Source organism: Capricornis sumatraensis, chromosome 6 (genome assembly GCF_032405125.1).
Source record: "Capricornis sumatraensis isolate serow.1 chromosome 6, serow.2, whole genome shotgun sequence".
Classification (NCBI taxonomy): domain Eukaryota; kingdom Metazoa; phylum Chordata; class Mammalia; order Artiodactyla; family Bovidae; genus Capricornis; species Capricornis sumatraensis.
Genome location: NC_091074.1, coordinates 59,137,357 through 59,281,535, shown reverse-complemented (window position 1 = coordinate 59,281,535; position 144,179 = coordinate 59,137,357). Strand labels below are relative to the sequence as shown.

The 144,179-nt window shown below is 40.2% G+C and overlaps 2 protein-coding genes across 5 annotated transcripts; one reads left to right on the top strand and one right to left on the bottom strand.

Moving 5' to 3' along the window:
* Nucleotides 1–34,348: 34,348 nt before the first annotated feature.
* Nucleotides 34,349–89,678, bottom strand: OSTF1 (osteoclast stimulating factor 1). Its single transcript, XM_068974065.1, has 10 exons — nt 89,455–89,678; nt 63,113–63,159; nt 56,315–56,365; nt 53,286–53,349; nt 51,387–51,440; nt 49,829–49,936; nt 48,882–48,931; nt 46,603–46,681; nt 43,345–43,443; nt 34,349–35,076 (listed from the first exon to the last, which is right to left on the bottom strand). Exons 1-10 carry the CDS (start codon nt 89,486–89,488, stop codon nt 35,018–35,020), a joined length of 645 nt encoding a protein of 214 aa, XP_068830166.1. The 5' UTR covers nt 89,489–89,678; the 3' UTR covers nt 34,349–35,017.
* A 346-nt stretch (nt 89,679–90,024) lies between these two features.
* NMRK1 (nicotinamide riboside kinase 1) lies at nt 90,025–115,963 on the top strand. Of its 4 annotated transcripts, none has more exons than XM_068973921.1 (9): nt 90,025–90,198; nt 95,005–95,058; nt 101,982–102,072; nt 102,360–102,408; nt 107,678–107,825; nt 107,904–107,975; nt 108,594–108,700; nt 111,148–111,231; nt 114,859–115,963. In XM_068973921.1, the coding sequence occupies exons 2-9, from the start codon at nt 95,030–95,032 to the stop codon at nt 114,876–114,878; spliced, it is 600 nt and encodes a 199-aa protein (XP_068830022.1). In that variant the 5' UTR covers nt 90,025–90,198; nt 95,005–95,029; the 3' UTR covers nt 114,879–115,963. The 4 variants fall into 4 exon arrangements, with proteins under 4 accessions (XP_068830022.1, XP_068830020.1, XP_068830023.1 ...); XM_068973919.1 differs by lacking the exon at nt 114,859–115,963 and adding an exon at nt 111,357–111,826; XM_068973922.1 differs by lacking the exon at nt 111,148–111,231.
* Nucleotides 115,964–144,179: the final 28,216 nt, after the last annotated feature.

Here is a 144,179-nt window from a genome sequence, read left to right as displayed (position 1 = left end):
CTCCCTGTTGGTGGGGCTTATCAAGATTTCCTGGTTAGGGGAGTTTATATCTGTGTTCTGGTGGGTAGAGCTGGATCTCTTCTCTCTGGAGTGCAGTGAAATGTCCCGTAGGGAATTTTGGGTTGTCTATGGGTTTGGCATGGCCTTAGGCAGGCTGTATTTTAATGCTCAGGGCTGTGTTCCTGCATTGCTAGAGAATTAGGTTGGTATGTCTTTCTCTGGAACTTCTTGGCTCTTGAGTGGAGCTTGGTTTCAGTGTAGGTATGGAGGCTTTTGGATGAGCTCTTGTCTATTAATGTTCTCTGGAATCAGGAGTTCTCTGGTGTTCTCAAGTTTTGGATTTAAACCTCCTGCCTCTGGTTTTCAGTCTTATTCTCACAGTAGCCTCAAGACTTCTCCATCAATACAGTGAGGATGATAAAACATCAAGGTTAATGGTGAAAAAATTCTCCACAGTGAGGGACACCCAGAGAGGTGTGCAGAGTTACATGGGGAAGAGAAGAAAAGAGGGGGAGGGAGACAGATATGAGCAGGAGGAGAAGAGGGGGCGTCAAAAGAGGAGAGACCATTCTAGCCAGTAATCAGTTATCTTTTAAATCTCTAGTCTTTGAGTTCTCAATCCTACTCTACAAAGTGTGCATTTCTAACACCACAAAGTCCCAAATACCATATTAAGGACATTACTCAGAAATTAATTGCAGAGAAGAACTGTACCAAACCATCTGTCAGTGTAATATGCTAACAAAACTGTAGCACTTCCTTTGGACCCCATTCTCTGAGAATTAACAGTAATATTAAGACCTTATAATTTTAGGAAATCATTTTAAAACAGATTCCCATTGGACAGTATGGAGGTTCCTTAAGAAACTAAAAAGAGCTACCATATGATCCAACAATCCCATTACTGGGCACATATCTGGAGAAAAACAAGATTCAAAAGGATACATGCACCCCAGTGTTCACTGCAGCACTATTTACAATAGCCAAGACATGAAGCAACCTAAATGCCCATCATCAGATGAATGGATAAAGACGTGATACATATATACAATGGAGTATTATTCAGCTGTTAGAAAAAATTAATGCCATTGGCAGTAGCATAGGTGGACTTGGGGATTATCATACTTAGTAAACAGAGAAAGGACTTCCCTGGTGGTCCAGTGGTTAAGAATCTGCCTGCCAGTGCAAGGAACATGAGTTCCTGCTCCAAAAAGCTCCACATGCCACAGATCAGTTAAGCCCGCGAGCCACAACTACTGAGCCTAGGTTGAAGCCAGAGCACCCTACAGCCCATGCCCTACAACAAGAGAAGCCACCACAATGAGAAGCCCATGCATTGCAACTGGAGTGTAGCCCCCCTCACCCCAACTAGAGAAAGGTTGCATACAGCAACAAAGACCCAGCCCAGCCAAAAATAAATTATTTAATTAATGAAAACACTTTTAAAAACCAGAGAAAGATAAATATCATATGATATCACTTATATGAGGAATCTAAAAAAAATTATACAAATGAACTTATTTACAAAATAGAAACAGCCTCAAGACTTAAAAAGCAAGTTTACAGTTACAAGGGAAAAAGGACAGAGGGGAAGAATAGATTGGGAGTTTGGGTCTGACATGTTCACACTGTTATATTTAAAATAGATAACCAGTGAAGACCTATTGTGTAGCACAAGAAACACTGCTCAAAACATGGTAATAACCTAAATGGGAAAAGAATTTGAAAAACAATAGAAATATTCATAAATATAACAGAATCACTTTACTGCACACCTGAAACTAACACAACACTATTAACCAACTATGCCCCAATATAAAATTTAAAAAATTTTAATATATTCTCATTCCTGACTTCTTAAAAATAATCACTGTCGAGGTGGGGGTGGGAGGAAGATAAAAGCAATCACTGTTAATTTTATATTAATGATGCAATCAATTGCTTTTAAAGTCTCATAAATACATCACTTTTCACATTACCAAGCTACTTTGTAGGAATTTTAAAGTAAATGGCAAGTCTAAAGTAGTTCTTTGCCAGCTATAATCAGAATCACCTGCCGAGATTTTTAACTACTGATCGCTAAGTCCCACTAGAGACTGATTAAAAATCAGAATCTCTGAGTGTTCTAAGAGCATCCCTGGAAAATTTGTAATGTAAAGCCAGTACGGAAAAGCTGGTAAGTCTAGATCTGTGATTCTCAAAATGTTCCCAGATTAGCAGCACCATCTCCTGGAGACTTGTCAGAAATGTGACTTCTCACTGCTGACTCACACCTACTGAATCAGATACTACGGGACTGAGGATCTGCAGTCTATGTTTCAAGGATCCCTCCAGGTGAGCCTGGTGCACACCCGTGTTCATTTCCTAGGGCTGCCATGGCAAATTACCAGAAACCGGTAGCTTAAAGCAACAGAAATGTATTTTCCCACAGTTCTGGAGGTGTCAGCAGGGCTGCCCTCCCTCTGAAGGCTCCTTCTCTTCCTGGCCTCTTCCGGTATCTGATGGCTGTTGACACTCCTTGTGGCTGCCTCACTCCAAACCTGCTGCTGTCTCCACACGGCCTTCTCTTCTCTATCTCTTATGAGGACACTCGTCATTGGATTTAGGGTTCACCTGGAGATCTTTAACTTAACGACACCTGCAAAGACATACCTGCAAAGACATCCATTCCCATCACATTCACCAGTTCTGGAGAAAAATCTTTTAAGGGGATCACCATTCAGCCCACTTCAACACTCAAGTTTGAGAAGCCCTGCTGCTGCTGCTGCTGCTGCTGCTGCTGCTGCTGCTGCTGCTGCTGCTGCTGCTGCTGCTGCTGCTGCTATTTGCTTCAATCGTGTCCAACTCCGTGCGACCCCATAGACGGCAGCCCACCAGGCTCTCCCAACCCTGGGAATCTCTAGGCAAAAATACTGGAGGGAATTGCCATGTCCTTGTCCAATGCATGAAAGTGAAAAGTCAAAGTGAAGTCGTTCAGTCGTGTCCGACTCTTAGCGACCCCTTGAATTGCAGCCTACCAGGCTCTTCCATCCATGGGATTTTCCAGGCAAGAGTACTGGAGTGGGATGCCATTGCCTTCTCCATGAGAAGCACTGGTAAAGGGAAAATTAATGAAGAAATACCACATCAAAAGATACTCCCTTTAATTTCACATGAACCCTCCACTCTCCCTTTCTCCTCTGTATAGTCTTGTTCAATCCCGTCTCTTCATTTATCTATTTGTTAAGTTTTTCTATTTATTTTCCATTATTTAACTTATTTCTATTTCCTCGCATTCCCTGAGAAAAAAAGAACTTTCCATTATTCCTGAATTCTTTTCGTTGTAATCTTATTCATACTGCAAACTTCACAGAATTTAGCAGAAAATGCAGGGTAGCCCTCAAATAAAGCTGCCTTTTTTCAGAGGAAACACCAGAAATCACATTGCACATAAAATGTGATCAAAGTTTATTTGAGAAGTAATACTCAGTTCAGTTCAGTCACTCAGTCGTGTCTGACTCTTTGCGACCCCATGAATCGCAGCACGCCAGGCCTCCCTGTTCATCACCATCTCCCGGAGTTCACTCAGACTCACGTCCATCGAGTCCGTGATGCTGTCCAGCCATCACATCCTCGGTCGTCCCCTTCCCCTCCTGCCCCCAATCCCTCCCAGCATCAGAGTTTTTAACAATGAGTCAACTCTTCGCATGAGGTGGCCAAAGTACTGGAGTTTCAGCTAAAGCTGAAAGCATGATGCTAAAGCATCATTCCTTCCAAAGAAATCCCAGGGTTGATCTCCTTCAGAATGGACTGGTTGGATCTCCTTGCAGTCCCAGGGACTCTCAAGAGTCTTCTCCAACACCACACTTCAAAAGCATCAATTCTTCAGCGCTCAGCCTTCTTCACAGTCCAACTCTCACATCCATACATGACCACAGGAAAAACCATAGCCTTGACTAGATGGACCTTAGTCGGCAAAGTAATGTCTCTGCTTTTGAATATACTATCTAGATTGCTCATAACTTTTCTTCCAAGGAGTAAGCGTCTTTTAATTTCATGGCTGCAGTCACCATCTGCAGTGATTTTGGAGCCCAAAAAATAAAGTCTGACACTGTTTACCCATCTATTTGCCATGAAGTGATGGGACCAGATGCCATGATCTTCGTTTTCTGAATGTTGAGCTTTATGCCAACATTTTCACTCTCCTGTTTCACTTTCATCAAGAGGCTTTTTAGCTCCTCTTCACTTTCTGCCATAAGGGTGGTGTCATCTGCATATCTGAGGTTATTGATATTTCTCCTGGCAATCTTGATTCCAGCTTGTGCTTCTTCCAGTCCAGCATTTCTCATGATGTACTTACTCTGCATACAAGTTAAATAAGCAGGGTGAAAATATACAGCCTTGACGTCCTCCTTTTCCTAGTTGGAACCAGTCTGTTGTTCCATGTCCAGTTCTCACTGTTGCTTCCTGACCTGCATACAGGTTTCTCAAAAGGCAGGTCAGATGGTCTGGTATTCCCATCTCTCTCAGAATTTTCCACAGTTTATTGTGATCCACATAGTCAAAGGCTTTGGCATAGTCAATAAAGCAGAAATAGATGTTTTTCTGGAACTCTCTTGCTTTTTCCATGATCCAGTGGATGTTGGCAATTTGATCTCTGGTTCCTCTGCCTTTTCTAAAACCAGCTTGAACATCAGGGAGTTCACAGTTCACATATTGCTAAAGCCTGGCTTGGAGAATTTGGAGCATTACTTTACTAGCATGTGAGATGAGTGCAATAGTGTGGTAGTTTGAACGTTCTTTAGCATTGCCTTTCTTTGGAATTGGAATGAAAACTGACCTTTTCCAGTCCTGTGGCCACTGAGGAGTTTTCCAAATTTGCTGGCATATTGAGTGCAGCACTTTCATAGCATCATCTTTCAGGGTTTGAAACAGCTCAATTGGAATTCCATCACCTCCACTAGCTTTGTTTGTAGTGATGCTTTCTAAGCCCCACTTGTCTTCACATTCCAAGATGTCTGGTTCTAGATTAGTGATCACATCATCATGACTATCTGGGTCGTGAAGATTTTTTTGGACAGTTCTTCTGTGTATTCTTGCCACCTCTTCTTATTATCTTCTGCTTCTGTTAGGTCCATACCATTTCTGTCCTTTATCGAGCCCATCTTTGCATGAAATATTCCCTTGGTATCTCTAATTTTCTTGAAGAGATCTCTAGTCTTTCCCATTCTGTTGTTTTCCTCTATTTCTTTGCACTGATCACTGAAGAAGGCTTTCTTATCTCTTCTTGCTATTCTTTGGAACTCTGCATTTAGATGCCTATATCTTTCCTTTTCTCCTTTGCTTTTCGCCTCTCTTCTTTTCACAGCTATTTGTAAGGCCTCCCCAGACAGCCATTTTGCTTTTTTGCATTTCTTTTCCATGGGGATGGTCTTGATCCCTGTCTCCTGTACAATGTCACAAACTTCATTCCATAGTTCATCAGGCACTCTATCTATCAGATCTAGGCCCTTAAATCTATTTCTCACTTCCACTGTATAATCATAAGGGATTTTATTTAGGTCATATCTGAATGGTCTAGCAGTTTTCCCTACTTTCTTCAATTTAAGTCTGAATCTGGAATAAGGAGTTCATGATCTGAACCACAGTCAGCTCCTGGTCTTGTTTTTGTTGACTGTATAGAGCTTCTCCATCTTTGGCTGCATAGAATATAATCAATCTGATTTCAGTGTTGACCATCTGGTGATGTCCATGTGTAGAGTCTTCTCATGTGTTATTGGAAGAGGGTGTTTGCTATGACCAGTGCATTTCTTGACAAAACTCTATTAGTCTTTGCCCTGCTTCATTCCGTATCCAAGGCCAAATTTGCCTGTTACTCCAGGTGTTTCTTGACTTCCTACTTTTGCATTCCAGTCCCCTATAATGAAAAGGACATCTTTTTTGGGTGTTAGTTCTAAAAGGTCTTGTAGGTCTTCATAAAACCATTCAACTTCAGCTTCTTCAGCATTACTGGTTGGGGCATAGACTTGGATAACTGATATTGAATGGTTTGCCTTGGAGACGAACAGAGATCATTCTGTCATTTTTGAGATTGCATCCAAGTACTGCATTTTGGACTCTTGTTGACCATGATGGCTACTCCATTTCTTCTGAGGGATTCCTGCCCGCAGTAGTAGATATAATGGTCATCTGAGTTAAATTCATCCATTCCAGTCCACTTGAGTTTGCTGATTCCTAGAATGTCGATGTTCACTCTTGCCATCTCTTGTTTGACCACTTCCAATTTGCCTTGATTCATGGACCTGACATTCCAGGTTCCTATGCAATATTGCTCTTTACAGCATTGGATCTTGCTTCTATCACCAGTCACATCCACAACTGGGTATTGTTTTTGCTTTGGCTCCATCCCTTCGTTCTTTCTGTATTTATTTCTCCTCTGATCTCCAGTAGCATATTGAGCACCTAATGACCTGGGGAGTTCCTCTTTTGGTGTCCTATCATATTGCCTTTTCATACTGTTCATGGGGTTCTCAAGGCAAGAATACTGAAGTGGCTTGCCATTCCCTTCTCCAGTGGACCACATTCTGTCAGGCCTCTCTACCATGACCTGCCCATCTTGGGTTGCCCCGCAGCATTGCTTGGTTTCATTGAGTTAGACAAGGCTGTGGTCCTAGTGTGATTAGATTGACTAGTTTTCTGTGAGTATGGTTTCAGTGTGTCTGCCCTCTGATGCCCTCTTGCAACACCTACCATCTTACTTGGGTTTCTCTTACCTTGGATGTGGGGGTATCTCTTCACGGCTGCTCCAGCAAAGCACAGCCACTGCTCCTTACCTTGGATGAGGGGTGTCTTCTTACCACCACCATTCCTGACCTTCAGCGTGGGATAGCTCCTGTAGGCCCTCCAGCGCCTGCGCAGCCACCGATCCTCAGGTTGCTCCTCCAGGCTGCAGGCCCTGGCCTCGGGTGCGTGGGTGGCTCCTTCCAGCTGCCGTCCCTAGCCTCGGGCTCGGCGTGGCTCCTCAGGGTCCCAAATTCTGAATGTAACTTTTTAGGAATACTAATTTTTAATCATTGCAACTCGTGCCCTCTAGTGGCCAATATCAGAACTGATAAAAACTAAAGCCTTTTACTTGCTCACTGACTAAACATATTGAACATCAAATGTATATCAGATACTGTAGAAATCTATGTGAGATACCTAGACAAACAAACTACATATCCTGACCTCCAGTTGTTCAGATTTTTCCCCAAAGTTTTCTTGGTATTTGGGGTTAGCTGACTGGACATACTGCACTTCTGATCAAGCAAAGTATTTACAGGGACACAAAAAATCCATATTTCAGTTTCCTGATTTGGCACCCCAGGCCATTGCAGCTCCATCTTGGGTGTAGAAATTTATTTTGGTAAGTAATTGCAACACAAACCAGAAATCATGTGTGTGGTTTAATGAATCGTGAATGTTGCTATGGAAATTTTTAACTCTTTTACATTCTTTTACCTATGATATAATCACTTACCTTTTTTCCCTTTAAAAACTAGCAGTAATGGCTAGTTTTCAAGATACCTAGCCAAGCATACACATTTTCCTCTCTCTCCTTCCCAATCACATCAAATATAAATAATTTAAAAAATATAAACATGAGAATAACTCTGTAGAGATTTGAAAGATGAGAAAGGTGAGAGTAGACCAAAAGGAAATGGAATTTTGACAGAATGTATACATGGTAAGTATATAGAAGATCCATGTAAGGCATGTGATCTTGCGGTTACTATAGGGCTTTCCAAGGGCTATGCTGTTATTCACAAGAAGAAGAAATTAATAGGGAAGATGAGATCATAGCAGGGAAAAAACTAGGAGGATTCAGAAGAAACAAGAAATTAGAGCAGGTGTGACCTAAAGAAACATAAATTTCTAGAGAACTCCAGAGATACTGGGGAAAACACAGATTTCCAACAGCATGTGGGACTAATGTTGAAATAATTCTATTAGGACCACATAATCTCCAAGGATATGAAGACAACCAGACAACAAATTGATGAGTATCAAAGAGCTAAAGTTTGAAAATTATTCGTGTGTTTTTCTAAAAAAAATAAAGTAGAATGGTCTTGTTCTCTTAAGGGTCTAGTATCAGCCTTATTTACTTGCACTTAACATACATAACTGATTGAAAAAGGCAAAGTAAGCGTTAGCTTGAGGGCAGTAAGAATGTGACCATGGTTATATTGTACTGGAGAATATTATCCATCATGTTTCAATGCAGGAGAAAAAACTGAGATGATTCATTTCATGGAAGTCACTGAGGGAGCCTGTCCTGACGATTCACCTGATATGTTGTTTGTAACTCCACAATTGAGGAAGGCTCAACCAAGTGTTGGCTCATACTTCCCTGCATGATGAGAGCAGAGAACCAAGGAAAAAAGATTGCTCCTTCAGCACCCTCACACCCAAACCAGTATGCTTACCCAAAACATCCCCAAACATCTATGTTCCTTGTTACAGGCTGTGCTGTATACCCCTCAAATTCACATTGGGTGTTCAAGGCCTAACACCCAATACTTCTGAATGTGATTGTATCTGAAGACATCTTTATGCCAGAACAAGACATCTTTTTGGGGGGACGGTCCTAAGATGGCAGAGGAATAGGATGGGGAGACCACTTTCTCCCCCACAAATTCATCAAAAGAACATTTCAACGCTGAGTAAATTCTACAAAACAGCTTCTGAATGCTGGCCGAGGACATCAGGCACCTGGAAAAGCAGATCATTGTCTTCAAAAACAGGTAGGAAAAATATAAAAGATGAAAAAAGAAACAAAGGAGGTGGGGAGGGAGCTCCATCCCGGGAAGGGAGTCCCGTCCCAAGAAGGGAGTCTTAAAAAGAGAGAAGTTTCCAAACACCAGGAAACACTCTCACTGCCGAGTCTGTGGCGAGACTTGGAAGCACAGAGGGCAACATAACAGGGAAGAAAAATAAATAAATAATTAAAAGCAACAGATTACGAGTCCAACGGTAACTCCCCCAGTGGAGAAGCAGTGCAGACGCCTGCATCCACCACTAGCAAGTCGGGGCTGGGCAGGGAGGCACGGGCTGCAGTGCTTTTTAAGAATCGGGCCAGAATGCCCCAAATGTAACCAGAGCAAACTCACTTGGGCTAGCATACCAGACTGTGAGATAGCTACCACGTGAAAAGGTCTAATATAAGACACCTCCAGGACCGCACACAGAACAAAGGACGGAAGAGAAAGAGCCGACTGCAGACCATCCCCCTCTGGTGACAGGAAGCCAGAGCCGTAAGGGCTGGAAGGGGGCAATCACAGCCCCGGAGAGACTTTACCTACCAAACTGAAAGCAGACTTCTTTGCTAACTAAGACTTCTTGGGGTTCTGGACAGTCACAATCTGCCTGGCAAGGGGCGCCAGTGGTACACCCAGAAAACTGAGCAGCAGGGAAAGGCGATAAGTCACAGCGACCGTGCTCGCCAGACACCTGAGCTACTCGGTCCTGGGAAGGGCACAAAATACAGGCCCAACTGAATCTGTGCCTCTGGGGTGAGGGCTACCTGAGAGCCGAGCCTGAGCGGCTTCGACTGGGGAGGTGCATGCAGCCTAGGGCCGGCCTCAGACGGTTCCGGGTGGAGCAACGTAGAGCCTGAGTGGTGTGCGCCGTGTGCAGGGGCATGCCCAGCATGGCTGAGACACTGCAAGCACACGCCAGTGTTGTTTGTTTGCAGCATCCCTCCCTCCCCACAGCACAACTGAACAAGTGAGGCTAAAAACAAACAAAAAAAAAGAGTCAACCACCGCACCCCTTGTGTCAGGGCGGAAATCAGACACTAAAGAGATGAGCAAACAGAAGAAGCTAGACAGAGGAAACTGCCTTGGAAGTGACCCACACTGCCCACAACACCAGAGAAAGGACCAGATATATCTTTACTATTTTTACGACCATTCTCTTTTTTGTTGTTGTTGTTGATGCTGTTATTTGATTGTTTTTTCCTCTTTTCTTTTTCTTCTCCTTTTCTTAACTTTTTTAAATTTTTAAGTCCTCCATCTCGCCCTTAATTTTTTTTCTCTTTTTTCTTTTTTTCTCCTTTTTTTTCTTTTTTTCTCCTTTAATTTTAATTTTTATAACCTACTATCAATTTTCAAAAAAAAAAAGACCCTATTTTTAAAGCAAACACTGTATATATTTTTTGTGTGTTTGGTTGTTGTCTTTTAATAATTCTCGTGACTTTGTTTTTTTTTCTTCTGGTTCTTCTTCTTTTCTTTAATATTGTATTTTTGAAAATCCAACCTCTACTCTAGATTTTTGGTATTTGTTGTCAAGTTTGTACATGTAAAAACCCAATCTTCAGTACCCAATTATACCTGAGAGTGAGATTCCTGGCTTGACCACTCTCTCCTCCTTTGGACTCTCCTTTTTCTCCACCAGGTTGTCTCTGTCTCCTCCCATCCCCTTCTCTTCTCTACCCAACTCTGTGAATTTCTGTGTATTCCTGACAGTGGAGAACACTTAGGGAACTGGTTACTGGCTGGATCTGTCTCTCTCCTTTTCATTTCCCTCTTTTATCCTCCTGGCCACCTCTGTCTACTTCCTCCCTCTCCTCTTCCCTGTATAATTCCGTGAACATCTCTGAGTGGTCCAGACTGTGGAGCGCACATAAGGAAGTGATTACTGACTAGCTTGCTCTCTCCTCTTTTGATCCCACCTCATCTCATTCCAGTCACCTCTAACTACCCCTTCCCTCTTCTCTTCTCCATGTAACTCAGTGAACCTCTCTGGGTGTCCCTCAATGTGGAGAAACTTTTCATCTTTAAACTAGATGTTTTATCATCTGTGCTGTATAGATGGAGAAGTCTTGAGGCTATTGTAAAAATAAAACTGAAAACCAGAAGCAGGAGGCTTCAGTCCAAATCCTGAGAACATCAGAGAACTCCTGATTCCAGGCAACATTAATCGATAGGAGCTCATCAAATGCCTCGATACCTACACTGAAACCAAGCACCACCCAAGGGCCAACAGGTTCCAGAGCAAGACATACCACACAAATTCTCCAGCAACACAGGAACACACCCCTGAGCTTCAATATACAGGCAGCTCAAGTTACTCCAAAATCATAGACGTCTCATAACTCATTACTGGACACTTCATTGCACTCGAGAGAGAAGAAATACAGTTCTACCCACCAGAACTCCGACACAAGCTTCCCTAACCAAGAAAACTTGACAAGCCACTGATACAACCCCACCCACAGCGAGGAAACTCCATAATAAAGAGAACTCCACAAATTCCCAGAATACAGAAAGGCCACCCCAAACGCAGCAATATAACCAACATGAAGAGACAGAGGAATACCCAGCAGGTAAAGGAACAGGAGAAATGCCCACCAAACCAAACAAAAGAGGAAGAGATAGGGAATCTACTTGAGAAAGAATTCCGAATAATGATGGTGAAAATGATCCAAAATCTTGAAATCAAAATGGAATCACACATAAATAGCCTGGAAACAAGGATTGAGAAGATGCAAGAAAGGTTTAACAAGGACCTAGAAGAAATAAAAAAGAGTCAATATATAATGAATAACGCAATAAATGAGATCAGAAACACTCTGGAGGCAACAAATAGTAGAATATCGGAGGCAGAAGATAGGATTACTGAAATAGAAGATAGAATGGTAGAAATAAATGAATCAGAGAGGAAAAAAGAAAAACGAGTTAAAAGAAATGAGGACAATCTCAGAGACCTCCAGGACAATATTAAACGCTCCAACACTTGAATTATAGGAGTCCCAGAAGAAGAAGACAAAAAGAAAGACCATGAGAAAATTCTTGAGGAGATAATAGTTGAAAACTTCCCTAAAATGGGGAAGGAAATAATCACCCAAGTCCAAGAAACCCAGAGAGTCCCAAACAGGATAAACCCAAGGTGAAACACCCCAAGATACATATTAATCAAATTAACAAAGATCAAACACAAAGAACAAATATTAAAAGCAGCAAGGGAAAAGCAACAAATAATACACAAGGGGATTCCCACAAGGATAACTGCAGATCTTTCAATAGAAACTCTTCAGGTCAGGAGGGAATGGCAAGACATACTTAAAGTGATGAAAGAAAATAACCTACAGCCCAGATTACTGTACCCAGCAAGGATCTCATTCAAATATGAAGGAGAAATCAAAAGCTTTACAGACAAGCAAAAGCTGAGAGAATTCAGCACCACCAAACCAGCTCTCCAACAAATGCTAAAGGATCTTACTAGACAGGAAACACAAAAAGGGCGTATAAACCCGAGCCCAAAACAGTAAAGTAAATGGCAATGGGATCATAGTTATCAATAATTACCTTAAATGTAAATGGGTTGAATGCCCCAACCAAAAGACAAAGACTGGCTGAATGGATACAAAAACAAGACCCCTATATATGCTGCCTACAAGAGACCCAACACAAAACAAGGGACACGTACAGACTGAAAGTGAAGGGCTGGAAAAAGATATTCCACACAAATAGAGACCAAAAGAAAGCAGGAGTAGCAATACTCATATCCAATAAAAAGACTTTAAAACAAAGGCTGTGAAAAGAGACAAAGAAGGCCGCCACATAATGATTAAAGGATCAATCCAAGAAGAAGATATAACAATTATATATATAGATGCACCCAACATAGGAGCACTGCAATATGTAAGACAAATGCTAACAAGTATGAAAGGGGAAATCAACAATAACACAATAATAGTGGGAGACTTTAATACCCCAATCACATCTATGAACAGATCAACTAAACAGAAAATTAACAAAGAAATGCAAACTTTAAATGATACAATAAACCAGTTAGACCTAATTGATATCTATAGCACATTTCACCCCAAAACAATGAATTTCACCATTTTCTCAAGTGCTTCTCCAGGATAGATCACATCCTGGGCCATAAATCTAGCCTTGGTAAATTCAAAAAAATTGAAATCATTCCAAGCATCTTTTCTGACCATAATGCACTAAAATTAGATCTCAATTACAGGAGAAAAACTATTAAAAATTCCAACATATGGAGGCTGAACAACACGCTTCTGAATAACCAACAAATCACAGAAGAAATCAAAAAAGAAATCAAAATATGCATAGAAAAGAATGAAAATGAAAACACAACAACCCAAAACCTGTGGGACACTGTAAAAGCAGTGCTAAGACGAAACTTCATAGCAATACAGGCATACCTCAAGAAACAAGAAAAAAGTCAAATAAATAACCTAACTCTACACCTAAAGCAACTAGAAAAGGAAGAAATGGAGAACTCCAGAGTTAGTAGAAGGAAAGAAATCTTAGAAATTAGGGCAGAAATAAATGCAAAAGAAACAAAAGAGACCATAGCAAAAATCAACAAAGCCAAAAGCTGGTTCTTTGAGAGGATAAATAAAATTGACAAACCATTAGCCAGACTCATCAAGAAACAAAGGGAGAAAAATCAAATCAATAAAATTAGAAATGAAAATGGAGAGATCACAACAGACAACACAAAAATACAAAGGATCATAAGAGACTACTATCAGCAATTATATGCCAATAAAAAGGACAACGTGGAAGAAATGGACAAATTCTTAGAAAAATACAACTTTCCAAAACTGAACCAGGAAGAAATAGAAAATCTTAACAGACCCATCACAAGCACGGAAATTGAAACTGTAATCAGAAATCTTCCAGCAAATAAAAGCCCAGGTCCAGATGGCTTCACAGCTGAATTCCACCAAAAATTTAGAGAAGAGCTAACACCTATCCTACTCAAACTCTTCCAGAAAATTGCAGAGGAAGGTAAACTTCCAAACTCATTCTATGAGGCCACCATCACCCTAATTCCAAAACCTGAAAAAGATGCGACACAAAAAGAAAACTAAAGCCAATATCACTGATGAAGATAGATGCAAAAATCCTCAACAAAATTCTAGCAATCAGAATCCAACAACACATTAAAAAGATCATACACCATGACCAAGTGAGCTCTATCCCAGGGATGCAAGGATTCTTCAATATCTGCAAATCAATAAATGTAATCCACCACATTAACAAACTGAAAAATAAAAGCGATATGATTATCTCAATAGTTGCAGAGAAGGCCTTTGACAAAATTCAACATCCATTTATGATAAAAACTCTCCATAAAGCAGGAATAGAAGGAACATACCTCAACATAATAAGAGCTATATATGACAAACCCACAGCAAACATTGTCCTCAATGGTGAAAAATTGAAAGCATTTCCCCTAAAGTCAAGAACAAAACAAGGGTGCCCACTTTCACCGCTACTATTCAACAGTCCTGGAAGTTTTGGCCACAGTAATCAGAGCAGAAAAAGAAATAAAAGGAATCCAAATTGGAAAAGAAGAAGTAAAACTCTCACTGTTTGCAAATTACATGATCCTCTACATAGAAAACCCTAAAGACTCCACCAGAAAGTTACTAGAGCTAATCAATGAATATAGTAAATTTCAGTTCAGTTCAGTCGCTCAATCGTGTCCAACTCTTTGTGACCCCATGAATCACAGCACACTAGGCCTCCCTGTCCATCACCATCTCCCAGAGTTCTCTCAGACTCATGTCCATCAAGTCAGTGATGCCATCCAGCCATCTCATCCTTGGTCGTCCCCTTCTCCCCCTGCCCCCAATCCCTCCCAGCATCAGAGTCTTTTCCATTGAGTCAACTCTTCGCATGAAGTGGCCAAAGTAAAGTTGCAGGATATAAAATGAACACACAGAAATCCCTTGCATTCCTATACACTAATAATGAGAAAGTAGAAAAAGAAATTAAGGAAACAATTCCATTCACCATTGCAACGAAAAGAATAAAATGCTTAGGAATATACCTACCTAAAGAAACTAAAGACCTAGATATAGAAAATAAAACACCGATCAAAGAAATCAAAGAGGACACTAATAGATGGAGAAATATACCATGTTCATGGATCGGAAGAATCAATATAGTGAAAAAGAGTACACTACCCAAAGCAATTTACAGATTCAATGCAACCTCTATCAAGATACCAGTGGTATTTTTCACAGAACTAGAACAAATAATTTCACAATTTGTATGGAAACACAAAAAAAAAACTCGAATAGCCAAAGCAATCTTGAGGAAGAAGAATGGAACTGGAGGAGTCAACCTGCCTGACTTCAGGCTCTGCTACAAAGCCACAGTCATCAAGACAATATGGTACTGGCACAAAGACAGAAATATAGATCAATGGAACAAAATAGAAATCCCGGAGGTAAGTCCACACACCTATGGACACCTTATCTTTGACAAAGGAGGCAAGAATATACAATGGAGTAAAGACAATCTCTTTAACAAGTGGTGCTGGGAAAACTGGTCAACCACTTGTAAAAGAATGAAACTAGATCACTTTCTAACACCAGTCACAAAAATAAACTCAAAAGTGGATTAAAGATCTAAATGTAAGACCAGAAACTATAAAACTCCTAGAGGAGAACATAGGCAAAACAGTCTCTAACATAAATCACAGCAGAATCCTCTATGATCCACCTCCCAGAATACTGGAAATAAAAGCAAAAATAAACAAATGGGATCTAATTAAACTTAAAAGCTTCTGCACAACAAAGGAAACTATAAGCAAGGTGAAAAGACAGCCTTCGGAATGGGAGAAAATAATAGCAAATGAAGCAATGGACAAACAACTAATCTCAAAAATATACAAGCAACTTATGCAGCTCAAGTCCAGAAAAATAAACGACCCAATCAAAAAATGGGCCAAAGAACTAAATAGACATTTCTCCAAAGAAGACATATGGATGGCTAACAAACACATGAAAAGATGCTCAACATCACTCATTATTAGAGAAATGCAAATCAATACCACAATGAGGTACCATTTCACACCAGTCAGAATGGCAGTGATCCAAAAGTCTACAAGTAATAAATGCTGGAGAGGGTGTGGAGAAAAGGGAACCCTCTTACACTGTTGGTGGGAAGGCAAACTAGTACAGCCACCATGGAGAACAGTGTGGAGATTCCTTAAAAAACTGGAAATAGAGCTGCCTTATGACCCAACAATCCCACTGCTGGGCATACACACCGAGGAAACCAGAATTGAAAGAGACACGTGTACCCAATGTTCATCGCAGCACTGTTTATAATAGCCAGGAAATGGAAACAACCTAGATGTCCATCAGCAAATGAATGGATAAGAAAGCAGTGGTACATATACACAATGGAGTATTACTCGGCCATTAAAAAGAATACATCTGAATCAGTTCTAATGAGGTGGATGAAACAGGAGCCTGTTATACAGAGTGAAGTAAGCCAGAAAGAAAACCACCAATACAGAATACTAACACATATATATGGAATTTAGAAAGATAGTAATGATAACACTGTATGCGAGACAACAAAAGAGACATAGATGTATAGAACAGACTTTTAGACTCTGTGGAAGAGGGAGAGGGTGGGATGATTTGGGAGAATGGCATTGAAACATGTATACTATCAGGTAAACAACGAATCGCCAGTCTATGTTTGATACAGGATACGGGATGCTTGAGGCTGATGCACGGGGATGATCCAGAGAGATGATATGGGGTGGGAGGTGAGAGGGGGGTTCAGGATTCGGAACTCATGTACACCCGTGGCTGATTCATGTTAATGTATGGCAAAACCAATACAGTATTGTAAAGCAAAATAAAGTAAAAATAAAAATAAAAGAGTGATATTCTTACTGGCAAGGGTGGAAAGTGGAGAGTGAGAGAATTCTGTACAAAGAGATCTTGCTGAAAAAGTAAATATAAGATCAGCAACAACAGTGTTTTTAAAGCTGCACTGAACTTGGGAAACTCCATGTTTTAATCACTTAACTAGGTATCTCTTCATGGCTCTGCTTGTAAAGAATTGATTCAATATCATGTTAATGTAAAGGTTTCTTACTAGGTACATGAAAGACATGTACCTAGACAGCATATTAAAGAGCAGAGATGTTATTTTGCCAATAAAGTTCCATCTAGTCAAAGCTATAATTTTTCCAGTAGTCATGTAAGGATGTGAGAGTTGGACCATAAAGAAAGCTGAGCACTGAAGAATTTATGCTTTTGAACTGTGGTGTTAGAAAATACTCTTGAGTGTCCCTTGGTCTTCAAAGAGATCAAACCAGTCAATCCTAAAGGAAATCAGTCCTGAACATTCATTGGAAAAACTGATGCTGAAGCTCCAATACTTTGGCTACGTAATGCAAAGAAATGACTCATTGGAAAAGACCCTGATGCTGGCAAAGGTTGAAGGCAGGAGGAGAAGGGGACAACAGAGGATGAGATGGTTGGATGGCATCACCGACTCGGTGGACATGAGTTTGAGCAAGCTCTGGGACTTGGTGATGGACGGGGAAGCCTGGCGTGCTGCAGTCTATAGGGTCAGAAAAAGTCAGACATGACTGAGCGACTGATGTGAAAAACACAAGATACAAAGTGTCTGCTCTGAGTATGGTACTGGCACAAAAACAGAAATATAGACCAATGGAACAAGACAGAGAGCCCAGAGAGAAACTCACACATCTATGGGTACCTTATTTTTGACAAAGGAGGCAAGAATATACAATGAGGCAAAGACAGTCTCTTCAATAAATGGTTCTGGTAAAACTGGACAGCTATGTGTAAAAGAAGGAAATTAGAACACTTCCTAACACCATATGCAAAGATAAACTCAAAGTGGATTAAAGACCTAAATATAAGACCAGAAACTATAAAACTCTTAGAGGAAAACAGGCAGAATACTTGATGACATAAATCAAAGCAAGGTCCTCTATGACCCACCTTCTAGAGTAATGGAAATAAAAACAAAAATAAACAAATGGGACCTAATTAAACTTAAAAGCTTTTGCACAGCAAAGGAAACTATAAACAAGATGAAAAGACAGCCTTCAGAATGGGAGAAAATAATAGCAAATGAAGCAATGAACAAAGGATTAATTTCCAAAGCATAGAAGCAGCTCATTTAAGTCAATACCAGATAAACAACCCAATCAAAAAATGGGAAAAAGATCTAAACAGATATTTCTCCAAAGAAGACATACAGATGGCTAGTTCAGTTCAGTTGCTCAGTCATGTCCAACTCTTTGCGATCCTATGGACTGCAGCACACCAGGCCTCCCAGTCCATCACCAACTCCCAGAGTCCACCCAAGTCCACCCATGTCCACTGAGTCGGTGATGCCATCCAACCATCTCATCCTCTGTCATCCCCTTCTCCTCCTGTCCTCAACCTTTCCCAGCATCAGGGTCTTTTCCAATGAGTCAGCTCTTCGCATGAGGTGGCCAAAGTATTGGAGTTTCAGCTTTAGCATCAGTCCTTCCAATGAATACCCAGGACTAATCTCCTTTGGGATGGACTGGTTGGATCTCCTTGCAGTCCAAGGGACTCTCAAGACTCTTCTCCAACACCACAGCTCAAAAGCATCAATTCTTCACCACTCAGCTTTCTTTGTAGTCCAACTCTCACATCCATACATGACTACTGGAAAAACCATAGCCTTGACTGCTACTGCTACTGCAAAGTCATTTCAGTCGTGTCCAACTCTGTGTGACCCCATAGATGGCAGCCCACCAGGCTCCCCCGTCCCTGGGATTCTCCAGGCAAGAACACTGGAGTGGGTTGCCATTTCCTTCTCCAATGCATGAAAGTGAAAAGTGAAAGGGAAGTCGCTCAGTCATGTCCGACTCCTCGCGACCCCATGGACCACAGCCTACCAGGCTCCTCTGTCCATGGGATTTTCCAGGCAAGAGTACTGAAGTGGGGAGCTGTCGCCTTCTCCGTAGCCTTGACTAGATGGACCCTTGTTGGCAAAGTAATGTCTCTGCTTTTTAATATGCTGTCTAGGTTGGCCATAACTTTCCTTCCCAGGAGTAAGCATCTTTTAATTTCATGGCTGCAGTCACCATCCGCAGTGATTTTGGAGCCCCCAAAAATAAAGTCAGCCACTATTTCCTCTGTTTCCCCATCTATTTGCCATGCAATGATGGGACGAGATGCCATGATCTTAGTTTTCTGAATGTTGAGCTTTAAGCCAATTTTTTCACTCTCCTTTGTCACTTTCATCAAGAGGCTCTTTAGTGTTTTTCACTTTCTTCCATAAGGGTGGTGTACATGAAAAGATGCACAACATCACTCCTTATCAGAGAAATGCAAATCAAAACGGCAATGAGATATCACCTCACACCAGACATAATGGCCATCATCAAAAAATCTACAAACAATAAATGCTGGAGAGAGTGTGGAGAAGAGGGATCCTCTTGCACTGTTCATGGGAATGTAAATCAATAGAGCCACTATGGAAGGTGGTGTGGAGATTCCTAAAAATCTAGGAATTTACCCAGAGGAAACAAGAACTGAAAACGACATATCCCATCGTTCATTGCAGCACTACTTACAATAGCTAGAACATGGAAGCAACCTAGATGTCCTTCAAAAGATGAATGGATAAAGAAACTGTGGTACATATACAATGGAATATTACTCAGCTATAAAAAAGAATACATTTGAGTCAGTTCTAATGAGGTGGATGAACCTAGAGCTACTATATAGAGTGAAGTAAGTCAGAAAGAGGAAGATAAATATAGTATACCGATGCATATATATGGAGTCAAGAAACATGGTACTGATGAATTTATTTGCAGGGCAGCAATGGAGAAACAGACAAGGAGAACAGACTTAAGAACACAGTGGGGTGTGGAGAGTGCACAGGAAGGAAGGAGAGGGTGAGATGTATGGAGAGAATAACATGGAAACTTACATGTAAAGTAGATAGCCAGTGGGAATTTGCTGTATGACTCTGGGGTTCTGTATCAAACAGAGGTTCTGTATCTACCTAGAGGCGTGAAATGGGGAGGGAAAAGAGAGGGTGGTTCAAGAGAGAGGAGACATATGTGTACCTATGGCTGATTCATGTTGATATTTGGCAGAAAACAACAAAATTCTGTAAATCGATTATCCTTCAATTAAGTGTCCATTCTGAGGGGAAAAGATTTTACTCACTGTGTTACATTTGTGGTTACATCTCTTTAAAGAGATGACTAAGTTAAAATTCAGTCACTGAGGTGAGCCCTTATCCAATCTGACTAATGTCTTTATAAGAAGAGGAAATTTGGTCACACAAAGAGACACCAGGGATATACACACACGAAAGAAAGACACAGCAAGAAGATAGCCAACTTCAGGAGAGAGGAAAGAGGCCTCAGGAGGAACCAAACCTGCCAATATCCTGATCTCAATCAACCAGCCTCCAGAAGTAAGGAAATAAATTTTTATTCTTTAAGCCACCCAGTCCGTGATCTTTTGTTGGAGCAGCCCTGCACAGTAATATATTTCTCAAGATGTAATATCTGATTTCTCTTTTTCTATCTCACTAGTCTCTTTCTTCTGCTATTAAAGTCGACTCACTAAAAATCACCAAAACACCGTCTTGATCAAAAGAAGGTTAGTTTCACAAGGACACACTGTATATAGCACAGGGAACTCCACTCAATGTTATGTGGCAGCCTGGATGGGAAAGGGGTCTGGGGGACAATGGATGCATGTATGTGTATGGCTGAGTCGCTCTGTTGTGCACCTAGAACTACCACATTGTTAACCGGCTATGAAATCAAAGTGTTAGTTGTTCAGTCGTGTCTGACTCTTTGTGACCCCATGGACTGAGGCTCCTCAGTTTATGGAAAGTAAAATAAAAAGTTTTTTTTTTAAAAAAAAGGTTAAGTTTATTAGTTTCCTGTATCAAGAGGGAGCACACACCTCTCAAACTAGAATAGTTAGAGAAAGGTATTTACAGGGTTTGGGAGCCTGGAATTTGTCATTCAGTGGTTTTAGGACAGAAGATAATGAGCAAGGTCTTTGGTGGGGATCAGTAAAAATTTGCCAACTAGGTGAGTTATTGGTACAATCAGTGGTTTTTATCTTTAAAAGATACAAGTCCTTATACAGTTACCATTAAATCAAGTTTGTGACTTCTCTTGAACGTAGGAGTCTGAATGAACTGGTGTTAAGGGGATCCGAGCTTAGACAGTTTGCCTTGCAGTCATGCTTTGGTACAAGTTTCTCTGTTTTGCACGTTATGGTAGTTTTGCAAGCTGTGGTTTCTGTGTCATTTCTCACTACTCAGAACCTCTTTGTGCTTCCCTCAGTGATCTCAGATCAATCCAGAGAGCTGATATGGATAAGTGAGCACAGTATCAGTGAAGAGTGAGTATACCTACTTTCTGGGTGATTCCAAAGTTCCTTATCTATTTATGAACCATCATAAACCTTAGGTTAAAAAGAGGAAACTAAAATCTGAAAAACCAAAATGTTCAATCCAATTAACACAAATTTACTTTGTCATGTTAAAGTGAAAGTCACTCAGTCATGTCTGACTCTTTGAGACCCCATGGACTATACAGTCCATGGTATTCTTCAGGCCAGAATACTGGAGTGGGTAGCCTTTCCCTTCTCTGGGGGGTGAGGGGGTGGATCTTCCCAACCCAGGGATCGAACCCAGGTCTCCCACATTGTGGCCAGATTCTTTACCATCTGAGCCACAAGGGAAGCCCTTTTCATGTTAACTGAGACCCAAACAGTGGGACTGCATTAGCAATTTAGCTTAAAAGTTGAAAACAGGGCTCTGGAGTCAGGTAGATCTTGATTCAATTCCCATCTCCATGGCTTGTTTTAGGATCTTAGGCAAATACCCAGATGGTAAGCAGGTTAGAGGATCATCAGACTTATCTAGCAGAATTTAGAAGAGAAGCAATTCTTGCCAGTGACTGCAGTATGCAGCACTGAGTAGTTACTGGAAGAACCATCCTACAGAACCTCCATGTTTGTGTCAAGGTGAAAAGTCTAAAGGTGCCATACAAATAAATGCAAATACAGATATACAGAAACTGATCATTAGTAGACACATCTATAGGCTAAGGGGCACAGGAAAGTTGATGTACAAGTCACAGTATTTCAGTTTTGTTGTGGCTAGCTGAGTCTTCATTGTAGCTCAGGCTTCTCTAGTTTGGGCGTGCAGGTTTAATTGCCCTGAGGCATGTGGGATCTTCGTTCCTTTGCCAGGGTTGAACCCATGTCCCCTGCATTGATTCTTAACCAATGAACCAAGCCACAGTATCTTAAAGCAGAAGAAAAGTAGATGAGTCTGGAAGGGAACTTGAACTTAGGGGCACTTATGCAATATCTGGCTTCCTAGATGGCTCAGTGGTAAAGAATCTGCCTACTGCTACAGGAGATGCAGGAGACACAGGTTCTAACCCTGGGTCAGGAAGATGCCCTAGAGGAGGAAATGGCAACCCATTCCAGTATTCTTCCTGGAATATGCCAAGGACAGAGGAGCCTGGTGGGTTATAGTCCATGGGGTCGCAATGTGTTGGACAGAACGGAGCATGCAAGCTCATGCAATATCTACAAAACCCTGCCTTGGACATGCAGTCTTAGGTAAAAGCCAATCTTGGCACATTGATGGAAATGCTGGGAAAGGATTGATAGGCTGGGAAAGGATTTTAAGCGACTAAGTGTAAGGCTATCATAAGACTGAAGTACCCATCTCCATAAACAGCATTCTTATAGGAAAACTGCCTTATCTTTATAAGAAGAATAATTAGAATCTTAACACATGGCATCCAGTCCCATCACTTCATGGCAAATAGATGGGGAAACAGTGGCAAACTTTATCTTTTTGGGCTCCAAAATCACTGCAGATGGTGACTGTAGCCATGAAATTAAAAGACGCTTACTCCTTGGAAGGAAAGTTATGACCAACCTAGACAGCATATTAAAAAGCAGAGACATTACTTTGCCAACAAACGTCCATCTAGTCAAGACTATGGTTTTTCCAGTAATCATGTATGGATGTCAGAATTGGACTATAAAGAAAGCTGAGCACCGAAGAACTGATGCTTTTGAACTGTAGTGCTGGAGAAGACTCTTGAGAGTCCCCTGGACTGCAAGGAGATCCAACCAGTCCATCCTAAAGGAGATCAGTCCTGGGTGTTCATTGGAAGGACTGATGTTGAAGCTGAAACTCCAATACTTTGGCCACCTGATGTGAACAGCTGACTCATTGGAAAAGACCCTGATGCTGGGAGGAACTGGGGGCAGGACGAGAAGGGGACCACAGAGGATGAGATGGTTGGATGAAATCACCAACTCAATGGACATGGGTTTGGGTGGACTCTAGGAGTTGGTGATGGACAAGGAGGCCTGGCGTGCTGCAGTCCATGGGGTCGCAAAGAGTTGGACACGACTGAGCAACTGAACTGACAGAGCATTTGGGAATCTTTGAGTTCAAGGTTACACATTTAATGTCATTATTCTTCATTTATACAGTCCTTAATTTGAAAGATAGAATCACAGTGCATAATCTCCTGCATCATACCCTCTGAAGAAATTTTAAATAGAAAACAACTTCCCAGGGATCGAACCTGCATTGCAGGAGGATTCTTTACCAGCTGAACTACCAGGGAAGCCCTCCTTATCTTTAAGTGTAGGACTAAGACCAAATGATTTATAAAAATTTTTCCAGCTCTGGATTTTTTTATTTTTACTTTTACTTTTTGTGATTGCCTGAATTGTGAACAGATGTATCTGCCAGACACAATGTTTCAAGATCAGCAAGTCAACAATTATGTCCTTTGTTGTTGGTGATCAGTTAAGTTGTGTCTGACTCTTTTGTGACCTCATGGACTGCAGCCTGCCTCCCAGGCAAGAATACTGGAGTGGGCTGCCATTTCCTTCTCCAGGGGATCTTCCAGGGATGGAGCCCATATCTTCTGTACTGGCAGGGGTTGGGTGGGGTGGGGGGTTTTCATTACCATTAAGCCACCAGTGAAGCCTATTATGTTTTACATTCTCTTTTACTCTCTAGGTTTGACTCATAGACAATTTAAAATGAAATTTTAAAGATAAGGAAGTTAAATTTCAGAGAAGAAGACAAGAACTTAGTACTTATTAAATGAATAATACAATTAGTATTTTCTGTATATTATCTCGACATCTGCAAACCCATTTTGCTTGGAGCCAACAGTACTCTCATTTTAGAGATGGGGAAACAGGCTCAGAGAGGTTAAAGTGACTTGCCTGAAGTCATTCACTGAATTTGCAGCTAATCCAAGACTTAAAACAACTCTCCCTAAAAATGAATGCCTTTTTCTCTATGCCATATTTTGTAAAACATATGGCCCTCTGTTAGTAAAAGGAGAAGTCAGAGTGTTTTTTACTCTTTTGACTTTTTTCTGAGAATGTCTTGCTCTATTTGAAATTTCTAAGAATGTCTACAGTGACAATTTCTTTTTAAAAAAACAGCTATATTTAAAATATTCTGTATTTCTGAATCATAGGGAATGATTCTATCAATGATATATAAACTGATATTTCAGACCGCTTGATATAAATGATATAAACAAGCATTTCAGAAATGGTCAGTGCTACATAAATCACAAATTAAATCTTTATGTAAGTGCTTATATTTCCTTGATTTGCAAGGTCCAGCCTCTGTTTGGGAAGCAATTATCTGATTTCAGAATCCAAATAATATTGATCATACCTCAGTGATACCCACAATTAGCCAGAAGTAATTCTCTTTGCCTGAAATCTGAAAGATCATTGTATGACCATTTCAGAACTACTCATTATATATGTACATACAGTGTAACTTGTATGTATAATTTTATGTATGTATAAGATATACACTAATTATATATAGAGAGAGAAAATATGTATTAAGAAATGTGCATTTGATCTCCTTCCCCTTTTCCTGGCCCACAGTTCCTTAAAACCCTTGTAACCTCTGAAGTGCTAAATGTCTTTTTTGTATGCTAACGACATGACTAACAGCTGGGGGATCTTGGAAAGCCTCAGGATGAAGGCTGTTAATCCAGGGAAACAAGCCTGTGATGAGAGGCTTGGAACTTTCAGTCCCACCTGGGAGGAAAGAGGGACTGGAGGTAGAGTTAATCACCTATGACCAATGATTTAATCAACCATGTCTGTGTAACGAAGCCTCCGTTAAGAAACCCTAAGGGAAGGGGTGTGGAGAACTTTTGGGTTAGTGAACAGGTGGAGAGCACCACACTCAGAGAGGCAGGGACACCGCCGCCCCCACCTCATTCTTTCCCCCACTCTTGGCCTTATGCAGCTCTTCCACTTGGCTGTAAACTATTTTCCCGAGTTCTGTGAGCCACTTTAGCAAATTATCACACTCAAGATGGGGCAGGAGGTCGTAAGTATATCTGAATCATAACTAGCAGGTCAGAAGCACACTGGGCTTGTGCCTGGCCTCTGAAGAGTGACCAGGAGCCGTCTTGTAGGACTGAGCCTTTAACTTGTGCGATATTAGTGCTAACCCCAGGTAGAGAGTGTCAGAACTGACTGAATTACAGGGCTCTGGTTGGCCTCCAGGAAGCTGGAGAATTGCTGGTGTGGGAGAAATACACACATTGGTGTCCGAGTGTAAACAGTAAACAGATGCTCTTTTTTGGCCTCCACTGAGGCCTATCCCCAGTTTTGCTAACATAAAGCAGTCCATAAGAGCCAGTGGTTGAAACCACGTTGACGATGTGTCATCTACTCACTGAAAAGGCGCTGAAGAGGTGGCTGGCGCCCGAGCTGGAAGTGGAGGCCTGGGCTCCGGTGCCCCAGGGCAGGGGATATGAAGGCAAGGAAGCCGGCAGCCTTTCTTCGTGGAACTCACCCTCGGAAATGTGGCAACAGCAGGGATGCTGGCTGCCCCAGAGGCAGAGGGCACAGCAGAGCACAAGACACAGTGGCAAGGCCTTCTGTTCCAGGTGCCAAAGCCACAGCTTCCCTCAAACGCCAACCTGGTGCTGCAGGTAGTGGGGAGAAACCTCCTCGCCCAGACCTCAAGAGATTAGCCGGGTCAGGTGGGAGGGGGCGGATCAGCAAGGAGAGGGCAATGGGGAGGGTCCTCCAGAGACCCACCCCACGCTGCCTCAATCCAGCCCCCTTAGTTGTGCTTCTGCCCACGGTCCCCTTCAACGACAGGTAGTCAGTAGTGGCCCGCATGGACGCCATACTAGTCTGAAGGGGAGAACCCTGTGGAGAACCCCCTGGACCGGCTGCTGAATGCATCGGGAAAATCTGATTTACAAGTATAGCCTGGTTAAGGTAGCAGACATCGGAGCACCAAGCCTTGAGTGTGAAGCCAAAGAAATGTGGATTTTCGAAGTAAACAGAGAACTATTTGAAGGACAGGACAGGGAAGGAAATTATGGGCGCAAGAAAAGGTCCAAGCACCTGTGGGAGGTTAGAATTCAAGCCCCTGTTTCATTCCTGCAGCTTCACCTGCTGCTAAAGATGGAAATACAGGGAAATCTGATTTGCTTTCCATTCTTACAAAAAAATACTAAACATGTACCTGAATGTTTATGGCTTTTCATAATTGCCAAAAAACTGGAAACAACCCAAACATCCAGCAACAACTGTGTTCCATTCATAAAATGGAAGTTTAAAAAAGGATACATGCAACAAATTTGAATAACCTCAGAGATATTATGCTGAATGAAAGAAGTTTGTCTCAAAAGATTATATGCTGAATGATTCCATTTATATGCCTCTCTGGAAAAGACAGCAGGGATGGGGAACAGATCAGTAATTGACAGTCCCTGGAGTAATTGACAGCTGGTGGAGTAGCAGGAGGGTATGACTATAAAAGGATAGCCCATGAAGTTATTTGGGGCAGGGAGCTATTCTATACCCTGATTGTGGTGGTTATGCAAATATACACATTGTTAAAATTCATAAAAAAGGGGGAAGAGTCAACTTGACTGCATAACTTTTTTAAAGCACTTAAACTCTATGCCAGGCACTATGTTATCTGAGGCAAAAGCAATTTGCTCAATGAGATAAGGAATGAAGAGAAACACAAAGTAACTATGGCACAAAATTATTTGACACATGATAACTGAAAAGTAAAAACAGCAAATGTTACAAGAAATAAAAGGAGAAAGAGATCATTTCCAGCTTAACTAAACAGAAAATGCTTCAGGGCAAGAGATTGCCTTGAATTTCAGTTTCAAGAACAAGAGAAGACAGATGATCATTCCCTGTGGAAAATGGTCAGTTAGATCATTTTATCACTGGTGTGCAGGAAGGAACAGAACAGAAAGTGCCTGTGGGCAGAAAGTGTGCCTGGTTAAATGGTAAGGAGTTTGGGGAGAGCCTGAGTTGGCATGCTGGCCATCTAGGACAGTAAGCCTTTCCAGGCAGCTGGACCCACCCCTGCAAGATACCTTGGAGACCATGTAGAAGGTTCACTTGGTCCACATTTTCATTTTATTACCACAAATGAGTTTTTTGCCTCATTTACAAATGTAGCACACATCTTCATCTTACTTGCTGCAACTTGCTTGCATGCTTAGTTGCTCAGTTGTGTCCGGCTCTTTGCAACCCCATGGACTATCACCTGCCAGGCTCCTCTGTCTAGGGGGTTCTCCAGGCAAGAAAACTGGAGTGGGCTGCTGCAACTTCAGTTCAGTTCAGTTCAGTCGCTCAGTCGTGTCCGACTCTTTGTGACCCCATGAATTGCAGCACGCCAGGCCTCCCTGTCCATTACCAGCTCCCGGAGTTCACTCAGACTCACATCCATCAAGTCAGTGATGCCATCCAGCCATCTCATCCTCTGTCATCCCCTTTGCCTCCTGCCCCCAATCCCTCCCAGCATCAGAGTCTCTTCCAATGAGTCAATTCTTTGCATGAGGTGGCCAAAGTACTGGAGATTCAGCTTCAGCATCATTCCTTCCAAAGAAATCCCAGGGCTGATCTCCTTCAGAATGGACTGGTTGGATCTGCTTGCAGTCCAAGGAACTCTCAAGAGTCTTCTCCAACAACACAGTTCAAAAGCATCAATTCTTCGGTGCTCAGCTTTCTTCACAGTCCAACTCTCACATTTATACATGACCACAGGAAAAACCATGGCCTTGACTAGACAGACCTTTGTTGGCAAAGTAATGTCTCTGCTTTTGAATATGCTATCTAGGTTGGTCATAACTTTTCTTCCAAGGAGTAAGTATCTTTTAATTTCATGGTTGCAATCACCATCTGCAGTGATTTTGGAGCCCAAAAAAATAAAGTCTGACACTGTTTCCACTGTTTCCGCATCTATTTCCCATGAAGTGATGGGACCAGATGCCATGATCTTAGTTTTCTAAATGTTGAGCTTTAAGACAACTTTTTCACTCTCCTCTTTCATCAAGAGGCTTTTCAGTTCCTCTTCAATTTCTGCCATAAGGGTGGTGTCATCTGCATATCTGAGGTTATTGATATTTCTCCCGGCAATCTTGATTCCAGCTTGTGCTTCTTCCAACCCAGCGTTTCTCATGATGCACTCTGCATAGAAGTTAAATAAGCAGGGTGACAATATACAGCCTTGACGTACTCCTTTTCCTATTTGGAACCAGAGGACCATTGCTTTACCATATATTGTTGACACTGGGAGACCAAATTCTTTAAGCGTTGACCTCATGGCGGAAACATACAATATTGCAAAACTTACCAATTTAAATAGGTTGTTTCTATTTTGAAGGCAAGGCATATATAAGAGCAAAACAGAACTAGACATGGAGCAACAGACTGGTTCAAAATTGGGGAAGGAGTACATCAAGGCTATGTACTGTCACCCTGCTTATTTAACTGCAGAGTACATCATAAGAAATGCCGGGCTGGATGAAGCACAAGCTAGAATCAAGATTGCAGGGAGAAATATCAATAACCTCAGATATGCAAATGATACCACCCTTACAGCTGAAAGCCAAGAGGAACTAAAGAACCTCTTGATGAAGGTGAAAGAGGAGAGTGAAAAAGCTGGCTCAAAACTGAACATTCAGAAAACTAAGATCATGGCATCCAGTCCCATCACTACATGGCAAATAGATGGGGAAATGGTGACAGGCTTTCTTTTCTCAGACTCCAAAATTACTGCAGATGGTGACTGCGGCTATGAAATTTAATGATGCTTGCTCCTTGGAAGAAAATCTATGACAAACCTAGAAAGCATATTAAAAAGCAGAAACATTACTTTGCCAACAAAGGTCTGTATAGTCAGCTATGGTTTTTCCAGTAGTTATATATGGATGTGAGAGTTGGACTATAAAGAAGGCTGAACGCTGAAGAATCAATGCTTTTCAACTGTGCTATTGAAGATACTTGAGAGTCCCTTGGACTGCAAGGAGATCAAACCAGTCAATCCTAAAAGAAATCAATCCTGAATATCCAATGGAAGGCCTGATGCTGAAGCTGAAGCTCCAATACTTTGGCCACCTGATGGGAAGAGCTCACTCATTGGAAAAGACCCTGATGCTGGGGAAGACTGAAGGCAGGAGTCAAGGGGATGACAGAGGATGAAATGGTGGGATGGCATCACCGACTCAATGGACATGAGTTTGAGCAGTCTCCAGATGGTGAAAGTGATGTCCATGGTCTCGCAAAGAGTTGAAAACTGAGCAACTGAACAACAACAAAATAAGAGCAAAATGGTAACACCAAATAGCCTTTCAACTCGAAATAATCATACCAAATACAGGACCTATGGTCTTTCAAGCCCATCAAACCACTCCAAAGCAACAATATAAAACTGAAGTAGTGGCAGGGATAATCTCCTCACTTCGACTTTGAATTATTTTAATAATAATAGTAACAACCAGGTTAAGTTATGTACCTCTTCCCAGAAAGTATATTTATCTTGAAAACCACTACTACCATATGTAAACACACCTAAATGACCGTAAGGAAATATCATTGTCCTCCCCCCATTTTAAAAGCATTTTAGGGAATCCACTCTTCACAAATAACAGTGCTTTTGAAACACAAGTTTGTTAACACATTCTTCATCTGTACACATCAATTTGTTTTTAATGAAAACCCTCATTCAAGCTTATAAACAGCCAACATTTATTTAGCAGTTACTCTGCCAGGTACTATCCAAAGTCATCAGCGTAGATCATTTTATCCTTTTTAACGTTAGGCAATGGGTACTAGTCTCCCATTTTACAGTTAAGGAATCTGAGTGTTTAGGTAACCTGTCCATGTGACTCAGCAACAGGCAACAGAACCAGACTTGAATCAGAGAATTCCACTCCACAGCCCATACTCTTAGTCACTTCTTGAAGCATTCTTCTTTTATATCAGAACTATGGGAGGTTTAGAGAAGGTCACCATTATCTCCTTTGCTGATTAGCCTCTTTTCCTTTTTGTCTCTTCTTCCATTTCCCTTCCTGCTTCCTCTCCGTCTAACTCACACCTTCAGATTCCTCCATTTTCTTTTCCAGCCACAGCCAGGAAACCTGGCCTCACTCAGCTCCTAGTTGGCAACAGCACAAGTTTAGATGGAAACCATAAGCAGAAGGCCACCGGCAGAACAGCAGAACTGCCTGGGAGCGTGAAGTTACAACCGCGTCCACGATGAGCTCGCACACTTGTGTAAGAAACATTCCCTGACCCTTCTGAAGGGATGCACTTATTTTCATGGTGAGGTGGAAATATGTGAGGAGCTCTCAGACTATCTGAGGGAAATGGTGAAGTTAGCAGTGCAAACTCAGAGCAAGGTGAATAGCTGCTAATCTTGACTTTCCTTCTTTAACATTTACTCAGTCTACTGAGCATTAACTTGGAAATTTTGGGAACTTGAGGGCATGACCTGCTTTGTTATATCATATTTCTCCAGCGTTGTGTGTGTGTTAGTTGCTCAGTCTGGTCTGACTCTTTGCGACCCCATGGACTGTAGTCTTCCAGGCTCCTCTGTGGGATTCTTCAGGCAAGAATACTGGAGTGGATTACCATTCCCTTCTCCAGAGGATGTCCCAACCCAGTGGTTGAACTTGTGTCTCCCACATTACAGGCAGATTCTTTACTGTCTGAGCCAGCAGGGAAGAACCCAAAAATGTTGCCAAAATTTTTCTGGGGTAAAAAAAGGAGATCTTTTTTTTTTTTAATTCTTTTTGAGGGTTAGTTAAATAACACATTTAATTAAGTTAGCTCAGTTTATTTCATGCGACATCCAAAGCCTGAGTTAGAAAAGGAGCTGGTCTGCGTCAATTTTTCTGGCAGGCTGCCAATGGCGTCACCTGCCAGTTGCAGTAGGCAACAGATGCATGAGCTCAGGAGTCAACCAGACCTGCTTTTCCACCTTCAAGCAGTGCAACCTTGAGACCGTTACTTAACTTCTTCAAACCTCACCTTCTCTGTAAAAAGGTAAGAGCATTAATGTTTGCTGCCTGGGGTTTTGCTGTAAAGATCAAGTGACATCATGTCTATGAAAGTGCCTAGCACAGAACTGGCAGCATAGACACTTAATAAATGGTTGTTTTATTTAATTTTATGTCATTTTAAGGGAGGAGAAGATGTACAGGCTTGTTATTAAGAAATAAAGAGACAGAAACCATAGATTTGTGGTTTGCAATTTTTCCTTCACTTAAGAAAACTGTTCACCAAAGCTATATTTTCAGTTAAAATAGCAAGAGCAGGGTCTTTTGCAATACTTCTCCCACCAAAACCTCAACTTTTAGTAATCAGACACTTTGAAGTCTGACGTGTGGTTGTCTGTGTATTACTGCTGCATATGTATTTACAACACAAAATTCAAGAGAATAAGCACAAAGTCAAACAGGGAAATGCGGAGGATCAGTGTCAATGTTAGACTCTTGTAGCCTATCAAAAGCATCATTTATAAGAAAAGAAAAAATACCAGTGAATCAGAAATTCTACACAGCAAGAAACATTTATGAAGAAAGCTTATATGGAAATATTGTTTTCTTCTGCCTAAAATTTCTTAGATTTCATTTTCAGCATTTCTAGTTTGTCTTTTAAGATGGGGAAAAAAAATAAGGTCACCATGGCTTTGCTCAACATTTCCCTTTGGGTAAAAATATAGCCAATCCTATTTTTTAAAGTAGCCAATAGGGGTGAGGGGGGATCAGTGAAGAAACACAGAAATTGACAACTGTAATGCATGGCGCTTCAACAACAAATAATTTGCACCATAGCAGTCCTGGAAAGAAACTACAATGGGAACCTTCGATAAAAACTGGGCTTTTTTGCATGAGGTTATGGAGTTAACTCATTAGAAAAGACTCTGATGCTGTGAGGGATTGGGGGCAGGAGGAGAAGGGGACGACAGAGCATGAGATGGCTGGATGGCATCACTGACTTGATAGACATGAGTTTGAGTGAACTCTGGGAGTTGGTGATCGACAGGGAGGCCTGGGGTGCTGTGATTCATGGGGTCACAAAGAGTTGGACACGACTGAGTGACTGAACTGAACTGAACTGATGGGCTTCCCTGGTGGCTTAGCTGGTAAAGAATCTGCCTGCAATGCAGGAGACTGGGTTCGATCCCTGGGTTGGGAAGATCCCCTGGAGGAGGGCATGGCAACCCACTCCAGTATTCTTGCCTGGAAAATCCCCATGAACAGAAGAGCCTGGCAGTCTACAGTCCATGGGGCCAAAAAAGGGTCAGATATGACTGAGCGACTAAGCACATACACTGGGCCGATAGCAGGACCAGTCTCTCACTGCGCGAGGGGCTGGAAGGCATCTTCTTTGTTAAGGATGTAATGGCTGGGAAGGAGTTCAGGCCACAGTGACTATCGGAAAGCTTGGGTTGCAGTAAAACCTCCAATGTCATTTCTAGAATATAATCAAAGCTCTCCTCTGCACAGAGTCTGAGTGGTGGCAATTTCCTGGAACTGGATTTTGTTGCTGAGTTCAGCATTAAACAATCTCTGAGAAAGCTCAGATAAGCTAGACTGAATAAACAAGAAGCAAAGTAAATTTTCTCATGGAGTTTCAACCACAGCCAAATTGTATATTGTGGCTGTTGCAACAGGAAAAACTGAGTATATACCTAAGTCTGCCCTGCATTGCCAAAAGAACTATATATAGTTGGCCAACTTTCTAGAATTCTCTTAATGTTAAAGCAATGACAGTAAGGCCTCTTTTCCTCAAATGCACTAAAAATCTACATCAAGTACATAGTATTTTCATTAAAATTATCTATATTTCTACAAACGTTATCTCTACCAATGTTAAAAAAAAAAAATTGAGTGCTTAGTTGGCAACTATCCTGACTGTCCCAGGCCCAAAGTATACAAGAATAAAAAATCAGAGATTTCCCATTTTAAAAAATAAATACTTAAAAGGTTCTGTGGGAAAAGAATTTCAGTAAGGATTTCATATATTCAAGACTATGCTTATAAAGTAATAAAAATGTTTAAATTTAGGTGTTTCTTTTAAAAATAAAATACCCTTTTTTTTTTAACTAATTTCAGATTTTGTGCTCATCTCTGACTGTTAATAATTGTACAGATATCTTTCTATTAAAATTTATTTGGGATATTTGACAGACCTTGAACAGGCTTCTCAGGGTATCCTTTCTCAAAGCACCCATGGAGAGAAAAACCAAAGTCACAGACAGAGGAAACTCCTCTACAGGCAGTTATTCATTTCCTGAGCTAGCCCACTTCCTTCTTAAACATTCCCTTCTCTTCACCAATGTGTTTTCTGAAATTAGCATCAAAGTCCTCTCGCAAAACATACTTCTGGATCTGAGGCCTAAAATCTAGGCAAATGCCAGTGGCCATGTCTTTTTTTAGTATCATCACTATTGTGATCCAAAGTAGAATCTCAAATGAAGTGTCACTGCGGTAGTACAGAAGGCTCCCTGTAATGTTACACTGATGTTTTATCAAAAGGAGCCAGATCATTATGAACTAGAGCCATGTTTAGAGAAAATAACTTACCAAAGTGAAAAACAGAATGGGGAAAAAATTTCATGGCTCATGGCTCCTCCATTATGGAAAACTACAGCATCTTTCATAATAAGGAAGTAATTTTTTGTTCATCTTTCAAATCTTAAGCAAACTGTAATGAGTTGCTACATTTTTTCACATTAAGTATAACACTGGAGAGAAAATCGAAAGTCTCACAATGTTTAAGTTTGGGATGGACACGTACACACTGCTGTATTTAAAATGGATAACCAACAAGGTCCTACTGTATAGCACAGGGAACTCTACTAAATGTTATGTGGCAGCTTGGATGGGAGGGGAATTTGGGGAAGAATGGATACATGTGTACATATGGCTGAGTCCCTTCCCTGTTCACCTTAAATTATCACAACATTGTTAATTGTCTATACCCCAATACAATATAAAAAGTTTTTTTTTAAGTTTACATATTTTATTAGAAATGTATCTCCTCAATGATTGCTCCCTTGACTTTAATCAAAGCAGATATATCAACAGAAGGCTGAACAGAAATTCCACAGTACTATGCCAACTTGATCCCCTAACACACTGAGAATCTCCCACGTCCACAGTTTCCATCCCACAGGCTCTGAAGAAGGGGAGGGGCTTAGGGAGCCCCACCTTGTCTTGTACCAACAATAAAGTACACTGTACCCAGAAAAAAAGAAAGAAATTTGGCTGCTATGACTTCTCTGCTAATAATACAAAATGTATTTTAAAAAATCAAATCAGGCTTTACCTAAATATAAAAAGCTTTATTTATTTATCAGCAAAGAATAATACCATAAAACAGACAAAAGAAATAAAGTCTCTTAAAATGTTTATTTTTGTCAGAATAGCTGACAATTTTCTGTTAAATCTTTTGGTTTATTATTATAATAAGCATCCCTCCCTTGAAAAATCCATTCAAAATATCTCAATCCTTGAGGTAAAGAACTTTAAAAAAAAAAAAAAAACCTGACTTTTTTAAAGAAAAAAATTTTTTTAATTCCGTTAAGCTTGATAAATAGAAATAATCTCTTCTTGTTCTACTCTGGTGAGCAAGTATGTACTTTATACAGCAAAATATCCAGTCACTTATTGGCAAACTGAAGGTGAGAACTAGTCACTTACAAGTTTTACTCAAACACAGTGCAATACTGCCACGTTCATATAGACTTTTCCTTTTTTTTTTTTTACAGTTACCAACACTCTTCTGACAAAGACAAGGTTTTCAAATGGCAAAAGCAACAGAAGTTTTAGATCTCAAAGCTCCGGAAGGGAATTAATCTGAGTCTTCATCATCAAGATAGTCCTCGGCATTGCTTAATGATCGGACTGCATCTAAAAGGAACAGGGGGAAAAGCAAAACAGAAAAATTAGAAATGGCTTGGATTTTTTTTTCACTTTCAAAGCTCCTAGGGGTTGTATTTCCCCCAAGGATCTTTCTCTACTTTTGCTTTCCAGGCTAATCAGCTTCTGCTGCCACAGAGGCTGACAGCTATACTGGTCTGCATGTTACCTAGACACGCACAAAAGCAACAAACGTGGTGCTGAGGTGCTGTTAGTCTGTCTCCCACCACAGAACACAACCAGCCACATGCGCCAGGACCAACGGGGGACACACCAGAAGCCCGTCCACCCTGACACCTGTGCTTCCAAACCTCCTCTCCCAGTGACAAGTGCACAGGTGGCTTCAGCCAGTCCACAACCTGTAGCCTTACCTGAAGGCAAGGTCACTGGGCAGAAAGATAACTAATGAGGGGGAAAAGGAAAAGAAAGAGAATGAAAACATAGAAGCTTCAGTTTCATTTTAGCAAACATTGATAAAGAATATGCAGAAGCAAGGAAACTGAAATGAAAAATAAATAATATTTTAAAACAGAAAGAGCTGAACCCCATCAAATGTTGTCAACCCTAAACAGAGTTCAAAAGGAAGGTATCTGATCTTTTTACCTGTTCACCTGTCCATTCACATTCAAATAGTCTAATCAAATTCCTAGAGCAACAGCTTACACAAGGTATAGTTTTAAGCGAAAAACTGAAATGCAAGTATAAACACATTGTTCAGTTCAGTTCAGTTCAGTCGCTCAGTCGTGTCCGACTCTGCGACCCCATGAATCGCAGCACGCCAGGCCTCCCTGTCCATCACCAACTCCCAGAGTTCACTCAGACTCACGTCCATCGAGTCCGTGATGCCATCCAGCCATCTCATCCTCTGTCGTCCCCTTTGCCTCCTGCCCCCAATCCCTCCCAGCATCAGAATCTTTTCCAATGAGTCAACTCTTCACATGAGGTGGCCAAAGTACTGGAGTTTCAGCTTTAGCATCACTCCTTCCAAAGAAATCCCAGGGCTGATCTCCTTCAGAATGGACTGGTTGAATCTCCTTGCAATCCAAGGGACTCTCAAGAGTCTTCTCCAACACCACAGTTCGAAAGCATCAATTCTTCGGTGCTCAGCCTTCTTGGTGCTCAGCCTTCTTCACATCCGTACATGACCACGAGCTCAATAAATGTGTATTATAGCACCCAGAACATTGTCTCTAAATACTATAAGCCCCTGCTCATTGGAGATATGATTGATTCCAAGTCTGGGACAGAAACTGTAAAAGATGGACCTGAAACCCCTTCTTAAGCTATAAAACAAGGATCCTAGCAAACACACCATCATTTTAAAAGGGCTCAGGATCCAACCAGAAGGGGTCTCCACTAGCCAAAGATAGGCTACCAGTAATTAACAATACTGGATCAAAACACAGCAAATATTTCAACACACAAAGAGAATTCATTGGTTCCCTTCGAAAAATAACAGAGATCCAGCAGGTTGCTTTGAAAACTCTTAAAGGGCTTTCAGGGGCAGAACTCTTATTCTGCCCCTCTTATTCTGCCCCTGCTATACAAACTATTGCTCTAAGTAAGCAAACAGTTGATAAGGGGAGAATTTTCTTTATAGGATGTTCTAACTAATAACCGAGAAGGGAATGAAATTAAAATATCACCATTTTGTAACCATCAGTGAAACAATGGATCTAGACAATAATCATCCATGGATGCCAACATCACAGGAGAAGTGACAAATAGATATTAATATTATGTGCCTCTGATAGAAGAACACAATTTTCTTTATTACGTATCCTTCCCTCTACCCCTGAGACAGATAAAATCTAAGTCTAACCAACCTTCTGGACATAACACCAATTGACAAAAAGATGAGGACAGAGGAGCATGACAGATTACACCATGGAAATGCATGCTTGCCATGTCTAGACTGGGAAATTCAGGGAAACTGTCCCAATTTCTTTACCAAATAAAAAGCAAGGCCAAACAAAGAGGAAAATGAGAGCGGAAGGAAACATTAATTGAAAAACAAAAGCAGAGAAAAAAAGAGACATAGCTATCAATTTGGACCCTACTTAAACTGTAAATAAATAGATAAGTAAGCAAAGAATAAACAAACATATGAAAGAAAATGGTAAATCTAGACTATAACAAGATATTTGATGATACTGTAGTCTTTTAAAGAATATGTTTAGGAAAATAATGATTTTTTAAAAGGGAGGGGCAGGGGAGAGTCAATATGAGGGACATAGAAACCAACTTATCTTACATCGTATACATGGAACAAAAAGAAAGGGAAAAGAACAGTGAGTATAGGCAGAACAGAAGTATGCTTCAGCAATTTCACACCAGCTTCCAAACTACTAGAAATCTCCAGGTTGATTGTACTTGTCTCCATTCTCCTTCAAAGGAGTTCTGGAGGCCTGGGAGGAAGGTATCTTCTTCTATCCCACACACACCCATGAACTTCATGACTGGCTGTGAACTGGTAGCTTTTAAAGTTAAACACAAAAAGACAAATATAGCAAAGCTCTCCCCCTTTCTTTTGTACTTTGCTACTACAATCCTATGTTTTGCTATATCGGAAATATTCTTGATCCTTCAATTGTTACTTTGGCACTTTGCTTTAAGCAAGAGAAAGATAACTTGCCATGGTACAAATGCTGACCGCACACAAAGTGAGAGACAGGCAGGCTAGTAAACTCCTTCTCCTTCCTTCCTTACTTCCATAGACTCTCTGAGACACAGTTTCTCTGGAAACTTCCAACACGGCCAAGTGCTGATGATGAGCTGCGTCTTCAACAGCCCATCCTGGGGCGTCACCATCATGGTAATGTATCTCCCAACAATGTTTCTCAGCCTCTCCTGCCTCACTTCCATTTTTTCCTCAGTCTCACTGCCCTGGATTACACGTTCCAAGTCAAGCACCAGAACGTAAGAAGAAATACAAGTGAATAAATGAATGATGGAGGGAAAAACACAACATGGATAAATCTCACAGACATGTTACATGAAAGAAGTTAGACATCAAAAAGCACATACTGTTTGATTCCATTTATATTAAGTTCGAAAACCGGCAAAACTAATCTATGGTGAGAGAAGCAGGGGATGCTGAGGGAGGCTTCTCGGATGTGGGAAGGGCCCTCCATCTTGATCGGGGTTGTGGTTAACAAGTGTAAGCACAGTGGGAATTCCCTGACCGTCCAGTGGTTAGGACTCTGCACTTCGACTTCAGGGGCCCAGGTTCGATTCCTGATGGGGGAACTAAGATCCCCACAAGCCTCATGATGCAGCCAAAAAACAACAAGAACAACAAAATTTCAGTGTGAATTAAACCAGGTTAATGAATTAAAAAAAAAAAAAAAGCAAAACACAGTAAAAAAAAAATCATCAAGATGTTCAATTAGGATTTACATATTTTAGTTAGTGTAAATTATACCCCAGCTTTTGAAAACTGGAAGAACAGCTTAAAGGTTCAAGGTTCAGTCCTCAGTCATGGCCTGACCCTACCCCTACATCCTAAAGTTACTCTTCATGTTAGTGTAACATGTAAATTATCTTGTCCCTATAAGAAATTCAAGGGGTACTTTCAAAAGTGGCCAATAATATGAAAATATACCTTTTCTAGTTTAGAGTTCATGTTGGCAGTTAGCTATATGACCCAGAATTCAAGCTCTTATTCCAACTAGGATCAAAATACAAATTAAAAAAAATTTTAACTGGATGACTAGAGGAATGAAACAAGGAAAAAAGCAGAGAAAAAGGTAATATGAAAACTGAAATATGGAAGTTCATTTCTTGGTTCTGTGTGCCAGGTCCCAAGATTATACCTCAATACTGAATTGAGTATTGCACAGGTTTAGAGAGGTAGACTAGAGATACTTGGAGTAAACAGAGAAAAAGGGCATCCACCTCCTAGCCCTTTTCTACAAAGACTACAAAAAAATCGAAGGGAAAAAAGAGGAAAGTTTTGTCACCTGCTTCTTCCTGCTCCAGTTGCTCATGTGGAGCCTTCGAGGTGTAGCCCTCTGGGGTCTGAGCAGGTGTGGTATCTTCCTTGTCTATCACAGTCACACTCAGTGTGCATGAGACTGACACCCTTTAACTCATAAGAAACTGGCACTCCTCAGTCAGGATGCTTTGGAGGTACTAATACAGCAATAGGAAGTCAGCAGCAGAGAAAGGAAATTAGGTCACAGTCCTTCCTGACTCAACCAAGGCAGCAGGGAGTAGGACATCTACCTCAAGTAAAAGGGCCTCTCCCACATGGCTTCTAACATGACTTCTGGGTCAAAATGTTGCTGGGGAGCACCACTCAGCTGGTAAAAACTTTCTTACTTTGTTAGTAGAACCTGTATAAATCTATGCATGAGTAATTTCTTTCAAGGACAACTTGCTCTGCCAGTGAACATTCATGGCTTAAATAAGTAAGAAATCCCTAACTGTTTAATGGTTTATACTATACCTGGACTGAGGTTAAATAAAAATCTGGTACAAACACTCATCTGAAATAAGGAACAAAAGGAGCAATGGATTGGTGAGGAGAACTATGAGAATTTGATGATAGGTAAGGAAGATGATGGGGCTTCCCAGGTGGCACTAGTGGTAAAGAACTGCCTGCCAATGCAGGAGACACTGGAGATGTGGGTTCGATCCCTGGGTGGGATGATCCCATGGAGGAGGACATGCAACCCACTCCAGTATTCTTGCTTGGAGAATCCCAAGGACAGAGGAGCCTGGCAGGCTATAGTCCAAAGGGTTGCACAGACTCAGACATGACTAACGCAACTTAGCACACATGTACAGAAGAAGGATGATTCTGGGAAGCGCCCCTGGTAAGCCAAGGAGAGAGGCAGGCTGTTTGTTTTTTCTGACTGATGAAGCCAGGAGACCAGGCAACTGACTGTACTTTGTTGCTTCTGCTAGAAATGGACTATAAGACAGCATAATACTGACTCTTCTCGTATATCAAGGGACAGGAGAAATAAGTTTCCCAAGAATTCAAACATGAATTGGAATTTGATTCAAATGATTAAAACAGAAATGAGTATCTCATTGACCCGTTTTAGAACTCTGAAAATGATAATACCCTAAGGACAAAATGAAAATACATGCACTTACCCTCTACAATAGAAATTTCTTAAAAAGTTGTTTTGGTGATTCTCCACCAACATGGACCAGACTAAACTTTGGGCTCTAAAGCAATACTAAAAAGAGTCCACAATGATGAGTAGCAACGTGAACTCATGCAAAAGGTGAGTCTTCCATTTTTTCCCCCTCCCCCACCACCGGTAGCTCAGCTGGTAAAGAAACTGCCTGCAGTGCAGGAGACCCCAGTTTGATTCCTGAGTTAGGAAGATTCCCTGGAGGAGGGAATGGCAACCCACTCTAGTATTCTTGCCTGGAGAATCCCCATGGACAGAGGAGCCTGATGGGCTGCAGTCCACGGGGTCACAAAGAGTCAGACACAACTGAGAGACTAAGCACAGCTCCTTTCTAGAAAATAGTAGTAAAAACCTATCCATGGGACTTCCCTGGTAGTCCAGTGGCTAAGACTCAATGCTCCCAATGCAGGGGGGACTGAGTTCAAATGTCCTCTCCAACCAAGCATCTTTTTTTCAAACCCCTCTGGGTTTCTCATGGGCCAGGAGGCTAATGAAGAATGAAAGAGGGACAAAGGAGAGATGGATGGGAAGAAGAGGTCAAGGCACACCCTTCTACTGCTCCCAGAACTCCTTTTTGGAAAATCACCATATCAGAATGAATCTGGAGGAGCACATTCAATAGGCTACATACTGAGAAGTCAAATAAACAGCCAGTTTCTGAATAGTATCATGAATGGCACAAATGTGTTTAACACCTTTCCTTTAACACCTTTTCAAAACCACCAAACTGTTCAAACTTTTCAAACCTCTTCTCCCACATCAATAGATATTATCTTTGAGATTGTACACCCTATCTTTAAAAACCACCCACAAAAAATAAATAAATAAAAAATAAAAACCACCCACAGAACTGTGAGCAGATAAGTTTCCAAAGTCTAGAATAATTTTGATCACAGCCTATTGATACCATCATTTACAACAGAAGCAAATTATAATCATAAAACTCTTGAATACATAAATAAAAAATATTTAGCAATAACCACTCATAAAACCTTACTCGTTGGAAGGAAAGTTATGACCAACCTAGACCAACCTAGCAAATTAAAAAGGAGAGACATTACTTTGTCAACAAAGGGCTGTCTAGTCTAGGCTATGGTTTTCCCAGGAGTCATGTATGGATGTGAGAGTTGGACTATAAAGAAAGGTGAGTGCAGAAGAATTGATGCTTTTGAACTGTGCTGTTGGAGAAGACTCTTGAGAGTCCCTTGGACTGCAAGGAGATCCAACCAGTCCATCCTAAAGGAGGTCAGTCCTGGGTGTTCACTGGAAGGACTGATGTTCAAGCCGAAGCTCCAATACTTTGGCCACCAATGGAACAAGATAGAGAACCCAGACATTAACCCACATATCTATGGGTACCTTATTTCTGACAAAGGAGGCAAGAATATACAATGGGGCAAAGACAGCCTCTTCAATAAGCAGTGCTGGGAAAACTGGTCAGCTACATGCAAGAGTGAAATTAGATCACTACCTAATGCTATACACAAAAATAAAATGGATTAAAGACTTAAATGTAGGACCAGAAACCATTAAACTCTTAGAGGAGAACATAGGCAGAACACTCAATGAAATAAATCAAAGCAAGATCTTCTATGACCCATCTCCTAGAGTAATGGAAATTAAAAACAAAAATAAACAAGTGGGATCTAATTAAGCGTAAGTGCTTTTGCACAGCAAAGGAAACTACAAACAAGGTGAAAAGACAATCCTCACAATGAAAGGAAATAATAGCAAGGGAAACAACTGATAAGGAATTAATTTCCAAAATATATAAGCAGCTTATACAACTCAATACCAAAAAAGCAAACAACCCAATCAAAAAGAGGGAAAGGGACCTGAAGAGACATTTCTCCAAAGAAGACATACAGATCTCTAACAAGCTCATGAAAAGATGCTCAACATCACTCATTATTAGAGAAATGCAAATCAAAACTACAATGAGATACCACCTCACACCAGTCAGAATGGCCATCATCAAAAAGTCTACAAACAATAAATGATGGAGAGGGTGTGGAGAAAAGGGAACATTCTTGCCTTTCTGGTGGGAATGTAAACTGATACAGCCACTATGGAAGACGGTACGGAGATTCCTTAAAAAGTGAAGAATAAAACCACCATATGACACAATAATCCAACTCCTAGACATATACCCTGAGGAAATCAAAACTGAGAAAGACCCAAGTACCCCAATGTTCACTGCAGCACTATTTACAATAACCAGAACGTGAAACAGATGAATGGATAAAGAAGGTGTGGTACATCTATGCAATGGAATACCACTCAGCCATAAAAAGGAATGCATTTCAATCTGTTCTAGTGAGGTGGACGAAACTAGAGCCCATTATACAGAGTGAAATAAGTCAGAAAGAGAAATATAAATATCATATACTGACACATATATATGGAATCTGAAGAGACAGCACTGATGGATTTAGTTTCAGGGCAGCAATGGAGAAACAGACACAGAGAACAGACCTATGGACAAGGTGGGAGGAGAGGAGGGAGAAGGGGAGATGTACGGAGAGAGTAACAGAAATTTACAATATCATGTGTAAAACAGATAGCCAGTGGGAATTGCTGTATGACTCAGGGAACTCAAACAGGTGCTCTGCGACAGGCTGAAGGGTGGGGTGGGGAGAGAGATGGGAGGGAGGTCTGGGAGGGAGGGGACATGGGTGTACCTATGGCTGATTCTTGTTGATGTATGACAGAAAACCACAAATTCTGTAAAGCAATTATCCTTCAATTAAAAAATCTAAAAATATATATATATAATTGAAAACAAGAGTATGGAAACAATGGTTCTTTGATAAAAAGAAATAGAAATATTTCTTTATATATATGATATATATAATATAATAGAAAGCAAAGTAATTAGAACTTGATTGCAAGGAGAAACATACTAATCACAGCAAAAGATCAGTGTCTCTACAAATTTATTTTTACAGATACATTTGTCCATGTTGGAGGTTCTGATTCAGACCAAGGATATAAAATCTAACTCTAGAATCATCTGTAGAATTCAGCAAGAAAAATCTTTCCTCAATACTGAATCGATAAATCTTAAGTCACAATGGCATTATGAGGGAAAAGGATTAAAATCAAGTACCTGTTCCCTGTTTCTTTTTCAGGAGAGATGCACAGGCAGCATTAGTAGCCATGTCCAGGGCCAGCTTCTTCTCATTGTTTCTTAAGTCTGTTCTAGCACCTTCCCCAACACAAGAAAGGAAATTAGGTGTTTTGAAGACTCTATAGTAGCAGCCAATCATTTTTTTTCTTAAGTTTCTTTTTCCTCTCTTTCTTTTCTTCAAGTTATACTGAGATATAATTCACACACAACACTATAAGTTTATGGTACATAGCATAATGATTTGACTTACAAACATCATGAAATGATTATCACAAGTTGAGTGGACACCTGTCATTCCATATAGATACAAAATTAAAAGAATATTAAAAAATGTTTTCCTTGAAATGAGAACTCTTAGGATTTACTCTCTTAACTTTCTTATATAACAGACAGTAATGATGTTAGTTATAGAGCAGCCAATCCTCTTTCCATCAAAACATCGCTTTTGGCAAAACTAATGACAGAATCATCTGGCCCTAAAGTAAGCTCTTTCAGTAAAACTTTCACAAGACAGCAACAGCATATTTGGCATCTTTAATCAGGGAGCTTACTGCTGCACCTATAATAATTATATACAATTGAAATACAGTCTTTCCTTTCAAGTCCCTGTAGAACTGCATGTGAAATTTTTCCTGAGAAGTTTACTGTCTTCATGTACAACACTAGGTCAGTTAGACTCAACATTCCTTGCAATAATACACCCTTTGCCTCTCTCGTTCAAGAAGGTCTTTAGAAAAGACGATGTGAGTTGAGCTTGAGGAGATTAATATTTATCTTAAGTATACTTTCAAACATTATTAGCAGAATTAGTAAACCTTGAAATCTGGAGGCAATCCATTGTTTGCATAGCTCATCTTCCACTCACCTTTTCCCCATCTTTATTATAAATTACATCAGAATTCATAAATGTATTCTCATTGTCAAAGATTTGAAAATACAGACATATGCTAAACAATAGCGTATGTCTCATTTCAGCTCTCAACTAACCCCTTCCTTCCCCATCTTCTACCTTCCACATAGGTGACCATTCCCAACAAACGGGCATCAGTTCCCATCTCCCTTACATGCAAGAGTGCATTCACAGACACTCGTGGACACATATACAAAATCATACTACAGGTATTGGTCTGTAATTTGATGTGGGGTTTTTTTTGCCAGTGGTATTTTCCTTTAAAAAAAAAATACTGATGTATGGTTGATGTATAATACTATATGTTTCAGTTGTACAACAGTGATTCACAAATTTTAAAGGTTATATTCCATTTATAGTTATTATTATACACAGTACTTTGTGCCTTTTAATCCCCTAGCTCTATTTTATCCTTCCCCCTTCCCTCTTCTCACTCATAACCAATAGTTTTTATATTTTTTTGGTTTGAGAATATTGTTTCACAATATTGTGTTGGCCTCTGCCATACTAGTTTTGGTTTTTTTAACTTAACAATATATCATGCTATTTGTTCCTTAGTAGTACACATACTTATAACTCAATTTATTTAAACACTGATAATTAATCCATTTTGTGGATGTTCCAAGATTTATTTAACCACCCCTCTCTGACAGGCACTTAGATTCTAATATTCATTATCACAATAATACTGCCATGAACCTCCTTGAAACACATCTTTTATGTATTTCTGAAGGATGTTTTTCTAGTGGTGTTGAAATATAAGGATATGCATGTTTTCATTCTGTTAGCTACTGTCAGATTGCCTTCCAAGAAGGCTTACCAATTTACACTTTCTGCCACAGTGTTTGAGAGTGCCATTTTCTCTACAAACATATCCTCTTTGGTAAGCAAAAAATAAATGTCCTAAAACTCAAAGGCACAAAAATATCGCCAAGGGGGAAAAAAAAAAAAAAAACAGGAAAAAAAAGCCAAAAGAAAAAGAGAAAGTACATTTAATTAGCAATATGGTGACTGTGTGTGAAAAATCTCTCGTGAAGAGCCTGAGATCTATCCACAGCTGGGGTGATATAGAAAACCTCATTCTCTCGCTGTGCTACAGGTCAAACATTCTGCGTGTTCACAGTTCTGAGATTAATCATATCTTACTTTACACTTGAGAACTCACATACATGATTTCTGTCAGGATGGGAAATGTTCAGAGACAGGATGCCAGAGGAAAACCATTTCAACCAGTGCTGCCCAATGGAAAATTATGTGAGCCATAGATGTAATTTAAACTTTTCTAGTGGCTGCATTTTCAACACGTAAAACTCATTTAAACAATATATTTTACTTAACCCAGTATATCCAAAATGTTATCACTTCATCATGTAACCAATATAAAAATTATTGATACATCACTTTTTTTTCCCCCACTAGGTTTTCAAAACCTGATGTTCATTTTCCACTTCTAGCACATCTCAATTCAGACTAGCCTCATCTCAAGAGCTCAGTAGCCTGTATGGTTAGTGACTGCCATAGCAGACAACACATCTCTTGGCATACTTTTGAGGGGTACTACAGAGGTCATCAAGGTGTCTGATCTCTTATTCCTAGAGTTTATATTATCAACAAACTTCAAATTGAAAACTCAGAACATTGTTCCAAGGATCCCTAATGATAGTACATCCACATGACATGCAGGCTGGGAACTCAAGTATCCTATATTATAGCCTTCTAGACCAGGGTGCAGTATGTGGTGATATCCCTGGCACCCTACAAGGGTTAACTAAAGCTTGTGGGACAAACAGATGAATAGATGGTTGAGTCCATTATTTCACTGTTCCTTCTGACTTGTGTAAAGACGTGGAATCAAGGCATCTTCTCATTTGCTGTACACTGAGCACCTGCTCAGCTCAAAGCAGGACACCGTGCCACAGCATCCTTTCTTATCTAATCAAGACTTGCCTGTGAGAACCTGGGGCCTCAGCAACTTTACCCACACAGCTTTCTTAGAGAGATCTCCTCTGCATGTGTGCACACATACATGTATGCAAACACACACACATACCTTCCTTCTAGGTCCCTTTAAATCCTGCAGAAAAATAAATTCTTACTAAAAGTAACATATATAATGCTAAAGCTTACCAAACTTTTGATTTAAAATGAAAAACAGAAACCACCTCAATAATTTTATCTTATCAGAAAAACTCCATGATGCAGACAGAGATCAAAATCCCAGTTATAAAACAAGAAGCCCGTTATTTTCCCTAAAATTTTTAAATGGTGTAATTGGATGGAGCTTGATTTTCAGAGTGATCCAAGACCAGAAAAACTAAACACTTTACCTTTTGCCAGAAGCAACTGTACAATATCTGCATAACCCTTCCAGGCAGCGGCATGCAAAGCTGTGTCTCCCAGCTTGTTCTACGGTGATAACAAGAGAGAGCAGCATTTTTAAAAGAGAGTGAGGATTGAAAATATACACAAATTTAGGTCTACTCTAGCCTAAAGTAAATCTAAAATGAGAACAAAGTGAAAGAAACATATAAAATTCCAAAGAGGGAAAAGAGACTCAAGAGATGAGTGATGAGTCATATGGGGAGAGGGAACGCGATGGCGGAGGAGCAACTGACTTGGCAGAGCACCTGTGGAAATGCAGATGCTCACAGAGGGAGATACCAGGAGGAAGCAAGCAGATCTGTCCCTGTAGAAATCAGCATGAATGAGGAATTGGAGACACTGGAGACTCTGGAGCAGGAAGGAGGCATGGGAGTGAAACCAAGAGTACTAGGTGAAAGTGTTTCTACTGAGTAATTAGAACCCCCAAACCCTAGATCACCTTTCTCTCTCCTTGCTGTCAGATGACCCAGTACAGATGGTAGAATTATCCTTTTTTGAAATTAACCGGACAGTTTCCAAGCTTATGGAACTTGGAGTCATAAGAGAAGGTAGTAATGAGGCCAGGAATTAAAAGCAGGGGGCTAGCTGAAAAACCTACACAATGAGCAGTAAGACCCCTCTCATAGCTGCCTTTACCTACCCCACATACCCTCACCCCACTGCCCCAGCTTGCGCGCGCACACACACACACACACACACACACACAGCCCCAGTGTGTACAGTCTAGCATCTACCCCAAGAAGGAGGCTGGAGAATGCTGCTCTGATAGAGCTGAACAGCCCCAAAAGAGAGGAGGAAGTGACTATTTTAACTGGCATCTGGGTATAAGCCAGAAAAACAGTGAGGACCTCACCATTTCACCCTACAGAGAAACCCACCAGTCAGTAAGCCCCACAAGCACACACAGCTTCTAGTCACACTCGGCAGTATTTGAGGCACTATGTATTTGTATCCTGTATTTGAAGAAAGATCAAAACAAAACTAACAGATCTCAGAGGGAAAAGATACAGTATAGTAGGAAAGATACAGAATAGTAGGAAATGTTTTTAAATATGTATATAATTGCTTTCCTGGTAAGCAGCCTGCAGTGACCCCTAAAAATGGTTCGCTATTTATCTGACCCAGAAAACCCCAGAAAAACCTGGAAAACCTGGAAAAAAACAGAAATCATGCAAATCAAGAGGTTCAGATCTTCATGTTCACTTTCAGAACACTTGTGAAACTGCCCAGGCCATTAAGGGCATGCATATCCAAAAAGCCACCAAACAGGTGAAGAATGTTGCTTTACAGAAGCAACCTGTGCCATTCTGTTGTCACCACGGTGGAGTTGGTAGGTGAGCTCAGGCCAAACAGTGGGGCAGTCGGTGGCCGAAAAAGAGTGCTGAATTATTACTGTTTGTGCTCAAAAATAGAGTAATTCAACCCAGAATTCTATCAGCCAAATAATCAAGCCCAAGCTCCCCTTTCTCAGGAATCTATTGAAGGTGTTCTTCAACTAATGGAAGACGCAGGATTCAGAAAAGTGAGGACACACTTTTCTGAAGGGCAGTGAAGGGATTCCCAGGAAGACATCAAAGAGTAGAGGAGATCAAGCTGCTCCAATCAGAGAATGAAGATGGAGGCCTTCAGCATGATTCCAGAAGAAAAACAAGAAAGCAATTATCATATACATTTTAGAAAAGTATATCAAGAGAGGACAAAAGGCTATAAATACAGAAAATAAATTATATAAACAGCAAACAATATTGAAACAGCTACAATACCATGAGCATTATATAGTAATATAACCCAAAATTATGATATATTAGGAGAACCAAAGGAGGAAATATTGGAAGTTTGGTGGTGGAAGATGACAGGCTGTTGACAAACATGGATCGCTCTACCTGCCAGATAGGATGCCAAAACACTTATGAAGATGGTGAATTATGAGACAGCTCCACAAACATATTTCTCAGTAGTGTGAAGATAAGAGGAAAGCACTAAAAGCTTAAAGTGATATACTAGGAGGAGTGTGGCAGGCATTCTGAGCTTTATACAGTTTGCACTTTAGTGCAAAAATAATTTTTAACTATGTGCTTGAAGTATTTAGATGAAAAGTTTTATGAAAGATAATAAATGGGAAAAATTGAGTTTCAAGACCTCAAGACAGGATTTTACACACCTATAAGCTGTACTATGAGAGCAAGGCAGGCAGGTTAAATGATTTCTGCGTAAGCAAACTCACCTGTTGGTTCAGTTCAATGTTTGGTTGAGTAAACAGCATTTCCACTATATCTGAAATTCAAATAGAAACAATCTTTTTTAAAGAATGGGAATAAAAGCCTGATAAGACTCTGCATAATAATTTTAAAAGGATTCTTTTTAGAAGAATCTTCAAAAAACTCCTTATAACAATTTTTTCGACATTTATGTAAATAGAAGACTTAAGACTCTAAAAAACAGAATTATTTAGGGATAATTTTTTTCAAATACTTTGGCTTTTGCATTTTCACATGACATCTGTGATAGGAATATTTTTACATTTGCTGGGATACTTAACACTCATATCACTAATTTGTGCTTAAATTTTCCTTTGGCCATGCTATTTAACTTTTTGGATTCTTTTTTCCTAATACTATTGGGATTATTTTCTGTGTGTTGTAGAGAGGGAGCAAGAGAGTAGGTTGCCGTAGATTCTCGGCCAGGCTGAAATGCATCTAGAAATTCCATCTGTCATTATTATTGATTATAAGAGAGAACGTTATCAACTTAATCACCAACTCAAGCAAATGCTGTCTTTCTGCTAAATCTTAAACTTAGAATGTAAATCATAAAAGCTTTGGGGGATAAACTAAGCTAGAGGAGTCAATTGTGGCCCTTGTTTCAGTGAGGTTAGACAGTGGGGTTTGTTTTTATATTACTGTTGTTTTCCTGTTGCTCTTCCAAGCCTGAGAGAGGAAAGGAAGCTTTCACTCTTTTTAAGTGGAAAGGTGCCCACAGTGAGGCTGACCAGTCACATTCCACCTACAGTTTTACAGAACTTTCAGGAACTGGGCTTTTAAAAGGCTGATGTCCTGAAGAATTTAAAAAGAATAACCAATTTTTCTTTTTCATTTCTGTAACTCTGGGTCCCCTAGATGAAGCACATTTTCAGTGGCAAAGACATTTATGGTAACAAACAAAATATAATACCTTTGTGACCCCCGTGACAAGCCCAGTAGAGGGCAGTGCTTCCAGCTTTGTCCAAACCGTTAACACCCACTCGGTTGTCCAAACACTCTCTCAACCAGCTCAAGTTGCCTGAAAACGTTTTATAATTATAAAAACACATGAAAAATATTTTGTTGTTTTGTTTTGCTTTTAAATCAATTTCATCCTGCATACATTTGTATTTGTGAAGGATTAGTCAGCAAGTCTGAAATTAAAACCTGCCCTTGTAATGCTTTCTCTATGGACCATCTTGACTTCCAGTTTATTAATGGAAAGCATTAACATCAATTTTTAATGGTAGGTTAATGGGAACAGTTGCTAAAATGGGTCTACCTAAGGTATTTTTACACTGTGGAAAAAACTGTTTTTCCTTTGTGAACTCCTAAAACTTTGAGGGGGAAAAAAAAAACAATCAAACCTAAGAACAAGCAGATACTACTCATATTCATATTTAAAACACACAGTTCCTACAAGGACATAAAACTAAATAACCTACTCAAAGTACTGTTCTTTATGTTAAAGTATAGCTATTAATTTAAAATCCTCTGGCTAAATGCCCTAAATATTTATTTAAAAAAATTTTTTAAAATATCTAGAAATTTTTAAATGTCGATTTAGTAGTTCTATTTATGCATAATCCTAAACAAATAATTTCCTTTTATATATTCAGATTTCAAGAAAATCTAAAATTAAATGGAAGCTTATTGTAGCCTGACAAAAACTCCCCATTATCTAGGGCAGGGTTCTCAACAGTGGCCCAACTGACATTTGGCATTGGAGGATTCTGTTATGGGAGCAGTACCGTGCACTGCAGGGTGTTGAGTGACACCCCCAGCCTGTACCCAAAAGGTGCCAGTATCTCTCCATTTATTGCCAAATGTCCCAAAGTCTGGAGAGAGGAATGACCCTTCAGTGGAGAACTGCTGATCAATAGGATCAAGTCCCATGTACTCTATAACATCTCACAGAAAAAATCCAAACATTTTTTGGCCAGCCCAATTCAAATCCCATCTCTGGTGCTCCTTTCCTCCCTAAGTCCATCCTCCCATACATACCAGCCCTATACCAACACTCTCCCAGAGCCTGGACCCCTGAGAGCCCCAACCCTCTGCCCGGAATGAGGCCAGTTACTCACTCTGGCCTCTACAGCCTGTTTAACTGACCGACACTTCAACCACGGTCCTTATCACAATGTCTTGTAAAGATGTGCTACACACATCTCTCCCCGCCAGATTCTAAGCTCTGAAAGTTACAGACCATGCCTTTCCACTTGCCACTAAGTCAAAAGTATTTGTTGACATTTTAAAAATTAAAATCACACATTTCTGTAGAGTGAAAGAAGGCAGAATGGAGCCTGCCTTTGTGGGAGGTAAGGATTTAACTGGGAAAGGAACTTTTGGGGATAATGCAAATGTTCCAGATCTTGACCTGGGTGTTGGTTACACAGGTGTATACATTTGTCAAAAGTCATCAAATTATATAATTATTATCTGTGTGTTTTACTGTACTATTTATCTCAATCGAAAAGAATCATACCTACCTCTTTTTGCAGCTTCATGCAATGGGTTGTCAATGGATTCTGCCTGCTCTGCCACTAGATTGAAAAGAAAAAGTGCAAACTGATGCTGAGAAGGCCACTCAAAGGATTCCATGAAACCAGCTTAGTACCCAAGCTTCAGAAATGCCAGGACCTCTCACCACACAGCTACCCTGACTTACTGTGGATTTTAAAAATGGCAGAAAATCAAAGTGATGTTTTGTGCTTTGAAAGAAGCTGAATGTGTCAAAAGAAACCAAGTTAAGACAATAACACAACAATTAACTGGGAGTATAAACAGAAATAAGTGCAGCAATTAATTGGAAGTATAAATAAAAACAACGGACATGAACTTGGGCAAACTCTGGGAGATGGTGAGGGACAGGAAGGCCTGGTGGGCTGCAGTCCCTGGGGTCGCAAAGAGTTGGACACTACTGGACAACTGAACAACAACAATAAATAAAAACACACAGATCCAAGGCCTGCATACTAGTTTGCTCAGATATTTCAACAAGAAATTTAGTCAGCAAACTGCAAAAGAAAGCATTCGAGGTTCATTTTTACATTCTTAAAAACATCCTGCTTTGAAGATGGCTGAAAATAATTGTTTCCCTTGTATGCATGCATAAGAGGGGTGGGGTAAAGGAGAAATATTTTGCTTTCTGTATTCAGAAAGGGTAATTAGCACGCCTACTTGCCTCTAAGAAAGGTGTGTTCACTGCTGTCCCAGAATCAGCAGGAGTGACCACATGAATACTTGCTCAAATGAGACTTCAGAGGCACCCCTCCCACCAGAGGGCTGTAACTGGACACTCCCTTGGCTACTAGGGATCTAGCAACTGAGGAACATATTGCACCCTCGGTGTCTCTGAGCAGCTGGGAAGGGAGTGCACAGAAGTTGTTTATTTGGGATTTCAAAGAGGAGTGTAGAAATGTTTAAAGCCTTTTAAAATCCAGAATGGTATGGCCCTTAGACCAGGTAAGTGAGGCCCCTGTGTGAAGGGCCTTAGCCTCACTCATTTCCCTTCCCCCTCCCCTCTCCTCCCCTCCACTCCTTTCCTCTGCCTCCTCCCCTCCCCTCCTCTCCTTTGCAACCTCCCCCTCTCCCCCTCTCCTCCTCTCCCCTCCCCTCCCCTAGGAACTGTGAAGTGCTTCCTAGAAATTTTGTAAGTCACCTTACAGTGTTTGGAACTAGTGCCTGATGCAAGCACTATTGGTCTGAGGATGTATCTAATTAAAATGTCCAATGGAACCTTAGAAGTGATTTGAATCAAACTTCTCATGATACAGATGGAGAAATGGTCCCACGGGTACCAGTTAAATCCCTTAAGTAAGGTCCCTCATTGTTAGGAGTAGAAGAAGGAGAATTAAAAACCGGGACGCTTGGTTTATCAATTTGTGTGCACTTTTTACTTTGAAGATGTCTATGAAAGTCTGCTTTGCCCCCCTTGCAACTAGAAGTGGCTTCAAGGCAAGGGCCCATGTCTCACTGTGCTATTACTCATTTAATGAACATCACTGCCCCAGACATTAATTAACATAACAAGGCAAAGTAATTTACTAAAGAAAGGGCCAGTCTAAAAAACAAAAGAGAAAACAAAGAAAAAGAAAAAGAAAAATGTTCTAACCTTGAATAAAGTAAAGCCAAAAGCATTTCCCTGGAAACCTTACGTTCTTCCAAGAATGTTACAATGGGCATTTTCTTAAGCCAAAGAGTCAAGTTCAAGCACCTTCAGGGTCCATGACCACTCTATTAAGAGAAGGCTCAGAGCTGAAAATGTCCCAGACTAGCAAAGACTCCATCAATTTCTCAGCCATAGGAGAAAGCAGAAAGGCCTCAGGAACCAGATAATGGAGAATGCACAAAATACAGCCCAAGTAAAGCCACTGCAGCCATCTTACCATAGTTGCTTGGGATCAGCCCAGTCCTGCCTTTGGAGGTACCTTTCCACCAATTGGTATCACTCTGGTGAAAGAAGAGTTAAATTAAGTGGCACCAAATCCAGTTTACATCCAATCACTATTAAAACCATGTGGCTCATGCTGGCGCCATTTTAGCCTTTTCAAAGGCTAGAGCAAGAGATGTTTTTGTCTTATTTTAGATAAGATACATGCTTCCAATTCAAATGCGGAGTTACTGCTTTGAACAGTAACTCCATCAGCCCTGGTCACACTGATCAAGCTTCCTGTTTCCCTACTTATTTATACTTACTTATACCATTCCCTTTATCATTAAATTACAAATATACACACATCTGCCTGCAACAAATCAAATACACTTCATCGAAGAGTTCCAAAGTTTAAACAAATCACACAGAGATAATATGAAAGAGAAGTGAAACAAATGTTTAGTTTAGACTATAGGATTTTTTTTTGCCCAAAGTCTAATTTCTTAGTCTCAAGATATACATATATTTGATTTTGTAAAGATCTATTTCACTTTTGTTTTTTTGGATAACTTTTTAATCATAAAAAAAAAAAAATGCAAACCTGTACCAAAGTAGAAGGAATCATATAAGGAACCTACACATACCCATTTCTTACCTGCATGAATTATTTACTCATAGCCAATACTGTTTCATGTATTACCTCACTTACAACTCCCCTCCCCTTCAGATCATTCTGAAATAAATCCTAGACATCATATTCTTTATCTGTAAATATTTCAATATGAATCTCTAAAAGATAAGGACTTTCTCAAAGACCTAATGATAATACCATTATCACAGCTTAGAGTTTTTTTCAACAATTCCTCAATATCATCAAATATGTATAATATTCAAAATTTCTTATATGTCTCATAATAAGGCCACATACTATGATTGGATGATTTGCCTCTTAAGTCTCCTTTAGTCTATATTTTCCCCTTCACTGATTTTTTTTCACTCCTTCACAATATATTTGTTGAAGAAAATAGTCTGTTGTAAAGAGTTTCAAATAGTCTGAATTTTGCATGTTGCGTCCCTTGTTATAAAAAAAATGTGTTCCTTTGCACCCTGTATTGTTTATAAACTGTTCATTAGTTCTAAAGGCTTAATTAGATTCAGATTCAACTTCAGCAGGATGATTTCATCTGTAGCATTGATTCTTCCATCAGGAGACACCCAGTGTCTGGTGGTCTCTCTATTTGCAGCATCAGTAACCACTGATGAGCATCTGGATCCATGATTTCATAAGGGTTGCAAATGGTGACATTCTAATTCCATCATTCCTTCTTCATTCAAATAACTAGTATGCACTTGCATGCTCAGTGGCTAAGTTGTGTCTGACTCTTCGCAAACCCAGACAACTATCTGGGTACAACTATCTGGCTGTAGCCCAGCAGGCTCTCCTGTTCATGAGATTGCCATTTCCTCCTCCAGGGGATCTTCCCCACCCAGGAACTGAACCCATGTCTCCTGCATTGCAGGTGGATTTTTTTTACTGCTGAGCCACCAGGGAAGCCCTTAAATAACTAGAATATTACTTTAAAGACAAACTTTTCCTCATCAACTCTCACGTGACCCAGAGATAAAGTTCATAAAGAAAAGGCAGAACAAATACTGATTCTTTTCCTTAACAGTTGCCAGAATAAAAAGCTGGTTCCCTAGCATTCCCTCAGGTTGACAAATGAGGTTTAGTTTTGTTTTTAAGTACCATTAGGAACTCATGAATTCAAACAGAGTAGATGTATTTCGATCCTTGGGATTGTTGCCCTAATTGATTGCTCAAACTGTCCTATCTTTGACTAGTGGCAGCCTCTTCTATTTAGTTCCAGTGTTTTTCCAGTGTGACCCTCATAGTCTTTGCTGGCTTCCTTGCTTCCTAATAGGAAGATGTCCTGGGCTTATCTTGTGCCTCTGCTGCTCTCAACCTAGTACCAGACATTTTTCAAAAGAACTTTTTTCCTTTCAATGGGAAATATATTATTATCAGGATGGTTTTTTTTTTTTTTTTTTTTTTTTTTGCCTATTCAAAGGACAGATTAAGAAATATTTTTGTTTCTTTTAGGTAAAAAACAACACACTTTGAATTCAAATGTAGAGCTACTTAACTTCATTGATCTTATATCTATCTGTATACCCTTTCTTGCAGACTGAAACTCCCAGTTTTCTACCTCATTGACCTAATGACTCATTTGCTCTAAACTGCAGCACGCATGCAGCAATCTCAGAATAACAATACCAACATTTCTCCAACAACATCATGATTAAAAACAGTTTATAATGTGGGGCAGCAGTTCTTTCTGTTCCTTATATTATTTGACTAGAGATATTCAGTCAAAATGCCGAGTTTTAAAGTCACTTGGAAGAGTTCCTTTCTGTGTGTTGCACCTCTCTGGGATATAACTAAGCTCATTGGATTCATTCTGCTTTTCATTTTCAGGTACTGCTTTTTTATCATTTAATTTTATAACTACACAAAAGCTCTACAGGATTACAAAGTGTGCTCTCCAAAACAAGGTGTAATTTTTTTACAAGTCTTTATTCTGTCTATATATTTCCTCTATTCTATTTCCCTTTCCTTTCAGAGAGGAAACTACTTTTTAAAAATGTATAACTCTTCCATTGACTTTTTATTTTAAATTGAAGAAAGTAAGTATACATATATCCTCTCGTCCTTTCTTAGATAAGAAAAGGCACACTATCTACAATTTTTTCACCTTGCTGTTTTTCACTTAAATTACCCCATAATATTATATAGAGATATTCCTCACTCCTTTTTATGGCTGAATAATACTTTCTTTGTATATACAGCAAAGTTCATTCAACTATTTTCCTACTGATGGACATAAGGTTTACTTCCAATCTTATGCTATTACAAATTGTGTTAAGTGAATTGACTTGGGTGTATGTATTTCTATAAAGCTGTACATGTAAATAATGTACTGAAAAATAGTCTTTTATATCTTTAGTTCATGCATGGTATGAAAAAATATTAACTGGGCTTACCATGTCAGTAATGTAGATAATATCACCTTCTTCAAAGTACAATTCATCTGGCTGAAGAAAAAAAAAATTTAAGTTTTACTCTACACAATTTTTTTCATGAATTAGAACACAATCATGAAAATAATTACACAAACTCCAAACCCTAAAATATCCTTATAGGCAGCATAGATTTTTACATACTTAAATCTGCACATAAACCACATAACAAAACATTATTAACAAACTAACATAAGAAGGTGAATCTTCCCATGAGAAGCTTCAAAGAATTATTATAACAAATAAGAATTCCCAGCTCCACACACACACACATCTTATTTTCCTGCACAATAAAAGAAAGGTGCTTTTATGCCAAAACAGGATTATTAATAAAAGTTTCTTACTGTAAAATTTTCAAATGGTGATATATATATTTTCATAAAAGGATCAATGTCTACAATTAAAGCCATGAAAAACAGCTAGAAGTTTGGCTCTCTCCTAAATGATTAGACTTCAAATCTAAACATTTTCATATCAACATCACTATCCACTTATTTTGAGAAAACTATTACTTTATCTCTTCATGCTCAGAGGGAATGAACATCTCATATATGAGAACTGTTAATACATAATTCAACCATTAATAAGGCTAAAAAGCTGAAAGATATGAAGCAGTAACTCAGTCTGGACCATAAGCAGTTCTAAGGGGTTAATTGATTACATGGACAACATGTGCTTTTGGACCAACCAAACTCTTTGAATAAAGCCAGGCACTTTGATTAAACATCGTCTTTTTCCCATCAGTAGATAACATTTATCAGCATAACTTTATTAAATTAAATGATGTCTAGGGAGTTCCCAGGTGGTTAGGACTCAGTGGTTTCACTGCCATGGCCCAGGGTCAATCCCTGGTCAGTGAACTAAGATCCTGCAAGCCACACAACCAAAAAAAAAATTATACACACACACACATATATATAATATCTATTGAGGGCAAGTTTCATATATTGGGAAATGTTTACTTTACCATATTGAGTGAATAATGTAGGGCACAAAATTTTACACAGGATAAGATCAAAATTATGCATAAAATTCTATCATGAGCATGCACTACTTTCATAATTTTGGTGTGAAAAATATTTTTTAAAGGCTTTGATATTTCTGATTATGGTTACTATTCCATACAAATAACAATTATGCTAGTGAAACAAATTTTATTTCACTCTCATTTTCCTTTTGTTTATCTCCTCTCTTAGCTGCAGACTTGGGCAGTAAATGTGACTCTGCACCAGTAGTTTATTTAGTTTCAGAGATAATATCTATTATCATTTTATTTTCCTTGAATATAAATGAATAGTATATCATGCTTTAAGCAACCACAATTCATAAATATTTAGATGCAATATGCATTCATATATAAAACAGCAAACGATTAAGGAAACGAAAAAATGTCGAGTTCCTCTAGAAAGCACTTCCTGAAACATTTGTTGAATTTACACTTCGATCTGCAGAGACTAGACTTACACACAGTGTATCTATGCAAAATCAACTGAACCTATGTAGACCAATGGCATACATTTTAAAATTACTGCAAATAGGCATTTAGAAGAAAAAGAGTAAAGCCTTCTAAGATTTTCTCTAATCTTTCTCTAAAATGCTCTGATGATCTATGCTCAATATTACAACCAATGTGTGATGGAAATAATAAGTAATAAGAGAAACAAACTATTTACTTTAGGAGTTCCCTACTGCAAACTGGCTTACTTGTCAGAGGCCAGAAAGAGAACTCACTTTCCACCACAGCATCCCCGGCAGGACACAGCGGCCACCCTACAACAGTAAGATTGGCCTTCGCTGGCAATCTGAATAGACTCGCTCTCCTTTAGATGACAGTAAAGAATGGGAGGAGAGAAAAAAGCAGAATGTAAGGGAGTAAAGAAAACAGGGTATATGTGAAAACTTCACATTTTTTGCAGAAACTCTGAGTTTCTAAGAGTTCTGAAAGACTTCAATGTCTTGAATAGAAGTTAACCTTGCCCACTTATGTCTAATAATGAATCCTCCTCAATCAGTGCTGACGTTTAAGTGACAGAGTCATCTCTACCCGCAGTTCTGACCTTCTAAAATCACAAAGGTCAAGTTTGCCTAAATCTCCACACTTAATAAGATCATTCACCTTTGAAACAAAAGGCACATTTTAAGAAAGAACCAAACAAATGACTTAAAAAGAAACAAAGAACACACAGTCACAGACTCACATATACACACACGCGAGTCCCTGTAATTAGTCTTCATCATAAAAAGGAATAAAGCCCGGAAGAGTGGGAGGTAAGCATTTAATGGGTACAGGGTTTTCCTTGGGGGTAATGAAAATATTTTGTAAATAGACAGAGGTGACAGCTCCCCAACATTGTGACTGTACTAATGTCACTGAATTGTTTATTTTAAAGTGGCTAATTTTATATGAATTTTACCTCAATATTTTAAATTGTATGGTCTCAAATGATTATTGTCATTCATGGTTTGGTATAATGCACGATTTGAAAAATGTCACCAAGTACAGTCATTTCAAAACTTCTCAGTGCTATTTCAGATTTTAAATTAATGAATGCTGTTCAGTAGCAGTATCTGCCTCAGCCATGTATGAAATCAGACTTGGTTTTCAACTTAGGCAGCAACAACAGGCAGTTGATTTCAGTCAGGTAGAAAAAGTCTTGCTATTTTTCATCCAGAGAAAAGAGAATGGATGGTTTACTTTCTTTTTAATCAATAGCTCCCAGCACACGATGCTAGTCTTTAGTAGGAGTAAAATACCTTCTTGCAAAGAAACTAGGAGCAGTTTTTCCTAACTGAGCTGAGGAGGTGCTCTATCAAATTCTTCAGACTGCTGGCAGTATAGACAACAAGGCAATTTCATGGTTTTAAAAGTTAGATTTTTATCTCCAATATTCATATTTTCCATTAAGAAACCACTTGCGGGACACTTAATGTAAACTGTTCAATGCAGATCTACTTTTAAATTCCTGGCATCATATTCATGGAATATGATGGGAAAAGAGTGACACAATCAAGTAAGCACTTCTCTATTTCTAGTTTATTCTTTAGTTTTTAACCATATTCTTTTTTTCCTCTCTCCTTGAAAAACCACAAGGTATTAGAACAAGTTACTTGTTGGCCACTGGGATGTTATGGGGATGAGTACAAACTTGGTAATGTATATCCTTGTTCCTGTTCCATATATTCTTGGTAACATATAATTCTCAAGGCATTAATTTTCTTGGTTTATACAAATATATATTTTATGAAAATATTTGGAAAGTGTGACATCCTTTTAAAATTTTTTCACTTTTGTCAATCTGGAGCCCTGGGAATTAATAAAAGAAAAAAAAGCAAATTCACTACAGATGCTTTCATTTAGCACTTTATAGTACTACCATGTGCCAGGCACTGATCTGGACACTTATAATCTCACCAGCAACACTGTGAAGTGGGTGCTATTCTTATCATCACATTAGAACTGAGAAGCTTGTCCAAGGCCATACAGCAGATACATAGTAGACACTGAACTTGAACCATGACAGGCAGATTCTGGAGTCCCTGTCCTTCATTGCCACTTCTGCTTTCTGTCATACTGGAGCATCTTGCCTAGCCATTACTGGTTGCCATGGTGTCATGACCAGGATAAAAGGCAATGGCTGTGGAAATTCTCTTGTTTCTCCCTACCCTACCCCAACATAATGCAATACAGAAAAATCAACAGCAGTACCCTGTACTTGCAAAGCATACTTAATCTCATTTGATCCTTACAACAATCCATTAAGGCAGGGCTGGGTCATGGGTATAATCTCCATCTCACAAGCAGGTTCGGAGAGGTTCAAGAACTTGCCACAAATCACACGGTTTGTGAGCAGTGGGGCTGGGCTCCTACTTTAGCTTTTAGAATCCCATTCTAGGGCTCCTTCCACTACAGATAGTGCTGTAAACCTAGAGGAGCCCAGCAAGCACTATATGATAAGAGGTGGGTCCTACTGGTTTCCTTGCAGAAATCAACATATATCCAGCACATAGGAAATGCTGCTCTCTCTGTATCAGTGCAACTTTACACTGGTCTATCCAGTCTTGCAGGACCTCTATATGGTGGTTTATCAGACTGAGGGTTGGGCAAGAAATAAGAACCAAACAGGGCTGGGTAGTGCCAGGACTACCTTACCTTCGATCAAGACAGAGAAGAAACAGACTGGCCAGAAGAACCAGGAGCAACAAGCTTCCAGTGTCCTACTTGTTCAGTGGCTCACCAAGAAAGTTGGGCATTGCTGTGCCTACTCCTGAGAGTACTACAATAGCAAAAACTGCACCCAGGTCTTCCTGGGGTGTTGCACACGTCAGCGATGGTCTCACAGCTCAGCCCGTCCAACTTGCTTTGTCTCAGTGACTTTCAGGTGAGTTTAGGATGTACTTGGGGTACACTGATCCCACTAGAGAAGACAGTTACTTGGTTTCAGGGGAGAGAGACCAAACTGAGTTTGTCCAGCAGAAATTCTCATTCAGAAAACGAATGTAAGACTAACCCGGTTCTGGGATGATGTTCAAAATACTGAACAACTGGTAAAGCATGGGCACTTAACCAGTCAGGAAGACCCCCTAAGACCTAGGGGCTACCTGCTCAGCCAGATGTCTCCCCATTAACATCTGGACTGAAGGGAGACGGAGAGGAGCAGAGTGTGGGGCCAGCAGGGCATGGGGTAGTCATTAATGGCCATCTAGTACATACAGAATGAATTAGCAGCACTGCACTAATTCCAGGATCCTTAGGACCATGAATATTAAAAATAGCATTTTAAATGGGGAATATTCAAAGAACCTAATGAGTTAGGGAATTCCTTGGTGGTCCAGTAGCTAAGATGCCACACTTCCAATGTAGGGGGCACATGTTCAATCCCTGGTTGGGGAAGTTCAGCAGGCTGTGTGGTATGGCCAAAAGCAAAGACCCTAATGAGTTAAATGGGCTTCCCATGTGGCACTAGTGGTAAAGAACCCACGAGATGCAAGTTCGATCCCTGGGTTGGGAAGATTCCCTTGAGGAGGGCGTGGCAACCCATTCTAGTATTCTTGACTGGAGAATCCCCATGGACAGAGGAACCTGGCAGGCTATGGTCCATAAGGCCACACAGAGTTGAACACGACTTAGCATGCAATGAATTAAATGTCTATTTTCTCCTGTGATTTGATAATAACTAAGACTTTTAAAAAGCAGTAGAGATTCCATCTTGGAGTAGAACTACAGCTGAATTAAAGTAGTCAATATATCAACCAATCAAAAATATGTGTTAAGAGTGCTGGAGAGCTGGATCATAAAGAAGGCTGAGTGCCAAAGAATTGACGCTTTTTTCAAACTGCGGTGCTGAAGAAGACTCCTGAGTGTCCCTTGGACAGAAAGGAAATCAAACCAGTCCATCCTAAAGGAAATCAACCCTGAATATTCATTAGAAGGACTGATGCTGAAGCTGAAGCGCCAATACTTTGGCCACCTAATGTGAAAAGCTGACTCATTGGAAAAGACCCTGAAACTGGGAAAGACTGAGGGCAAGAGAAGAAGGGGGAGACAGAGAATGAGATGGTTGGATGGCATCACCAACTCAATGGATATGAGTTTGAACAAACTCCAGGAATACTGAAGGAAAGAAGCCTGGCGTGCTGCAGTCCATGGGGTCACAAAGAGTTGGACACGACTTAGTGGCTGAACAACAAGAGTCTATGAATATAGAAATCACTACTCCTTCTAATAGTAACAATGACTCCTTAATAGCAGCTTTACACAATAATATCACTTAATTCTCACTAAAATCCTATGAAATTATTATTATTACTTTCCCTTTACAGAAAAGTACACTGAAGCACAGAGGTTAGGTAATTTCTGAATTTAACAGGTCACACAGCTGTTAAAAGAGGCAGAGTGCGTTCTAACACTACTGGCAGCTTGAAAGCCCTGTGTTCTCCCCACTAGACACTGTGCTGATGAGCAGGATTTCAAGCCAAGTGTAGAATTCAGATCAGGGAGAGACATCTCACTCCACTGGGGGATGATCAAAAAGTCTTTATGGAAGAGGAAGGGTGTAATCAGAGTTTAGAGGGGTGCAGAGCCATAAGTTTAGAAAAAGGTCAGGGGTGAGTTCTCAGTTCAGTTCAGTTCAGTCGCTCAGTCACGTCCGACTCTTTGCTACCCCATGAATCACAGCACACCAGGCCTCCCTGTCCATCACCAACTCCCGGAGTTCACTCAGACTCACGTCCATAGAGTCAGTGATGCCATCCAGCCATCTCATCCTCTGTCATCCCCTTCTCCTCCTGTCCCCAATCCCTCCCAGCATCAGAGTCTTTTCCAATGAGTCAACTCTTTGCATGAGGTGGCCAAAGTACTGGAGTTTCAGCTTTAGCATCATTCCTTCCAAAGAAATCCCAAGGCTGATCTCCTTCAGAATGGCCTGGTTGGGTCTCCTTGCTGCACACCAAATCTAGACTGGAATAACCCACCAGGAGGAAGGAGCAGAGGACAGGAGGACTTGGAAGGGGGCTGAACCACATGGGACTCTGTCCATAGTCAATTGAAGGGTTGAAGCAGGTCATGGCCATTTAGGACAAAAGGAAATATCTAAGTGAAATCACCTTCGGTTTTTGTATCTTTTTTTTTGGTCACATCCTGTGGCATGCAGGATTCCCTGACCAGGGATCAAACTTGTGTCCCCTGCAGTGAAAACACAGAGTCTTAACCACTGGACTGCCAGGGAAGTCCCTTTATGTCAATATTGGGACCGATATACTTACAGTTCTGGGTTCAAACGTATAAAGAGCTCTGAACACTTTAACTTGCCCTAAAAGAAAGGAAACAAAAAAACACATGATCAGTTTTTTCATTTCTTAATTTTTGGTGAATAGTTTTTATTATCCTTCAAATTCTTCAGAATTCCCTAACTAAAAGCCTCTTGAGAAATTATTTTGGAATTAAATGTTTTTTCTACATAGAAGATATTTTCTTAAATATTTATTAAATGAAAGTATGAATAAACACACCTCTGGGGGGGTGATTTTTGCTTCCCTCTCTCAAACAACAGGAGCTACCTAATTATTTGTACTTAGCTTCTATCCTATGTAAAGCCTTTCCAACCTGAAGATCTAAGTTTAAAAACTGAAAGGTAACAGTTTAACATAAAGATACTTACTGGGAAAATTAACAGTAATTACATATTCTTAAATCAATGGCTCATGATTTTATATTTTCCAAGAAAAAGGAAATACCAGGAAGAAAAAAACTACCTGTTGGAAAAATCTATGATTAAGTCCCACAACAGAGTGCAATCCACAAAAGAGTCATGTTCATGAGAACTATCCTCTGTTCTGCCAAACCATGAACCCACCTGCCAATGCAGGAGATGCAAGAGACATGCGTTTGGTCCCTAGATGAGAAAGATCCCCTGGGGGAGGGCATGGCAACCCACGCCAGTATTCCACGGGCAGAGGAGCCTGGCGGGCTACAGTCCAGGGGGCTGCAAAGAGTTGGACACAACTGAGCAACTGAGTACATAACAAAACAGCACACATCTCCAAGCCATCTCCCTTCTTATATGTCCCTTCGCTGCACTTCCATAATACCTGGTATCAGAAATGACTGATGTGAGAGCCTGTCTCATGTAAGGGCAGGAACCCTGACCTGTTCAATCTCCTGGCACCTACCTGGCATATGGTATGAACTTAATAAATTCTTGCTAAATAAATTTATAAGAACAAATGCAAATAGTATAGGGAAAAGCCTACAAATATAAAAACCAAAGACCTACTTAAAATGTGACAACAGTTCAACCTCAGTACTGGAAGAACCTTTAGAGATAACCGCCTAGTCCAAGAGCACCATTAGGAACAGCGGCTCCCACGGTAGGACACAGAAAGACTACTTGAGAAATTATGTACATTTTAAAAAGACAACTAATGAGGACCACGGTGTGGCAGAGGGAACTCTACTCAGTACTCTGTATAGGCTTATATGGGAAAAGAATCCAAAAACAAGTGGATATACGTATATTTATACCAGATTCACTTTCTGTACACCTGAAAGCAACACGTCAAAATCAACCGCTGCTGCTGTTTAGTTATTCAGTCACATCCCATTCTTTGCGACCTCATGGACTGTAACCTGCCAGGCTCCTCTGTCCATGGGATTTCCCAGGCAAGAATACCGGAGTGGGTTACCATTTCCTTCTCTGGGGGATCTTCTCCACCCAGGGATCAAACCTTTGCCTCCTGCTTGATAGGCAGATTCTTTACTACTAAGCCACCTGGGAAACCCATACATCAACTACATCCCAATAAAAAAATTTTTACAGTGGAGTTTTGTACATTTTTATCTTATTTGTTTTCATTCGTATTTTAACATGTTTTATATATAACGGCATGATACAGAATACATATAGGGGTTCCCTGGTGGCTCAGACAGTAAAGAATCTACCTGCAATGCAGGAGACCCGGTTCAACCCCTGGGTCAGAAAGATCCCCTGGAGAAAGGAATGGCAACCCACTCCAGTATTCTTGCCTGGAGAGTCCCATGGGCAGAGGAACCTGGCAGGCTACAGTCCATGGGGTCGCAAGAGTTGGACATGACTTAGCGACTAAACCAAAAATACATTATTGGAAGCAGTTAAAACCTTTCGTTGATACAATATTAAGCATTATGAGGGCAAGTGTTTTATGCGTGGTATATCGAAGTACCTAGCACAATGCCTGGCACATAGGAGGCACTTACTTAATAATTATTTATTGAAGGGATGAAGAATAGATGAATAAAAGAAAGCAACATGCACTCAAAAAGAAGTCTGAAAACCAACAGATTAGAATAGCACTGTCTAATACATTTTTACATAATGATGGGAAAGCTCTCTATCTGTGCTGCTCACACAGAGCTACTGAGCACATGAAATATGGCTAATGTGACTGAGGAACTGATTTTTACACACCACTTAATTTGAATTAAGTTAAACTGGCACAAGTGGCTGGTGGCTAGCATTTTGAACAACACGAGTCTAAAACACGAGAAAATGAGAAGTGATGAGAGGGGACTACATAAATCAACTCCAATTCATCCACATGATAGAGTCATTTAAAAAGAATGCTTCAGACAGACTCACAGACACTGACGTGGCAAAAAGCCTGTAAAACATTCAGTGGGAGAAAAAAAGTTATACAACAGTATGCCAAGTACCATCCATTTATGTTGACCACACACATCTTGATTGGAAACACCAATTATGGGAATCTTCACACTCTACTTTACATACATGGTTTAAATTCATGGCTACTAATAAAAGTAGCGTGTACTACTTTTATTATCAATGAAAACAAAAAAGATACTTTCACTGGAGGCACAGAGGTACGGAAATCACTCTTTCTTTTAAACACCTTAATATAGAAGAGCTGCTCAAATCTCCTGTTACTTAGTGTGGCTGCAAAAAAAAAACATTATTTTTGCAATCTGAATTCTAGTGCCACTTCCAGAAGCAAAAGTGAAAACTCTTTTTCATTTGGAGTTTGTTTTTCACCCACATATCCTTAGGTCTAAGAAAGCAAACATTAAATGGAAGGAGAAATATTTTCTGCTGACCTAACTGTCTAAGGGAAGATTAACTGTCTTGATTACATCAAACTTTCCAAAGAGAAGTTACACAAAGAAGCATATGCTAGTGACCAAAATTAATAATGACAGAACTTTCTTGCTCCTTTGAGGGCAAGGCAGTGATGAGACAAATGATGGCTGACTTTGGGAACAATATCCAATGTCAATGAGCTTAAATTTTAAAACCTGGAGAAAAATAAAATGGAGTGTGCCTAAGCTGCTGATTCTTTGTAACTGTATCTTTTGTGACTGTCTTACTATAAAATGTATACAACTAAGAAGAAAGTTGGAGATTTATTCATCTCTATACTAAGCAGAGAGCATCAGGCAACTGTTGAGGCCATCACATGAGGGAATGTTCTCTTCATGTAATGCTGCAGAAAACATTTTCACATACAAATCTTTTACTCAATTTTAATGTTGAGAATTAGCCCCGTAAGGATCCCTTTGAACCCATATATCATAAAAGTCCGAGGCCTTAATTTATTCCATCCTCAAGGCTGAGTCAAGTTGAAACAAAAGAATACAAAGAACAGGCAGAGGTTATGAAAGAATACCATAAAGAGGAAAAGCAGATGACTTTCATGATTACAGTTTACCAATCGTGGGTAGAGCCTTTCAAGAAAATGCCAATTAATAAGACTTAACTCACTGATCATTCTTACATCATGTTTAATTCAACTGTGTGCAATGTTCTATAGGTGTACAGGACTACGTAGAGCAATGAAGGGAAAAAAATCAGGGTACTCTGTATTTCTATAGTATTGTTCTCCTGTGTGTGTGTTCAGTGGCTTAGCCATGCCCAATTCTTTGCAGTCCCATGGACTGTAGTCCGTCAGGCTCCTCTGTCCATGGAACTTTCCAGGCAAGAATACTGGAGTGGGTTGCCATTTCCTCCTCCATGGGATCTTCCTGACCCAGGGATCAAAACCACATCTCCTGCATCTCCTGGATTGGCAGGTGGATTCTTTACCAGTAGTGGCACCTGGGAAGCTCAGTATGGTCTTTGCAGACATCAAAGAAAAAAAATCTTAATAAATCATAATGCTGATCAATTCCAAACATATTTAACGAAGGCGGATTCACAATACAAAATAGTTGTGTTCTTGAATATTGCCAAGAGGCTAAATTAGATGCTTTCTTCAGGTGCCCTCCCTCTTGATCATTTTCTCAAGGAAGTCTGGTTACATGCCACAAAGGGAGAAAGTGGAGCCAAGAAGATAGCATGAATTGAATTCATCCTGAATTAAGAAGGAAATGGGCCCAATCTTTTGCCTGATGCTTTATGTGACTCTCATAAACATGAACTAGCATGTGAACGGTACTAAGGATTCCAGTAGGGCTGGCCTCCTGACATAAGCAAGACGAGCAATTCCCATGACACCAACCGTGGCTGGCTCCTTACCCTGCTAGGCACTCCCTTCTCTTTTCTCTGAAACCTCACCCAGGCCCATAGTGAAGAGCTGAATCTACTAGTCATCAGCCAAACACTGTTTTCCTCTGGAGTTAAGCTGACTGTCCCTGCTCCCCTCATCCACACTCTCGAACTTCACTAAACTAATCCTTGTCCAGAGTAATTGAGGCTGAATTAATTGACCTGAAGTAATTGACCTGAACAGGCAACAGATAAGAGAATGTGCTGTTTCTGGGGTCTGCAAAAAGAATACATACTGTTGCACCACTAAGGCTCTGAAGCAGCACTTAGAAGGACTTGGGTCTTATAAACCCAAACACAAAATTTCTAATCTACTTTATTCTCTGTTGGTGAAAGAGTGGAGAAGCTGCTAGTCTGAGCCACTATGACAGTAATAAAAGGTGACAGCTCACTACAATGGATAAACATACCATAAAGAGCAAGGGAATGACTATTCAAAATATCAGAACTAACAGATCAACTATTTCGTTTATATTCTGCTGAAAAACGTTGGGAGGCATGAGACATTTTAGATGGAGTTCATTTAAAACGGCTGTGATAACTACCACACACTGACTATGATAGTTAAATCTAAAAACAATGACAATGCCAAGTGTTAAGAAGGATATAGGACAACTGGAATTCTCAGACACTACCAGTGGGCGTGTAAACTGGTACAACCACTACAGAAAATTACTTGGCAGTAGCATTAACTTTTTTTTTTAACAAGTCTTAACATGTCTGTGAGATCCTAAAAGCATTCTGAGGAAGAAAACCATCCTAATGTTGCATACAAAAATGACCCCTCTCAAATGGTATTACTATCCCCAGCGTACACTGAGTCCCAACATTTTTAAACTGTAGAACATGACATATTAGTAGATGGTAAAACTAACTTAGTGGTTTTTAAATATACTAAATAAAACAGAAAAGACCAGAGTACACTGCACATAATGGAACCAATTATGATTTTGTGAAACTTTTGTTTCACTGGGACTGGACAGATGAGTAGAGACATGAGTGTTTATTTTAGAAATCTACCAAATACACATTTTGACATAATGCCAAATGGTCAAGTATTAAAATCAACATTTACCAAAGCTAAATGTTACCTTTACAGAATGAACTGCTGGGAAACAAATATAAATCTGAAATTTTATTCAAAAATTAATTATGATTATAGTTTTATTATTAAAAATTCTAGTAGACCCATTTTTAAAGCTTGACATAAAAGGGCAGGAACTATAATTCCTCAGAATTGCTAACTGAAGGCTGAATGAAGCTTCTGCAAGACTAAATAAACATTCACTATAAAATGAGGTCTGTGTAAAATCAAGATATTATGGCGCTAGTTCTGCCAGCGTAGCTTCTGTTTGTGATGATTCTGCCACAGAGTTTGTAAGGTCCTTCCTGCCTAATAGAAACTGACTAGGGTCAGGACTTACCTCCTCTTTATCTCCTGGGCTTAAAGATTTGCCTAATGCTGGGGATGCAATTTCACTGAAAACAATCCCACAGAGAGACAGCGGTTTCCCCCAAATTATTAGGGATCATACTCTCTCAACAATGTCATTTCACACCTATGATCTTAACTATTTATATAAAAATATTTGGACATTTAAAATCCATAGCCTCACAATCATCGTTAATTACCACAATATTTTATTCTCCAATAAGTACACTTATACTTTCAGTTGACTGAGAGAATTTTCAAATATAAAGTACAAAGAGGATATCGGAACTAAATTAAAGTTAGAGTATATACCTGTCTTTCAAAGTAAACATTAAGAAAATAATAAATCAAAATGACATGGCTAGCTTGCATCACTGGCATGGCATGAGGAATACCTAAGCAATCTACCATCCTTGATAAAATACAAGGTGTGCCAAATATGACACTGAAGTATGCATTTCACCATGTGGTCAGTCACCCAAAGCTGAATGGCAGGTTTGGGAAGAAATTTGAGACGAAGGTAAATTTCTGTGAACCCCTATGCTCATACGTATCTGTGTGGCTATGCATGTGCGTTTTTGAATGTACCAGGTCACTAAGTAAAAGATACATCTCTTACTGGAGGTCGAGGTCAAAAAAAAATTGTGAAAGCCACTACTCCAGACTACCTGATCAAGTTAGAGATTTGCTACAGGACTCTAAGGAATGGGTAATATTCTTTTATTTTATGAATCTCAAAATTCAGCTAACATATAAAATATAATATTCTCTTATCACCCCCAAAGCAGATATTCTTACCATTTTAAATAATTATAACCAACCGAAAAGAAACAGGAAGAAAATTACTTTAGAAAGGGAAAATTTCAGAAAAATAAGAACTTATTTTATACATATATTCCTCACATTTATCTAAGTGAATACAGGGAGTATTGGGCTTCCCCAGTGGCTTGGCAGGTAAAGAATCTGCTTGCAGTGGAGGAGACACAGGAGATCCAGGTTTGTCCCTGGATTGGGAAGATCTCCTGGAGAAGGAAATGGCAACTGACTCCAGTATTCTTCCCTGAAAAATCCTACGGACAGAGGAGCCTGGTGGGCTATAGTCCAAAGGACTGCAAAGAGTCGGGCACGACTGAGTAACTAAGCACAAGTAGGGTGTATTACTCTTCTTACTTTATATCATGTGGGTATGGGAAAAAAAAGTCTCAGGGTAAGTAAAAGTATTAATATTATTTCCACGAGGCATGTTTAAATTATTCTATTCAACACGCATGATGAAACAGGATGTTTTCTGTTCGAAAACAGAACAGAAGGAGCCTATGTGATAGTATCCAAGAGTCAAGGCCATCACTTCCATTGCTGGGGTGAAAGGAAACAGCTGTGCTCTGTTAGGTCAACATGGGGCTCCCATGGGCTTTGTGGGCTCCAACGCCCATAAACAGGATGGTCAGCTCAGAACAGGCTTCTAGGTGAAGATCTCTATTCTCGTCAGTCCACAAAAGTCCACTGCTCTTGAAAATAAAATGTTTTTCTTGCAAAGAAAATCACTATGTGAGTACAGCAATAAGCTTCTCCCTTCGTACTTATATTCTTGGATGAGTTAAATCAAATCCAACGAACTCTATTTACACGTACCTTTAAAGGTTGTAACTAGCAGAAAAGACTATGAACGTAATGCTTTCATCTTTCCTTACTCCAGCACCATCTCTTTCCTGCTACCCTCTTATGTAATCCAAAAAAAAAAAAAAAAAATCTAAAGAATTTGAAACGTGTCTTGATTTCAGCTGCAGGAATGGCAGACTCATTAAAAACAGTAGCCAGTGTGTTTTCTGACAAGAGGATTCTGTTTATTAACAGTGTGCCTTTCTTACCCATTTTTTCCTTTGCCTATACTTTTCAGTGCCTTTCAGCAAATTTCGTTATTTTCACATCTGCTGGTTATTTTTATTTCTTCTCCTCAGTATAACATAAAAGGCCTTAAGAGCAGGACTTTTCAAATGACAAGTTCACTGCCAATATGTTTTGATGGGTTAAAAATTAGAGGAAAGAAAGCAATGGTCCGTAAAACTCTTCATCTCAAGACACCTTGCTTCCAAAGTCAGCTTGGGGAGATCTCGGAGAAGAATGGAGGAAAATTCTTGATTTCAGTTCTTGGAATTTAAAGTAAAAAGGCTCCACTGACCACAGCACCTTCTGCGAAGGGACAAGGTGAGTCTGGGGACCAACTCGTGATAGCAGTGCCTGTTTTTGTACAATCTGTGAGCTAAGAATTAAGAATGGCTTTACATTTTACAATTTGAGCCACCGGGGAAGTCCCAAGAATGGCTTTATAGTTTAAATTGGCTGGGAGGGAATGTCATTTCATGGCACATGAAAATTACCTGAAATTCAAACTATAGTGCTCATTAATGAAGTTCTTCTGGAACGGAGTCAGTATTTATATGTCATCCACAGCTGCTTTCCCACTACCATGGCAGGGTCAAGTGGTTATAACAGAGACCATCTGCGGCTCACAAAGCCTAAAATATTTACCATCTGTACCTTTACAGAAAAAGTCTGCTGCCCCCTTATCTGGTGAAGGACAAGTCAGACCAAAGGAGCACCTGTTACAGCCTGAGGAGGCAGCAGGTGTGCCTCTGACCGCCCTGAAAGCAGCCTGGGGCTCAGCCTTGTCCTGTGGGAAATGACTGGTTGGGCAAATGAATTCATACATCCAAGACTGACACAGCATTTCCTAACACTGATACCTCTAATCCAAAAGGGAATGACCCATCAAAGCTCACATTTATGGGACACTTTACACAGACCAGATACTATACAAAGGGCTGACTTGTAGCAACTTTTAATCATCAAAACAATCCTGAAACATAAATACCTTATTCACACTATTTTACAGCTGAGGAAACAGGTTAGGGTGGGCAAGGTGTCCAGGTCCACACAGCTAGGGCAGAAATGAGGTTTAAACCCAGGCTGTCTGGCTCAGGGTTCATGCTCTGAACACTATGGACATGGCTCAGAAAGCTCTGAGCTTTTGTTGCTGGGACACTGAGATTAAATGGATTTAAACAAATTTATATATGTAAAGTACTATGTGTAGTTTCTGAGATGTTGTATGTACCCATGTTAGCTTTTATTAATTACCATAAATTTTTATTTTATCCCTTGTGTTTTTATCTTCACTGGCAAGACAGCCTTATCAAAATCCTATATATTATATAGAATTATATACATCCTTTATATTATATATATACCCTGTATATCCTTTATATTGGGCTTCCCTGGTGGCTCAGACAGTAAAGCATCTGTCTACAATGCGAGAGACCCGGGTTCAATCCCTGGGTCAGGAAGATCCCCTGGAGAAGGAAATGGCAACCCACTTCAGTACTATTGCCTGGAAAATCCCATGGACAGAGAAGCTTGGTAGGCTACAGTCTATGGGGTCACAAAGAGTCGGACACGACTGAGCCACTTCACTTTATCCTTTATATTAGTTTATCATTTATAATACCCCCACAGAGAAGCTGAAATGCTTTTGTTAAGCAAACAAAGCATAACAGCTAATATTATATACCTTGTGCGTGCTATGTTTAGTTGCTCAGTCGTGTCCAACTCTTTGCAACCCCATGGACTCTAATAGCCCGGCTCTTTAGTCCATGGGATTCTCCAGGCAAGAATACTGGAGTGGGTTGCCATGCCCTCCTCCATCTTCCCAACCCAGGGATCGAATCCAGGTCTCCTGCATTGCAGGCACATTCTTTACCATCTGAGCCACCAGGGAAGAATATATTCTTTAGTGGCTATTAAAGAATTCAGTTAGAGTTTTAAACCTCACTGTCATTTTGAAACCTATAGCCAGTGTCCTCAGTCAGCTCAGGCTGCCTCAACGAAATACCATGAACTGGGCACCTGAACAACAGACATTTACTTCTCACAGTTCTAGACAGAGGCTGGGAAATCCAGGATCAAGGTGCTGGCAAATTTGGTTTCTAGTGAGAGGGTTCTTCCTGGCTTGCAGATAGCTACTTTCTCACCGCTTGCTCACATGGCCCTTCCTTGGTACGCACAGACATAGATCTCTCTCTCACTCCTTTTAAAAATCCCACCAGGTGGGTCCCAACCTCATGACCTAATCTAACCCTAATTACTTCCCCCAAGGTCCCATCCCTATCACATTAGGTTTAAGGCTTCAGTACATGAATTTTGGGGGAACATAAACAGTCTACAATGGCAATGAATACAGAATTATAGAAAAAAAACAGAAATGCATGAACATATAAATGTATGCATACATTGGAATACAGGTTATCACAGTAATTAATTTAAAAAGGATTTATTATGACCTTTATAAATAAGCTTTTGGAAGATATGCTTACATTTTACAGATACATAAACATAATGTCACAGGTGGTAATATTATATATACAATCAGCTATGTAAAATAAAGATATGCATAGAAGAAAAACTGGAAGGAAACAACACTACAATGTTAACACTCATCTCTGGGTGGTGGAACTATAAGTCATGTTTATTTTCTTCTCTATTTTCTTATCTAAAAGAATATAAATCCCATATATAACCAGGAAAAGGTGGTCTAGTTTAATATCCTATTGAGCCAAAAATTTATGTGCACTTTATTTATCAGCAGAGTATTTATTAATATGAGTTCTCTTCTGTCCTCTTGGACTCTCTGATCTCACTACCAAAAAAAAAAAAAAAATTATGGGTGGAAAGACAAGCAACTGTAACACCAAGTATGCTCACAAAAATGAGAATACAGGGATCATGTAAGTAACACAGACAGTGAGTAGATTTTTAGGTCAGTGCTGGTTGTATGGGAGGTGGCACCTACTTTGTTTTTGGAAAAATAATAGGAGTTGAAAAGAGGGGCTGGTGGCAGTCTAGGTCAGACTAGAATACAGAGCAGAACGTAGACAGAGGGGCTGGAGGCCAGAAAGGGTGAAAGGTGGCCTAGGAATGTCTTGAAGATCAACAGGCCTGAAGCCTGGGAGGAGAAATGGTGAGAGATTAGGCTGGGGACATGAGTGCAGACAGGCTAGCGAGTTCTCAAATTTTTCTGAGACCCATAACAAGAAACATTTTGCATCTCATGACCCAGGAAACACACACTCAAAAACAAAAAATTTTTCAGAAATACTTATCATTACATTTATATATGAATGTACATAACCAGTGTTTAGAGATCAAATGGGAATTTTTCAGATTAGATATCTGGTACTCCTTGCAAAAATAAAATACTCTCAGAATATATTAAAAATGGCCTTGGAAAGTATTCTATTTTTTCAAGAAATTTTTTAAAATTTTGAGCAAATAATATATGGGAAAGCTTAAAGACTTCATGAATGACTAATTCCTTAGGAAATTACAATTGTACATAGAAAATAAAACTCTGCAACAATAACAAAACAAACGGTCTTAGTCCTTTATAAAGACAAAAGCTAGCAAGATAACATGATGATAAAAATGTTTCCTTTATTTAAAGCAGAACCCCTTAAAATCTGATACAGGGACAAAGATATATACTATATTTAAGAAAATGATTAGAGAATCTCTAGAGACATAGAACAGAGTTAAAGGACTCACTTCCTACCTACCTAATAGACACACAGGGGTCAAATCTGTAGTGAGAGCATTTTACTACTTCTAGTTAATCCTAGAACTCTTGTATGATACACTCTGGATGAGTGAAAAATATTATCAAACACAACAGGAAAACGTAATAAGTGGAAGCAAAGAGTAAGCAAAAACTTTGAGTCTCTCTCAGCTCAGAAAAAAATAATTCAAATTTTCTTCTATAGCACATATGAGAGACTCTAAACAAGTTTCTATCCAAAATTATAACAGAACCAAAAACAGGAAAGTGAGTTCAGAAGGTCACCTATAGGAAACCAACAAGATGTCTAAGCTATTCCAAGATCATCGACTCACTAAGACAACAGCCTTTAAACTGGAAACTGTTTCCCTAACTGCATTCCTTCTCAAGTCATATACTAGTGCTCCTTCAAAAGGTTTGTGAAGTGCTCCCAAGGGTCATGTTCCAGGTGGCCCCAGAAAAGTTGGACGTACCACCTCTGTTGGAAGCTACATCCCAGGGCCAGACCTGGCATTGCTGAAGACAGCCCCAGAAAGGGGATGTGCTCAGTTGTGAGTTCCTCTACCCAAATCAACCTGGTTCTGAAAGTCAACACTGTTTATGGAAAGGAGGGGCTACAACTGGAAGGTCTGGAAAGACCCAAAAAGTCCAAATGACTCCTGGAAAAAGTCAGGGGAGAATCTTAACCCAAACAAATGTTCAGGTATTTTTCCAAACCAGATTAGCTGTTGGGAGGACGAGGGAGTGAGAATTAAGTCCTGAGGATTTCCCCAAAGGCTAGACAGAGACAAACACAAACAGCTGTAGTTTTCTGGAGTTATAATTAAAACAGGATAATTATAGGACCATTCGTAGGAAAATCTTCCTTCTACTCTAGGCCTCGGGTGGAGCTGTGATAAAATTCCTGAGGGTTACATGCTTACTTTCAGGGACTAACCTCAGCACTCTAAGACCCAAGGCAAATTGCTTATGGATTTTTTTTAAAACTCTTTTTCATTAATGGATGCCCAGAAGATCATTTCTCTTTTTCAGAAACATGGGGTCATAGGGAATTTGGAATTTGTTCTTAAACTTCTAGGAAAACCTCTGGTCCCCTCCCTTGAGCCTGCAGAACTATCTGCTGTTTATAATGTGGAAGGGTAGACAGTGAAAATAACTGCTCTGCCCACAGGGACGGAAGAGGGGACACTCTGCACTCTCTAGGGTTTGGCTTTCCACCAATATTCAGTGGTCACCCAAACTGCAGGCTTCCATAATAATTACTAGGAATGTGTCCCACCATCCAGATGCACAAGTGCCCTGCCTTCTTGTCATCTGTCCTAACAAACTGCAGTCCCTTATCTATAAAGACATTTAGGGAAAAATTAACACTCAAGATCACTATAATAATTTTCAACTGTGAACCAAATTTTTTGTATTTGAGTCTAAAGTTTACAGCAATAAAACTTATTCCCATCAGTACAAGTCTAACTAAAACTTATTCCCATTAGTACAAGTCTACGTTCTTAACATTGCCATTATATCGGAAGCCCTGTAAGTATGTAAATGTTATTTTCTTGAACAAATTGGTTTCTTGTGTCAGATCTACATAACTGACAGAGTAACGGGTGGGCTGAGAATCACTCTCTTACAGGAGGACTATCAATCAGCTTTTAGAGAAAAGCATTGAAAACCCTCCTTTCTGATAAAGAATCCGCCTGCCAATGCAGGAGACACAAGAGACAGGGTTTGACCCCTGGGGCAAGAAGATCCCCTAGAGTAGGAAATGGCAACCTACTCCAGTATTTGCTGCCTGAAAAATGCCATGGACAGAGGAGCCTGGTGGGCTACAGTCCACGGGGTCACAAGGAGTTGAACATGACTGAGCAGAGAACTTGATTTTCTCTCTGTGTGCTTGATTAGAGCTCTCAGGCTCACTTATCTAGACCATATCTAATTACTGAGACTGGGGTGGGGGAGGACGGGAATGGGTAAGAAGCCTTTTAAACTTTACCTATTACAACTGTTATTTATAAACTAATGAGTTTTATACTGTAATACCTGATTCATAGCTAAGTTTAGAAAATGAGGTGGTGAGATCTCTGGTTGTGCCTGTCTATATGTTTATGTGTGCATTAGTGAACAGTGAATAGTGAAGTCACTCAGTCGTGTCCAACTCTTTGCGACCCCATGGACTGTAGCCTACCAGGCTCCTCCCTCCATGGGATTCTCCAGGCAAGAGTACTGGAGTGGGTTGCCATTTCCTTGTTTTTACCTTTGGATGGTATTAGCAAAATTAATTTGTAAGTGAGCACTACTTAATTAGATTAAAGGAAATTAAGTGCTTATATAAATTCTCAAAAAAAAAAAAAAAAAAAACACAAGGTAACTGGCCAGAATTAATTTCAGTTCACGTGAACTGGGAAATATTCAATATTATATTAATATTTGGTATTAATGTTTAAGCTTGTTGATCTAATTAACACAGACTTGTCTTTAGAGTCACCAACGTTAAACATAATATCTTTATTGTGCCTCGGTTTAATAGAAGTCAAACAAGGCCTTATTATATCTGTTGCAAATCTGTCAGCAAGAAAAATAATTTGGTATGATGAAATTTTTATAAGTGTAATAAATGCTTTGGATGAACTTTTAAAGAATAATTATGTTTTAGGAATGTCTACTTGAGCATGATCTTTCAGATATTTGGTAATGTGAAATTTTACAGCTGTGTTAAATTAAGCTTTAAATAATGGAAATCTGTTGAATAGCTTGGTCATTCCCAAATAAAATAAGATACTGAGACATCAATTACTAAATAGAGAAACTAAAGATATTTAGGACTATTAATGAATATGCTTGGAGCTACCCTGAAATGTTCTCTATAAAAAAGCAAATGTTTTTAAAATTATCACAGGAATTTATGTTCACCAACCTACAGAATGCTAAAGTAAGACAGTTCATAATTGCTTCATTCTTAGTTTTCACTAGAAATTAAGGTTTTCAAGAGTTGAGGAGTCTAATTCAAACATGTAATTAGCGTTAATAGAAATAATAAAGGAAGCATTTCAGTATACATTAGGAAGCCAGATATATGTTTTCGGCTATATGAGGGTATATGAGGAATAAAGAGGGTATATGAGGAATAGAATTGCATTTTATTAGGATAAAGCAAAGAAGTCTGCCTGAGAGCTAATGATTTCTGGATGAAAAAGAAAAAGTAATGGATACAGAAAGTGAGGGGAGGATTGTGGGAAGTGGACCCTGAAAAAAGAGTTTTGTACATAGTCAGGACTGGCTAAGTTTCGAATAAATTAAATTGAATTGAGTAACTATATTTTAAAACTAAGCTGGTCTAAAACTTAAGCTTCTCTCTCTGATATGAGGACAACTTTTCTTAAAATACTGGATTGCCTTTGATAACAGATTTTAAGTTTCTTTACCTTTTAAGTGATCTGTTCTGTATTTGCCTTTGAAATATTTTATTGTTACTTTTTGGGGGGGGGTTTTTTGTAAAGTTGCTCAGTCTTGTCCGTCTCTTTGCAATCCCATGGACTATATTGTTACTTTGGCTAAGTGAATAACTACTATTTCACAGAGATCCATGATCCTATTTGACTGAGTAGATAGGATTTATATTTTTCAGACAAACTTCAAAATCTTTTGATATTTTTCTGACAAACTGCCAAAATATAAATTTTTAATTGTAGTTCTTTTGACCTCCAGCTAACTTTGAAATGTTTTAGAAGGCCATAATGCATCTCAGACAGAAATATTAACTAGTACATTAAATTATTTGGTGAGCATTATTATTACATGAGTGATAACCTTTTAAAATATATATATCCATAATGTATGGATATTATTAATACATTATGGATTTGTACATTATTATCATTAATAATGTACATTATTAGTATATTATTAATACAGTACAGTCTATTCTAGGCTTTCCTGGTGGTTCAGATGGTAAAGAATATGCCTGCAATCGAATCCAGGGTTCAACCTCTGGGTCAGGAAGATCCCCTGGAGAAGGAAATGGCAACCCATTCTGGTATTCTTGACTAGAAAATCTCATGGACAGAAGAGCCTGGCAGGCTACAGTCCAAGGGGTCACAAAGAGTTGGACATGACTGAGTGACTAAAACTGGGGTTATTCTAGAAATTACATGGAATTTCAAAAATTTAGTATGCTCTATTCTAGTTATTTCAAAATGTTGCATGTCACAGCAAATTTCTTATCAACTACATTATGATCAGATATTTAATCATAACTCTTTAAATCTTTCTGTCATTTATAGACAGTTGTACTCTGCTAAATCTCAAATTATACTGAAGAATGGGGTAAGAAAGAATCTTAAGGAAACTTGATGACTTCATCAAAAGTTTAACAAGAGGATTAGTTATGGAGTGAACTGGTGAATACAGTTATAATGCTTATTTTTCTATCCGAAACATTTAATCTGTGTTTTCCAGATATAAAGAAACCCTTCCCCTCAATCTAATTATGACTTACCAGCAGTTTAATAATTACACCTCTGTAAGCAGACTGAAATATTTTTCTTTCATCTCCACCTGACCCCTCCATGGACTGGAAACTCTTAGGCTGCCAGCAGCTTTATCAGATAAACTAGAAAAGCCACCTTCTCACAGGTGCACGAGTGTGAAGGTACTTTGCAGACCTCAAAAAGGAAGAATTTACCTAAGTAGAAATCTGTGACAAGTCATTGGCTTGGCTTTCCTGACTCAGAGACACCTTTTATCAATTGATCACACTTAATTTGTGAAAAAGTTAACCTTGGTTTGACTATACTGGAGAAGGAAATGGCAGCCCACTTCAGTATGCTTGCCTGAAAAATCCCATGGACAGAAGAGCCTGGGTGGGCTACAGTCTATGGGACTGCAGAGTCAGACATGACTGAGCGACCAAGCAGTAGACCACATTTGTAAAAATGAGGGTAATTTCAGAGAAAAAGAGACGTTTCAGTGGATATCAAAATCTAACTCTGTTTACTGAGGCCTGTATTCCCTGAGACTCACTTCCTAGTTCCTTGCTGTTATGTTATATTGTTGTGAGGTTTAACTGAATTATGAGAACGGCACTCTAAGTCTGTTTCTGAAGCATAACTAAGTAACCTATCTTTGGATGAAGATCAGGTGCTCCATGATCTGCAACCAAGAGGTTAACACCAGGGTATGGTCATTTAAACATAAAGGCTCCCCTCATGCTGGGGAAAATTAAACCATACTAGAGATAACCAGCATAGTAACAGTAAGAAACTGGGCTAGGTGCCTTATGGATATAACTTCCCTCAAAGATAAGGATTGGTACAGAACAGATTAAGACGATCCGGGATATAATGGGTCACATCTAATGAAAGTTCTTGACTTAAATTCTTACTTAGGACTTTACTAATACTGCTAGCTAAACTGTTCTCTGCATTTCCAAAAGTGTGACTCTAGCTCTGATAAAATGAAGTTCCATAACCATACCAAGATCAACAATGGTAATAGTGTAACTCCAGACATGGGAAGAAGCAACAACAGAGAATATTTTCCAGGACCATAAAAGACTATTAAGACAGGTAGTCCAGACACTTTTGGCTACTGTTGAGTAACAGTCTTTTATGGTCCCGGAAAATATTCTCTGTTGTTGCTTCTGTTTACCTCTGACAGGGTCCAACAGTTTCAGGCTAAACTCATGTTACTATGAGGCAGAATGCTGGTTTTGGGTGAAGACTACCTCGTAGTGAGAGACTTCTACTCTACTGGGTAGGACTATTCCCACTCTCAACAGGAAGTATTTGTAGAAGAGATCTCTACCTCAACTCCCAGGAAGTATATTGAGTATAAAGTCTCTCAGGGGGGAATTGCTAGGGGAACCACTAACTGAAACCACCCTCCAGCCAGGCACCTAGTAACCACTTGCATGAGTTATCTTACAACAGGAGGTCCTAGTTAAGCAACGCAGATGTAACAAGATATCACCAACTAGAATAATTTAGGAAAAGTTAAAAGGAGAGAGAAGACACCAGTCCATACATCCTACCAAACTCCTAGAATCCTTCTGGCTGGAAGCCATCTTGGCTGAGAGATGCACGTGCCATTAGGAAGGACCCTGAGTTAGAATGACTGGCCAGAGACAAACAGGAAACTAACCTCATTACCATAAAACCAGAGACTGCAAGCCACGTGGCAGAGTAGTTCTCCTGGATTCCCTTACCCTGCTCCTCTCTGCCCCGGCATCCCTTCCCCATAAAGTCTCTTGCTTTGTCAGCACATGCGTCTCCTTGTACAATTAATTTCTGAGTGTAGACAAAAGCCCACTCTTGAGCCCTGGAAGTGGTCTCCCTTCCTGCAACAATAATGGCCACATTTTGCGAGCATTTAATTGGCATCCATGCATGCATGCATACCCCAGACACATTTCTGCAGAGCCACTTCAATGTTGCCTTCTAGGCAGGTGTAAGAAAAAAAACCACTCCACCATCCTGTGTAGCCAGAGACCTAAGTGAAATCACCCCAGACCTAATTAAGAATATATTATGTCCCCATCCTAGCCCACCTGCCATCCTCTCTCTCTCACAGAAATGTGAACTTATGAACTGCCCTTAAAAAGTATTTAACTCCTCCATGTTTTCATTACCATGGTACTGATCACTGGGAGTAGCAGGGAGATGAGTAAGGGACTACCAAAAATGTCCCAGGGCTCTATAAAAAGCATAGGATGAAATTATGTAGAAATTTGAGGAATTATTTGAAAAGTCAGTCTAAGGCAATGGAGATTCAGAATCAGATTTAGAATCAAACGAAAAAACTGAGGTCCAGAATACTCTATGGACTGACTTATCAAAGTGACCTAATAAGTTAATTTAAAAAAAAAATTGAGATCAGAATTTCACTCCAAAGCTAACGTTCATTTCCCATTACTATATTCTGCCTCTCTCCCCTCCAAATCAGACTTTGGTCTTAGAATAGCCTAATTAACCCATCTTTATGCCTAAATTCCTATCAGTAACAACTAGTTCATCTGAAAAAGGAATTTCTCTCTCAGGAATCTCTTTTTAGCTTATTTTTTAATGTAAGCACATTGGGGAAGACGATTCTGATAAATCAATGATTTGTTTAACACTGCAGGTAAATCTGCTCATCATATGTGAAGCAGTGAGTTTATTCGCAGAGGCCCATGGAACTGAGAAAACAGGAAGCCAAGTGCCAGGTGATGTCAGTGACGAAAACCGGGATACTCCTGGGCAAGATATGGTTGTAAGGCTCTCTGGGCACGTGGCCTTGGTCCCCAAATCAGAGCTCCAACAACAACGGACTATGGCACTCAGGTCTACCAAAGGTTAGGTCTGAAGAAGGATGGACACCCAATGGGAAATCCGTCTAAGATCAGACATAGACCCATGCCAATCTTAAGGTCACAGCATGTTGGAAAGGCTCAGTGTGTTAGCCAAAGGCCATATAACAGGGAACATATGTCCAAGAAAACTAAAGACAAGGGTTCAGGGCAGACCAAGCAGCATACATCCCAATGCCAGTCAACAAGAGAGTGCCTGATTAGATGCCAAAACATCAGAGAGATCCAGTGCCAACCGAGAATCAGGAAATGAGCAGGAACCCACTGTGGAGAACAGAGCTCCTACTAAGTCAGTGTCAAGTCCTAGGGACCATTTAGAGACTCAGTATTTAGGTATAAACTTGGACTCTCCTGAGTAGGAAGACATTAGGCAAGAACTAGAAGCAGCTCTATTGAGGAGACAGGCTTCCTGAAAAAGGAAGCGGGCAGTCACCATAAGCACTGACTCCCACTCAACAGCTCTTCTCAATGTATACCCGGGTTGTGATTCGCAGCTCCTTGGGTGACTTCGATTTAAAACCTGAGTTCTGAGGAATAAAAGAGAATGGTTTATTCCTCAACAGAAAAACTAGGCTGAAAACAATCTTGGGTGTGATATACTATTCAGAAACTAACTTTGGAGGGACTGGTGTTTGTTGCTATATTTCTCAGACAGTTTTCTTGTCTGAAACACTAGTAAGAATACCTTCAGTTTAGGTCCTCCCAGGGATATCTGACCTGTATTCAGGTCAAGAAGCAACCATTAGAACTGGCTATGGAACAAAGGATTAATTAAAAATTCGGAAAGGAGGATGTCAAGGCTGTATATTGTTACCCTGCTTATTTAACTTATATGCAGAATACATCATGCAAAATGTTGGGCTGGATGAAGCACAAAGCTAGAGCTAGAATCAAGACTGCCAGAAGAAATATCAACAACCTCAGATACACAGATGATACCACTCTAATGGTAGAAAATGAAGAGAAACTAAACAGCCTCTTGATGAGGGTGAAAGGAGTGAAAAAGCTGACTTAAAACTCAACGTTCAAAAAACTAAGATCATGGCATCCGGTCCCAAAACTTCATGGCAAATAGATGGGGAAAAAGTGGAAACAGGGACAGATTTTATTTTCTTGGGCTCCAAAATCACTGCAGCCATGAAATTAAGACACTTACTCCTTGGAAGAAAAGCTATGATAAACCTAAACAGTGTATTAAAAAACAAAGACATCAGTTTGCTGACAAAGGCCCATATAGTCAAAGCTACGGTTTTTCCAATAGTCATGTATGGTTGTGAGAGCTGGACCATAAAGAAGACTGAAAGCTGAAGAGCTGATGCTTTTGAATTGCGGAGCTGGAGAACACTCTTGAGCATCCCTTGGACTGCAAGGAGATCCAACCAGTCAATCCTAAAGGAAATCAACCCTGAATGTTCACTGGGAGGACTGATGCTGAAGCTCCAATACTTTGGACACCTGATGTGAAGAACCGACTCTTTGGAAAAGACCCTGATGCTGGGAAAGATTGAGGGCAGCAGGAGAAGGGTGCCACTGAAGATGGGATGGTTGGATGGCATCACCGACTCAATGGACATGAATCTGAACAAACTCCAGGAAATAGCAGCAGACAGAAGAGCCTGGTGTGATGCAGTCCATGGAGTCACAAAGAGTCAGACACAACTGAACGAATGAACAACAACAGGGCTACTGTCAACAAACTTTCACAAACTCATCAAAACAACAGGCCCCCAAAGCAGCTCCCAAACCCTGTAAACCTGCATACACAACAATTCAGAGAGAGTCCTAAGAGTCTGATTTCCAAGAAAGGAAATATGAGACTCTGTGGAATCTTCCAAATCTGGAGTCTGGAGACACCTGCCAACTGTGCCAAAAAACCTGGAGGGTCTTCTCTCAGCCTAGCATTTCTCATCTGTGCTCAGAGAACTGGAATTTGGAGGGATCCTCTCCATAAGCATGGATTGGGTCAAGACATTTCTAGAAGATACAGCCACCCCAGAACACTCTCCAAGTGGAAGTCATACAAGTATCATACCAGTGGGTTGAATCAAGGCTGTCCTCATAGACAAGAGAATCCTGACACAGAAGCCCTGAAATCCCCAGAAGCCAGTAAAATCCCTGAGTCAGAGATGTCAGAAAGGCTCTCAGGGCGGTTTTCAGATCACTGTAAGAGGCTGACCCTCCAGCAAGAGAAAAAACCTGGTCTAGACACCCGAGAGTCAGTTTCTAGGGTCTCCTTTAATTTGAACTTAAACTGCTTTCAGGCTCCCTCAGAAACAGGAGCAATAGACTAGGAGAGAACCACCAGATACCTCCCTCCAGGGACCCCAAGCTCTCACCACTCCATGGTCCCCTCCGTGGCTTGCCGCTGCTGCCACCACCCCCACCCCTTGCTTGTCTTACACAAGTGCCTGAGTAGGGGCTTCCTCACTGTTCTGTCCACCCAGCAGCAACTAAAGCCAGGCACCTACCTCTTCCACTTCCTCTCAAAGCTACTCTCATGCCCTCGGCCCTGACAATTGCACGGTGAAGAACAGTCTGTCTGCTTGCCTGCTGATTCAGTGCGCTACTGGGTGTGGCCCCTCGGGCCTCCTGTCTTCTTGGCCTCTGGCTGACAGGCTGCCCAGGCCCACTACACCTTCCCCCCAATCTGCAACTTGTACCCACTCTGACCTGGCGCCTCTAATAAATTCAAGTTCACACGGGGGCGGCAGGAGGTGGAGACAGGGGTGAGAATTAGTACCTTCTTTGGTTCCAAGAATATAAAACCAAAGCAATTTATCAAATTACCCTAAGAGTAAGTTGAGGGATTTGCCTTGTAACTTTCTAAAAATTCTACAGATACTCAAACACTGAGTGGGAAACAACTGGAAAGAATCAATGAAAAGGAGGTGGCCTCAGCAGCCCCACCAGTGACTTGTGTGAATGAGCTGAAGCTGTGACCCTCTTTAACTCACATCTGCAAACTAACCACCCATAGCTCCTGTTAACCACTGACAAACTGATAAACACAGGAGTAGATGGTTCACATGTGGACATTCAAATGCTCACTTTCTGCGTGGAGCAATAATGTTTTTCACAAACTGCAACACTAGGCAAAAGGCTTTCTCTTTAATTTGGGACAGTTTCTCCAGTTCACAGTTCCACACCAAATATCCCTGGCTTCTGTGAGAGAAGCTCAGGCCCTGTGCAGTCAAGCAAACGTGGACAGGCCATCGTGTCAAGTTATTTCATTTCTTTACATGTCAAACAACTTCCCTCATGTCTGCCTACTAAATTCTTACTCAGCGTTGGAGACGCTACTTAATTTTTCCCTCTTTAGCAACACCATCTCAGCATCTTCAAGCTCCTTGCCTTGTACTTCTAGCCCTCTAACCACACTTTGATAATATCTCCTATCACATGTGTGGCAATTGTTCACATGTGTAAGGCATGCTCAAACATTTTGGGTAGGAAAGTAAATTAGAACTCCCTCTTTGGGAGAGTGTTTTGGAAATGTGTGTGAATATGGCAATGTATTAATACATGCCCTCTAGAACAACAATCCCACTGCCGGGACTCTGTCCTGTGTATATACTCACACATGTAAGCAACAACGCTGTTGTAACACTATTTGCTATAACAGAAGAAACGACTGAAGCATGGTTCATGGGTTTGGTTAAGTAAATACAATAGAGTACTAGAAAGCTGTTCAAAAGAGTCAAAAAATCTCTCTATATACTGATATCTGAAACTATTTTCCCAAGCCCATGTAATTTGTTTGATAATGTTTTTTCCCCAGCTTTATTGAAGTATGAATGAAATGACAAATGAATAGAGAATTTGACTTAATAGTTCAAATCAGCCCACTAAAAGGAAGTGTCTGTCCCCCGTCTCTCTCCCTCTTCCCAAGCCCATGTATTTTGTTTCCCATGGCCATTACTCAAGTGAAGACAAATTTGGCAATGGTTTTCACTGGACCTCAGGTATAAGATGAAGGGGATCAGAAAATGTCACTCCAAGATGTAAAGATGGGCCAAAGGATGTTGAATGAGATTTGGACTAGAATCCTCTCATTCTAAGCAGGTCTGATAACCTTCCCATATGGCTGGAAGCCTGATGCCTGTCTGACCTTGACCAATTCTTTTAAATGGCTTATTGATTTTCGTGATGGAAGTAAAGCAGCCTAAATATTTCACTGTCTTGGGAAAATAAATTCAAGGGGCTTTGAAGAAGCAAATGTCAATGTTTTGGGTTCCTTCATATTTACAGTAAAAACATTACAAAACTTCAAAGATGTCACACATAAGCTGCTTATATAACATCTTTGAGAGGGAAAAGGTTTTCATCTAAAATGATCTGAAGTTTTGTATAATTTTTTCCTCTCTGAATAAATGAATCAGTTCAAGCTATCACTAGATGACAGCTAGGGATGATTTTTATACTTTCATTTATTTATTCATTGTTCTCTGTACTACAGCTTCTAAATTTTCTATAACAAAAACATATTACTTCCTTTTTTAGCTATAAGTTTTTTTCAAGCAAAATGGATAAGTCAGCCATCCAATTGTAGATAGGCGACAATCTAAGATATTTTCTGGAGATACCTAAATCTCCCCTGTTAGTTTCAAAAGCTTCAGGGACAAGATCTTATTTTATTGTTCCTTGGAGCGCCAGGGTCTAGCACAGGGCCTGAAATATAAGCTGGATGTATTAAGAAGTGTTTAGCAAATGAATTTTGGATATGGCCACTAACCGAAACTCTGGTATAACCTCAGGAAGGTAAAAAAGGAAATGAAGTGGCAGGGGTCTCCTGCCAGCAGCTGACTAGGACTCTGAAAGAACATTCCTTTGGAAAATGGTACCCCTACTGAGTATACACCAATCACCCCGACAGATACATCAGCCCACATTATAGCTACATGTCCACTGCTACCAAAACCTTCCCGTAAGTCCTCTGTCCTCCTTCACCTAGCTCCCCTCATTTCCACACTGCCTCTGAAATTGAACCATGCTGCTTCACCTGGATCTTGCACTGCAGGAAGCTCTAAAGACTAGCATTATGATGTCGCACTTGTGTTTCTTGTAGAGATGTCCAGGTCACTGCAATACTTAAAGAGAACCCACCCATGAGAAGTTCATTTCAGATCTCACTACCACTGTAATAACTCTTCTCAGAGCAAGTAATACATTTTAATTTTATGAACACTGAGAATCTTAGTAATTGATCTGTTCTCTCTCTCTGCTTGAAGCAAAGAGCCAAGTCTACAGGCCTTCTTTAGAAACTTTGCAAGTTCTTACAACATGCATGTCTGCAAGATAACTTTCTCTCCAGTTTCCTCTTGTTATTCTTCCCTCCCTCTATAGGACCCCACTTCCTGCATCTTTTTTTTTTTTACCAAGTCTCATTCAGGATGAGGCAGGGGTGTAAACAAACCAAGAAGCTAAGAATTAAATACACCCTGCCTTCCAATTCCAAGTCTGCTTCTGACATTTTCACCCATCTATCTTGCCTACAGGACAAGAAAGTAAATGTCAGCACCACCCTTCTTGTTGCTACAGCCAAAGGGTGCGTTTGTGACAAGAAAGTCTGACTGAGGACCAGAGACACTCTCCTTCCCACTTCCTGCCTACCAGGAAGTACACACGATGACAGGAGTTAATGGTAGGCTTTGATGTAAAGCACAGTAACATCACGGTTAAGAGCTCAGACTCTGGGGCCAAACTGCCTGGGTTCTAATTCTGCCCACTCTTCTCCACTCAGTGGCTAATCTTGGGCATGTTAACTTGACCTTTCTTGACTTAGCTTCATTTCCACATCTGTGAAATGGGAATAATACAGGTACTGACCTCATAGGGTTATTGTGAGAGGTAAATGAGATAATACACGGAATGTGCTTAGATCAGTGCCTGGCACACTGTAAACGAGAGCCAGGACTATAATAGGCTCCTTCTGTTTTCAACTAAGCCAGGCCACACAAAGTTTCAAGTTGGATTAAAAGTAATATTTCTCACTGTAAATTAGGTCACTGACAGATTATTTCTAGGGTGATCTTATTTTAGTTTGGATCTCATTTACAAATCAATGTGGAGTCTGAATAGTAGTCATTTTTTAACCATTTGCTTTCTGATTTACTGAATACAAGGAGAAAGCAGCAAGGTCAGACAACAAAAATGGTTCCTGAGAGTGTATTTCCAACTGGTCACAGTGTGATCCCTACACCCAGGCAAATACACAAAAACATATCACATCCGTGCCCCTCCAGCTGTACCACAGACATCACCGAATGTCTAGAGATGAAAAACCTCATGAATGGCTTCTCAGGACCTTCTTTGAAATAAAGTACTCTGTTCAGTTATCAAAGAAAAACTCTGCTGTGTTGATTACTTGAGGTCCTGATTTATACTTAAGTTTAAAAAGCTGCCATTTTCCACAAACGCACTTAGAAGGCAAATTCCTCATCAGACTCCATTTCTAAAGAAACACAGAGCCCAATCCTAGCCATGTCCCACCTTTGCTCACACCAGAGCCAAAGTCCCAGCAAAGTCACACCCCAGTCCACCAAAATTCAGGTTCTGGGTGACTGACTATGTCATATATGCGAGTGTGTACAGAATTTTCAAATAAAATGACTTGAAACTACCACTGCATGATGGTGAAGAAAGAAAACTGGATGAGATGAAAGTTGAACAGCTTGACTAAAGTTTAGAAAAATCAAGAAAAAAATCAATCACTGAAAAGACTCTCTCTTAATCAAGGTTACTTTGAAACTGGATGTAAATACATACATTTCAGCCGGTAACATACTGAAGTTACCTAAGACCAGGAAGAAAAACGCTGAGAGTATGTCAGAGCCATTTCTCGTCCATTTTCTACGTTTTCTGTAATCACCTACCCAATGAAGGTATGAGTTTGTTACAGTATCGAACTGAAATGCCTCAGTCCCTTTTAAATTCTTTCTCCCTGTCCCAGAAAATATTCTAGGGATCGAAGAAGAAATGAACAAGGAACATTCGCCAAAAGACCTGCTTTGAGGAAATCTCACCCTTTCCAGTTTAACTCGACAAACTCACAGAGGGAGTAAAGCAAAAGACTTGTTCAGCACTATAAAGTGATATTTCCGAATAGTAATAACTGAGATTACGCTGCCGCAGCCTAGATTTTTCTAGTCAGGAGCTCAACTACAGTTTCCTAAACGCTTTTCCCAAGATCTTAAGGTCAATTTGCTGCTCCTCTCTAAAGTCCCGAAGGAGACTCGCTTACCCACCCCACCCTATAACCAGCGCACTTCCCGTTCGCTTTGGCCGGTCAAGAACTCAAACTTGACAGTGACACACAGTGAAGGAAAAAAAAAAAAAAAGAGGAAGTGGATGAAGAAAAAACCATTTCAAGACTTTTTCTCCCCCCTAAGAGATCAATGGCCCTGTCTTCCAGGAAAGCGTCAATGGGACGTAGCCATCACATCGATGGGAAAGTTGCAGCGAATGACAACGCTGAAAAACCGAGGGTGACTCCTCTAAAAATGAACATTTTTAAATTCCTCGAAAATCTTGCGATCTGTCTCCTGGAACGAACGCAACAAATCCCACCCTGGTGCGTGGATCGCGAAAGCGAGGCTCGGGCCGGGTACGTGCCTGACCTGCCCTGCCAAGGGGGCAGAGGGAGCGCGGGGCACCGCTGCCGGCCCGGGATCCCCCGAGCACCTCCCTTACCTGGTTTGACTGGTTTGGGTGGCGGCTTCGACATCTCTCTTCCTGGAGCGGCTGATTCTGAAGACCACGCACGGAAAGTCAACCAAACGTGCCTCCAGCCGACACTCTGAGCGCCTCAGTTTCTTTTTGTCTGCTTTGCAGCGGTGCGCCTTCAGGGACCTGTGTCTACTCTCGGCAGCCGGACAAACCGAGGCAGGCAAGGCGGCTCAGCGAAATGCCCCGCCCCGCCCCGCCCCGTGGCCGACCGAGCTGTCCGGAGCGCGCGGCCCCGCAGACGAGGAAGTGGCCGCCGCCTAGCCGCGTGCTAATTGGCTCCCCGGCTGCCCGCTCCGCCGCGGCAGGAGCGCGGGCGGCGCGCACGGCGGCGCGCCCGGAGGCAGAACCAGGCGGAGCCGGACCGGGAAGCCGCAGGCTCGCGCCGGGGCCGGCCTGGCCGCGCGCACCCTGGTCGGGAAAGGGCCGGACAGGGCAGGATCGCGCGCGCAGGCGCGAGGCCACGCACGCCGGAGGCCCGCCCCGCCCAACGCCGGCCAGAGCCTGCTGCCGCGTCCGCTCCAGGTGGTACGGAGCCTAGGTTGGCCTTCTCTACCCTGGGCAGCCTCTGACCCGGAAGGGGAGCGGGGAAAGAGGCTGTGCGCCTCTTGGTTAACGAGCTTCAGGGGCTGCGGCGGGTTAGTGACAGGCGCGCGCGTAGCGATCTCCTGTGCCGCTTTGCTCGGGAGCAGTCGAACGAACTAGCGCCCGGTGAGTAGTACCTGCCTGATTCCGCCGCTCCCCGCCACGCAGACTCGCTGGGGCCTGGAGGTGTTCCCAGAGTGTTCCTGCGCTGGAGCCTGAGCCTGGCCGTGTCTTGCAAGCTCTGTTAGGATATCTACCACCCTAAATGGACTGATAAGTGCCCTGCCCAGGAGAAAGTGTTGTCCTGATGGGGTACTACTCTCACGCCCCCTAATAATCCTTAAAATGGGAGTCGGTCTTCTGGAGACCATACAGATTTTGGGGAGAAGTCACTGGGGTAGGGGTGAGGTCTTGATCCCTATCGGAGGAGGCAATCTTCCTCCTTTAGCGTTGAGAGTGACTGACGGAGGCCCTCGTTGTTGCCTGTTACTGTATAGCCTAAGAATGATTTTCACGGTTTTTTTTTTTTAGATGGATTAAAAGAAATCAAAAGAAGTAGAGTTTGTGGTACGTGGGAATTATATGAAATTCAAATTTCAATGTCCGTAAAGTTTATTAGAACACAGCCACGCTCATTTGCTTCTGTATTGCCTGCGGCCACTTTCACTTCCTAACAGCAGAGTTGAGCAGCTGCCCACGAAACCCAAAACATTTACGGTCTAGAACTTAGCAGAGCAAGTTTGCCCACCCCAGACCTAGCAGGTTGAATCTCCACTGGGAGGCAGGGGCTAGAACAGACAAGAAACGCAGCAGGTGAAAATTTAGAATAGTATAGGCAATATGATAAATCACTTGTATTGAGGGGGGGGATAAAAATTGAGAAGAAAAAACTTTGCATGAGAGTCTACGTAAAATGAAGCTTCGAAGTCTACTAGGAATTAAGTGAAACAGTGATTACAAGACGGGGGCAAGGGTTGTGTATTCGGACAGGCAAGCCTTGGTGTTTACCAAAAGGGAGCAAAGTTTAAAAAAAAAAAATAGAAAAAGACTTCCCTGTCACATAGAAAGTAATCAAAATGTTGAAGAAAATAAATTGAGTGAGAAGTCCTGAAACATTTCACTCTTCTAGAAAAACCAGGCTGGTGTTGAAACTGATTGAAAAACCTTTTTAGTTTTGTCATCATCCATTCCTACTAGGGAGTTGCTAGCTTTCTTATTATCTGCTGATTCTACACATGCCACCTGTGACTGTTTTGCAGTTTAGTATCCAAAATGTACTGTTAAGTAGTGAAATAATTTAAATATACAGATGGAAATACCAGACCACATTACTTGCCTTCTGAGAAACCTGTATGCAGGTCAAGAAGCAACAGTTAGAACCGGATGTGGAACAACAGAACTGGTTCAAATTGGGAAAGGAGTCCATCAAGGCTGTATATTGCCACCCTGCTTATGGAACTTATATGCAGACTACATCATAAGAAATGCTGTGCTAGATGACTCACAAGCTGGAGTCAAGATTGCCAGGGGAAATATCTACAGCTTTTAATGACAGAAAATGAAAAGGAGCTAAAGAGCCTCTTGATGGAGGTGAAAGAGGAGACTGAAAAAGCTGACTTAAAACTATTGAAAAAACTAAGATCAAGGCATCTGGTCCTATCACTTCATGGCAAAGAGATGGGAAAAAATGGAAACAGTGACAGACTTTATTTTTTTATTTTCTTGGGCTTTAAAATCGCTACAGACAATTACTTCAGCCATGAAATTAAAAGATGCTTGCTCCTTGGAAGAAAAGCTATGACAAACCTAGACAGCATATTAAAAAGCAGAGACATTACTTTGCCAACAAAGGTCTGTCTAGTCAAAGCTATGATTTTTCCAGTTGGGGCACAGAAAATATCCCACCAATAATAAATCAATCAAAATAACATCTGTTATACAGAAGAGCCTCACAATTAAGGCAGCGCATGTACACCATCCTTTCTCTGCTCCTGGTAGTAAAGTGCTTTTTAGCAGCTTTGAAAGATGATTAGAAGTTGACTCATTTGGTTTAGGTTTGTTTCTAGTTTTGTTCTTTGGCTGTACCGTGTGGCTTGCAGGATCTTAGTTCTCTGACCAGGATCCAACTCTGGATCCAGCAATGAAAGTGCTGAGTTCTAAACCATGGAGTACCAGGGAATTCCCTCTAGTTTTCCATGTACTGTATGTGTGATCTTGAACAAGTCACTCCATTGCCTGGGCTATTTTCAACTTGTGCAGAATGAAGGAGTGTGGACCATGTGATCTCTTAAGATTGTATCTCTCCAGGCTTGAGAATTTAGGCTGTGATAAATTATCCAAAAATAGGTGCGCTGGAAGCAAGGAACAACAAAGTCTATGAATTTTTTTGTTCTTATTTTGCTAATTAAGGACATGAATCTACTATTACTTACTGCCAACATAAGTTTGTAGGAAAAAGGACATGTTTTAAAAGTGCAAGATGTTAAGATGTAAGAAAGCTACCATCTCAGGATAAAGGGCAGCCTTTCCCATCCTGAAAAAGGATAGTTGGCAGGCTAGCACTGACATATTGAAAATAAGAGTAGGGTAAAATATAATTCAAAAGCAGAAAAATTACAATGTAAAAATTTATTTTATAATACTCATTATATGTAATTGTTCCTTGATACACTTTGGCAATTGGGATGGGGATAAATATATTCAATATTATACAACTCCCAGTAAAACTCAGATGTCCAACCTGATGTATTATTTTATTTGTCACAGTCACATTCTTGTCTCACATAGGCTAGTAAATGAAATTGGAACCTCACCTTACCCAATTGCACTCAATTTGGAATACCCGTTGTTCCTCAGTATCAAGGGTGGTAGGGATTGGTTCCAGAACAATACCCACCAACCCAGAAATGCCAAAATCTGCAGATGCCCAAGTCCCTTATATAAAATGGCAAAGTATTTGCATTTAACTTGTGCACATCCTCTCAAGTGCTTTGAATAATTTCTAGACATGTAATCCCTAATACAATGGACATCCTGTGGAAATATTGTAAATTCAATGCAAATGCTATGTAAATATTTGCTGGTGCAGCAAATGCAAGTTTTGCTCTTTGGAACTTCCTAATTTTTTTTTCCCCTAAATACTTTCAAACCAGTGTTGGTTGAATCTGCAAATGGGGAGCCCTCAGACACCAAGGGCCAACTGTGTTCCAGAAAAGCTGAAGAAAAGCCAAGGAACACCATCCCTCTTTCTACCAGATTGCTCTCCCTACTATCCCCACAGAGGGAGTCTGGACACAGGTCAGGGTAGGAACTGGGAGGGCAGCCAAGACTAGACACCATGTACCCAGGGTGGCACAGCTTAGGTTCCTAATCATTCCACTAAAACAGTCAGGAATAAAGAGCAGCATCAGTCAGAGACAACCTTCTAAAACCACTGTGCTAAGGTTTCCTGCTGCTGGGCTTCATCTTCTCACTTAAAGAGATGACAGTGGTCCTTAGAATATCCGCAAGAGCACTTTGGTAAAGCTTAGGGGGCCATGCATTAAACTGCCCTCCACCTCCAGACCAGGGGTCAGCCAGCAGCGGCCTGCAGCTAAAACCCAGCCCAGTGCCTGAACACTTGTAACATTTTGTAATAGGAAACACTCGTTCTGAAATTCAGTAAGGGAAATGTTATCCTAATAAAAAAGGAATCCCATTCTCATTTGTAGACATGCATTACAAAAAAAAGTACTCAATTATTATTATGTTTTCAGTTCAGTTCAGTTCAGTCGCTCAGTCGTGTCCGACTCTTTGCGACCCCATGAATCGCAGCACACCAGGCCTCTCTGTCCATCACCAACTCCCGGAGTTCACTCGGACTCACGTCCATTGAGTCAGTGATGCCATCCAGCCATCTCATCCTCTGTTGGCCCCTTCTCCTCCTGCCCCCAATCCCTCCCAGCGTCAGAGTTTTTTCCAATGAGTCAACTCTTCGCATGAGATGGCCAAAATACTGGAGTTTCAGCGTTAGCATCATTCCTTCCAAAGAAATCCCAGGGCTGATCTCCTTCAGAATGGACTGGTTGGATCTCCTTGCAGTCCAAGGGACTCTCAAGAGTCTTCTCCAACACCACAGTTCAAAAGCATCAATTCTTCAGCACTCAGCCTTCTTCACAATCCAACTCTCACATCCATACATAACCACAGGAAAAACCATAGTCTTGACTAGATGGACCTTAGTCGGCAAAGTAATGTCTCTGCTTTTGAGTATGCTATCTTTTGTTTCGGCTTCTGTCAAAAAGTTTGTGGAAATGGTTTCTCTCTTATAAGTTCTTACATAATAACCCTGACTTTGCCTCCTGACCCACAAAGTCTCAAAGATGTACTCGCTGGCCCATTACTAAAAGTTTTTCTACCCTGGCCCTATAGTGAGGAAATAGCACCCTTAATGGGAGTACCCTTTAATTGCCTGGAGCACCCTCCAGCCTCTGGCCAGCAGTGACTTTGTCCCCATGTCAGAAGGAAAAAGAGGCCATCTCAGCCAACTCCTTGCCTTGGGGTTACTGGGTCATTCTTGGGTGATTCAGTCATGTAGGTGACAAGTCATCTGCCTGAGGGGAGCATGAAACTCTGTAATATGCCCCATGTCTCTGCAGCTCTTCCCTGCCCTTGAAAACAGACCCTCAGGGATGTGTGCTGGGCCATGGGGGCCCTTTTAGTTCTCTTGACTTGGCTGTCAGGCCCTGAGTACTACCTGCCGTTGGCGCTTAGCACGAGAGTATGGCAGAGAGAAGCTAGTACTGTTTGAAGCTCTCCCATGGAATGTGGGTAATCCAAGGTGGGTAACCCAGAGTTCAGTAGCATCTTCTCCTTCAGCTGGCCCTCCTTATTTAGGACTCTCTTTTATCTTTTTGGACACCTAAGTGATATCCTTTTTTTTTTTAATTTTAGGAAGACGTGATTTTCAAAGCTAATTATGAAAACATTTGTCATTGGAATCAGTGGGTGAGTAATTTTGCTACCAATAGCTGGTCAAGATACTCAGGATGTCCAAAGAGTGTTGCCATGGGGATGGGGTGGGAGAAGAAGAAGCAGTGAAAAGGAAAGAGAAAAGAGAGCAAGCCACTGTTGAATTTAAAACAGTTAAGTATTGGCTACGTAGATGCCAAGAAATGGGAGAGTTTCCTGTAAACAGAAACAAGAGAGTCAGTACACAAAGTTTACCTGCCTGACTTTATTTTCTGAAGCTGACACCAGCGGCAAGGCCTCATCAGATGCTACTTTGGTTTGGGGTGATATATCCTTCTCCACATGGCTGCTCCTCCACTGTGACCTAGAAAATCTATTGTTTCTTTCCAGTTATGCTCAGTTTTGGACATGTGGAATGAGGAACCACCTCACCTCTACTCCTTTCTCCCCATACTTTTTTATCTTGAAGTAGTCCTTATTGCCGTGGCATGATTATTGATCATTTACCCCTCTTCCTCTTAGAAGTGTCCTAAATTATATGGTCACCCTTACCCATGTAACCAGAAGTGGGCATTCAAATAAGACTACAGCAACTCAAGAGGACGTTGTTTGTTTTGCTAGTGCATTATATTCATCTTTCTTCTGAGTACTTTCATGTTATGTGTAGTCTAGTTAAAAAAATAGTTAAGACTATTGAAATTAAATTTTGTAATTTGGGCGAGATCATCGTATTATTGTATTACATTACTATAGTGAGTCATCAGTTAGAAGTAAAATTGTGTGAATTAAATGCCGGAACTTTGCCTTGACTTGCTCCTGTCTAATTAGAACGAAGTTCAGGTTTTCTCTGCCTTGGCTTCTCTTCTCCATCCCTTGCTTTCCATGCTCATTGCCACCATCCTAATTCAAGCCCTTATATTCCCTGATTCCAGTCTCCTCCTCTTCATCTTTCCTACATACCTTACCAGTTTAATCTTTATACAAAATTTTTAAATTATTCTCTCACCTGATGAACAATATCCTGTGGTTCCCAATTATTTAAAATGGAGTCTGAATTTCTGGATATATGAGGACCATCCAAAATAATAAAATGTATTAGCGTCAGGGGCAGGCAGGGTACAGGAAAGATTTGATGTAGGAGCTTAGGGGTGTCACCAGAGACTCCATTTCTCTCTGTGTCTTCCTCCTTTTGAATTCATCTAAAGTTGGCTCCATTATCTGGTCACAGGAGACCACCAGCAGTTCCTGGGACCTCGTGCTGCTTCTAAGCCTAGCACTAGGGCAGGGACTCAGCTTCCCTCAGGCCAAGGGTCTCTTAGACTCGACCAGCTGTGTCACATACCCACAGTCACAGTCGAAGGCAAAAGCAAGGGGACTGCCTTGATTGGTTTAGGCCAGTGGGCCCCTGCTCTGAAGTTGAGAGCAGGTCACTCCAAACCAGACCTTGGAAACAGGATGGCAGGAGGGGGAGCCCAGGGAGGCCACTACCAGATCCACTACAGGATCCAGTCCAACCTTCATTCCACATACGGGCGAATAAATGCCCCGCATCTCAGTATTCCAGCCCTCCGTGTGGAAATCTGGGTCATGCTTTCTTGTCATGTGCATTACTCCCTAAGAAAGCCTGTTTTCTATGTTTCTTCCTCAGCATGGGCCAGGATTTTGTGTTACTGCTGCTGCTGCTTCTGCAAAGCCCTTGCCAGACTCAGCTGCAGTTCCTGCCTGCCTTCCTCCAAATGCACTGTGCTGTATCTCTCTTGTACTTAAAATTTGCTGCCCTGTGAACTAATTACCAGACCTGCCTCTTGAGAAACCTGTATGCAGGTCAGGAAGCAACAGTTAGAACCAGACATGGAACAACAAACTGGTTCCAAATAGGAAAAGGAGGACGTCAAGGCTGTATATTGTCACCCTGCTTATTTAACTTCTATGCAGAGTATGTCATGAGAAACGCTGGGCTGGAAGAAGCACAAGCTGGAATCAAGATTGCCGGGAAAAATATCAATGACCTCAGATATGCAGATGACACCACCCTTATGGCAGAAAGTGAAGAGGAACAAAAAGCCTCTTGATGAAAGGGAAAGAGTGAAAAAGTTGGCTTAAAGCTCAACATTCAGAAAACGAAGATCATGGCATCTGGTCCCATCACTTCATGCAAATAGATTGGGAAACAGTGTCAGACTTTATTTTTGGGGCCTCCAAAATCACTGCAGATGGTGATTGCAGCCATGAAATTAAAAGATGCTTGCTCCTTGCAAGGAAAGTTATGACCAACCTAGACAGCATATTAAAAAGCAGAGACGTCACTTTATCAACAAAGGTCCGTCAAGTCAAGGCTATGGTTTTTCCAGAAGTCGTGTATGGATGTAAGAGTTGGACTATAAAGAAAGCTGAGCGCTGAAGAATTGATGCTTTTGAACTGTGTTGTTGGAGGACTCTTGAAAGTCCCTTGGACAGCAAGGAGATCCAACCAGTCCATCTTAAAGGAAATCAGTCTTTGGTGTTCTTTGGAAGGTCTCACTTCCTTCTCCCAATATTTTGGCGACCTGATGCAAAGAGCTGACTCATTTGAAAAGACCCTGATGTTGGGAAAGATTGAAGGAAGGAGGAGAAGGGGACGATACAGGATGAGATGGCTGGATGGCATCACCGACTCAATGGACATGAATTTGGGTAAACTCTGGGAGTTGGTGATGGACAGGGAGGCCTGGCGTGCTGCGGTTTGTGGGGTCGCAAAGAGTCGGACATGACTGAGCGGCTGAACTGAACTAATTATTCACTTGAGACTGCAAGGAATAATGAAATTTCTGAAGGATTCAAGGGGCATCCATGAACCTTGTGAAACTTAGTGCTTGTGTGAAGATATTCATTTTTCTAGGGAAAGGTTTTATAACCTTCATCAGATTCTCACAAAGTTCCTTGATATTAAAAAATGTAAACTGGGTGTTAGAATTGGACTTTGTATCTCATCTCCAGTTGTTACCTTGGGCAAGTTTTTATGAACATACAACTTTTCAACCCTTAGTTCCTAAACTGGACAATGGGAATTTTAATTCTATCTGTTGAAGGAGGGATTCTCCACTTGTTGGAGTAATTACAGACAGCTTTTTTTAATTCCTCCCTAGCCAGATAGTGGTGGTGGTGGTCGCTAAGTCATTTCCAATTCTTGTGACTCCATTGACTGTAGCCCAGCAGGTTCCTCTGTCCATGGGATTTTCAAGGCAAGAATACTAGATAGGGTTGCCATTTCCCTAGCCAGATACCATATTCCAAATACAGTGACCTTTCTTGTTACCTGTCACATGAAAAATGGACTAAAAATTTTTGTCACATTAGAAAAATGGACTAGAAGTTGTGCATTTATTTGGGTTTTGTGAACAAAGGAGGAAGTGGGCCCAGGTATACCCATTTCCTTCCCCATATCCCAGGATGGAATCTGCTCCATCTGAACAGTCTGGCCCTGTGGTTGGAGAGCACACAAAGGAGGCTGTGAGCCTGCTGGTGCACAGTGGTTATGAGCATGCTGAAGGAGAAGAGGTGAGTCTTAAGGTGTCAGCTCACCGGGATGGTTGCAGACTAATGATAGGTTCTAGGCTCAGACGGGTTAAATTCTTCCCCTCCTCCCCCTCCCCCACACCGCCACCACATCTCTCTGACCTGGACTGCCTTCTAGCTGGTCCATCTCCTCTGATTCTAAAAAAAATGAGGTGCTTGTTTTTCATTGGCTCCAGCTAAGTCAGTGAAAAGCAATCTGTTAGTTCACCTACATGATCTTAACTAAAGGGGTAGGTCTAGATAATAATACATTTTCGAGCCAGATCGCTCATACTGTAATAAAGTTGCCCTTGTTTGCTATGTATTTTAAATCAAAATTCAGTAACTAAATTATGGGCATTCAATATGGATTACAGACATTTTTGTTAGAGGGAGAAAAAATTCTCACAACAGCATTTACTCAATACATAGGGTAAACCCACCCTCTCACTTTACCTTTTTTTCACATTTTACTTAGTTTTTGGCCTGCCACATGGCATGTGGGATCTCTAGTTCCCCAACCAGAGATCGAATCGAGGCCCCCTGCATTGGAAACTTGGAGCCCTGGGCACTGGACTAACAAAGAAGTCCCCATTTTTCCATTTTTAAGGAGATTGCCTATATCCAACCCAATTGTGTAGACTAAGGTTAAACTCAATATGCCAGCAAATTTGGAAAACGCAGCAGTGGCCACAGGACTGGAAAAGGTCAGTTTCCATTCCAATCCCAAAGAAAGGCAATGCTAAAGAATGCTCAAACTACCACACAATTGCACTCATTTCACATGTTAGTAAAGTAATGCTCAAAATTCTCCAAGCCAGGCTTCAGCAGTACATGAACCATGAACTGTCCAGATGTTCAAGCTGGTTTTAGAAAAGGCAGAGGAACCAAAGATCAAATTGCCAACATCTGCTGGATAATGGAAAAAGCAAGAGAGTTCCAGAAAAACATCTATTTCTGCTTTATTGACTATGCCAAAGCCTTTGACTGTGTGGATCATAATAAACTGTGGAAAATTCTGAAAGAGATGGGAATACCAGACCACCTGACTTGCCTCTTGAAAAACCTATATGCAGGTCAGGAAGCAACAGTTAGAACTGGACATGGAACAACAGACTGGTTCCAACTAGGAAAAGGAGTACATCAAGGCTGTATATTGTCACCCTGCTTATTTAACTTATATGCAAAGTACATCATGAGAAACACTGGGCTGGAAGAAGCACAACATTGCTGGGAGAAATATCAATTACCTCAGATATGCAGATGACACCACCCTTATGGCAGAAAGTGAAGAGGAACTGAGAAGCCTCTTGATGAAAGTGAAAGAGGAGAGTGAAAAAGTTGGCTTAAAGCTCAACATTCAGAAAACGAAGATCATGGCATCTGGTCCCGTCACTTCATGGGAAATAGATGGGGAAACAATGGAAACAGTGTCAGACTTTATTTTGGGGGGCTCCAAAATCACTGCAGATGGTGATTGTGGCCCTGAGATTAAAAGATGCTTACTCCTTGGAAGGAAAGTTATGACCAACCTGGATAGTATATTGAAAAGCAGAGATATTACTTTGCCAACAAAGGTCCATCTAGTCAAGGCTATGGTTTTTCCAGTGGTCATGTATGGATGTGAGAGTTGGACTGTGAAGAAGGCTGAGCACAGAAGAATTGATACTTTTGAACTGTGGTGTTGGAAAAGACTCTTGAGAGTCCCTTGGACTGCAAGGAGATCCAACCAGTCCATCCTAAAGGAGGTCAGTCCTGGGTGTTCATTGGAAGGACTAATGTTGAAGCTGAAAGTCCAGTACTGTGGCCACCTCATGCAAAGAGTTGACTCATTAGAAAAGACTCTGATGCTGGGAGGGATTGGGGACAGGAGGAGAAGGGGATGACAGAGGTTGAGATGGCTGATAGCATCACCCACTCAATGGACATGAGTTTGAGTGAACTCCGGGAGTTGGTGATGGCCAGTGAGGCCTGGCGTGCTGCAATTCATGGGGTTGCAAAGAGTCGGACACGACTGAGTGACTGAACTGAACTGAACTAAAGGTTAAACAACAGCAACAAAAAAAAAAATGTGAATCAAGTTCCTTTTACTTTGTAGCTATAAGGTATTTTGGTAATAATTTAATTATATCCAGTAAAAAATTTTGATGAAAAAATATTAGATCCTTTTCCCTTTCTTAATTTTAAACATATTACAGTTCATCTTACTGGGGAATAAGTACAAATACATGTGCAGTCAGGAGTTTTTTGTAGTATAGACATTTGATGGTATGGTGAAGTTTTGATTTCTTATAGTAGTGGTTTAAGTGCACAAAGTAAAAGAGGAATGCAAAGGAAACCAACTGTGATATTAATACAGTTATAAAAATATTTTTAAAAGCAAAATTTGTAGCCTTGTGATATACGTGCCTCTTTGTTAACTCACTAAATAGCACTGTCCAATGGTAAGTCTAAAAGCTACAGTAAATTTGAAGTAATAATGAATATCAATGGTATTATTACAAGATGTCTGCCCCAAGTGCAACATGTTATGAAACTATTTGTGATTTCAATTGGTGAAAAAGTCACAGGTGCAGTTAATAGTGTTGTTTCTGATTTATATTTATAATGAAAGGAAATGACAAAAATCTGTTAGAATTTAGTGAAAATAAAGATGTAAATTTTTTTCAAGTTCACAAAAACCTTGAATCTGTCCATAGACTCTTTAGAGTTACATCAGCCCTAGGTTAAAAAAAAATATGAGTTACTGAGAGGAGGTGTGCTTTCTGCCCACTATGCATGTTTCTGAGTACCAGAAAACTGGATACATACGCGGAGGAGGTGGTCAGGGTCCCCATTCTCCTTGATGTCACAGTCCAGCCAGAAGAGACAAGTAACTACTGGATGCAGTAAGCTACAATGGACCTCCTAACCAGCCCAACCAGTGGAGAAAGATTAGAAGGAAAGGAGGCACCCACAGGAGATGAGAAGTCTTGATAGGTGGGCTTGTAATAAGCCACTCCTCCACTTTTCTTCACTGTACATTGAGACAGAATCATAGTAAGCATTTACAGTTTCATATACTTGCACTAAGATGTGCTGCTCACCTTCTCTGAGTGCCATGTGAACTCTAAATGTTTCAGCATAGACAAAAAATTGTTCTACTTCCACTACAATAGCTGTAATTTAAGTCTTAGTATTTAATATTACCCAGTTCACTTGCCCAGCAGTTAGTTACCTTTCTGCTCCTTCCTGTCTGTTTCATAAGACCTACTTGGGCCTATAGTTTTGCCAAACAAAGAAGTATTATCTATAAAGGAAATAATTCTTCTTGATTATTACATATTGTGTGAAATATCCTTTTTGTAAGGTCAGTTTTAAATGTTTTATGTTCTTTTAATGCATCTTCCTTCTCAGTATTCTCTTTTTTTTTTTTTTTGGTTCAGTGTGACAAATGGTGGGAAGACAACACTGGCTAAGAATTTGCAGAAACACCTTCCAAACTGCAGTGTCATATCTCAGGATGATTTTTTTAAGGTATCTATGAAACTTCTCAAATAATTTATTTAAATCGAAACAGTTATAATAGCAATGTCACTTGAATTACATCCAAAAGCCTTTGCTAAGTGATTGAGCTTTTGTAGTGAAGACAGGCTCAATGCAATAGTGTTACTTATCCACCAGATGGCACACTTATGGGAGCTAATCTTTGATTTTATTTCTCCTCATCACCAAAGCATTTGTTAAAGGTTTGTCACCTCTTCCTTCTATGACTGTATTATTTCTGCACTGAAGTTCTTTTGGGCACTTTATTGTTTTTCCAGCCAGAGTCTGAGATAGAGACAGATGAAAATGGATTTCTGCAGTATGATGGTAAGTAGATGAGCTTAGAGAATATCATGTGCTAATGTTCATTCCTTTTTCAAACCCAAATAACTTTGGTATCTCTGAAGAGAGTCTCAGAATAAGTTTAAATATGTTGCTATACTTTAAGCATGCTTTTGTAAGGGCTTCTGGTACATGTTCAGCTCTTTAAATAAATGAAACCCTTTCCCCTGTTTTATGGTTAAAACTGAAAACATTGGAACAATAGATTTTTCTTTTGAAGGTGGGGCAAGATAAGTCTCTGTTGTTCTGATCCCTCCATAGGACACACACAGCTACCTAGACGATCATCTGTGTCCCATCTTGCCTAGGTCAAACTCTAGGACTATATGTCTCCTGACCTTACTTTCCCAGTGACCTAAGTACTGGATCTTGTCACTGCTCAAAAAAGATTAGTAAATATTTTTTAGATAGATTCACTTCACCCCCCTTGCCCACTTTAACACTGCTTTGAAGCCAATAGGGTAAAGTCCATCAGAAAAGCATCTACTTATACCTATAAAGGAATATCATGCTAGGAAACCATATTTAATGGTCTTATCAACTTTTAATAAGATCATTGTGTACTTATGCAAACTAGCTCTCTTAAAGAACCATGAGATATGTTCCTTATTTTTAACTTTGATAACCTGGAAGGGAAAATGTTATGTAGTCAGTTCTTACAGAAACATGATAGATTTAAGAGAGGCAAAATCCTTGACTGGCTATCTGCTCTTGTGTCTTGAGCCAGTATATTTTTTTTCTTCTCTTCCCCTCTTCTATTGGTTAGTGAGAAAGATTATTACAAAGTAAGAGTTGAGCAAGGAAAAAATATTTTCAATAATTGACCAAGATTGATTCCTAATTTAAATGAGTTCTTACAAACTAATAAGAAAAACAGTAATATCTCAAATGAAAATTGTCCAATAACGTGAATAACTATTCACAGGAAGCATAAGGTTACTTGATTAATGAATGTACAATAAAAAGTCAACCTCAAAAGTAGTTAAAGAATTAAGCTTATTTTTTCCCACTTACCTCATAAATAGATTTTTAAAGCACTAATAATAGTGCTATTTAATAATGGCATAGGCCATATAAATAATGGGCATAGGCCCATTAAAATAACTTATGCTGCTGCTGCCGCTGCTGCTAAGTCTCTTCAGTCGTGTCCAACTCTGTGTGACCCCATAGATGGCAGCCCACTAGGCTCCCCCGTCCCTGGGATTCTCCAGGCAAGAACACTGGAGTGGGTTGCCATTTCCTTCTCCAATGCATAAAAGTGAAAAGTGAAAGTGAAGTCACTTAGTCGTGTCCGACTCTGTGCAACCCCACGGACTGCAGCCTACCAGGCTCCTCCGTCCATGGGATTTGCCAGGCAAGAGTACTGGAGTGGGTTGCCATTGCCTTCTCCAAAATAACTTATAGGTGAATATTAATTGGTACAATCTTTTTTGAAAAGGAGGTTGAGCATATGTCCCAAAGACCTTAAAATATTCATGCCATGTGTTCAAGTGTCCCACTTCCAGGAATCTATCTTAAGCAGAATTCTGAGCTCTTTAGGTAAATATACAAGTTTAAGGTAAGTCAAGGTAATGTTGAAATCTTTATAACTACCAAAAGAATAGTTTTAAAGTATATAGCTATCACATTTATAAATAGATGGAATCATTAAAATATAGCTGATAAATATAAAAGAAGTAAAAAATAGAGAACTAAAATATCAAAGGATGGTGGAAAAATAGAAGATGGTGTAAAATGATGCTTTAAATAAAATATATCAGTAGCTGTATTAAGTTAAATCAACTAAACATGTTAACAGGTTGTCAGACTTTGGATTCTCTTAAGTCTTAATACATTTCAATGTATTGAAGTAAGACAGAGATATATTCTAATTACTGCTACTACTGCTACTAAGTCAGAGAACTGAATTAGAAATCAATAGCAAAAGAGTAAGTATAAAATTCCAAAGTGTTTGAAAATTAATCAGTGGTTTTTTTCTGATTTTTATAAACTTTTTGTTATGGAAAATTTTAAGCAGATACAAAAGGAGGCAAGAAAAGTACAATGAACTCTCATGAATTCACCATTCTGCTTTTAAAATGATGAATTCTTGGCCAATTATATTTCATCTATACCCTCACTCACTTTCTCCTTCTGTATTACTTTGAAGCAGATCCCAGACATCATCATATTTTACCTGAAGCAAGACGCTTCATTATATCCCATGGGTCAAAGAACAAATCACAATGAAAATTAGAAAATATTTTTAACTGAATGTAAAGAAAATATATTAAAACTAATGGTACTTCTTGTTCTACCCAAGATGGCTTGCCCCATTACTTGCTATTCCTCCCTCTTATAACTAAAAACCCTGCATAGAATACAACAAACCAAGACTGTGAAAGACGAAGAGAGCATATTGACTAGGGACTTTGGATCTTGAGGAATGACATTGCTGTGAGTTCCCTGGGCACTTTTTTTTTTTTTTTTTTTTTGCCTGTCATATATATCTGGAAAAAGATGGTAGAGAAGTGTGCTACATGGAACCATCAATAGGTATAACTAAAAACCCCCAACAACTCTGTTCCCTTTCAGTTCAGTTCATTTCTGTCACTCAGTCATGTCTGATTCTTTGCGACCCAATGGACTGCAGCACATCAGACTTCCCTGTCCGTCACCAACTCCCAGAGCTTACTCAGACTCATGTCCATTGAGTTGGTGATGCCATCCAACCATCTTATCCTCTGTCATCCCTTTCTCCTCCCACCTTAAATCTTTCTCAGCATCAGGGTCTTTTCCAGTGAGTCAGTTCTTTGCATCAGGTGGCCAGCGTACTGGAGTTTCAGCTTTAGCATCAGTCCTTCCAATGAATATTCAGGACTGATTTCCTTTAGGATGAACTGGTTGGATCTCCTTGCAGTCCAAAGGACTCTCAAGAGTCTTTTCCAGCACCACAGTTCAAAAGCATCAATTCTTTGGTGCTCAGCTTTCTTTATTGTCCAGATCTCACATCCATACATGACTACTGGAAAAAACATTGCTTTGACTACACAGACCTTTGTTGGCAAAGTAATGTCTCTACTTTTTATGCTGTCTAGGTTGGTCATAACTTTTCTTCCAAGGAGCAAGTGTCTTTTAATTTCATGGCTGCAGTCACCATCTGCAGTGATTTTGGAGCTCAAAAAAATTGTTCCCTTTAGTCAAAGGAATAGAAAAACAGTGCCCTAATAGAAGAGAAATTTATTTTGGTAATACCCACTTTACTGTAGCCAAACAAAAGGAAAAACAACTTCCCTTCATGGTGTTAACAGGGCGCAGTGCATTTCTCGCCTTTTGGACCAGCAGCACCAGCACAGCAGGGTCCATTGGCTTTCCATGTTAGCATAGGAATCATATCAGTAATGCCAAAAAGAAAGTTGAACTTCCATACCTAACGGGCAGCAAAAAAAAGTAATAAGACAGTGTGAGGTGGTGTGAGGTGGCACTCCACTTTCCCTAACCAAGTTGTGTCAACTACTGTCAGCAGGACCCACTGGAGAGCTGAACTTCTGTCCTCACTGAACTGTAATGAAGCAATACCTGAATGCTACTGCTTGCCTCTTTCTCCTTCCACAGCCATCCCCACACCTCAGTATGGTGATGCTCAGCAGACAGCTGAACATCCACCCAACCTGGACCTGCACACTACACCTGAACAGAGTAACTGCCTGCAAAAACAAGATTAAATAGGCTCCAGAGCCTTGTAACATAATACCCAAAATTTCCAGGATGAGACTGAAAATCACTTGTCATACTAAGAACCAGGCAACTTTCTATTTGAATGAGAAAAGACAGATACCAACACCACAATGACACAGATGCTGGAATTCTGACAAGGATTTTAAATAACATCCATAAAAAGGCTTCAGTGAACAACTGTAACCATTCTTGAATCAAGTGAAAAATTAGAAACCTCAGTAAAGAAAGAGGACATGTGAAAAAGTACCAAATAGAAATCTTAGAACTGAAAACTGATATAAAATTTTAGAACTCACTGGATGGGCATAATAGCAGTATAAATATGACAGAGGAACAAATCAATGAACTTGAAGACAAAACAATAGAAATTATTAACACTCAATCTGAACAGCAGAGAGAAAATAGATGGAAAAGAAATGAACAGAAATGTGGGGCAATAACAAAAGATCTAACATTTGTATCATCAGAGCCTTAGAAGGAGAGGAGAAACAGTATGGTGCTGAAAAGTATTCAAATTAGTAATTGTCTAAGACATCTCAAATTTGGCCTAAGATGTAAACCTACAGATTGATGAATCTTAGTGATCCTCAAAGTTAATCAAAACTAATCAAGAAAAAAATAGAGAAAAACAAAAAAAGTCAATATCACTACAAATTCCACAAATATCAAAAAGATGAGTATATTAGGAACAATTGTATGCCAGTTGAAAACTTAACCATTTACCAAATGCAACTTAATCAAAACAAATACCAGAACAAAGAGAAAAGCTTAATAGCTCTATATCTATTAAAGGGATTAATTCATAATTTTAAAATCTTCCACTCTAATATATCTACATACAGATGGCTCAATTCAGTTGTTCTGAAGTAGGAGTGAGAATTTGCATTTCTGGTAAGTTCTAAGCTGCTGCTGCTGCTGCTGCTGCTGCTGGAAGTACCACAATTTAAGAATCTCTGTTATAGGGTACTTTTCTAGAATTAACAACTGTAAGCTCTGAAAGTATACACATTTTTAAGTTTTGAGTATTATATATTTGTATCCTTTGTAAATTATTTTAATGATTTACCTCCTCTTATTTATCTGTAAGAGCTCTTTATATATTAAGGATACCCATTCTTTGCCAAGTATATGGCAGGTAATTTCCCCAGTGTGTCACTGTCTTTCTATTTTATAAATATTTTGTCATCCAAAAATGTTACATATTTATATAGTCAAGAGGGAATAGAAGTTATAAATAAAGCAATGAGTTTATAATTGTCAAAGTTGGTAAGTGGGGACATGGGAGTTCATTGTACTCTACACTCTACTTTTGTATGTGTTTAAATTTTCCCACAATGAAAATATATCAAGCATACCACCGTATCAATGTTAGAGTTTATACTTTTTGTCTAAAATGTTTGTTCATTAGGTGTTTTGAAGGAAAAATAGAATAGTGTTATTTTATATGTTTATAGGTCACTGGATATCCTCATCATAAAAAGCCACAGCGTAAAACTTTTGTTGTATTTATTTCATATTTGTGTCTGTTTGTTTGAAGTGCTTGAAGCACTTAACATGGAGGAAATGATGTCTGCTATTTCTTGCTGGATGGAAAACCCAACACACTCTCTGGTATCAACACATGAGGAAAGCATTAAGGAAATTCCCATCTTAATTATTGAAGGTTTCCTTCTCTTCCATTATAAGTAAGCATTCCCCACTCTATTAATGACTGTATGAATGGGGAAAAAACTAAATATGCACTAAATATGCTGTTATTTTAGGCCCCTTGACACTGTATGGAATAGAAGCTATTTTCTGACAATTCCGTATGAAGAATGTAAGCGAAGGAGGAGGTAAGTTTTGAAAATGCCTTTGTGGATTGTAATTCAAAAGACAGACTTTAAGAACAACAAGGAAACAGCATTATTGAACTATGTGTATAAGTTATTTTTCAAGCAAGGGAAGCCTCAACTCTTCACAAAGAACAAGACCTTTTTCCATAAATGGCCACCCACATGGAGTAATGCAAATTACTTTTCTAAGAAAAGGCCCTTGTATGAATACAAGCTGTTTGGCTTATCTTTCCTAAATCTTCATATGGAGCAATTTCATTTTGATTATGATTTTAAGTTAATTGGCCTGTATTCTGCTACAGCCATTGAGGACACTGATTAGTTTAAAGCTTACTGCAACATAACAGTATTGCTATCATTATTTATATTAATATTGTCAATTCTTTTATAAACCACTTGAAGAGGAAAAGATGATTAGGAATGGTAGTCAGCGAGTTACAAAGTTCATGTTTAGATTAGAGGACTAAGTCTGTCGTATGTTACCTTTGTAACTGGCATTGGGTCTAAAAAGTATGGTCTTACCCCTTCTCTGAGTGATTTCCCCATGGTCCTGACCATTATTTCACTTCACCAGTTTTGTGTTTCTGTCAACATGAAGTTTCCTACATGTTTTGACAGTACAAGAGTCTACAAGCCTCCAGACGTCCCAGGGTACTTTGATGGCCACGTGTGGCCCATGTACCTAAAGCACAAAAAAGAAATGGAGAATGTCTCATGGGAAATTGGTGAGTGTCTTTTTCCCTTCAAAGAAGACTTTTAACTGTCATTGCCTCAAAGTACACAAGGTTTTAGAAGGCATCTTTCTCACGTGTTAGATTGTAAAAGGACATTTTAAGCCAGAGCCCTCCTTTCCCACATTGGCTCTCCTGGCTTCTGTTTCTCTCTCTATGACTCTTGTCAAAGTGCAGCAACTTCTAAATGGTCATTCATTCAACAAATACTGATTGAATGCATTCCCTGAACAAGGCACTGCTCTGGTGTTATCAAGGGAAATAAGACAGACTTGATCTCCAGTCTTATGAACCAACATTCTATCAGGGAAACATGTTAAACACACTTGCTGCTCAAGTTGTCCTTTCTAACTATGCTGAGTACTGTGACAGTGAGCTTCAGGGGGACTGTCCCAGTCTCAGGAACCGGGGAAGGCTTCCTTAAGGAAGCCACATTTAAACCACTTTATGATAGATTTAACTGGACGAAGGTAGGGGTGGGATAGAAGGCACCCCAGACAGTGGGTATGGTGCATGGAAAGGCCAGGGGGCACTGGCAAAAAAGTTGTGATAGAGAAAGACAAAGCAACGGGTGATGGTGGTGGTACAGGAAGGGTACCTTACAAGGCCAAAGGTCATTGTCCTAAGGAAAGTGGGAAGCCCTCTGCAGAAAGGTTTATTACAAGGATATGGTAAATAGAAAATTTTTGTTTCAGTCAGATCCCTGTGGCTTTGTGAAGGGTAGATGTGTAGGGTGTGATATAGGACATATGTATTCAGAGGAACTGAATGATAGAATAGATATGGAGGGTACAGGTAGTTGAGGTGTCAAGGACAACAGCTCAGCAATTGTCAGAACCTTGGGATACAGAATACAACATGGAGAAGAAGCTGGAGGCTGGAGACAGAAGGCTTTTGGATGAGGCAGAGCAACCAGAGCAGACACATCTTTTCAGAACAAAGGGAGTTGCCCCTACTCTGAGAGACTTCATGGCCTGTTTGGTAAATACAGAAAGCACACGGGACCTCCCCATGGTCTGGAGGCTCTTACGATCCCTTCTTCAGTCCAGTCCAACCCCTCTTCTGCATCCCCAGGGCCTGTCATGATGTTTTGGTCACACTATTTCCGACCTAGACCATTGGTTGCAGGGATGTCTTCTTACTACTACCTGTCCCCCCGCCTCCACCATCTCATGCGCCTACCTTGCTTAAATGCTTCCAAAGAGTCTCCAGCCCTCTGGGATAAAATCTAAACGGGCAGGAAGGATCTCAAGGTCTCCAAAGGCTAAGGCAGAGCCTCGCTCTAAAATCTCATTTCTATACTGTTCATGCCTCCCCACATTCTAGCCTTTCCAAACTGAGCATCTTTTTCTTTTCTTTTTTTTTTTTTTTTTTTTTGGTCCTCTGAGGCATTTTATTTGTATGTATTACATCCCTAGAAAAAGAATCCAAGGATTTTCCCTCCTGTATGTTTTCGTCTTGCTTCTTCATGGTCCATGATGCCAGCTGAGGTTGTCAGTACAATGAAACCAAACTGACGGGATGGGAGCAGGTTATTCTGCCATTTTTCTAGATCTTTGAGTTGTACATCAAATCTGGGGCTGATCCCTCCACACTTATTTAGCCTGCCTGTGAGGTTCACAACAATTTTCCCAGCCCTGTGATCATCAATGATTTCAAATTCGCCAATGTAACCATGCTTCATCATCACTGTTAGAAACCTGACGATGACTTTGGAGCACGGCCTAATAAGGACCTGGCGTTTGCCTCTCTTCTCGGCATTATTGATACTCTCGAGAGCATCAGCCAGGACATTCATGCGCACCATTATGGCGGCACGAAAAGATGGCGGAAAGAGCTGAGCATCTTTTTCTTAACAGGCAAAATTCTCTCCTACCTCCCCCTACCTCTGCAGTATTCTGACTAGAAGGCTCTTTCCTTCCTTTAACCTACAGAATTTTCTTATAACCTACTTCTTATACCAAACTGACTATGGCAATTTAAAGTATCTCAAGGCCTGGAGAATGCAGATTCAGCACATACGTGACAGAAATCACACACACACAAAACAGCAGACAGAAAGACACCCACACACAGCATGGTTTAAGAAGCTTCACAGGTTATCCTGATAAGTTTGAGAACTATTCCCTAAATGATTATTTTGAGAAAGCACCTATTTGGTGCTCCTAAAGTGACGTATGCACAATGCCACTTAACTCTGTGTCTTTTTTGTTTTTGTAATGCTCACATCAGCTAGTTTGAATTTCTCTGTAATAACCCAAATCTCTTACCTGTTGTATCAGCTTTATATTTTTCTTTTTAATGGCTATTAATTTCTTTTAAAATTAAGTTCCTGGGTTCTTTAAACTTTTGGTGTCTTCAAGAGATGCCAAATGCCAGAGTAAGCATCCCATATTAATAAGCCTGTTAGCATTTGAACTACTCTTTTTTCCCCTTCTCAGTTTATCTAGATGGAACAAAATCTGAGGAAGACCTCTTTTCACAAGTATATGAAGATGTAATACAAGAACTAGCAAAACAAAAAGGTTAGTATTGTCCAATCGAAGTGGATTGTGAAGGAGCAACCAGGAAAAATATTTCATTACATACCCATGAATGTTGTTGTTATTTTAGTCACCAAATCATATCTGACTCTTTTGTGACCCCATAGACTGCAGCCCACCAGACTCCTCTGTCCATGGGATTTCCCAAGCAAGAATATTGGAGTGGCTTGCCATTTCCATCTCCTGGGGATCTTCCTGACCCAGGGATTGAACCTAGGTCTCCTGCATGGGCAGACGGGTTCTTCACCACTGAGCCACCAGGGAAGCCCCAAGAATGGTATACCAGAATGCTAATGTAAGAGTGATCGTATCCATCCCCTCATTGCTTTGAAGACAGTTCAGAATCAGACTCTTAATGGGTCTAGGGAGTTGATTACTTTTTGAGGGTGAGAATATTCACCCTTTGTTATCTCTCTTAATGATATGTCTGATATTTAGTTCAAATTTTTAATAGATGGCTGTTATTTCAATAGGACTGAAATTATTCTTTGAATTGAGTGAAATTAAATGCTGATGATCTTGTTTTAATAGGTATAGAGTTCTCTTTCTCCTTTATTCCTCAAAGATTTTTCATAAATACTTACTTCCCAAAATAAACACAAGATTTTAAAAATAACTTACTGAGTGTTTCTTTAAGGTTTTCATATCAGATAATATATTTTGCAAGTGACAGACATCCTCCTAAATCTGGCTTAAGCAGAAAAAAAACAGGAGTGGCAGTGGCTTCAGGCTCAACTGAGTTAAGGAGAGCCGACGGGGTCCTCATGGTTCTGCCTCAATTTCTCATTTTCTGTTTGGGTGTATTTTGAGGTCAGTCTCTCTCCACTAACAGACATGAAGTATTTTGGCAACACCATCCTCCTAAATCCAATAGCCCCAGTAAAAAGACAGTTTTATCCTTTTTCATTGTCTATGAGTTGATAAACAGAGCTGAGTATTGGATACAGAAGGGTCTATATGTTATTCTCACTAGTTTTGCATATATTTTAAATTCTTTATTTTAAACATTTTTAAATCAATTTTCCATATTATCTCAGCTGAAAAGTCCCAGGAAACATTTTGATTGGTCCTGCTTGGGTCACACGACTTTTGCTAAGCTAATCACTATGCCTGGGAGATGGCTTACTTTGGTTGGCTGGAAGTGGATCATGTACGCATCTTGTAATTGAGTACCTTAGGAAAGGTGTCCTGGTTTAAGGGGAGAAATCCTCCAAAGGGAAGGCAGAGTAGGAGGTAGAAACCAGAAGAAGGAAGACAAAGTGTGCTGGGAAAACAAAACTATAGATCTAGATCTTTCCCTGGCACTGTTTGAGCTAACACTTTGCATGGCTAACATACAAAATGCAGTCATCAGCTGGCTCAGGAGAAGACAGTATGAGTCACTTTGGCAGCGAAGAATATTACATGCTCTTTTGGTGAGAAGCAACTCCCCTGGTGCAAATGTCATCATCTCGCAGAAAGAATTGGATTTCCTGTGTCCTCAGTAAATTCCTAACTGACTAGAGGTTTGAGCCCAGCCAGGCAGCTCATTGATCCTAACACACTCCCAGTTTCAGAATCAGCCCTTCATGTAGGTATGAACCTATTTAAAGAAATGTCAGGACCATACTAAAATTTCTTCCTGTAAGTGGAACTTAAAATCCTTGCCAGGTATGCCTGCTTACCCCTGCCATCTGTTACGCTGATGAAAGGCATACCCCCCACCCCCCCATCACGAAGCTCAGGCCCCAGCATCAGTGGATACAGAGAATGTAGAGTGAAGGGAGGGACTCAGCCTTTGTAAATGATAGCACCTGAGCCAGAGCCACTTCTCTGAGAGCTGTTTGCTCCCTTGCTGACCTTGATAGGGTACTTACAGGGTGTTGATACTTACAGTGGTTGAACACCTATACCTTTCCATTCTCTCAATAATGGCTAGGCTTGGGTCCAGTTGTCCTTTAATGACCAAGTCACGTGCTGACGTTTGGCCTTATGCTGTATCTGCTGATAAAAATGAACGAGCCTCGATCATGTAGCTCAGGCAGATTGCATACTGAATGCCAGCTTTTGCCATCTGGTCCAAGACCCAAGAAAAGCTGGCGTGTTTTGACGGGGGCTGAAAACCCACAGGAAAGTACATTTCCATGTCTGTAACACCCTCCTCTTTCCTTACCTACATCCTAGAGGTTTGTAAGGAAGTAGTCCTTCGTAAGACCATCTTGCCTGCGTTTGAGATATTGGATAAAGCTTAAAAGAAATAAAAAAGAAAGAAATGTTATAAGAGACATCAAATCCAAGGAATATCAGCTTTACCTACCTCCAAGATTTATGGGTTTTTTTCTTTTTTTTTCCAGTTGTATAAATAAGTTACTGTGTTATTTATAGTAACCCATCACCTTTCCCAGTTCTTCCAATCACAGTGCCCTGGCAAAGCTAGCCTGGAGGGATCCTTAGCATAGCCTGGTTTAACCCTCAGTGAGGTTAAACCAGGCTATTCTGGACTCCTTCAAATGTTTCAGTTGAATATACCTCATGCTTCTTACAGTGTCTAATAAACTAATTTTCTATTCTAAACACAGAATCATAATTGTGATAAAGCAATAATAATGAAACAGAAACAAAGATTGAATTTAAATCTCTCTCTTACATGGTGAATTGCCATGTTTACTTTTATTTTTAAATTAGTATTTAATGTTGAATAAGCTTTGTAGAGTCCATTATATAATGAAACAATAAAACTAAATAGCTCTCCCAGTTTCCCAGTTAAAGGATTCAAGGTTGAGTTCTATTTTGCTCATTAAAAGTAAATTATAAGACCTGACATTGATATCTTCCTGCAGAAGAAAGATGTCAAGTCAGAGGGATAAAAATTGCAAAATAAAAATTTAATAGAATGAAGTTGGGGGGATATTTTTCTATGTTGAATTTAAAACATAATTTCCAATTATAAAATAATAGTATAATTGCCATAAAATTATTGAACCATTTCCTACTGTTAGATACTTAGTGTTGTTAAAAAGATTTTTACCTTGGCAAATAATGTACTGTAAAATATCTGTGTGTGTTGCTGGTTTTCTTCTTGAAAGATATGTAAAATTTTCAGAAGTAGCACTTGCTGGGTCAAAGAGTATAATCATTTTTATATTTTGCATGCGTCAGAGATTACCAAAAAATGTGTGCTTTTCTAACATGAGATGTGTGATAAGAATGCGGCAGGCTGATCATTGACTTTCTAAGCCAAAGTCACTAAATATTCAGCTCGGCGTCCTTACTTTTAAAAAAGGTAAGAATACGTCTTTCCTCAAACCAAGGATATCATTCCAAAACAAGAATAGTACTGTATCAGCCACCTTTTGTGATATTCTTCTAGTTCTCAAATTATTTCATTTCTTGAAGTCAGGGATCATTATACCAATTGCAAATAATACTGGATATCTGAAAATGGGCTTAAATTTAGCACAGGATTAAAAGAATGAGATTTGGACTCAATTTAGTTCTTTACAGAAAACCAGCATTTCTGGTCCCAGAATCTGTGTAATCTTAACACACCTTGATGTTAGTGTGAAGATTTCATAAAATGACAGTTGGAATTCTTCATTAATTTCTTTTCTTTTTGTAATTATTCCCAAGGTGTGTTAGTGACAGCATAAAGTGAAATGGACTGAAACCTTCCTGGAGTGAATTGGAAAATCCAAAGGAATCTGTTCAAGTACTATAACCAAGATACATTGTGCACTTTGGTACAATGACAGTCTGTTGTTTCGTTTGTTCTGCCTCACATGATTTCCTTAACACATGGAACAGTAAGTGGCTATCCATGATAATGGACAGACATTTACCCTAATGCTGTTCTCACACCAAGAAGTGCACAGATACAGCGTAGCTCACAAAGACAGTCATTTCACTAGACTAATGATTTTCAAACTTTTATGAATGGGATCCAAAGTGAAAAATAAGATGTAGCTCACAACCCAGTATATGTGTAATCTACTGATGTGTGTGTTTGTGTGGATGAGTCTATATATGTATGCATATGTGTCTATATTTGTTGCATGTATCATATCAGTTATCATATAACGTTTACCTCACGTATGGTTTACTCTTTATATTTTTCTGTTTTTAATTTTTAAAAAATATTTGTCACCATCCCATACCGATGCCCACCTCCTGCAAATAATGGGATTACCAGGAGTAGCAATCATATTGAATAAATCAACAATTTGCAACGGTACATTTTTGTATGTGTTTTGTCCTTGTTACTGCTATAATTGTTTCTCATATGTATCTAAAACTGCTGGATCATTTGTGTCACTTATATTGAGACTTTGTTACAAATAAGGATTTTTGTGTGCATGTTTTATTTTGTTTTTGTCAAACCAATGGTCTAAAATTCCATAAGTAAGCCACAGTGACTTAAGTGGTATACAATACAGGGGACCTTTCATTGGAAAGCACAAACAGGTGATCTGTATAATTGTATAATTTCTTGACGCCCCATTCAGTGCTGGAATTTAAATTACTGATCGACTTGTTATTTATTAATAATAGATTTCTGACATTTTTTACATAAATTACAAAAACATTTCTGACAGTTTTTACATAAATATAAAATATATTCTTAAAATAACTTTAAACAATCTCTACAGACTCATCTGATCAGCTCTCATTACTTAGAAGTTTGTAACTAGCTTGCACTCAGTAATGATTAGGGGTTTTTTTTTGCTCACATACACTATTTTAAAAAAAAATCTGGGCTAAAATTACAGTTCATTCACTTAATAAATTTTTATGTTTTTGATCAAACCCTTTAAAGTCTTTATTTCCTCTTTGTAAGGCGAAGATACCAACAGTTCTTAGTGTGGATATAGTGGAGAGTAAGGATAAGTTTTGAAATCCTTAACATGGCCCCCAAGGCATCCACGATCCACCTCTCTGCCTGCAGTTCCCATCACTCAACTCTGTGCTGCTCAACCACTGGAACCTCTCCTCAAACTCACCAGGACTCTTTCCATGTCACAGCAGCCTCACGTGCTGCTGCTGAGGCTTGGAGCAAACTTCTGCAAACCTCCCTCCAACTAGCCCACCAACTCCTATTCTGCCTTCAGTTCACTCTTGTGATGCCACTTCTCAAGGATTTCCCTTCTCCTTACCCCGCCCTCATAGGTTCTCCCTAGGTTCCTCTACTTTTCCTTCAAAGCGCTGGTCACAGTTGTAATTACTCTGCCACTTACAGAATCACTCATTCAGTGGCTGTCTCTCCAGCTAGACTGCAAGCTCCTTGAAGGCAGGACCTACCTCTGTGGCTCAATTACAAATACCCCCTGTTAACTAGCACAGTGTCTAGCACATAGTGAACATAATAAATGCTGGGTACTTCTTACAAATTACTACTATATCAGGAATGAGTTCACATGCAAGCAGTGTGTTAACTTGACTAAAGTAACTTACTGAGGTAATCCTTTTTACATTAACAAACGTTTAAGACATGTAGTCTAGGGTCTTTACATAGAGTTGTCAGATTTAAGGGGAAAAAAAAATCAGAGGGCACATGGTTAGATTTGAATTTCAGGTAAACTCTAAACAACTTTCAAGTCCTAACTATTACATATCTAAGACTTGTTCTTCAGAAATTCAACAACTTGAAAGTGTCATAGAAAAGCCACAGTCTTTCATCCTTGCCCTGTGAAGCTATCACCAGGAGATCACAGGAAGGCCCCACAGAAGCTCCCAGCACAGTGTCAACTATCAAGGAAGGAACTGGGTACAGGAGGCATACAGCCACAGGGCTCCCCAAATTACCCAATGGTGACCCCAGCAGCCATGGCTCCCAAGGCCACTCTCACTGCAAAAGAAGCTGGGAAGAAGTTGTTAGGATAGATTCAAACCACTTATGAATCACTGCCCGGGGATGTTGCCAAGTTGAGGAAAGGTGGGGGGTATGGAACACTTTTACTAAAGAAGGAGGAGGAAACAGGTAAGCAACTGCAAGTATTTTGCAAGTGTTACCACATTTTTTTTTTCTGCTTATCTTCCCTGGCTATAATTTTCTCGAGCTTAGATGGATGTAATTTGTTTTATCCAAACAGTTAAAAAAATTTTTTTTAATGTTTATTTATTTGACTGAGCCAGGTCTTAGTTCCAGTATGTGGGATCTTCAATTGTCATTGCAGCACACAGGGTCTTTAGTTGTAGCATGTGGGATCTAGTTCCCAGACCAGGGCTCAAAACCTGGGTGGGCTCCCTGTATTATGCCCCTGGGCCACCAGGGAAGTCCCAAAATTTTTCTTTTTTTTTAATATCGAAGTCTAGAAATGACTTTTCAAACTTTGTTTCCCAAAATTTCTGAAATACTCTTCCCCACAGAGAATATTGTTGCTGTTGATTGAGAAGCATCACACTTGACTTTTCCCATTTCAGCATGTGAAAATAGATCAGAGACTGTTTATCTTGGTGTGGGGTGGTGGGGGGGAATGCGACACTAAGACATTAAAAATGGAAACATTCAAATCATGTTGGGAAGAATGAAATGTTTTTGTTTACTTCTCTCAATGAAAAATTGGGAATTTGAAATGAAGAATACTAGCATTTCATTTCCACAATGTGCTTTCACATTTAGTTACTCATCAAAGCAGTTAATGAGGTATTGGATTGGCCAAAAAGCTCCCCCAGGTTTTTCCATCAGATCTTATGGAAAAAAATCTGAACAAACTTTTTGGCCAAGCCAATATCTGTTTAGAAAGGCTAAAAGGAGCAAATCTGCTGAAGACATCACTTTTCTATGCATAAATAACCTCAATCCCTTTAGATTGAATTTGCTGTAGGAAGGTTTTGTTGTGCTAAATGTTAAGCCCCAGAGGAAGGAGTTTAGAAGAGGGCCTGACTGTTATACTACAGGGTGACATTGAAGCCCAACAAGTTATCTGTTAAGGATACACTTGTGGTGGTACATAGAATCTTAAAATGTTGGAGTAGTCTCAGCTGGTCTGATGCTCTGTATATCAATGTAGAAATTAGAACCGGAGCTGGTGACCTGCCCAACCCCATGCAGCTAGTTACTAGCAGGACCAGGGCCAGGCCATAATTCCTACAGCATACAAACATGCACACACATACACACACACACACACACACACACACACACATTTTCCATTTCAAAGCAAAAAATGGCAGAAAAATCTCTTGCTAGAGTACATCTCTCCATCTTTGCTTTGAAAGGAGCAAATTAAGGAGCTTGGAAAGGCAAAGGCTGTGTCAGGGGAAAGGGAAACTTTCTGTTCTGGGCAGTTGGAGCCTTGTCAAGGAGGCAAGCCAACTCATGAGGTTATCTGAGGGGCAAGGTGCAGTGGAGAGCTTATGTGAGCTCCATGTTGCTGTCTGCTGTGCTGACCTTAGGTTTGTGGCTTGAGCTGTTCCTTCAACAACTGAAGCCGTGGTGGAGACCTAGGAAAAAGCACAGATATCGGAAAGGCAGAATAGGCATTACACTCCACATCTGTGCACCCATAGAAGCAGGTGAAAATTGCAATAGCAGCTTTGGGGCCCTCATCAAGGTAGCATGACCTGTACATAAGAGCACATCAAAAACAGAATTTCTTACCAAAATGAGCATAGTTGATGCATTCATGCCGACTTATCAAGAAACACAACATCAATGTGAAAGCAGAGGTTAAAATCATATGCTCCCTGGTAGCTTCCAGATCCTAGAGAAGTTAGGTTGTCTTCTTCAAAATTAAAAAATGAGACCCTGGCTTCCTTGGTGGTCCAGTGATTAAGACTGCATGCTTCTACTGCAAGGGGTGCTGAGTTTGATCCCTGGTCGGGGAACTAAGATCTCACATGAGGGGCAGTACAGCCAGATAAGTAAATAAATAAAATAAAGATTGAGATTTAAACTCATACAAATAAATCCTTATTGACTTTTCTTCGTGCCTGAACAGCAAGTTTCTAGAACTTACTGTTGTAACAATGGTTCTTAAACCTTAGTGTGTACCAGAATTCTTTGGAGGGCTTATGAAAACCCCAGATTGCTGGTCCCCAGAGTTGCTGGTTCCATTGGTTGGGGGTAGGGTACTAGAATCTACATTTCTAACAAGTTCCCACATGATGTTGATATTGCCAACCGAGGGATCATGTGGAGTTACTGCTCTATAGCTGACAAATAGCAGCAGGCAGGCCCAGGAGGACCCACACTGGCTGTTATTCAGACAGCATCAACCTGAAATTATCACTACTGTCAGCCCCTAAAAGTATTACAGAATAACTCTTGTGTCAGTTACTGATTTTACTCACTCTTAACTCCAGATTATCCCTTTTTGCTTCTTCTGTGAAAATGAATCTGGGCCCTCTAAATAATTTTCTCTTGTCAAGTGGAACAATGTTAAGCTTTGTCAATAGGGGGCGCTGGAGAGCCGTTGCAGGAGAAAGATTTTGCTTTTCGCTTCCGCTGAATTGGGCTCCCCTACAATGGCATCCCACTCCAGTACTCTAGCCTGGAAACTCATGGACGGAGGAGCCTGGTAGGCTGCAGGGGGTCGCTAAGAGTCAGACACGACTGATCGACTTCCCTTTCACTTTTCACTTTCATGCATTGGAGAAGGAAATGGCAACCCACTCCAGTGTTCTAGCCTGGAGAATCCCAGGGATGGCGGAGCCCAATGGGCTGCCATCTGTGGGGTCGCACGGAGTCGGACACGACTGAAGCGACTTAGCAGCAGCAGCAGTGGTTCAGAGTCGGACATGCCTGAAGTGACTTAGCAGCAGTGGTTCAGATGGTTAAGTATCCGCCCGCGATGTAGGCGACGTTGGTTCGATCCCTGGGTTGGGAAAATAGCCTGGAGGGGGATCTCCCCGCCCCTCCCTCCTGGTGGGGCTGCGTAAGGTAAAGTCTCCCCGCTGTGGGTGTTCCTTACCTCTATCTTCTTTAAAATTCTCTTTACTTCTTAGCAGCCTTCCTTGTGTTTTATTTACAAAATGTTATCCCTTGCTGATGTTTTATTTATAAAATATTATCATTAATTGTTTAAGTAATTATTATTTATATGTGTTATATCTTTATCTTACACATTTTTATTTTACATACTTTAAATATATGCTTTATATAAATATATTTAAATATATGTTATATACTTATTTACAGCCATTTTGGTACATTTTCTATTTATTCTTTATTAAATTTCTATAAATATAATTATTTTAAAAAATAATTATTGATTTTTTTAAGAATTTATAAAATTCTTTATATCAAACTTTTCTTGTTCATATTAGTCTGATTTTTCTTTTCTTATTGGACTCAGTGGATAGATACAACCAATGGATATATTAATACTATTCAACTGATTTATGCAAGGTGAATTTGGGCAACTGTGGGGCTGCTTTTTTTCCTTTTTTTTTTTTTGCCTTTGTAATGTAAAGCATAGGGAATATAGTCAGTAATATTATAATAAATTCATATGGTGACAGTTACTAGGTTTATTATGGTTATCATTTTTGCAATGTATATAAATATTGAATCACTATGTCATACACCTAAATCTAATACAGTATTGTGTGTCAATTATACTTCAATTTGTAAAAGTCAAAACCCCCACACTTTGACAAGTAAAAAGGGCCACAGCCCGCAATCTTATGATCCTTTCCTTATGTACCTTACCATCCTTTCTGTAACAGACTTTAAATGGATTCCCTAAGGATATCTTGAATATTCTCAATGTGACAGTAAAGTTTTTCATGCAGGAGGAGAGGCTCAGTTTTTTGAATCAGGCTTTCAGGAAAATTTTTTAAATATAACTTGTCTGTTTTAACAGATCTATCATCTGTAAGTCTGAAGGTTGTATTGGAGGACTTTCTTAAAACTTCAAAGTGACCATGATGAAACAATCTAAACAGGAAAAAAATATTCAACAGTGATGATGCTTATGTAAAAGGATCGTATTTATTTTCCTGTATGGATGTTTGGGCTTCTATCTAGTGGTCTATAAATTTATAGAAATAAGTAACCTTCACTAAGCACCTACCATGTTTTAGGGATGTCAATTATCGTTAAGAAAATTTTCCAAAACTGAGAAATAGGCCAAAGGGCTCCTGCATATCCTTTCAGAGTTGTCTCAGCATTTTCTAGCCAACCCACCCAGCCACCAAGGGTCAGCTAGTTTCCAGGAGTGTGTATCTTTGTTTGACTTGCTATTTTCTCTTGATTAGGATATTTTATTGATAAACTTCAGAAGAGTAGATGTTAACTTGTAGAAATTGATAGACAATATTTCTCAACCTCAGCACCTTTGGCACTGGGGACCGGATATTTCTCTTTTGTTGGGGGCTGTCCTGTGCATTGAAGGATATTAAGACCATCCCTGCTCGCTCCCCACTGGATGCCAGTAGCGCATGCACACACACACACACACACACAGCTGTAACAACCAAAAATGTCTTCGCATGCGTGCATGCTCAGTTGCTTGGTCGTGTCCAACTCTTTGCGACCCCATGGACTATATAGGCTTCTTTCAGACATTGCCAAACATCCCCTAGAAGGAGAAATTATCCCTGATTGAGAACAACTGCTGATTGTGAAGAAAATTAAATTTGTTCACTAGTGATGTGAATTATGTATCTGATAAAGAAGACAACCCCAGATGTTATAGTTTTATTGCTATGTACATTAACCAGTTTTGTAGCTAAATTAGCCATCTTATTCAACCTTTTTCTTTAGCCGCCACAAATACTTTGCTCTCTCCAACGTTCTTTAAACCATTTTGTCTGTTCTCTCTCAGTCATATGTGACGTGGATCTTCTACACATGCTGACTTTATATTTGTATGAGTCATCTTTTTAACTTTTGGAAAGTATATCTTTACAGTTTACCTTACATATATTACTTTATTTAATCTTCATAGCAACTATGTAAATCTGAGGCTTTGAAAGATAGCATAACTACCCAGTCACCGTGTTAACATTTTTTGGAACCAGATTTGGAGCCCAAGACTTCATGACCCTGAATGGTGAACCACTGTGCTACCGTGTATTACAGGGCTAGTCCTGAAACTCTGTGACCCAGCTTGCTGTTGTCGCTGCACTTAGCTTGCAGCTAGACCTCCACAGCTCTTGGCCACCTAATCTATACACTATGAAAGGGCTCCATATGATGACAGACAGTAACCATGTATGAAAAACACATGTGATAATAAAAGGAGCCATCACTTGTAGAGTGCTTACCATGTGCCAGGCATCATTCTAAACTTCCTGCGTATATTATCTCATTTGAATCCAGTGGAAAATTCTGTTGTTTTCCAGATGAAGAAACTGAGGCACAAGGAGGTAAACTAACTTGCTGAAGGCCATACAAGTTGTGGCAGAGCTAAATCCAAGTTTGGTTTGCAATTGCATGCTGTTAACCACTACACTCTACCATAATAACAGGACTGCTTGACTACGCAATTGGTGGGACTGGAATGAGGGGCTTAAAGAGTAAGACTTCACTGAAGATGTCACTCTAATGGCAGAGAGTGAAGAGAAACTAAAGAGCCTCTTGATGAAGGTTAGAGAGGAGAGTGAAAAAGCTGGCTTAAAACTCAACAGGCAGAAAACTAAGATCACGGCATGTTGTCCCATCACTTCATGGCAAGTAGAAGGGGGGAAGTAGAAACAGTTACAGATCTTATTTTCTTGGGCTCCAAAATCACTGCAGATAGTGACTGCAGCCATGAAATTAAAAGATGCTTGTTCCTTGGAAGGAGAGCTATGACAAGCCTAGGAGAGCTGTAGAGGTATAGGTCTATACATTTAGACAGAGTATATAAAAAGCAGAGACATCACTTTGCTGACAAAGGTCCATATAATCAAAGCTATGGTTTTTTTCCAGAAGTCATGTATGGACGTGAGAGTTAGACCATAAAGATGGCTGAGCACCTATGAATTGATGCTTTTAAACTGTGGTCCTGGAGAAGACTCTTGAGAGTCCCTTAAACTGCAAGATCAAACCAGTCAATCCTAAAGGAAATCAATCCTGAATATTCACTGGAGGGTCTGATGCTGAAGCTCCAGTACTTTGCCCACCTGATGCGAAGAACTGACTCATTTGAAAAGACCATGCTGCTGGGAAAGATCGAAGGCAAGAGAAGGGGATGACAGAGAATGAGAGGGTTAGATAACATCACCAACTCAATGGACATGAATTCAACCAAATTCCAGAAGATAGTGAAGGAGAGAGGAGCCTGGTGTGCTGCAGTCCATGGGGTCACAAAGAGTCAGACATGACTGACTGAACAACAACAATAACTGGCTTAGTGTCCTGTAAGCCAGGATATGTAGGGTATGAAAGAGGAGACAACCTCCAGATTTCTATTATGATGTGGTCCTTACTGAAGCAAAGGTTGTACAGAGCTTAGAAAAGGAGCTATTATCACTTTGACAATACTGAATGGAAGACATTTTGCTTAGCTATACAGCTGCTAAAAATAACAGATTTATTTGATGAGACACTTGATATCTATTTTTTATAATCTCAGGTATTTTTATTATGTATTGCTTTTAATAAGCCATAAACAACATGGAAATGTAATTGCATACTTGTATGGTATAAGAGGAGTGGGAGGTTTGAGGCCATTAATAATAGAGATGATGTTTATCTCTTGAAAATTATTTATTTAACTCAAACACATATAGGCACACAAAGTACATCTTATCTTTCATGCCACCTATCCTTTCACACCCATGAAAGTTAGGCCAAACTTAAGAAATATTGCCCAACTAGACAACAAAGGAAAATGAGATGCCAAGATGCTATTTGTGGCCACTCAAGTTGTCTAGTTTGGAGACAGATTTTTAATAAAACAAAAGTACACCTTCCTAGAAAATGGAATTTATTTCAGTACAAACTGTGAATTAGTTATCTTTTCTATTTCAATATATTCTCCTTTGCCTTTCTTTTTTCTTTCCAATAGGCTTGTAATAAAGTGGTTGCCCAAAAAAAAGAAAACAAAAAAAACAGTACTTAATAGTACAGATGTTCAAGCTGGTTTTAGAAAAGGCAGAGGAACCAGAGATCAAATTGCCAACATCCACTGGATCATGGAAAAAGCAAGAGAGTTCCAGAAAAACATCTATTTCTGCTTTATTAACTATGCCAAAGCCTTTGACTGTGTGGATCACAATAAACTGGAAAATTCTGAAATAGATGGGAATACCAGACTACCTGACCTGCCTCCTGAGAAACCTATATGCAGGTCAGGAAGCAACAGTTAGAACTGGACATGGAACAATAGACTGGTTCCAACGAGGAAAAGGAGTATGTCAAGGCTGTATATTGTCACCCTGCTTATTTAACTTATATGCAGAGTACATAATGAGAAATGCTGGGCTGGAAGAAGCACAAGCTGGAATCAAGATAGCTGGGAGAAATATCAGTCACCTCAGATATGCAGATGACACCACCCTTATGGCAGAAAGTGAAGAAGAACTAAAAAGCCTCTTGATTGTCGGGAGCCAGCGTGAGGAATCCCACCCGTGACAAGGTCATGCGGAAGGAAGCCTGACAAAACGCAAGGACGTGTTCGGCTTCAGGGATTCCCCCTGGAAATTCCTGAGCATCCACCCGCCAAGACCAGAATCTGCCTGCTTTACTATGTTATGCTTTCCACCTACTCTTCTGTCATTAACAGGGGACTGTCACCCCACCACCTTTTTCTGGAAAAAATTAGAGCTTTTAGATAATAAATCTCCTGGGCATAATATGAGTGTTTCAATCCAAAAACCCCTCTGATGGCTTTCTAGCCTGCCTGCAGGACTCGTACAGCTGCACATGTGATTGTTTGAAGCCTCCTGACTGCGGGAGGCACAGGAAGCTTAAAACATCCTAGGAATGTCGAGGCTTCTGAGGAGTCAAATCATTAGAATAGGACTGATAAAGGTTTCATTTGTTGAGCCAATACTTGCTGCCAAATTTTCATATCTTTTATTTTTAGGTATAGTTGGTATACAGAAAACCAGGTAGTAGACCTGGTATTTGCAACACTAGATCTTTGAGTTAAGTACTTTCTTTGTTATAACCCTCTGAACCTTTGTTCTATAGGAATGTAACTTTTTTGTACTTTGAGGGTGATGCAGAGTAAAGAAAAAACACTTCCAGGGAAAAGGAGTTTTCTGGACAATTATCCAGGAAGAGAGCCATAAAAATGTTAACAAGCTTCTTGGCCAGAAGATAATGTAAATCACCTGAGACCTTTTGTATACGGGACGGTATGCAAAAAGAAAGCCTTGTCTCAATGAGGGTCAGGATTGCTGCCCCTGCATAACTCTTTATGTACAACTTGGGGTATATAAGCTGATTTTGAAAAATAGTTTTTGGAGTCTTGCACTGATGCTGGGCTTCCCCATGTCGTTCTTTTCTTTTTCCGGCTGAATTCCCATCTGGAGCAGGGAGGCTCATCATGTCTACTTATTTGTCCCGGCTTCTAAGATCCGTAAGAGAGACAGCCCAAGGCGGGGCACTCTCCGATGTTCAAACGGACACCGGTGGCCAAACGTAGATGGTGCAAGCTCCTTGTCTGGAGCTTTATTGGTTTTCCACGTAACCCAAGTTAATCAGCCTCTTCTCTCCACTTAATCTTCCTACTACACTATTTCTTCCTAATCTAATCTTATATTAATAAATAAATAAGTCTTTCCTCGCCAACGCTGTCCCCGCTTCGAATTCCCTGGATCCACCGGGGCTGGACCCCGGCACTTGATGAAAGTGAAAGAGGAGAGTGAAAAAGTTGGCTTAAAGCTCAACATTCAGAAAACGATCATGGCATCTGGTCCCATTACTTCATGGGAAATAGATGGGGAAACAGTGGAAACAGTGTCAGACTTTATTTTTGGGGGCTCCAAAATCACTGCAGATGGTGATTGCAGCCATGAAATTAAAAGATGCTTACTCCTTGGAAGGAAAGTTATGACCAATGTAGATAGCATATTCCAAAGCAGAGACATTACTTTGCCAACAAAGGTCCGTCTAGTCAAGGCTGTGGTTTTTCCTGTGGTCATGTATGGATGTGAGAGTTGGACTGTGAAGAAGGCTGACTGCCGAAGAATTGATGCTTTTGAACTGTGTTGTTGGAGAAGACTCTTGAGAGTCCCTTGGACTGCAAGGAGATCCAACCAGTCCATCCTAAAGGAGATCAGCCCTGGGTGTTCTTTGGAAGGACTGATGTTGAAGCTGAAACTCCAGTACTTTGGCCACCTCATGCAGAGAGTTGACTCATTGGAAAAGACTCTAATGCTGGGAGGGATTGAGGGCAGGAGCAGAAGGGGACGACAGAGGATGAGATGGCTGGATGGCATCACCGACTCAATGGACATAAGTTTAAGTAAACTCTGGGAGTTGGTGATGGCCAGTGAGGCCTGGTGTGCTGCGATTCATAGGGTCGCAGAGTCAGACACGACTGAGTGACTGAACCTAACTGAACTAGGGTACTATAAGTTTGGGTCTGCAATTTTTGGGTCCTCTGTATTTTGGGAGTCCCAATCTACCATAAGATGAAGGTTAAGTCAAGGGCATAACCTGTGGAGAAAGTAGCATCAGTGGTTGGTGAGACTGGAAAAGGAAGCAGCCAAGTGAAAAGCACATAGGACTGGTGGAGGAAAACTTGGGTTCTCTTTCTGGCTCTAATGCTTGGCTGTGGGCACATCATTTAACATCTCTGAGCCCAAGGAAGCTAAACCTCCCTCAAAACCGAAATGACTAATACTGATTTCATGGCATTTGGTTAAAAATGTTATGAATATAAAGTACTTAGTCAAATGGCTGGCACTTGGTGGGTGTTCACTATTATTAGCTCTATCTTTCAGATTCCATCCTACAAACATAAAGGTTATTCTTAAGATCAAATAAAATGTTATGAAATCATCCAAGAAACTCTAAAGGAATCTGCAAATGTTAAAGATATTAAGGACTTAGTAAGACAGATCTAAGTCGATCATCACAGTTAGAGGTGAGTCACATATACCCCTTGAGGTTTTAAAAATTCTTATTTTTCACCTTCAAGCCTTCCCATTTTAATCATTTTTACCCTATACAAAATGAACAGGGATGTTGGAACATATGGTATATTTGCTCTGGGACCTAAAGCACTGTGTAAGGATGGTCTTCAGCCTTTGGAACAATAGATACCCCACCTATAATGGTCCCCCTCCTCCCACTCAAAAACAGCTTCATCCCAGCTGCAAAATTATATAATACCACATCAGCCTTGTTCTCTTGGATTGCTTGATCTGGGGAAAACCAGCAAACAAATTGTGAAAAGACTCAAGCAATCCTGTGCAAAAAACCTCTGTGGCAAAATAACAGGACCACCTACCAGTAGCCAGAGACAGACTGCCAGCCATGTAACTGAGCCACCTTGGAAGTGGGTCCCCCAACCCCAGTCAAGCCTCTAGATGACTGAAACCCAGCCAACACCGTGATTTCAATTTCACGAGAGATGCTGCGGCAGAACCACCAGTTAGGCCACCTCCACCAAATCCCGATCCACAGAAAACTGTACAGGATAAGTGTGTTTTAAACTGCTAAGATTTGAGTTGGTTAATTTGATGTGCAGCATTAGATAATAATTCACAACTGACTCCAACTGTTGGCTGAGACTGATCTAGTTACCTTTCTGCTGCTTCTGATCAAAGAAACTTTGTGTAAAACACCTTCTGTACCAGAATCACTTGGGACAGGTCACGAACATCTACAGTTTTTTAAACCTCTACAGATAACCTTATGTGCAGTCCAGTTTAAAATGTCTGTTTCATTTGGAAGTAGATATATTTAACATGTAATCATACTGCACTGGATTCAAATTACCTAAACTCCTTTCTTCCCTCCATGATGCATTTTGAGGGTTAGGACCAGTTTTTAGGCCAGTGGAAGCTCAGGTAAATTGCTCCAACATTAAGAAAATCTGAGGTTTTTCCTCTCCTCCATATCTAATGTAGAAATGAGTGGAAAAGATTCACCTTCACTGCTTTCTGCTTGAATTTCCATTTTAGCTTCACCATTCCAGGCTAAGACCAAAGGCAGCTTCTTTGAAATATTCCTCCTGGCCATGAGACAGTGGCTTCCATCACATCCTGGGGTCACCTTTGCCCCTGACTCAGACATATTAACTCTTTCCTGCAATATTTAATAAATATTTGTCAAGGATGTATGAAAATTCCATTTAAACCAAAGAACATGAGGGCTGTGATGAGATGTTGACTTCTCTCACTCATAGATGCAGACCAAAGATGCTGCGTTTCCAAACCTGAAACTCAAAAGCAGGAGTAAATAAGTAGTTGGAGATCTCTTTCTCCCCCTGTCTCCCTATCTTTGCATCACGAACATGCAAACAACCTCTTCTAGCAGCCATACACACCAGCAAATTAGTTAAAAAAGAAAATCTCAATAGGGAATCTGGATTACAAAGATCTTGGCCCAATTGATAATGGAGTCACCCATCTACCTGATATCCTAATATCCTAGTAATTATCCTCACTTCCTCTCTCACCTTGCTTCGCTCACGGAAATAACTCCCCAGCTCCTATTCATTTTATTTTGGAAATCTCATATTCAGACCTTCACCCCCATCCTGACAGTCGCAGCTTTTGTTCAGAAAACCTTCATAGCCTGCCTAGGCTATTACAACAGCCCTTTAAGGGGGACCTTGACAACAACCTTCCTTCTCTTTTGTTTACTCTGCATCTCACTGCCAGAGTTATCTTTCAAAACTGTAGATTGTATTATGCCATTCCCTTGATTGAAAACATGCCATTGACATCATGTACTCCCTAATATGCTGCACTGGGGAGGGCTCGTCACTTCTGTGGTATTCCTGCCAAAAAGGCAAAGCCTCAATCTAAACATGGGTTAAGCCCAGTTGAGGGGCATTTCATAAAACAAATGATGAGTACTTATCCAAAGTGTCAAGATCATGTGAAGAAAAGAAAGATTGAGGAGCTGTGACAGACTGGAGAAGACATGGTGAGTAAACATAATGCCACATCCTGGGTTGGATTCTGGACCAGTGGAAGGACAGTAGTGGAAAAACTGGTGATATGCATCTAAATTCTGTAGCTAATGATACTGTACCAATTTCTTAGTTTTGATCATTGTAGTATGGTTAAGCAAGATGTTCATATGCAAGGAAGTTGGATAGAGGGAATATGATAACTCTCTGTACCACTCCAGTAACTTTTACAAAGTAAAAACTTATTTCAGAAAGTAGATGGAAAAGAGACCAGAAAGAAAAATTACATACTATTACAACAAATTCCAGTCCACTATATAGGCTTACTAGAGAAGGTGAGAGGGATAGATGGAAAGAAGAAAGGGGAAAAGAAGGAGACACAGAAAATGAATGTGTGTTTGGCAGGCAGGTCCCTGGGATGAGATGTGAGTTTATAAGATCTCCTCCTAGTTCCTCATGTACACATAGAGTATGAACACCCCACAATACTGGATGTGGCTCACTCTTTAGAAAATACAGCCCCTAGATGCAAGCCAGTTGCTTCATCTGGTCCTCAGCTGCAGAAACAGTGATCTGTTTCAATAGTAGAGGAAAAAATGACTGTGGTCTTGAATGTGGCAGAGACTCTCCCAATTTCCATCTGCCCCTCCTTCTTTAGAAATAAAAATCCTGGTTTTCAGGCTGGAGCATTGTCACCCAGCTAAAAGAAATTTAGGGGATTATTTATTTGGAGAAAGAGTATAATGTGGCAGTGAAAACCAGGGCTTGGTGTCCATCGCATAGAGCAAAATCAAATATAGCTGTATGACATCAAGCAAGTTATTGTCTATGTTGAGGCTTAGTCACCTTGTCTATGAGATAAATATAATGATAATCCTACTTTATAAATTTGCTGTGAAGATTAAATTTTTAACCCATGCAAATGCTTTAGATTTAGTATAGTAATCTGGCCCAAGATATGTGTTCATTAAATATTATTATTTTTATTTATTATTTAAATCTCAGTTATTTAGAGAAAATATCTGAAATTTATTGTGGTGGAAAGTTAGTGAAAAGACATTCATGTATATCTCTAGTTGAATGCACCATTAATCTAGTAGTGCCTCCTAGACTTACTCCTTCAGGACAGTCTCTATATTCTACCCACCAAATCACTGGATCTCTCCAGGTTCCTAAAATAAGGAATCCATCCTCCGCTCTAGTGACCAGAGAAGGGGAGCTGGAAGGGAAAGTGAATCTCTTTGCCTGAATGCTAATGTGAGTCCCATCCACCATCAAAAGATCGCTTCACCTCATGCACTTTTCATCTTTCTTCTTCCTTCTTTTCATCTATATATAATTGATACTCCCAGTTGAATAGTCCTAATTCCTAAGATTGTATAAATAAGTTTTTTTTTTAACAGCTGAAAGTTATAATAAAACTTCAGAATTCTTATCTATCTGCACATGTATACCACATCTCCTTTATCCATTCATCCACTGAAGAATACTTAGGTGGTTTCTATATCTTGGCTATTGTGAATATTGCTGCTATGAACATGGAAGTGCAGGTATTTCTTCGATACTGTTTTCATTACCTTTGGTGGGGTGTGAGCAAGTATTTCAACCATATTATGTGAATTAGGATATCAGTAAGTAAATTTCTAATGAGAAGATTTTGTGATTGTAAAAAAATATCATTTAACAGATCATGACCATTAAACTTCTTATGCTTATTTTATCATTTAATATTTTCATATGGAAACACATATACTGGTGGAGGTGGGTACCATAATCTTTCAGTACTTAGAGTCTCTAGCAGTGTTTATCCAGGCTACCAAAAGAAACTATAGGCTAAGAAAGCAAGCTCGTGGGACAGCGGTATTGGGAGAAAGAGAAACCCACTTTAAAAAAAATAAATTTCTATTAGTAATATCTTTGTAACTCTAGCTACAACCTTTGCCTTCCACTTTGATTCTCCTTTTATTCATCCCCTATATTTGATTTAGTCTTTTCTTCCTTTGAAAATAATATTTAGATTTACCTTAGTCTCTTCCCTTCACTATTACCGTGTAGGATAAATCTTTATCATGCCATTTTAGGATTATTTGAACAATTTCCTTTTCTGGTCTTTCTCACAATAGTTTAGCTGCTGGCTCTTATCTGATTAATTGTTCTATAATACCACTTTTACCATATCACTCTACTGCCTCAGAGTCTAAAATGAATCACCACTGCCTAGTGACTCATTCAATCTCTTCTCTCTGACTTTGAAAGGTTCTAATAATTTTATAGCACCTGAATTAACAAAATTTGTTTCCCTCTGTTTCTTAATATGGATTATAATCAGACTGGTCTTTGCTTTCCTTTCCACCTTGCTCATGTTGTTATTCCCCAACTATGCCAAAGATTGTTATGCTTTCATGTCCAGAAGTGTTTTTTACCTTTTCGAGCATCACTCAGAATTTCCTTTGGTAATCATCAAGCTTTTACCTTTGGTCCATAGATTTGCATGTGGGTGGACATGTGACCCAAGCGTGGCCATTCAGAAGACCATGAGCCTTTGGTCACAGCAATCAATTCAATAAAGAACACATGACCCAAGCTGGTCCAACTTGAGCCTTACCTGAACCTTCACTAGGAACTTTTAGAAAAAATTAATGCTTGAGAAAGCTAGGAAATAGCAACTAACATATGCCTGATGACATAATTGAGCTTCTAGATCTACCTATGCCTGATCTCCTTGGTAATAAGAAACAATAAATCTTTTTTTTTTCTGTCTTGACTGAAACCAGTTTGAATTGGTTTGTAAAGAGTACTCCCACCTCTTTGCCTCTTCAAGTTACACTTATACTTTAAGATCTGGCTCTCATGTCACTTGCAAGCTGTTCTTCCCTTTCCTTAACTCCCATTGTACCTTACTTAATCTAGGAAATGGCAACCCACTCCAATATTCTTGCCCATGGACAGAGGAGCCTGGAGGGTTGCAGTCTGTGGGGTTGCAAAGAGTCAAACACGACTTAGCAACTTAATGAATAGCAACAAATCTATTTGTTTAACACTAAATCATCTCAACTGTTTAATATTTTCTAGTTTTACTTCCTCACTGGACCATAACCTTGAACGCTTGGAGCATAAATTACATTTCCCTTGTGTTCACAACACTTAAGAATTTTTTATACTTAAGATGCAAAACTGATAAATTTTAGGATATGTTATTTTTCTTTAGGATGCCAGTGGTTAGAACTTCAAGAATAAATGAAAACTGGGCAAATTGTTGCTAATCAGGGCCTAGCTCTTTTGGTAATTCTGTTCTCACCTTATTGGTTTAAAAACAAATACGGTAAGAAAGAAGGGGAAATGATATCAGTGACTGTGTTATGGAGTCACATTTTGCACCACCTCCTGAAGATATATTTTGGGGTCTCTAGAAGGGCCTGATGACAGTTCCCTGTTTTAAAATGTAGACTTCATTATTATTCAGGTATGGTGAAACCAAGAGTTCAGGAGACAGCTACCATTGACAGGATGGCTTTTTACTTACAGTCTTCAAGAGGAAGGGCACATTTCACCACACAGGACCATGATGGGAAGCACTAGGACCAATCGTGAGATGGAGGGGTTGGGGGAGCAGGGGCACAAGGCTTTATTGTGGTTTTCACAGGAAAGGCAAGGCAGGGTAAGCAGTCTTAGGACTAGCTAGTTTGAATAATTTTGGCAGGCTCTGCTGTGTAGGGACTGTCGTCAGTCATCTGTTACATGTAGCTGGGTTGGTTAGGACAGGGGAATATTGACTTACTGTGTGACAGTTTGATAAAGAAGGTGGTTTAAAACAGAAACAGACTCATAGACTTAGAGAACAAACTTTTGGTTACCGAGGAGGAAGAGTTGGGGGGAGGGAGAGTTAGGGAGTTTGGGATTGACATGTACATACTGCTATATTTAAAGTAAATAACCATCAAGGACCTACTATATTAAAAGAAAAAATGGAGAAGTGTCGAGAGAATGATGTAGATGAGATGAGATTGGCCATGTGTTGATAATTCTTGAAGCTAATTGATGGATTCATGGGGAATTATTACACTGTGTGTATTATTTTGCATGTTTGAAATTTTCCATAATAAAAAAGTTTTTTTAAAAAGGTGGTTGAAGGAGCTAAATGGGTTCTGGATTGGTCAATTTGCATATGCAAGGTTCAGGAGAGTTGTTAGTATTGGATGATTAGCTAGCCTTGAAATGGGCAGCATTAAGATCATAGAATATAAGGGGTGGGTGAGGACCTGCTACACCCTAGAGGGTCAGTGCCTCAGGGGCCACTGCTGGGATCTCCCACCTTGAGATCCACTGACCTGAATTCTTGAGGTGAGCCTCTCTCATGGAGCCCTTTGAGGATTCCTGCCCCTCTTTTTTTATTATGGTTATGTAACAAACAAAAAATGTCATTCCAATTGTATTTTACAAATTGCAGAATTGAAGATACAGAGGAATGCCACCCAGTGAGCTAGGCATAGACTCCAAATGCCTTGATTCCCATTCTTTTGCTCTGGAGGTGTGTGCCTACTTTGTTTAGTAGCTAAGTCATGTCTGACATTTTTGTGACCCCATGTACTGTAGCCCACCAGGCTTCTCTTTCCATGGGATTTCTCAGGCAAGAATACTGGAGTGGGTTGTCATTTCCTTCCCCAGGGGATCTTCCCGACCCAGGGATGGAACCTGCATCTCCTGCATAGGCAGGTAGAGTCTTCATCATTGAGCCAGCAGGGAAGTCCCTGTGCCTACACTGGGTGGTAGAGGTTAAGTTGCTAAGTCATGTCTGACTTTTGTGACCACACAGACTGTAGCCAACCAGTCCTCTCTGTCCCTGAGATAAGACAAAGTAGAGGCAAATAGTAAGCACAGTTTCTTTTCTGTTACTCATGCCATAAAATCCTTCCCAGTTGGAAAAGCTGTCCTGGTCCAATACTGCTATGACTATACCAGTAAGTCTGACTAATTCTGGATGGAGTTAGAGTGTCCATTTGACCCTTGTATAATGATGTATTCTCCAAGGTAGGCTTTAATCAGTAAAAAGGGGGAAAATTGGACCACCATCTGCCTGTATTTTGTCTTACTGCTCAATTGTTCTAAACCCAAGGGGGAAAGAGGAGAATGTACTAACTGTATTGCCATTAATTACTTTCTCCATTTTTCCACATTATCTTAAGACCCTCATAGGCCTCAGATATTATCTCTAGATCATTCTCTTTTATTTTTTAACTATTCAACTTTCAAAATACTGTTGTAGATGGTTTATTAGTTGACTATACACATACAAGTTTGTTAAGTAAAATGAATGATGCTGTATTTTTTTGTGACAACATAATAAAAAAGTATATCTTGACAGAAAATCCAGCCAGTCATCAGTTTTTTAAATAAAGTTTTATTGGAACACAGTCAGACCTATTCCTTTACATGTTCTATGTAGTAACAGTGGAGTTGAGTAACAGTGAATGACTATGACCAGGGGCCAGTGCCCCTGTAAATATTTTCAAAGCTGAAAATACTTACTATCTGATTCCACAGAAGTTTGTCGACACTGTTATGCCCAGAGTCCGAGTCCCCAAAACTGAGAGAATAAGACGTCCACAGCAATGCAAAAGCACGAAGGGGTTTTATTTCTAGCTCGAGCTAGGGCTCCCGCCACATCCAATGCAGTGGAGTGGAGCAAGGAGCCCCGAGCCCAGATTTACATAAGTATTTATAGGTTTTAGAACAGAGAGTTGGCAAGGGCTGATTGGCTGCAGGAGTTTCCTAGTATTTACTAATTGGCTAATCTTTATTGGCTGCAGCAGTTTCCTGGTATTTACTAATTGGCTATTGGCTGCAGGGGGATGTCTTTTACGTCCTGATAAACTCAAACCAGGTTATGGGGAGTATGCTGATTAGACAAGTCCTGGCATCTGCGGGGATGACCTCACTGGGCAATGACTCAGCCTTTCCCGTGAGTCCTACCTTAGTCCCTGAAGCCTATCATGGCGTTTGTAACAACAGACACTTAGACTTTATTCAGTAGGAAGTGGGACATCACTGAGGAATTTGAATCAGAAGAACAACATAATCAATTCACTTTTGAAAAAGAAAACTATTTACTGAGAGAAGAATCATCTAAAGTCTCTAATATATCTGGGCACTCTCATATATGAGGGCAATCTGGAGGCTGCAGATTAAATTAAGGAGTGTTGCAATAGACTAAATTCTTGACCTAGGCCAAGTCCAGCCCCAAATAACTTTTATGTAAGTCTATATATTGGCAAGTACATACCAGAATTCATTTGGCATACAGCATAGAGTTCATAAAGGAAGCTAAAGCCAGACATTAATTATACATACATAGTTATTTATACTTAGAGTGTAACTTATACTTACACTACCTTAACATGAAGATAAAGATAGTATTGAAACTGTTTACCTCAGATTGGGACTTGAACCCACGTGGCTGGGACTCAAACCTGGCCAAAACCTAGTTTGGGACTCTAATCCACATGGTTGGGACAAAAACCCAATCAAAACCTGGTTTCAGGACCTAATGAAGCTGAGGTACTGATGTCTCATTGCAGAAAGAATTCAGTGAGAAAAAAAATGAAAGATAAGAAGTGGATTTATTTAGAGGGAAACACATTCCACAGACTAGGTGTGAGCCATCGCAGAGGGTGAGTGCAGCAGCCCAGAAATGTGGCATTGTTAGCTTTTATGGGCTGGGTAATTTCATGGAGGATTATTCTAACTATTTTGAGGAAGGGGATTTCCAGGAGTTGTGCCATGGCCCACTTTTTGGTCTTTTGGCCAGTTCCAGTTGACCTTGAAACTGTCAGAGTGCCTCTGGGTGTGTCATTTAGCTTGCTGATTGAGGATCAAGGTTTAGTCTGAAGTTGACTTGTCTGTCATCTGGGACCCATTTGATTCTTATCGGTTTATGTTGTGTCCTTGGGCTATGTTCTTCTTTCAAAAGTTGAGCCCTGACCCCTTCCCTCCTGTTACGGTATTAGTTGTCTTCCTAGCAGCAAACTACCCCCATCCCCACCTAGCTTAGACTATAAGACTTTCTCACTGATAAGAGAAAAGAGAGGCCTGATAGGTTTAGGCCAAGATCAAAAATCTTGATTATATTTCAGGATTATAAAGATAATATTAATTAGTTGAAATCTTTCCAGGTAATTCTCTGTCTTTTGTCTATTATTAGTTTAGAAATGGGAATGTGAAGCACTTTGGGAATTCTGCTGGGTGGCTCCCAGGAAAATGTCCCTATTGTAGAAAAGAGATATATATGGGAGGAAACAGGTTTTGTTAAATTTGCAGTATCTGAGTGTGATGCCTGGAACTGTGGCAACCATCTTATGATTGTGAGGAATTAAGCTGGCATGTTGAAATAGCAGAGACCCAGGACAGAAAGAACTGGGTTGATAATGTGGCTAACTCAATGTGGAGCTGATGTACCTTTGGAATGTCATGTTATTTTAGATATTAAATGTCATTATTACTTAAGCTAGTTTTGGTTGGGTGTTCTGTACTGAGAGCAGTCTAATGTAGGCACCTGATGTAGGCTCTCAGAGAGAAAGATACAAGAGATTTTTATCTGTCATAAGTAAAAGTGGTCATATGTGTATGTGTGTATGTTGTTTCTAAAGCAGTGCTTTTCAAATTTTAATGTACCTATGAAACACCCGGGAATATTGCTTAAATGCAAATTCAACAGGTGAGCCTGAAATACTGTATTTCTAAGAAGCTCCTAGGATTTGTCCACAGTGCTATAATAGGGTTCACACCTTTGAGTAAATGTAGACCACAGCTATATTCCATTAAAGGTTAGATAGATGGAAAACTTACAAGTGACTGATAGAATTTTTAAAGGGAGAGCCATGAATCAGGATGAGGTACAACAGTGACTGCTAAATCAAGTAGATTAGTCCAATGTGTGTGAGTACCTACTGTGCTAAGTTGCTTCAGTCCTGTCCAACTCTTTGCGACCCTGTGGACTGTAGCCCACCAACCTCCTCTGTTCATAGTATTCTTCAGGCAAGGATAGTGGAGTGAGTTGCCGTTTCCTTCTCCAGGGGATCTCCCAACCAGAGATCGAATCTGTATCTCTTATATCTCCTGCATTGGCAGGCAACGTGTTCTTTACCTCCAGCACCATGGGAGATTAGTCCAATAATATTACTTCTTAATTTCAGAAAGGAAAGGGGTATATAGGTGGTGGAACCAGGACAAGATTTTAGAGGCTACTTCTACAGAGAAAAAGGAAATAGTAGAACGTGTCTTTCTTATTTGTAGCAGGTGCTCAGACAAAGTGCAAATCCATGGTACTAGCAGGGCTTTCAGATGACTTTTATAGGCCTTTTGCCTGAAAATACTGTGGTACTCCTCCCTTTACTACCATAGGCAATCTAAACTACCACCATCAAAATAATCTGTAAAATAAGTGTAAGGAAGCCCAAATTTTTTTCCCCCCATCATTACTACTTTGACACGTTTCTTTTTTTGCAGGGAAGAGGGAGTAATAGATATATTACTCTTAAATTTTGAAAGGAGTATATTTGCTTGACTGGTACCTTACACATATGCATGGGGATGCCAAGAAGGTCACTTGGTCTAAGATTTATGGATGGGGAAGTACAGAGTAATGTCAATTCAATCATTTTTTTAACTTGAAATGTTTTCAACAATGACAACAAAAAATAAATGATTTAGAGCTTAGAGAATGAGAAAACTTCTTTATAGGGACTACTTTAGTGCTTCTGGAAAAAAATAATGACTCCTACCAGTATGATGGATAATCTATGACTTATTTTGAGTAATAGTTTGAGTTAGTTTGAAATTAACTATTGAGAACATTAAATTATGTGTATATGAAGACTGCAGAGACATCACTTTGCCAACAAAGGTCCATCTAGTCAAGGCTATGGTTTTTCCAGTGGCCATGTATGGATGTGAGAGTTGGACTGTGAAGAAAGCTGAGCGCCGAAGAATTGATGCTTTTGAACTGTGTTGTTGGAGAAGACTCTTGAGAGTCCCTTGGACTGCAAGGAGATCCAACCAGTCCATTCTGAAGGAAATCAGCCCTGGGATTTCTTTGGAGGGAATGATGCTGAAGCTGAAACTCCAGTACTTTGGCCACCTCATGTGAAGGGTTGACTCATTGGAAAAGACTTTGATGCTGGGAGGGATTGGAGGCAGGAGGAGAAGGGGACGACAGAGGATGAGATGGCTGGATGACATCACTGACTTGATGGACATGAGTCTGCGTGAACTCTGGGAGTTGGTGATGGACAGGGAGGCCTGGCGTGCTGCGATTCATGGGGTCACAAAGAGTCGGACACGACTGAGCGACTGAACTGAACTGAATTGATATGAAGACTGCAACTGGAAGTGGCTCTTGTGATTAAAATATAAAGATTCACTTAAAGTACAAAGAAATGATTTACAGTAGTCATATCTTTAGTTCCATTATTTAAAGACAAATCATGGTATCTTTAGCCTAAATCCAGGTATTATTAATAGAACCAAGAAAACAGAAGCAAAACTAGCTAGTTCTGAGTTGAAGACAGTACTCAAAAAGAGCAGACTTACTGGAGGGATTCCAAGAAGGAGAAACTGTAAATCCTAGAATGATGATGATTATAAGTAGACTCTGATATTAAGCTGAGGAAGTCTCTACCTGCTTTCCCCTTTTTCCATGAGGTCCTTAGGTCAATAGCAGCTTGAATCTTTGTTTATAAAAACTAGATATTTAAACATAAAGAGTAGGAAAGAGTTTCTTTGCATAAGCATATTTCTTGAAAAGTCTAGTCTCTCATTTTTCATCAGTAACATATACATATCTTTTCTTGCCCACCTTGAATGTCAAATTGCTGTAAACAATTATTTGTGGGACTTCCCTGGCTATCCAGTGGTTAAGAATCTGTGCTTCATATCCAGGGTTACTGAAGTCTAACAAGCTGTGAGCAAAATAATAATAATATATTTTTTAAAAAAAACAAAAGTATTTGCCATGTTATTTGCAAAAGTTAAAAAAAAAAGACTTGATGAAACTTATTTAGAAAAAATAAGATCAACTTGAGTTGAGGCAGTAAATCCAGGGATTAAAAGTTTTTTTTAGCTTTGTCCATTTCCTTTCAGATCTGGGCTTTACCATTTAGGAGATGTATGACTTTGATAGTGTTACTTAAAGTCTTTAAATTATAGTGTTTTTGTCTGTTAAAAAACCAGGAATGATGATAATACTGTAAGTACTAAGTTAAAGGCAATGATGTAGGTAGTGTTTAACACAGTGCCTAGCACTTGTAAATTCTTTCATTCATTCCATAAGCTGGTTTTAGAAAATCTTCATCAGACAGATACTGTGCTGGATGTTTGGTATATGGGCTTGAACAAAACACATATGACTCTTACCCTCAAAGAACTTAATAGTCTAACAGGGAAAGCATCTGGTTAAAAGGTAAACCAACATAATATACAACCACAGACTTACAATGAAATATCCACTTGCGGAATGTGAGACAAACAAAAATATCAGTTCAGTTCAGTTCAGTCACTCAGTCATGTCCAACTCTTTGGGACCCCATGGACTGCAGCACGCCAGGCCTCCCTGTCTATCACCAACTCCCAGAGTTTACTCAAACTCATGTCCATTGAGTCGGATGCCATCCAGCCATTTCATCCTCTGTCACCCTCCTCTCCTCTTCCCTTCATTTTTTCCCAGCGTCCGCGTCTTTTCAAATCAGTCAGCTCTTCACATCAGGTGGCCAAAGTATTGGAGTTTCAGCTTCAACATCAGTCCTTCAAATGAAAGTTCAGGACTGATTTCCTTTAGGATGGACTGGTTATGATTAATAGGTGAATAGGCTTATTTATTTCTAAGTCTTTATTTACAAACATTTATTTATTATAGACTCAACATTCAAAAAACTAAGATCATGGCAACTGATCCTATCACTTCATGGCAAATAGATGGGGAAAATGTGGAAACAGTGTCAGATTTCATTTTCTTGGGTTCCAAAATCAATGCAGACAGTGACTGCAGCCATGAAATTTACAATTGTTTGCTCTTTGGAAGAATAGCTATGACAAACCTAGATAGTATATTAAAAAGCAGAGACATCACTTTTCCAACAAAGGTCTGTATAGTCAAAGCTATGGTTTTTCCAGTAGTCATGTATGGATGTGAGAGCTGGACCATAAAGAAGGCTGAGCACTGAAGAACCGACACTTTCCAGTTGTGGTGCTGGAGAAGACTCTTGATAGTCCCCCACAGCAAGGATATCAAACCAGTCAATTCTCAACCTTGAGAATAAAGAAGGAATATCTTTGTTGGTGGGCTTCCAAGGTGCAAATTGGTAAAGAATCCACGTGCCAATGGAGAAGATGCAGATTCATTTCCTTGGTGCAGAAGATCCCCTGGAGGAGGAAATGGCAACCCCATTATTCTTGCCCAGGAAATCCCATGGACGGAGAAGCCCGGTGGGCTACAGTCCATGGGGTTGCAAAAGAGTAAGACACAACAGAGTGACTGAGGACGCATGCATGTAAATTTGTTGGTAGAACTGGGAAAACTAAGGGATTATTAGTGTGTTTTGGATATTAATTCTTGGATATTAATTGACATCTGATGAAAACATTCCAAAACTTTCAGCCCAAAGGGCTCTATTTTATTTGGGAAGATTTTTGGGAGATTCCTGTAAGAGAAACTCCTTGCCAAGAAGTTAGAGAGGAAGTCTTAAGAAAAGTGTTTTAAAAGAAGGTAAAAAGTGTATTCTAAAGAGCTGAAAGGAGAGAAAACATTTATTAAGCCAATATACCAGACATTTTCACTCTTTATCTCATTGATTTCTCCCAATGGCCCTGTATTAAGGGTACTATTATATCCATTTTAGAAACAATACAGTGTAGACCTCAAGTAGCTTTTTAAACAGATCACACTTACTAACTGGCACAGCAAAAACGAGAAGTCCATGCTTCTATTAGCTTTTGGCTGCCTTTAGCTCAGTGCAAGAGGTGAAGGAGGGAAGCAACACATTTGTTGGAAAGAATGAAGGAATAAATATACCTCAGCTCTGCTATTTACGTGTCCCTGTGTAAGAAAATTAATTTTCTGAGTCTGTCTTCATTTTTTAGTTAATTATTTAAAAAATTTATTTAGTTTTGACTGCACTAGGTCCTTGTTGCTGCACAGGCTTTCTCTAGTTGTGGTGAGTGTGGGCCACTTTCTAGTTCTGGTGGGCAGGCTTTTCATTGTGGAAGCTTCTCCTGTTGCTGTTTGTGGGCTCTAGGCATGCGGGCTCAGTAATCGTAGTGCAGGGGCTTAGTTGCTTCCAGGCACGTGGGATTTTCTCAGGCCAGGGATTGAACCTGTGTCCCCTGCATTAGCAGGTAAATTCTTAACCACTGGACCACTAGGGAAATCCTCTTCATTTGTTAAAGGAAGATAACAAGACTTCCTTCACAGAATTGAGGTAAGGAAAAAATAAGGTGATACAATAGAGAAAAACAAAATATAAAATATTAAATGTTAGTGTCAACTACAAATTGGCACTTGCCATGTGTGGTTGCTATCTAACACTCACAAGGATTAAATCATGTGTTGCTGCAGCTGCTGACCTTTAACGGTCCCTGAAGGAGTTCAGTGTGGAGAGTAAAAAGGAGGCACTCTGTGCTTGGGGAAGAACAGATCTTCAGATAGTTAGATATTCTAAGGAGTTGACTTTATGAGCCCAATTCTTATATTTCCTCATATCTAGAAGAGCACCAAAATCCTTCATGGTGACAACTGTTTCTCATGACTAGCAGAAGCTAAATAAGACTAACAGAAATGTTCTACCTAAAGTATATGCTTGATTGCATGCACTCCCCCTTTATCAAAATCACATATATACTGTCCCTTCCCCTTACCTCTTTGGAGCAATTTCTCAGAGCAATATTGGGTGCTGTCTCCTGGGGTGCAATGCTGATTTTGCCCCAAATAAAACCCAACTTGAAATCCTCACGTTGTGCGTTTTTTAAGTTGACAGTAGCATGACACAGGTAGCAAATTATGTATAATTTGTGTGTGCATATGAAAACAGCGGGAGAAGGGCATGGCAACCCATGTCTTGCTTGGAGAATTCCACGGACAGAGGAGCCTGGTGGGCTCCGTCAGGTCGCAAAGAGTTGGACATGACTGAGCAACTAAGCACAAGCACATGAAAACAGCATTGGTAACAGTCAAAATTATGAGAATTTATACAAAGCTTCCAAGCACCAGACCCAAAGAGAAATGGTACTCGATAGAAAATTTGGAAAAATAAGCAAGAAATTTATACAAACACACACACACATATATATATATATTTTATGGGGTGTTTTTGTTTTTTTTTTTTGTATATACACACTGCTTTAGGCTACACTGGGTCTTCCTTGCTGCACACAAGCTTTCTCTGGTTGCAGAGAATCGAGGCTACTCTATAGTTGTGGTGTGCGGGCTTCTCATTGCTATGACTTCTCTAGTTGTAGAGCACAGGCTCTAGGCTGTAGGGTTTGAACTTGTGGCTAGCAGGCTCTAGAAGGGGTGGGATTCAGTTGCTCCTTGGTATATGGACTGTTCCCTGACCAGGGATTGAACCTGTGTACCCTGCCTTGGCAGATGGGTTCTTAGCCATTGCACCACCAAGGGAAATCTCTAAGAAATCGACATATTTATCTGAAAGAGGGTATGGGTGGTTAGGGACAGGGTAAAGAAACTTCACATTTGTAACCTTTGCATTTCCCTTTTAAGTTTTGAACCATGTATTACTGCATTGCTATTCAAAGAAACAGACTTTAAATTTTATAAAAATATATAGAAATGTAGCATTTCTATATGTAATAGGTAACATTTCTATATGTTATTAACATAGATAACCACAGTACTTTTCACTGCCTTTTTTTCCAATTACTAAATTATGAAAACAAATCCACTTCATTTTCAACATGATTATATCTTTTTAACAGAATTTGTGGCCCCAGGGTAAGTTTATTGTTGTTGAGTATTAAACAGTCTTACCATTATTTTGAAGTGCTTCCCTGATGGTTCAGAGGTAAAGAATCTGCTTGCAAAGCAGACGATGGGGGGGTGGGGGTGTTCGGGTGCGGGGCGGGGGAAAGGGAGATGCTTATTCTGTCCCTGGGAGGTAAGATCCCCCAGAGAAGGGAATGGCAACTAGTTTCAGTATTCTTGCTGGGACAATCCCAGGGACAGAGGAGCCTGGCGGGCTATGTAGTCCATGGGGTCGCAAAGTGGGAGACGCGACTGGGAAGGCACGCACCATTATTTTGAAAGACTAATTTCCTCGATGGTAGATTAAATTGAGTGGAATGACTTATTTTCTAAGAATAACACTAAGTGCAGGTAGGGCAGCCGTTTTATTTACGAGTTCATAGAGAAATGGAGAGAAAAGTGAACGAAGAGTTAGTGGTTAACTCTGATCTTGCTATGGGGTACCATTAACCGTGCACCGCTATGGCTCCTGTGAGCTTTGGTGGTCTTCCAAAGTGCGTGTACTACATAGGGTCCTGAATTTTTCCTGATCTGCTGCCATGACCAGTCCAGGGTGGTCCTTTTCTAGGTCCCCAAACACTGGAAAGATGACAGCGTCCCTCTCGCTTTATGCAATTAAAACAGAAATTCACTTAATAAATTAAAAGTTAAATCAGGGTGAATGCAAGGCCTTTCTTCTAGACTTTCTGAAATAAAAGCTCAGAAAATTCATCAAAGCTAAACTTTTTTCCTGCATTTTTCTTCCTTTCTAGTCTGTTAACCTTAATCAGAAGTCTGGCTCTAAAGCCGGAACCACGCGGTTCCCCTAAGCGGCCAGCCCTAACGCACCGGCAATCTCCTTCACCCCACCCATCTGGCACTTAGCTCCGCCCACTTCACGTGTCGCCGTGACGTCAGCACGCCGTCGCAGAAGCCTGGCATCAAATGAGCGCAGGTGGCTGCGGTCCTTCGTCGGGCTCTCG

Excerpts from the sequence above, each read along its gene's own strand:
- OSTF1 (XM_068974065.1), bottom strand. The coding sequence starts at position 89,488 with ATGTCGAAGCCGCCACCCAAACCAGTCAAACCAG. Across the intron at positions 51,441-53,285 it reads GCTGATCCCAAGCAACTATG|TGGCAGAGCAGGCAGAATCC; the intron begins GTAAGATGGCTG and ends TTTTCAATCTAG. Across the intron at positions 49,937-51,386 it reads GCATGAAGCTGCAAAAAGAG|GCAACTTGAGCTGGTTGAGA; the intron begins GTAGGTATGATT and ends AAACGTTTTCAG.
- NMRK1 (XM_068973919.1), top strand. The coding sequence starts at position 95,030 with ATGAAAACATTTGTCATTGGAATCAGTGG. Across the intron at positions 95,059-101,981 it reads TTTGTCATTGGAATCAGTGG|TGTGACAAATGGTGGGAAGA; the intron begins GTGAGTAATTTT and ends TTTTTGGTTCAG. Across the intron at positions 107,976-108,593 it reads GAATGTAAGCGAAGGAGGAG|TACAAGAGTCTACAAGCCTC; the intron begins GTAAGTTTTGAA and ends ATGTTTTGACAG.